The sequence below is a fragment of the Vitis riparia genome, chromosome 13 (genome assembly GCF_004353265.1).
Source record: "Vitis riparia cultivar Riparia Gloire de Montpellier isolate 1030 chromosome 13, EGFV_Vit.rip_1.0, whole genome shotgun sequence".
Classification (NCBI taxonomy): Eukaryota; Viridiplantae; Streptophyta; class Magnoliopsida; order Vitales; family Vitaceae; genus Vitis; species Vitis riparia.
This window is the reverse complement of record NC_048443.1, coordinates 10,248,759-10,392,937: the sequence shown is the minus strand read 5'-3', so window position 1 is coordinate 10,392,937 and position 144,179 is coordinate 10,248,759. Positions and strand designations below refer to the sequence as shown.

Genomic DNA, 144,179 nt, shown 5'->3' with positions numbered 1-144,179 from the left:
TTAGTTATATCAAACTACATTGACACTTTTATAAGTGCCATTGTTGAGTAGAAGAAACCTTGACACTTTCTATAAGTGTCATTGTTTAGCAGTTTCAAATATCGAACTATAAGGACACTTCTAGAAAGCGCCATTGAAGAGATCCTTGACACTTAAAAAAGTGTCATTGTTAGTTGTTCACACTACATGTGGTTACTCTCATTCCTTGACACTTAGTAAAAGCATCAAGGAAGATAATTTTTTAATTTTAAATTTAGTTTTAATTTAATAATTGTTGCACCTAATTTTTCACTTGCTATTGAAATAATGCATACACATAAGAAAAAAAATTATGTACCAATGAAATTAGTTGTTGCACCTAATTTTTCACCTGGTAATACATTTCCAAATTGCAATATTTAATCACAAATAGGGAACTTCTATTTCATAAATAAGAAACACAAAAAAGCTAAAATATATTAAAATAACAAAAAAAAAAAGTCACAACTTTAATGTTTAGTCCTTTAACATAGTCCTTTTTTTCTTTACATGCAACCCATTTCTTTACATGCAACCTAATTGTGCTTTGGTCTTCAACATACTCCTTCATGCTAGCTTATCCAACTACAATGTTAATTTCCCAAAAAGATGACCTATATGCACAAAAAACTAAAATCAATTACAATTTCAGAAAAGATATATAAGTGAATACTTCTAGAAATAGATAGAAAGAAATGAAAATAAAATATAATAGGAAAACAAATGTGTATACCAATTGACATATGTGACCCTAAGAATAATTACAAAAAAAATATTATCAATAGTTAAAATGCAAAGCAAGAGATTAATCAAATACGGGACAAGAGAACATCAACATCAATAATCCATTAAATCTTTAGTATAGCCCAAAAGAAAATAGAAAAACAAACCAAATTTGGGACAAGAGAATGTCAACATCAATAGTCCATTAAAATATTCAATTAAGCATCGTCTAATAGTAATAGACCTCATCGAATGCGCAACATTGACAAATGAAGGTTTTTTGAATTCCAATTTATCTTAACAGTACAACAAACATAATTATTGCTTTTGTGGCAATGCTAATTGATTTTGTGGAAGCTATTCTTCTTCTAGTACCGAGGAAAAGACTATAATCCTAAATTTCTATTCTCCATGTACAAATGTCTTCCTCGATGCATGCTGTCAGAGAAGATGAGGAAGCTTCATAATGTTAGTTGACAAATCAATTAGAGTAATCGAATTGGAACATGACACAAACTTCAAAACATTAAAATTTAGTAATGCAGATAAGGCCATTTATATGTACACATATTCGTCAAAAATTAAACTCCATCCTTTAGCAACCTAAAAACTCAGAAAAAAGAAGTATAATTTCAAATATGCAAGATTTTGATCAATTAAAGTCCAAAGCATTTTATGTTCATACAAATGAGAAGACATAATGGCAGCTAACTTTGAGGATTGAAAGAAAAATGAATTGATGCTACTTCTCAATGCTAATGCCATTAATTTTTTGCTGTTTTTTGTGGCCATGTCGAGCCTGTCCATCAAATAAGGTTTGAATCGCTTCTATTATTCTTGTTTAAGACAATCCCTTCTTTTTTTTTCCTTTTTTTTTTCCTTACATAGTCAATCATTTTGTTTCATGTTTGCCCTATAGTTGGTCTGTTGATGGTAGGCTTCTTTTGAGTGGAAGGAAAGACTTTATACTGAAGGTAAATTATGGGAACTATGTTTTTTTGTGGTATAGATGGGGTTATCATATAGTTGAATGATTCTATTGCTTCCTTATAGCTTTTCAAGGCACTAAAAAAGAAAAAAACAAAGGTCGAACTAGGAAAAATATTTCGTCCTGATTTCAAGTATACTATTTCCTTATGAAGTCTTATTTTGGTAAATTACAGTTAGATATAATCACATCGACATTTTTTTCTTCCAAGTTTAAACAGTAATTCGGGAGAGTGTATTATGAAAACATACTAAAATAAAAAATCCTATGAATGCATTCTACTTTGGATATTTCTTATGAATCTTCCCCTGTACTCCTGACCACCACAAACACTCCCATCACACCAAGCCTTGTAGCTGTTCTAAATTGTTGCAAATATGTTAGAAACCAATTACTAATATTAAGGACGGTCATGTCTACTAATTTCGGGTTAGAATTTTTAGAGCAGGTGGGAAATTATGGTTGCAGTAGGGAATGTGAGTGCTTCTGTTTTGCCAAGGTGGCTTTCCTTATTCATGCTAACATCAACAACATAGCAATGAACTCGATTTAATATTGTTTATCGTATAGGCTTGAGATATTCGGACAAAAAAGTTAAAACAAGATCTTCCAGGCTATGAAGATGAGGTATTTTTCTCCTCTTAAGTACTACTTAATATTCTTCTTTTGACATTGTACTTGGTTTAATTAATGTTTTCCTTCTTTTCGTACTCTGGAAAGGTTTTTGCTATTGATTGGAGTCCAGATGGTGAGAAGGTAGCCTCTGGTGGTAGGGACAGAGTACTCAATTTATGGATGGGTTCATGGCTAAAGGAGGAAGAGATGTATGAAATGAAGATTGACATGATTCTTCCACAACATGATGGACTTGGCAGACACACAACTTTTGCCTATAGTTGATAGTCTACCATGTGTAACTTAAAGGTTGTGCACTAAGTTCTGATGTTATGAAGGATCGAGGGTGGTTTGTGTACTAAGCTCTTCTAAAATATTTTTCTTTATTGAGCTGTAATGATTGTATTATTTGGATTTAATTGTATTCATTAGGTTTGTAGATCACGATATGATTATTTTCCTCTTTGATCATGTAAAGTTGGGAAGCAGTTATGGGTTACTATAATAGCATGGTATATTGATGCACACAGTTTGTGGCATGACAGTTTGATGAAATTATAGAAGTGTAGCACTCATAGGCATATCATGTGAACCTTATTCAATGTGGCATTGACAGTTAGTTTATATTTACATGGGTGTAATGTCGCACCAGTATCCTCTAATGAACCTTGGATTCTTTTTTCTTCGTTTCTTCCTCTCTTGGTCAAGCAAAACAATTTATCTTCATGACTTCCTCCTATTACCAAAAAGCAACATCTTGTGTTCTCCATCTTTTCATTCCCTTGTCAAGACACAACAATTTGATGCATTTTTGCATTGGGTTGCTTCCTCTCCTTCCCTTCTCCTTCCTCCTTGTCTCATTGCTTAGTTTTGGCTATGTTTATTTTGATCATTATGGTAGAGCATCCTTGCAAGATGTACAAGAAATATGTTGTGGTGCATTATCCCCTTCTCTACCACCCGAAATCTGTTTTCCATGATCATTAATACCAAGATGTTTAAGCATCAAGTAAGGCATCTCTCGACAATTATGCGAGAAATAAGTGACAAGCAACATACCGGTATTCAAGAGAAGTGATGTTCTACATTTGCATTTGACAACATGCATTTAGTTTGAACTCCAAATTTGGGCAACTCAGAATCTCCACCTTCATTATGATTGCAGAAAGTTGCCTTCTTGGAAAAATGTGGAAATTGGGCATTTAGAAATCTAAAAGAATCACAGTGGCATGTTGCTACTTTTGAATCATTCCAATCAGTAACAACTCCAAAGATATCTATACAAATTTATCCATAGGAAAGAGATCGATGTTTCTTGGGCATGCAACCATTTCTCTTAACAGACTCAGGGTTCTACACCCTCTTAGTGGTTTCTTATATATTGCACCATATGATTTATAGATATCCAATGGTCAATTTCACTACACCTGATGAACTAGAAGCTATGTTGAAAGTGAAGTTAAACAACCCATCGTAGAAAGAATCTTATAGGAATACATTGATTCATGCCTAATTGGTGTCTCAGCTGATTCGTGTCCAGCTGATGCTCTTTGATTGAGGGAGTAATCAACAAAATTTATAACCTATTACACCATGAACTAGGGTAGCAAAGAAAAAGCTACTATAGCATAGTGGCTCTAGGATCGTTCACTGGGAAGGGTATTCAAACTGAAAATGATACCAATTCAAAGTGAATTGGTGCTGTTTCATTTCAAGATTAGCTTAAGAAATAAAACACAAACTTTGGTTGAAAAAGGTTTGGACTTAGATTAACAACACAACAAGTGATGGAAATTACTTAAGAAGAAAAACATTCCTTGGAGATTCAGGTTCACAGGGGAGGTTCCTCATGCAATAGCATAGCTCTGGTCAATTGGTTCAATTCCTCGCATTAGAGAATTAACATAAAGTCAATTCTCTAACAGGTGCTGCACAAATGCATCCCTCAATTGGATTTCAGCTTTAATTCTCTCACTGATGCAACTTGCAATGGTTCGAGCCTCTCACTTAGCCTTTACCATTCAAGGTGATCTTTAACCTTGGACTTCCTTTCACAAGCTCGCAAGAGATAACTAATGGATGTCTCCTTAGAGTCCAAAAGCTTACCAAGTGTTGGCAATTCTAGAAAATCCTACCTTCAAGTCACCTCCCAGAGGCTCGCAAGGGGTAAACTAGTGCATCTCCATGGATAGAGATCACTTGCCTTACCAAGTGTTGGCCCAGGTGACACCAAGGCGTTTTAAGTTAACTAAAAACATAGAAACCATTCACGGGACACACTTTCTTTTCATTTATAGCTGAAACCACAAAGCTTCTGATTCTTGCACTTGGAACCTTTCCTGGCAACCTTAACTCCAAGGAACTAAAAGGTTTAGTTACTCATTCTCTGGGGAAAATTCCTCAGAGAGTGCATAACTAAGTAAATGAAAAATACAATCAAAGTGAGAAGGTAAGGCAGAGCTCAAGATCTGTATTTTACTTCCTTTGAAACTTTTACAAAAGGTTCATCCCCCTCAGAACAGGCTCCTCGGGCTCTATTTATATCAAAATTACATTAATAGCTATTACATGGATATTTAGCCTTTTTCCTAACTTAAAAGCTAAGGAATCCTATAATTGGTGGCTTACAAGGAGAATTTGGGAATTTAGACAACAAAAATCTGAAGAAAAATATCTCCAATTGTCGGTTACAAATATCGGGAAGCACTAAGGACCATTTTGCAGGTGAAAATGAGGTCTGCGAAATTTCGCAGATGAACAAAAAGGGCTGCGAAATCACTTCGCAGCAAAAGGCTGATTCCGCAGCGCTGCGAAGTTGGCTTTCATCTTGTGGTGTTTGGCTTCCATCGCGTCGTGAAACTTCAGGGGAAATCCATAGCACTGTGCAAAAAGGCTGCGAAATAATTCCGCAACAAAAGGGTGATTTCGCAACACTTTGCTAAATCCTTCCTTCAGCTTGGAGTGATCGGCTTCCAACGGCTGTAACTACTTCAATTCAACTCCGAATTGCACACCGTTTGAATCATTGGATTGTTGACTTCCTAAGCTTTAAAATGACATATAGCATACATAAATTGGACTTCGGGAAGTGCTCCAAAAGTGGCTGACATGACTGTCATCAAGAATGCTTCATGGCTGGTTTCTCTTTGCTTCCCCTCCTTGCATTCCGGATTTGCTTATGGCAAAGGACTTCAAAGCTTTGGTTCTTCATGCTTCTGCTCTTTCCATTGCTTTGCCAAGGATTCCAAATAACTCTCCTCAATCTTGGATTGCTTTGGTGATCAAATTACTAACAAAAACACCAAAACTTACACAATTTGATTAGAATTGATTGCAAGGGGCCTTAACATGTTAATTGGGTTAAAAGGCACTAACTACTACTCAAAAGTGTTTAAAAGGATTAATTACAAGCTATCAAATAGTACTTTTTGAGTAGTAACCATACACCAAAAAGAAAATCTTATTAACATAAATGAACTCATCCAGTTAAAGGATAAAGTTGCATTAAAAATTGAATTGGGAGAGATACAAATATTGATGCTTACGTGGGACTGTGGAAGGGATCAACAAGAGGAACAAACACTGAATAGTAAATGTAAAGTCATAAAGCTTGTAACAGCTGTCAAATGCTACTCTATAGTGAAGTTTTTTTAACAATAAAGGTAACTGCAAAATTCACCAAATAGCTCCACTTGAAGGAAATTCCAATGGTATGAAACTAAGATATGGTGAACTCTCCTTACTTCTGCTATTGTTGTGAGCCATTATAGATCAAAGATGAATCTCGCCATCTGTTTTCACATAGGAGATGTGGGCTATCTTTGGGTCATCTCTCATCATTGGATTTAGGAGTTATGTCTCTCATATATAGTTTCACTTACCAACTACAAATGGAGCTTAGCAAATGTCTCCATGATGTGGAGACTGAGCAACATACATGATTTAAGGGATGTGCAGTTGTTCTTGTGAATCACCCAATCTTCATCTAATATATATAGATGCACAAATTTTAGCAACTTGTAATCTCCACATTTTAGAGCACTGGAGGAAGCTAGCTTATTCAGCAAACATAACACAATTAGAAAAATGCAAGAATTCCATATACATGTTGTGCTATCATGCATTCCAATCAGTAAGGAATCAAAGTGCTATAATTTTAAACTATGCAATAACAAACCTATCTTGGGGAAGTAAACTGTCTTGAGCACTAATTTAATTGCGAGTTCTTTGGGAGACTTGGACACCAACTCAATCAAAGATGCTAGTTGTTTCTGTGGCAGCTTGTCTTCATCCACTGATATTAGAGAAAATGCTTTGGAAAACCCTTAATCTTCAAATCACAAAGGGAAATTAGATTATGTTGGTATTCGATCTCCAATCTCTTTGACACAAATGGATGATTTCCTAGTAACAAACAATGGCTAATTCTATCACTTGTACTCTAGCATGTGATTTGGGAGGAGAATTAAGCTTTGGAATGTTGCCAATAAACAAGGAATTGAGAAAGACCAAGTGGGCAGCCACCACAACTAGTTCACAAACAAATGGAAGCATTGGGAGTGGAACATGACACAAAAACAAAACATGTTTTCCATATTCATAAATACCAAGGTGTTTAAGCATCAGGTAAGGCATCTCTTGACAATAATATGAGAGATATAGACAAGTAGCATACCGTTATTCAAGAGAAGTGGTATTCTTCTTTTGCATTTGACAACATTCATCCACTTTACACCCCAATTTTGGTAACTTAGGATCTCCACCTTCATTAGGAATATTGTAGGAAGCTGGCCTCTTGGAAATACATGAAATGACATTTAGAAATCTAAAATAATTCTAGAGACTTGCTATTGCTTGAATTGTGAATCATTCCAATTAGTAACAACCGTAGAGCCTCTATACACAATTTTGAATTATCTACCTTCTTACATTGGATGAAAAATCTATCCCTAGAAAAGAGTCGTGTCTTGGGCCATGCAACCATCAATTATTAGCTCTCTAAGAGGCTTGAAGTTGTGCACCCTCTTGGTAGCTTCTCATTCATTACAACATATAAATTCCAAATATCCAATTGGCATGTCACTTGAACATAGTAAGAAACATAGTGAATAGGAAGTTAGACAACCTGTCACAAAAAGAATCCTACAATAATACACCAAATAGAACATCTCGCTAATTCAGTTAAACAATTGTGTGAAAATCTAAATTAGGAGAGAGAAAAACATTTATGCTTACATGGGACTATGGGAGGGACCAACAAGGGAAACGAACTTCGAATAGAAAATGTGAAGCTTTAAAGCTTGTAATTGTTGTCAAAAGCTGCCCCCTAGTCAAGTTTTCAACAAAAATGTTCAGTGTAGGGATTCTCTAGTAACTCAACTTGTAGAAAATTTCAACAATATGACAATTTATACTCATAAAAAAAAGATAAAATGTAAGAATTATGTGTTGGGAATAGATGAAACTTACTGAATATATAGATAAAATAGGGTGAACTCCACCAACTTCCATTTTTAGAATCCAAACTATTATGGATCAAAGATGAATCTCTCCATCTATTTATAAATAAGACCTATGGGCAATCTTGAATTGATGTCTCATCACTGGATTTAGAACTGATGTATAGCTCCGAACCATGGCAGAGTTCTCCTTCAGTTGCCAAATACCATTGGAGCTTAGGTGAGGTCTTGGTGATGTAGGGAAGTCATGGATTCCGGAATCTTTACATGAAAATATACAGGAGATACATTGGAAGAAAGGACAAGCCATCTGAGAAGAAACACATCTTAAAGTATACCATCAATCATGAGTTGTTTGAGAGTGAGGAGTCTTTGAAGGCCTCACTCAGATAAGGGTTGTCTTTGACATTTCTCACTCTTCAATCTCAAGAAGGTACATCATCAACTAGAACCTTAGGAATGTGAGTCATCATGGGACAACTTGTTTATGTTCTTTATTCTTTTCTCACCAAAGAGGATTGAAAGATATGTAGTTTCAAGGGCAAAACATGTAGCCAGTAGTGAGAGCATCAAACAATCCTTCTCTAATGCAAACCACAAATTTTAGTAACTCGTGATCTCCACAATTTAGAGCACAAGGAAGCTAGCCTGTTGGAAAGATGTGACATGACATTTAGAAATAGGCAAGAATTCTAGAGAATTTCAAAGCCTGAAGCCCTCCCAATGACCGCACAAATCCTTATTGCAATTTGATAAGCTCTAAAATCCCAGAAACTCTTAACTCAGTGAGTGAGGTGAGTTCAATTCCACTTCTCAAGACCGTCTCATTACATTCATCGACTGTTAATTTCTTGAGAGATGGTAGCCTTAGAAGTGTAAACTCCAGTTTTCGACAGTTCCCAACAAAGAGCTTTGTTAGAGAAGGTAGGTAAGTGGGTAATTTCTTAATCAATTTAGGGCAAGACAAAATTGTAAGCTCACGGAGGCAAGGGAATAAGGACTTTGTGGGGGAAGACCAATCCTCCCAATACTCCCATCCTGACATATTTTCAAAAGATAGAGACTCTAGTGATGGGAAAAACTTATCTACAGAAAAACATGTCTCTCCATAAAACTCCGTACCCACATTTGTTACTCCATCATTTCCAGAAATCAACAACTGTTTGAGCGATGATAACTGCCCCAAGCATGGTAAAGATGTGCACTTTTTGCAATCTAAGAGACGTAGATTCAGCATTTTAGAGAATGAGCCATTCTTTATCCAATATGGGAATTCTGGACCACCATATCTAAAAATTCTGAGTTCATTCAAATTCGATGGAGGTTTTAGATAGTCAAGGACACTCATTTGATCCTTTTCATTCCCTGAACCATCCAAGCCAAAACTCCACATTAGTGTCAATCTTTCAAGTTTATCCTTCAATTTTAGACCTGCATCCTTTACATCTTGAACATTCACCACATTTTCCAAATTTGAAATACGGAGTTCACCTCCAAGATTTGACATTTCTCTCAACTTTTTTATATTCAAACCATTGTTTTTGTCCACCATGAAATTAGACAATATTTGCAATTTTTAAATTTGACAATTTGTGAAGGCATTTCTTTGAATCGACTGCTGCCTTCAACATCAAGATGTCAAAGGTTAATTAGATTCCCAATGCTAATAGGCAACTTGGTAAGCTAATTACACCATGATAATATCAATGTTTGTAAATTGCAAAGACCACCTATTGAATCAGGTAAACATTTAATGTTGCTTTTAGACAAATTAAGATACCTTAGAAGTTTCAAATTTCCAAATTCATTTGGTATCTCATTTATCCGGTAAGCACTCAATGAGAGCACCCTTAGGTGTCCTAATCTTGGTATCAATTCTCGAATCACCTTATTACTGATGAATTGAGTATCGATAAATCTTGGTGTTAATATAGCTATGAAAGTGCGCAAATGCTCCTTCTCATGAAACCTTTCAAACTTTTTAAATGTATCATAATCATCACGAACAAATGATGAATGGTGAGTAGTTTCAGGAATGAGATGTTGCAAATTAATTTTGAACTCATCATCCAAATGCAAGCATGTATCTCCAGCAACATATTTAGCTAGAGCATGCACAAGGTCATGCATCACAAATCGTGATCTATTGCTACTCGACGATTGAAAAAATGACCTTGACAGTAGCTCATCAAAATACTTATCACCAAGATCTTCCATTTTCCTATTATCTTTTGATTGTTGAATTAACCCCTCCGCCATCCACATGAGGATTAACCCTTGCTTTGTAAACTCATAAACACCTCTTTAAATGTGAAGACAGATGATAGTAGCTCAATCTCAAGACAGGGATGATGTCACATTCCTTGTCTGTGAAATCCCATACTTTGCTGTGCAATACTCTTTCCCATTCACATTCACGTAATTCAGAGCGCAAAAGGCCACCAAGGGCTCTTGCTGCTAAGGGCGAACCTCCACACTTCTCTACAATTCTCCTGCCAATTGATTCCAAATTTGGGTGCTCATCGATATTCATAAGTTCAAAAGCATGTGTTTGAAATATCTTCAAACAATCATCATAAGGTAACTGTTTGAGCTCATGTAAGTTCTTGTGTCCTCTCATCTTGTTTGCAACATCATTATTGCGAGTTGTGACTAGAATTTTGCTTCCCTGTGCTCCCACCCAGAAAGGGGAGCATAGCCTGTCCAACTCAAAGTAATCATCATTCCACAAATCATCCAAAACTATCAGAAATTTTTTTCCCTTCAATTCCTTCCTCAAATTTTCTTGGATTTGACGCAAGTCTTGTGAATCACTGCTTTGAGAATTAGTCACCGAGTTGAGAATTGTCTTTGTTATTCTCACTGCATCGAACTGATCTGAGACACAAACCCAGGCTTTTTTATCAAAATGCTTGGTTATGGTCTCATCGTCATCGTACACCAGTCTTGCCAGTGTGGTCTTGCCCATCCCACCCATGGCCACGATGGAAACTACAGAAAAATTGGTTTTAGTGGGTTCATTCGTAAGCAGCATACCAATTATAATATCTTTTTCTGTCCCCCTGCCATAGACCTGAGGTTCATAGACTAGAGATGCAGTGACTGGCCTTCCCCAAGCAGAGTTGGTTATCGCAGCCACCTTTTCTAGACGAAGCTCAGATTTTTGAGCCGAAATATCTCGTAAGCGGCGAGTGATTTCCCACACCTTGGACCTCATTTTAATATAACGCATAACCTCAGTAGGATTGAAAATGCCAAGACAAGTTGAGATGAGCTTGCGTACCTTGCTCGGCCTGGCTTGATGATCAGCTTCTTTGGCCGTGACCTCCCGTTGCAAAGCTTCGTAGGCGAACTCATCCAAGATGTCCTCCATATCATAAGCCATATCTTTCAGATTGCCCAGCCACTCTTTCACAGAGCGATCCGTGATCTGCTTGTCCTCCGCGTCATTAAGCTCTTCATGAATATCCGACAATTCTATCTCCCATTTCTTGAGATCAGAGTACACCCATTGTTGGCGTGCAAAGTCAAGCAAATCAGTGGAGGCCAACTTTTCAAACAAGAGGCCGATGGCAGCAGAAAGAAGAGCGTCTCCCACAGCTTCCATGGTTGGTTTGTACTTTGTTTGCAGAGAGAGAGAGAGAGCAAATCAAGCAGTGGGTAAAAAAGTGAAGCAGAAAGAAGGGGGTCTGCTCTGTGAAGGCTTGAAATATTAGAAACTCATAAAACATTTGTTTTATGAATTTATTATATGCACCCATTTTCATTTTAATTTAAACTCATAAAGCTGGATCATATTGGAGTTTGAGATGGCCCGACTGCCCACCTGCATGCCACTGTTGGTTTGTTTGTGTACTTTAATTTAAACATGTCTCAATTTTATTATAAAATTTTCTTATTTTTTTAATGTAACTATATATATATATATCCCTCTTTTATTATTATTTTTATTTGCATGATATTTCTTTCATACCAATCAAAACTATGAAGAGATTTTTCTTAAAATTCATAAAATATCTTGTTTTTGTTGCATCAATATGTTTCATTTCATTGTAAGAAAGCCAAGTAAAATGTGATATTTTCTAATTTCTGATTTGTAACATTTTTCTTTTCTTATTTATTCCAATCTTATATGCATATTACACTATTAGGCAAAGTTGTCAATGACAATGATTGTTATTTATAATGGCTTGAACTTAGAAGCATCCAAGCTTATGATACTCAATTATATTCACCTCTACAACTTAGTTTCAAAATGTTGGAATGTATACCAAATTCCTAATTAATCAAGGTTTCTTTTTTTGTAAAAAAATGTTATATAGAATATTTTCTAAGTTGGTACATTATTATAATATTATATTTCCTTATAAAATAATGAATATTATTAGAAATATCTCTATAAATATTATAGGTAAAAGTGAACATGAGCTTTTAGTGACTATACGAAGTTGATAGAGATGTGATGAAGAACAAAGATACTCAGTAAAGCGAGAGGGCTCGTGGTTCAAGGTATGGATACAAGGAGTGACACAAAATAATTTATTAACTCAAAATCTATTTTTTATTTTTCTTTATTTTTTTCTTTCTTTCTAATTTTCTTTTTGTTTTCTTTTTCTCTAACTCCCTCAAATCTTCTAGAAACCAAATATAGTCCTAATGTGTGTTGGACGATGAACTTGTTATTTTATAAACTTCAAATATTCAATTTTCATGGAAAAGGAATCTCATATCTATCTTAAGTTAATTATATGCATCCCATTTTTACCACTAGCAAACCTTAATCACCTTATTATATGGAAATTGGGTATAACTAGATGTAATAAAAGACAAAGTTTTGTGAATAATGAAAGAACTTGTACAAGTAAAAATAGAATTTTAATAAGATGCAAAAAAAAATTTGGCTTCCATATCTACTCAAATAAGCATAGAACTTTTTTCTTCAACTTTTAAGTTTTTGACTTCTCAAAAATCAATCTAAATTGGATTGATAAATTATAAAAGGTTACAATATAATATTACAATGTATAAATATTATTTTCACTTCTATATTTCCCATGAAATTATTTATTTATTTATTTATTTAAATTGAAATGTCCTTTGTTATTTGTTTCTACCTTTAAAAAGTAAAAAAAAAAATTATTTTAAATCTTAGGTATGGCAATACTTAAGTATTTAATAATTTTAATTAGATAATTACATTTTCTTTTACATTTTACACATAAAATAATTAATTACATTTTATATTATATTATTTAATTAGTGATATTTAAATTTTAATTAGTTTTTAAGAATTTAATTAATAGTTATATAATTAGATTTATTTATGTTTAAATCTAATTAACAATAAGTTCAATGCAACAACAAAAAAAAATAGCTTATGGTTATTATTTTGAAGTGGATTTCAATTTTAAATTTTACAAGTAGACTTGCTTGACTAACCTTATAAATTAGTAGAATTTAACAAGTTGCAAATGGTTCCCTTACCTAATCTTTTAAATTAATCTTGATGTTGACAAGCACTTTACCAACCATAATTATAAAAAGACAAATAAGTCAAGTTGATTTTACTAAATTGCGAGTGGGTGCCCTTACCTAATCTTTTAAATTAATCTTGATGTTCACAAGCACTTTGCCAACCATAATTATAAAAAGACGTATAAGTCAAATTGATTTTACTCAATTGAGATTAATAAATTGCAAGTGGGTGCCCTTTACCTAATCTTTTAATTTAATCTTCATATTGATAAGAACCAAATCAGCCATAATTATAAAAACAAGAAGACGACAAGCTATGATTACTTTTATTAACTAAAATTTAATAAATCACAATTTCTCTTACCTAACCTTTAGATTAATCTTGATAACTTTGCCAACAGTAATTATAAAAAGAGAAAGACGACAAGCTAATTTAATTGGCTAATTTTATTAACTTAGGTTTAATAAATTTAAAGTAGGTTGATCTCTTACCTATCCTTTTTAAATTAATCTTGAGATCAATAAGAATCATACAGCCATAATCATAAGAAGAGCTAAAACATAAGTCGATTTGATATTTAATTAGTTAATTTTATTAACTACAAGATATAAAAAATTGTTAGGAGGTGTCTTAAATCCCAAATTAGAATATACTCTTTTTTTTCGTGAAAAGAATATTATATAGAATATTTCCAAAGTTTATATGTGATTGTAATTAAATTCAAGTTAGTACAGATATATTTATAAATATTTTAAGACATGAAGAGAAAAAGTTATGGAAGATATGAAAAAGAGATGTGATCAAGAGCGAGAGACGTTGATAGAACAAGAGGGTTCACTAGGGAAGAGTGTAGATGTGAAGAAGAATGAGAAACACATAGTGGAGCAAAATGATTCATGGTTTATGATAGAGATATAAAGAGCAGGAAAAATGGGATGTTTGGGTTTTGGTAGTCGTCTAACCTTTGTATGTGGTTTGCTTTATTCATGTGTTCTTCCTTTAATATGTTTAAATTGAGGTTTTTGTTTTCCTTTTGGTCCTAAGATGGGTTTTGTCATGTAATCAATTATGCCCGTTTCCAATTTCATTAGAAACTTGTGTTCTACGATTTGACAAATGAAAATAATTATTTTTCTATATATTATAATTTTGTTAGTTAATAAAAAGTAGAATATAGATAATATTAGCCGCCAAATAGAAAGATAAATATGACAATTAATGTGTTTTCACATCATATTTGTACTTAGATGGTTTTGCTTATATGAAGTAATTTAATGCAACTATGAAGATTTATATGAAGTAAAGTTTATATAATTTGAGATTTAATAATCGATTAATTTTTATTTGAAGACACAAAAACATAAAATAAGAGTCTTGTTCGAAAACTATTATTGAAAACAACATGAAAATGGGGTTTTTTCACTTAGAAATATACATTTGATAAACTTATCATATAAAACTTCTTAAAATAAGTTACTTTTTAGAACAAATTTGAAATGTTTTTAATTTTTTCACAACAATTTAAATAAAAATTGAAGATATAGATAATATATATTTTGGGAAATTTTGTATCGTATTTAAGTATACAATTCCTTTGTAAAGAATAAATCGAAACGAGTAATAGCTATTTTCAAGAATTGTTTTGAAGAATTATTTTCACAAATGTTGTCAAATAAGCTCAAAACTTTCTACATCATTTATATTAATCTTGGATTCAATCAAAATCTTGCCACAATTGAAAAGAGAAAAAAATGTTAATTAATTGGTTAATATTTACAATCCTAAAAAAAATAAATAATAATAATAATAATTCAAAATTTTTTAAATAAAAATCTCGCTAGCTAAAATAAAAATTCACCATCAAAATAAAAGATTATCTAATAGTTTTCTATTTTTGACTCTATAATCAAGAATGTTCATATAATTTCTTTTACAATAACATACTAAAATAGAAAGAGATTAAAATGGAAAAAGAAAATGATTAACAATAAAATTCATAAAAAGAAATGAAAATTAAGAAGATTTCAATCCACTTCAATATTATTTCAATGAAATAGTATTGCATTTAAATTATTGAAGGCCATACCAGTTTATTTTTCATCCTTTTTTAATACTTAATTTTGTTATCAAACAATGAAAATTTTACTAATCAAGGAAAATGAGAAAAGAAAATATTTTTCTTGAAAGTTAATGAATTTGTTAAGAAAGGAAAACAAAAGGTCTTTTATGGGATACTTTATTAAATTAAATTAATAACTTAATTTAAATCATTAAATAAATTAAGTATGTTTAGCAAAATAACATAATGGTATGATTTAAAATAAAAAAACTTTAAATAATAAATAAAAATAATTAACTTATTCTTAAATTCACATTTTTATTTTACCTTTTTACTCCAATTTGCCATAATTACCTCCACAATTTCCTTTACTATTCCACGACTTTTACTTTTACACGACCTCCTTTACTCTAGGTATAATTTATGAGGATAAATATGTCAATTCGAAAATTTAGAATTAATCATAAGTTAGTTTTATCACACAATCGTAATACTTAAAATAAAAATTAAGTAATAAGTTTTAAGTTAACAATTTAAGTATAATTTAACTAAAAGTCAACTTAAATCATTAAGTAATTAGTATTAAGTTTTATCAAACACCTCCATATAATTAGTTAATTTTGATTAATCTAAAAATATAGAAAGTGAAATATACACATTTTTTTATTGGTTAGGTTGGTCTTGAACTTCTTTCACCAAATCATTTTTATTAATCTTAACATCAACATTAGTTAATTATAATTAAAGAAAAGAAAACCAAAAAAATACAAAAAAAAAAGTCAATTTGGGTGACCAATCTTTGTTGAAAAATTAAAAACCAAACAAAAGTCGATCAATACAAAAAAAAAAAAAAAACAAAAATTGTATGAAGTAGACATTTTGTCTTTTTGAGATTATTGATGGAAGTGTAATAGACTATAAACATGTCTATGAGAATCAATCCCAATGAGTCCTAAAACATATCTATGAGATTATTGTTGAATAGAGATTAAAAATAAAATAAAACCATGTCATAAAGAAATGATATTTAAGTATTAATAAATAGGAATTGGATACATATAAATAAAATTTAGATTAAAGAAGAAATGAAACTATTTTTATTATGTGGTTGTTTTTAATGGACCACCAATTTTTTTTAAAAATTTTTATATATATATTCCATAGAAAAATTACTTTCTAATTCCATAGAATCACCCTAATTTCAAATTGAGATTTACTATCTTAAATTTTAAATTTTTTAAAAATAATTTTTAAGGGCATGAACTAAATCTATATTTTTTGTGAAGAATTTATATTCTTTATATGGAAGTTTTTATCAATTTTTGTTTTTAAAAACAAAAAATATGAAGCACTTAGAGTGTATTTGACAATGATTTTAAGAAGTGATTCTAATCTTTCTAATACTTGAAAAATAAAAATTCTTATATGTTGAAACAATTGCAGAATACACTTTTAGTAAGTAATGATATTAATTTCTTCGAAGAGAGAGATTTACATTTAGGATAGAAATAAATAAATAAAACAATACAAGGAAAAAAATTTATTTTTTAAAAAAACTTTTAACTTCTTGTACTTTATCATTACACACTTTTTTCATTAGATGCTTTAAATAATTTTTATTAAATAAAATTATATTGATGGAGGGCTAATTAACTTTGCTTAGGGTGAGAAAGATAGAGATAAAATTGAAGTGGGTATACATCTAAAACAAAAATGAAATAAAAAGTAAAGATGAAGATAAGATTGAGGTGGGTTCACAACTAAAAAAAGAATGAAATAAAAAGTATGAGATGAATTGACCAAAGCTTATCCCTTCTTCCAAATAGTAAAAGCAAAGCCTAGTAGTATAAAGTGATGACACTAGTCCTATTCAAGGCCCCACTTGCATAATTGCTACATCTTTTTAACTTGATTTTAGTTCAATTTCACTAAAATGAAATAATTTATTTGAGCCCAAAAATCCAAATCCAAATCCAACCCACTTATTTATATACATTATTGGCATGGAATGAGAAAAGTTATAAAGTGAGAAAACTTGATCATATGATAAATAGTGATTTTTCAAAGTTGGAGTCAATCCAATGCCCAATGGCTATAAAAGAAAAAGGAAAGATGTGGAAATTATAGTGGAATCTCGAAACAAATTTTTGAGGTTTGAGGTGATGTGACAACCGTTTCCAAGTAATTGCCTGAGAATGTGAGATGTTGTTGCATTGAAAATAGATATTAAAGCTCATTGGGTAACGGTAAGAATTGCTTTACATAAAGACAAGTAATAAATACATCCCACTTTTTCAAAAAGTTTATGAGTGAATAAAACTTTTAGAATAGGATGAATGCATTTCACGTGAGTCATGTCCTAGATATATTTTTAGAATTTTCTAGTAGGATGTCGAGGAAAACTCTATGGTGAGTGTTTTCTTTCTAGTTAAGGTAGGTCCAATTTGGTGCAATTCGTCAATATAATTCAAACCCAACATATGTTTTAAGGATTTGAATTGAGTAAAATCGTCTTTAAATTAAATTAATCATATGAATCAATGTAACCTGTTTAATAAATAGATTATTTTTAGGTCAATCTAGATAACCCACATTTGACTTGAATTAACTTATTTAATAATGGTATTGATTAACCTAATAATAACTTTAACTTATTGAACTCATATTTGACTCATGTAAAATTTTTTTTTTCAATAATTATGTCATAATTGGGCCATAAACATGACATATTAGAATATTAACCATATTATTTCATTCAACATTTAATTTGACTTGATTATGAAATAACATCTTATTATTAAATCGGTTGAGCCGATTATAATGTATCACCTAGATAATAATTATATGGTGTTTGAGTTTATGTTTTAAATTTTGATTATTATTCATGTCATGTTTGGGTTGAGTTATTTAGTGGAGGATCTAACCTTTGATATAACACAAATACAACCCACTAACTTAAATTGCCATCATCACTTCTACTAATAAGTGATTTGTTTATTATAATTAAGAAAATTGAGAAGATAGAATTTATTTTTTAATTTTAAATGCATGATTAAAGTTAATTATAACTTTTAAAAATTTTATAATTCATATTCCATCCAAACTAACAAAATATTAGAAATCTTCAATGGTTTTGTCTACAATAAATATGTTGTGTTAAATTATCCCCTTCTCTACTAACCAAAACATGTTTTTTCACAATCAAATATCAACGTGTTTGAGCAGCTGGTGAGGCATCTCTTGACAATGAGGTGAGAGGTAGAAACAAGAAACATACCTATATTCAAGAGAAGTGTTGTTTCTTCATTTGCTTTAGACAACATTCATTTAGTCTAAACTTGAAGGTGGATTGCTAGAATCTGAGCTCTTGGAAAGACATAAGAGAAGTACATTTGGAAATCTGAAAGAAGCCTAGAGACCTATTGCTACTTGTGAATCACAGTAATTAGAAACAATTCCATATAATCCTGCAATTTTAGACCTTTGATTTGCTCTGTTCCATTTTGCCAAGAACAATTCTAGAATGTTTTTCTTTATTGAGTCGTAATGATTTTATTATTAGGATTTAATTGTATTCATTAGGTTTGCAAATCACAAAAACGGTATTGTGCCTATGAATATTTTCCTCTTTGATCATGTAAAGTTGGAAAACAGTTATGGAATTCTATGATAGCACAGTACATTGATCCACACGGTTTGTGGCATGACAATTTAATGAAATTACAAAAGTGTAGCACTCATGGGTATGTCATGTGAACCTTTTTCAATGGAGCTACTTGTTTAAATTTACATGGGTGAATTGTCACACCAATATCCTCTAATGAACCTTGGGTTCTTTTTTCTGTTTCTTCCTCTCTTGGTCAAGCCAAACAATTTGTCTTTATAAGGACTTCATGTTACTAATAAGCAGCATCTTGTGTTCTCCTTCTCTTCATCTCCTTGTCAAGACACAGCGATCTGATGCATTTTTGCATTGGGTTGCTTCCTCTCCTCTCCCTTTCCTTCCTCCTTGAGGCAAAATTGCATCATTTCTTAGTTTTGATTATGTTTCTTTTTATCATTATGAGAGAGCATCATTGTAAGATGTACAAGAAACGTGTTGCGGTGCATTATCCCCTCCTCTACCACCTAAAATCTGTTTTACACGATCATAAGGACCAAGGTGTTTTAAGCATCAAGTAAGGCATTTGTTGACAATGATGTGAGAGATAGAGACAAGCAACATACCAGTATTCAAAATACATGATGTTCTTCTTTTTCATTTGACAACATTCATTTAGTCTAAACTCCACATTTGGGCAACTCAGAATCTCCACCTTCATTAAGATTGTTAGAAGTTGGCTTCTTAGAAAGACATGGAAAGGGGGCATCTAGAAATCTGAAAGAATTCCAAAGGCTTGTTGCTACTTTTGAATCATTCCAATTAATAACAACTTTAAAAGATATATACAAATCTGTCCCTGGGAAAGAGATGTGTCATGTGCATATGCAACCATCTCTCTAATAGACTCAGGGTTGTGCACCATCATGGTAGTTTCTTATATATTACACCATATTAATTGTAGATATCCAACTACCAATATCACTACACCTGAATGAACTAGGAGCTATGCTAAAAGTGAAGTTGGACAACCCATCATCGAAAGAATCCTGTAGGAATACCCCAAAATGAAAATTTTATTAGCATAAATGAATTCACCCAAATTAAGGATAAAGTTGCCTAAAAAAATGAATTGGGAGAGATAGAAATACTGATGCTTTCATAGGACTATGGGAGGGACCAACAAGTAGAACAAACATTGAATAGTAAATGTAAAGCAATAAAGCTTGTAACTGTTGTCAAAAGCTGCTCCCTAGTGAAGTTTTTTAACAATAAAGGTAAATGCAAAATTCACCTAATGGCTCCACTTGTAGGAAATTTCAATGATGTGAAACTAGGATATGGTGAACTTGCTTTCGCTATTGCAGTGAACTATTATGGATCAAAAATAAATCTCACCATCGATTTTCACATTGGAAATGTGGGCTATCTTTGGCCCATCTCTCAATATTGGATTTAGGAGTTTTGTCTCTCATATATGGTACCACTTGCAAAATACAAATGGAGCTTAGATGATGACAACACATTTAGAAAAATGCAAGAATTCCACTGACATGTTTTATGCTATCATGAATCATTCCAATCAGTAAAGAATCGAAGTGCTATAACTTTGAATTATCTTAGGGAACACACCCCAATTCAATCTTACGGAAGTAAACTGTCTTGAGTACAAACTCAATTTGAGTTCTTTGGGAGACTTGAGACACCAATTTAATCAAAGCTGCTAGTTGTTTTTGAAGTAGATTGTCTTTCTCCACTGATACTAGGGAAAATGCTTTTGAAAATCATTAATCTGCAAATTACAAAGGGAAATGAGATTATGTTGTTATCATATCTCCAATCTCCTTGACACAAATAGATGATTTCCTTGCAACCAATAATTTCTAATTCTATCACTTCTATTCTAGCATGTGATTTGGGAAGAGAATTAAGCTTCGAAATATTGCCAATATGAAAGGAATTGGAAGAGGCCAAGTGGGCAGCCACCATAGCTAGTTCACAAACAAATGACAACATTGGAAGTGGAACACAACACATAAACTTCAAAGAGAAAACATGTTTCCCACAATCATAAATACCAAGGTGTTTAAGCATTAGGTAAGACATCTCTTGACAATGATGTGAGAGAGAGACAAGCAACATACCAGTATTCAAGAGAAGTAGTATTCTTCTTTTGCATTTGACAACATTCATCTATTCTACACCCCAAATTTTAGCAACTCAGGATCTCCACCTTTTTTAAGATTGCAGGAAGCTAGCCTCTTGGAAACACATGAGAGGACATTTAGAAATCTGAAAGAATTCTAGAGACTTGTTGTTGCTTGAATTGTGAGTAATTCCAATCATAAATACCAAGGTGTTTTAGGATCAGGTAAGGCATCTCTTGGCAATGATGTGAGAGATAGAGACAAGCAACATACCAGTATTCAAGAGAAGTAGTATTCTTCTTTTGCATTCAACAACATTCATCCACTTCACACCCCAGATTTTAGCAACTCAGAATCTCCACCTTCATTAGGATTGCAGGAAGTTGACCTCTTGGAAACACATGAGAGGACATTTAGGAATCTGAAAGAATTCTAGAGACTTGTTGTTGCTTGAATTGTGAATCATTCCAGTCATAAATACTAAGTTGTTCCAAGATCAGGTAAGGCATATCTTGGCAATGATGTGAGAGATAGAGACAAGCAGCATACCGGTATTTAAGAGAAGTAGTATTCTTCTTTTGAATTTGAAAACAATCATCTACTTTACACCCCAAATTTTAGCAACTCAGGATCTCCATTTTCATTAGGATTACAGGAAGCTGGCCTCTTGGAAACACATGAGAGGATATTTAGAAATCTGAAAGAACTCTAGAGACTTGTTATTGCTTGAATTATGGATCATTCCAATCATAAATACCAAGGTGCTTCAAGATCAGGTAAGACATTTCTTGGCAATGATGTGAGAGATAGAGACAAGCAAAATACCAGCATTCAAGAGAAGTAGTATTCTTCTTTTGCATTTGACAACATTCATCTACTCTACACCCCAAATTTTAGCAACTCAGGATCTCCACCTTCATTAGGATTGCAAGAACTTGGCCTCTTGGAAACACATGAGAGGACATTTAGAAATCTGCAAGAATTCTAGAGACTTGTTGTTGCTTGAATTGTGAATGATTCCAATCATAAATACCAAGGTGTTTCAGGATCAGGTAAGGAATCTCTTAGCAATGATGTGAGAGATAATGATAAGCGGCATACCAATATTTAAGACAAGTAGTATTCTTCTTTTGCATTCAACAACATTCATCTACTTTACACCCCAAATTTTAGAAACTTAGGATTTCCACCTTCATTAGGATTGCAAGAAGCTGACCTCTTGGAGACACATGAGAGGACATTTAGAAATCTAAAAGAATTCCAGAGACTTGTTGTTGCTTGAATTGTGAATCATTCCAATCAGTAACAACCGCAAAGCCCTATATACAATTTTTAGCTGTTAACCTTTTTACATTGAATGAAAAACCTATCCTTAGGAAAAAGGTGTCTTGGGCATGCAACCATCAATTATTAGCTCTTGAATAGGCTTGAAGCTGTGCACCCTCTTGGTAGCTTCTAATTCATTACATCATATAACTTCCAGATATCCAATTGGCACGTCACTATGCCTAAATGAAGTAGGAAACATGGTGAATAAGAAGTTAGACAACCTTTCACAAAAAAAATCCTGCAAGAATACACCAAACAAAACTTCTTGTTAACATAAATGAATTCACTCAATTAAATTATTGTGTTAAAATTTAAATTGGGAGAAATAAAAATATTAATGCTTACATGGGACTGTGGGAGAACCAACAAGAGGAACAAACTTTGAATATAAATGTGAAGCCATAAAACTTGTAACTACTGTCAGATGCTGCTCCCTAGTCAAGTTTTCAACAAAAAAGTTCAGTGTAGGGATTCTCTAGTAGCTGAACTTGTAGAAAATTTCAACTGGATGACAATTTATATGTTAACAAGAAGATAAAATGTAAGAATTATGTGTTGGGAATAGATGAAACTTACTATATATACGGATAGGATAGGGTGAACCCTCCCTGCTTCCATTTTTGGAACCCAAACTATTATGGATCAAAGTTGGATCTCTTCATCTATTAAATACAACTGGAGCTTAGGTGAGGTCTTGGTGATGTAGGAAAGTCATGGATTCTGGAATCTTTACATGAAAATATAAATGAGAGATACATTGGAAGAAAGGGTAGGCCTTGGTCATTTAAGAAGAAACACATCTTAAATATACTATCAATCTTGAGTTGTTTGAGAGTGATGAATCTGTGAAGACCTCCCTCAGATAAAGGATGTCTTTGACATTTCTCCCTCTTCAATATCAGGAAGGTACACCATCAACTAGAACATTAGGAATGTGAGTCATCATGGGACAACTTGTTTATGTTCTTTATTCTTTTCTCACTGAATGGGATTAAAAGATATGTAGTTTCAAGGACAAGAGATATAACCAGTATTGAGAGCATCAAACAATCCTTCTCTAATGCAGACCACAAATTTTAGCAACTCGTGATCTCCACAATTTAGAGCACTGAAGGAAGTTGGCTTATTGGCAAGATGTGACATGACATTTAGAATTATGAAAGAATTCCAAAGTTCATTCCAATCATTAAGGAATCCAAAGCCTTATAATTTGAATAGGGCATCCACTTGGCATGGATAACATACGTATCTAGGGAAAAGGACTAGGCACCAATTCAATGATCATGTTAGTTACTTCTGTGGCAGTTCTTTCACTGGTATTGGGGCAAAGCCTTTTGAAAACCCTCAATCTACAAATTGCCAAGGACATGAGATCATGTTGTAACCTCATCTACAATCTCCAGCTGTAAACAAATTATTTCTTTCAATTAACAATCTTTAATGCGTTCACTTCTATCATACGATAAGCAATTTCGGAAAACAAGTAAGCTTTATAATATTAGGAATATGTAAGGAATTGATAAAGGCCATGAATCTACTTTCAAAAAATAAACTATAAAAACAAAGATTTTGTCACCCATGAATATTGTAACCAACTTCCAAAAAACATTAGGCATTGCAATAACCAAATGTTCCTTAGGTATTAAAGTTAAAGTTCAAAGTTACCAAGAGTGTTTTTTTGACCCATGCATAAAATAAAAAGAAAATAAGAAAGCATATCATACAACTCACAATTGTGTCAAGTATGAGTTCATTTCATGGTCATGCACAATTGCATTAAGTATTTGAAAGCTAAATAAGGCTATGTACAATTCAAAGAATACCATACAACTCACAATGGAATCATCACAGCTCACCATAGAATCAGAACTCAATTGTCTTTCCTCTAGTCATAAGAGTTTCTGCTTTTTAAGCCTCTGACTTGCACAACTCAAGACAACATGACATGCCAAAAAGTCTCCTTCACCTCAAACATTATTCAAATCCACAGTATAAATCTAGATAAGAAAATTTTCTACAAATATAACATGTTGCAAACAAATAACAGTATGTTGGTTTAAAATTGAATAACATTTCAAACCAAACAAAGCAGAAAAATTTTCCATGTATATCACTCACCTAAAAACTTGTATGTTGGATAAAAGTCCTGCTAATGAATCCTGACAATTATTTGCAATCAAAATTTACTAATGATTTATAAACAAAAAAAAAAGGAAATTACAAAATTCTTTGGCAATGTTCCATGAAAAACACATTGCATATTGATTGAGAAATTAATATGAAATCCACTAATTTGAAAGGCACTAAAAACCAGATCTTGTCTTGAGTTCTCCATGTATCAAAATAGATGCAAGTTGCTATTTGAGCCACCACAATCATAGAGCACAAGACTTCTTAGCATGGAAGGCATACCATATTTTAAACAAGGTTCTTAACTTTCCAAGAGACATAAGAAAGTGGTATGTTGTAGAAACTGTAGAATAAATAAATGGAAGTTAGACATATGCACTTGCTACTTAGTTTTTTAATCATTTATGAAATAAATAAAGAGGTGTTACTTGCATTCAACCAAACTTGTAGTCTCCAATGTGAAATCCAAATCTCATTTTGTCAACACAATAAGAGCATTAAACATATAGCAAATTGAATCCTTCCTTTTGACAATTTGAAAACCTGAAAGGAATGACTTGAGATCATAAATAACTATACGGTAAAGAAAATTTTCATCATTCTTTCTAAAAGGAAAATCTATCATTTCCTCGATTACGGAAAATTGATATTTTAACACAAAGTGCACTTATTAAGGTAAACTTTGTGCATTATATATTGAAATTAGAAAATTGTATTTAAATCCAGTTAGAAGAGTATCACAAAAGATGCTTAATTGAAATGAAGGCATCCATGCCAATTTGCAACTGCTGTCAAATAACACCCCTCATCATTTTACGTCCCATGCTTGCATGTCAAGTCTCTAACTAAGACTGCTCAAAGAGCACCTAAAAGAAAATTACCAAGATTTCCTCATAGGTAGAACTTAAGATGCTTACATTGACCATGGGAGAGATCGATAAGAAACAAAATACTCATCCATAAGTTTGTAACCATTGTACTCAAAACCTACTTCCTAGTCAAACTTTCAACATAACTCCATGGAAACTTCCAAAAATTGTTGAGCCACTGGTAAAACACAACATCAATATGAGAAATTTACAAGGTACTATGTAGATAAAAGAGTAAGAAATGTGTATTGAGAATAAGAGTTACCTTAATGAATGTAAGGATAGGATAGGGTTGAATTGGCTCTGCAACCATTTTTGCAATTTGAATGTATTATGGTTCAAAAATGAGTTTATGATGTATCCTCATCTTAGGGGAAGCGGGCAATCTGGGGCTAATCTCAATCATTCTCCTTGAAACATCTTTATTTCAAAGTTTGATAAAACTTGGAAGACAACTTTTCACTTGGTAAAGAGGACTAGAACAGGGCATCCCTCAATCTCTACAAGTTAAAGAGATGAAGTTTTGAAGACGAAGGGAGGAGGCTAGGGATTCCAGATTTGATAATATTTTCATTGAAAGATCAATGAGAGCTGTAGCAAGAAATACTGTCAAAAGGAAATTGCATTTAACAATGTACAATATAAAATCAATGAACTAAGTTTTTAGAGAGGTGAATCTTTGGAGGCTCCACAAAGATAAGGGGGTTTAATACTCTTGCAAGTGTATTTGTGAAATTGTTTTCTCAAAGGACTCCAGAACCTAGACAATATGCAACACAAAGCTGTTAAAGAGATGTGAAACTCTAAATCCGATGAGGCAGGGACTTGAGATCCACATTTTCTTAAGTGAAGAATTCTGAGGTTGTAGACACACTAGTAGTTTCCAAATTCAGATACTTCTCTTCAAATACTCATATAATGTACATCTTCTTTGACAATTGCTGCTCCAACAGGATGTCCAATAGGATGTGCAACCTATTTGGGCATACTACATGTACAACAAAAAATTTCATTAAAACAAAAAAAATTTACTAAAACAAAAATCTGAAGTTAATGTCTAAGAAGATAAGATTTATATATAGTGAATGAGCATGATTGATTTTAGCACAAAGGGAATGACGCCAAAAATTTTAAGAATATCATCACCACAAGTACCTAATTTGCGTCATTAAAAATTCCACAAGGATTTGATGGTTAGGCAATAAAATAATTCTAGTAAATGAAGTAATTTCTATATAAGACAGGTAATGTCTAATATGATTTGTCCACACCATTCAAATCCAACACATTTTTTTTATAAATTTGAAATGAGTATAATTGTATTTGAATAAAAATAAATTGTTTTTAAGTTAACTTTCATAACAAACATTTAACTCAAATTGACATATTTAATAATATTAACTTAAGTATAACTTTAACCTATTTAACTCATATTTGACTCATTTAAAATTTGATTTTCAATAGTGACATCATAATTGAGTTATAAACATGTCAGTTTAGGAAATAACCATATAAGATCATACAACGTTAAACTCAATTTGATTCTTAAATAACATCTAATTATTACAAGAGTTAAATAGGTTACAATATATTACCTAGTTAATAATTAGATTGTGTTTGAGTTTGTATTTTTAATTATAATTTAGTTGAGTGTTTGATCTGTGTTACTCACCAACATGAATTATCACTCATATTTCTATTGCGAAACCAAAGATTGGATAATTCTTAGTTTTGATGATAATAAAAGAAGGTTCGAAACTAATGTTTCATCTTGAGTGTGACTAGGCAAGATGATTTTTAAAGTAGCAATTACAAAGATAAACCAAAAAAAAAAAGAAAAAACAAGAAAAAGAAGACCTCAAAGAGAAGAGCCTTCAAAACTTTTTATAAGATCTCTTTGTAAGGTTGTTGGTGCACTACATTTTACATGCATTTTATTCAAGCATCAAAGATCATCCTTGTGCAATTTTGTTTTAAATTTTTTTATAATTGGATGATTTCATGTTTTTAATTAAAACTTTATGCCAAATGCTTTTCTAAACTTTTTAAAAAGGTTTTAAAAGGGGTTGCATGAGTTGCTAGAGGTTTCAAAACCTAAAACCTAAGTATTTGAGCACTTAATAGTGCAAACGGTAAAAAGTCCAAGGAATTGATTAAATAATTTGGGCTCAATCAGTTGAGGGGTGTTTTTACACACATTTTCTCTCTTCAAGTGGTTTGTGTCACTGACAAAGGTTTTGCCTTTCTTGGTCAAGGCTTTGCCTTTCATGGTCAAAGTCTTGACCCCTAACGAACACCTACTAAAAGTATTAATTGCTAATTATTTTGGCATTAATTGTTAAGAATTAGTGAATCGGTCAAATTGGAACTCCATTGGTTGACCCCCTAAATGTCCCTAACAACAAGTTTAGTCTTTCTACTTCTACATAAAGGTTCCAATCTTCATTGTTGGTAAGTCTAACATTCCCAAATCTTTTATGAATATTATTTGAGCCTTGGGGAAGTGTTTTCTAGCACACCTTGCTGAAAAACTTGCATATCATTAGTTCACCATAAATCTTAATTTATCTTGTATCATTTGAGCTTAAATTTGTACTAGGAATGTGTGAGATTATCTTTCCTATCATTTTGTGTAAACCTTTGTAAGGGGAAATCAAGTGTGGGGTATTACTTAAAGGAAAATTTAAGCGTGAGGTATCACTTAGTCTTTGTCAAGTATGGGGCATCACTTGGGAAATTCAAGAGTGAGGTATCTCTTGAAAAATTTGTAAGTGTCCACTAGAGTCAATTAATCTAATTGTAATGCTTAGAAACTTCGGATTAGTAGAACCTCAAGTTTGGGATTGAAGCTATAGGAAAGTGAACGTAGGATGGGTTGCACCAAACCACAATAAATATATTGTGTTTGTATTCTCTCTTCCCTAATCTTTATCATTTGTATGCAATTACTTTTCATTGTGTTTATTGTATATTTGTATATAATTGTCTCTGGCATTCGTATAGTTTAAATTTGTAAAAAGAAACCATCACCTTATTTACCTTTCTTCCCCCTCCCCCTTCCCCCGAGGGTGACTACCTTAGGTTAATTTAGCAAAAATCCTAACATTTACTAATATATTATTTGCCTATTATAGTTAAGAAAACTACCAAAAATTTTCATTGATAAAAATTTCCATGATAAATTCTAAAAACCACTTTAATTCCAATAATCTTTTTCCCAATGCAATGTCTCCATGATTCGTAGGATGAAAAGGAATTTTTCTTGTCAATATGACTTTGGATCCCAAATTTTAAGGCAATTTCAATGCCTAGTGGTGGGTCTAGAAGAAAATAAAAAATGTGGAAATTAAAGTGGAATATAGACACAATTTTTTATTAATTGTAAGGTTTACAATACCTTATGTAGTTACCATGAAAGGGACTTTGGATTCCAAATTTTGGCTAATTTCGATGCCACAAATATGGGTCTAGAAGAAAACAAAAAATATGAAAATTAAAGTGGAATATAGACACAAATTTTTACTTGTGAAGTAATGTTACAATGCCTTATGTAATTATTTTGAAAGTGAGATATCATTGAATTGAGAATTGATATTAAATTTGACCAACTATCATAAGGAATTTCTTTCAAAAGAGAGATAAGTAATAAATATCTGTTATTTATTGGAAAAAAAAAATATTATCATACTATTAATGTGTTTAATTTTTTTTTTTTTAAATAGAGATTGTTATATCTTTTTGTAAAAATAAGTTTCCTTATAAAATAAGAAAAAGTGGTAGAAGTATTTCTATAAATATTTTATTAAGAGAAAAAACTATAACATGAAGAAAAACATGTAAAGTTTATATTTAAAAGATAGTGATATGGGAAAGAGTGGAAAACATTTCTTGGAATTACGACATGTGATTCAAAGTAAAATCTCATTTTTGTTTTCTATAGTCCTTATGACTTTTGGTTTTTCTATTGAGTGCGAATAAATAAAAGAAAAAACCCTCCTTTTTTGAAAGTTCATTTGAACAATTGTTTGAAGAAAAAATCTTTATTAATCCAAACCCTATCAACTTATATATGACCTATTACAGGACTATGAAGTTTTTTAAAGTAATTTTAAAGACAACCAAAAAAACATTGATATGATAAATGATTAAAACCACTTTAGATTACAATAGTATTTTCTATCATATAACATCTTAGTGAAATGTTTCATAACAAAATGAATTATTCTATGAATATGACTTTGGATTCCAAATTTTGAACTTTCCAATGCCTTAACTTAGTGGTGAGTCCCATAGAAAATGAAAGTTATGGAGAAGTAGAATATGGACGTACTTTTTGACTTAATAAACTGATGTTACAACACCTTCAAGTAATTACCTTAAAAACGATATGTCATTGCATTGAAAATGATATTAAATTTAATGGAGAGATAATTTATAAAAATATCACTAATTTTTTAAAAAGAATAATGTGATTTTACTGTTGTGTTAGGTTGGAAAGAAATTTATGCTGGTGTTAATTAATTAATTAATTAATTTTGCATATTGTAAGGTCTCAAACTCGTTTAGAAATATGAACAATGATGAAGAGTTAAAAATTAAAAAACATTAAATGTATGGTTAAAGGTATGGTCAAAGCTATGTTTAGATAGTTGAAATTGCAACCAAAAAAACAAGAAAATGAAAGAAGTTCAAATTTTATTTGATTATCTTAAAAATATGAAATAAATTACATATAATGAAAATTGTTTAGAGTTTTATATACTTTTAATATTTACTCTTTACAAAAAAGAAAAAAAAAAGCAAGTCAATTTTAATGAACTTATGGAAAATATTAAACTTAAGCTTAATTTTTTATTTTTCTTGATTTTTCTTTCCTTCCATAATTTTCCTTCACAATCTTTCCCACTTTATTCAAACTTTCCATGGTCTATACTTTATACATGTTTTATCTCCTTTTTAATTAAAAACCTTTAAATTTTCCAATTAAAATTCCAAGATAGGCTAATAAAAACTTAAAATTAATATTACATTTTAAACAAACTAGATTGATTTGATAGATGATTCAAATCAAACCTAAATTCAAACTTAACCCAATCAAATTTAGCCTCTAATGTGAGGTATTTGACCCAAACTTAGCTCAAACTCATTTTTACCTACTAAAGTTGGCTTAAATTGACTCATAGTACTTTTAGTTGAGTTGATTAGGTTGTATGATCATAACTAGGTTTGGTAAGGTTGAGTTAATTTGAACCTATTCATAATTTTTTTTCTTTTTTATACTTCTTTTATATCATAATTTTAAAAATTAAATTGGATAACTTTTCAACATAATAACAAAAATAAATCAATTTATGTATCCGTCCAACAAAAATAAAATAATACAATTAAAATTCAACATTTTTCTTTAAAAACTAAAAAAAAATAAAAACACACACACATACAAAATAGGTATCATTATATAAAATAATATAAATTATAAATATATAAAATTAGGTTTGGGCTAGCTTGGGTTGTCAAACCTTAGCCTAAGTAGTTTCACGATTCTATACTAGTAAAAGTTTTTGGTACATTTTATTAAAATTAATAAAAAAGAAAAAAGAAATAAAATGTTTTTAAAAAATATAAATGCATAATTAAAATTATGCTAATGAAACAAAGGGAAGCAAACAAGATCAAAATTTTTCTCTCAAAAAGTGTAGTGTAATGACTTTAAATTTTAAGTTTTGATGGTCAATCTGCCTTCAATTATAGGGATAAGAAGCTTGTACAGAATAAAAAATATATAGCAAGTGGGTATATATAGATATAAAAAAAATAATATATATATTGTATGCATCCCACTTTTGTCACGAGCAAACCCACTAGTAAACCTTTATCATCTTATTATATAACAAGTGGGTATAACTAGATATAATAAAAATAGGTCCTTGTTTATTAAATTCAAAAGTTTATGATCATCACTTAGCATTTAACAAAGTGGTACAAATGATGGTAAAAATAGTAGTATAGCCAATATTTTCCTATAAAAAAAGTTACTTAATATAAAGAATATTATAATTGATGTGTGATTTTTATTTTTATTTTTATCAAGAAGCGATTTTAGAGATAAGTTCTTATCAAGAAACAATCTTCAATGTTAATTTACCATCATTATCTCTAATATTGTACCATTGAATGCAATTGCAAAACATCTATGTAATTGTTAGTAAAAAAAATTTCATGCTTATTATGCAATATTTGTTTTAATTTTCAAGTTGCAATTATATAGTCTAAAGGTTGAGGTTCTTAGATAATTATTGTTTTGATAAGAAGTCTAATCATGTTGTTGTTGTTCATGTCACTTTAATTAGACCAAGTTTAATGATACTTTAGACCATATTTAAGGATCCTTTTCAAATATCTATCTAACCTTTGGTATGCAATTTGAAAAGAGGATGGTTGTTCTCCATAATCCATTAATAAATAAATAAAAATAATTATATTTAGCAGGAAAATGAAAAATTATTGAGATCATTAACAAGTAATTTTGGTAAAACTTGATATTTAATGAAGTAAGATGACTTTAAGTTAAATTAATTGTAATTAAGTCATTAAGTCTTAGTTATTAAGACGATTTTTCAAAATCATTTTTAAATTTATTCTTAAAATTAAGTCATGAAATTGATTTATCATCACCCTCTAAAGTCTTTTCAATCTTGTACATTTATTTGATACATATTTAATCATAAACAATTAAAAAAAAAAAGTGTTACCTCAAAATTTTTAATTCAAACTCCTCCAAGATTATTCATGACTAAAATTCATTAATTAATTTACATTACAAGCTTTGAAAGAAACTTGTTTTAGAACATAAAATTGATAGAGATAGTACATATTTTAAACTTTTAATTAAAATAAAAAAATCACAACAAAATAATTTGATGGATGTTTTAGTATTCGAAAAGATTATGAGTCATTTGGTCATGATTTTAGAAAAGTTAGAAATGTTTTGTAATGCTTAAAAACATTTTTGTTACAAAAATTAAGTATTTGATAAAGTTAAAATTCATTTTCTAGGTAATTGGTGGTGCATATGAAATATTTTTTTTGGTTATACAAATTTATTAGTGTGAGATGATATGCAACAACTTTAAAGTATAGCAATTATTGAAGTTTGGACCAACCATATATGTTAAAGGTGCTTCACTCCACCTTCTCATTTTGTATTATCTTGTACCCTAAAAGATTTGAAATGAGTCTTATTTATAAGCATTATAAATAATGTTGTGGACCCCGCATTTCAGCTCATGCATTTTCCACTCGATGGCGAGCTCGATTTTTGTTTAAAAAAATGATTTTATTTATTAAAAAAAATGACTTGGAGTCACCACTTATTTTTGTTTTATTTTTAAAAAGGTAAGCAAAATAAGAAAGAAAACTCTAAGTGTGACTCCTTATTTTGGAAAAGGTGGTCTATGGAAAACTGGATCAGGCTTGGGGGTCAGGTTACTCATTAGGACGGTACGGTAAAGACCGTAGCACCCCTCTAAGTCCCTAAAGTCGGGTCTCTATTAATAAAATGAAGCTGATGTGGCGATCAATAGGAAAATCAACAGATATTCAAATTGACCATGCACACATGGGAATCAAAACATGCATAGAAAATGACCAGAATGGGAATGGATGCATACCTGAGCCATAAACGAGCAATGCGCTATCATAAAAATGGGGTCAGTGTATAATAAAGAGCACAAAACTTATCACATGCGTCACCAAATAGAAAGAAAACTGTTCGAGGGAAAACAGAATTTTTGAAATTTATTTGAAAATTGAAGTTTTAGAGATCATTTGAAAATTGGAGTTTTAGAGATTGTTTGAAAATTGGATTTTTAGAAATTAAATATAAGAATGAGAATTTTAGAAATTAAATTTGAAAGAAATTGGAATTTTGAAAATTATTTGAGAGTTTGGGATTTTTTTTTAGAAATTAAATTACGGAAATTGAGACTTTAGAAATTAAATTTTGAAAGAAATCATAATTGAAAGTTATTTGAGAAGTAGAAACTATGAAAATTGAATTATAAAAATTGGAAATCTTGGAAATCGTTCGAAGGCAGAATTTTTAAAAATAAATGAATAAAATAATAATAATAAATAAGTAACGAAATAAATGTGAGAATTGGAACATTCGAAACTGAAAAAAATTAAGTTCGGAAATTGAAAAATTGGAATTTCAGATAACTAAATTTGGGAATTGGAATTTTGAAGAATTATTTAAAGACGAAATTTTAATAAACGAATAAGTGAATAAATAAATTAATGGAATAATAATAATGATGAAATAATAAAGATTAGGTAAATAATTGCGAAAAATAAAATTTTAGATATTGGAGATTGAATTTAGAGATTGAAAATTTAAGAAATTATTTAGAGATGAGATTTTTAATAAATGAATAAGTGAAGAAATAAATGAATGAAATAATAATAATGACGAAATAATAAAAATTAGATAAATAATTGCGAAAAATAGAATTCTAGAGATTGAAAATTGAATTTAGAGATTGAAAATTTGAGAAATTATTTAGAGATGAGATTTTAAATATATGAATAAGTGAATAAATAAATGAACGGAATAATAATAATAACGAAGATAATCATTTAAACAACTAATGTGAATAGTGGGATTTTTTAGATTGGAAATTAAATTTGGAAAACAGAATTCTGAAAAATTGAACTTTAATTATTGGGATTTGTAAAATAAATAAATGGAATGATAATAATAATAATGAAAATAATATTTAAACGAATGAACGTGAATAGTGGAATTTTTTAGATTGAAGATTAAATTCGAAAGTCAGATTTTTGAAAATTTGAACTTTAATGATTTGAATTTTTAAAAGAAATAAATAAATAAATATAGAATAATAATAATAATAACCAAAATAATGTTTAAACGAATGAACATGAATAGTGGAATTTTTAAGATTGAAAATTAAATTTGGAAATCAGATTTTTGAAGAATTGAACTTTAATGATTAGAATTTTTAAAAGAAATAAATAAATAAATATAGAATAATAATAATAACAACAAAAATAATGTTTAAACGAATGAACGTGAATAGTGAAATTTTTTATATTGAAAATTAAATTCGAAAATCAGATTTTTGAAGAATTGAACTTTAATCATTAGAATTTTTAAAAGAAATAAATAACTAAATATGGAATAATAATAATGATAATAAAAATAATGTTTAACAAATTAGTGTGAATAGTGAAATTTATTTTAGAATGAAAATTAAATTCGAAAGTCAGATTTTTGAAGAATTAAACTTTAATGATTAGAATTTTTAAAAGAAATAAATAAATAAATAAATAAAATAATAATAAAAATAATATTTAAACGAATGAACGTGAATAGTGGAATTTTTTAGATCGAAAATTAAATTCGAAAGTCAGATTTTTAAAGAATTGAACCTTAATGATTTGAATTTTTTTAAAATAAATAAATAAATAAATATGGAATAATAATAATAATAACAAAAATAATGTTTAAATAAATGAACGTGAATAGTGGAATTCTTGAGATTGAAAATTAAATTCAAAAATAAGATTTTTGAAGAATTGAACTTTAATGATTGAAATTTTTAAAAGAAATAAATAAATATGGAATAATAAAAATAATGTTTAAATGAATGAACATGAATAGTGGAATTCTTGAGATTGAAAAATAAATTCGGAAATCAGATTTTTGAAGAATTGAACTTTAATGATTGGATTTTTTTAAAAGGAAATAAATAAATAAATATGGAATAATAATAATAACATAAATAATGTTTAACGAATGAACGTGAATAGTGGAATTTTTTATATTGAAAATTAAATTCGGAAGTCAGATTTTTGAAAAATTGAACTTTAATGATTGGATTTTTTTTAAAAGAAATAAATAAATAAATATGAAATAATAATAATAACAAAAATAATGTTTAATGAATGAACGTGAATAGTGGAATTTTTTTTAGATTGAAAATTAAATTCGGAAGTCAGATTTTCGAAGAATTGAACTTTAATTATTGGAATTTTTTTAAAAATATATAAGCAAATAAATAAATAGAATAATAATAACAAGAATAATAATTAAATAAATAAACATGAATATTGGAATTTAAAAATGTGAATTTTAGACAGTTACATGATAACAGAATTTTTTTACAAAAACTATATTTTTAACATATCAAGAAGAAGAATCAAGAGGGCCAAACACTAGGCCAATGGGGTCTACACCTAACAAGCAACGGACTAGGTCCATAAAAACCAAATAGCCTTTAGTAAAGCCCAATCATAGAGGGCCCAAATAGCCTTCAGTAAAGCCTTCAGTTCCATGAATCATTAACTTAGTTTGAATATACAATGGTTTCATTCAGAATAAATTTCTTTTTTTCACTTTAGTGGGAAGCTGAAGTTATAATTTCTCAATGATAATTTTGGGCAATATAAAAATTTTATTAATCATGAAAGAACTTGTATTAGTCAAAATAAAGCTTTTATAAAAAGTAAAAAAAAACTTAGCTTCCATATCTTCATTTTAAACCATAAGCTCTCTGAAGAAAATTTATCAAAGAGACATAGAAGTCCTTGAGCTTATGAAAGAGTTTTTGACTTCTCAAAAATCAATCCAAATAGGATTGATAAATTGTAGATGGTTATAATATAATATTACACAATATAAATGTTATTTTCACTTCTATATTTTCCATGGAATTATTTATTTATTTGAATAAAGATTTTTCCTTCGTTATTTTTTTGTGCCTTTAAAAAATAAAAAATTATTTTAAATCTTAGGCATGATAATGCTTAAGTATTTAATAATTTTAATTAGATAATTAATTTTTATTTTATATATATAAATTTAATTAATAATTCAATAATTATATTTATTTATGTTTAAATCAAATTAACAATAAGTTCAATGCAACTAGAAAAAGGTAGCATATATTTATTATTTTAAGTGGATTTTGATTTTAAATTATTGCAAGTGTATTTACTTAACTAACCAATTAGTTGAAGTTCACTTAGCTAATCCTTTAGTTTAATCTTGACGTTGACAAGAACCATGACGGCAATAATTATAAAAAGAGAAATGCATCAAGCTAAAGCTAATTTTATTAATTCGAGTTTAATAAATTTTAGGTGGGTGCCCTTACCTAATCTTTAAAATTAATCTTCAAGTTGATCATAAGAACTAAACCGACCATAATTATAAAAACAAAAAAACGACAAGCTAATTCCATCAATTTTATTCTCTCAAATTTAATAAATTGTAAGTAAGTTCTCTTATCTAATGTTTTAAATTAATCTTGATATATATAAGAACCTTGCCAACCATAATTATAAAGAGAGAGAAATGACAAACTAATTTAATTGGCTAATTTTAAATAACTCAAGCTTAATAAATTGTAAGTAGGTTAATCTCTTGCCTAACCTTTTAAATTTAATTTTGAGATCAATAAGAATCATATAGGCCATAATTATAAAAAGAGGAAAAACACAAGCTAAAGGAATACAATCACAATCAATTGTATATGCAGATAGTGATTACCTTTTAAATCTTCACAAGGTTAGATCTTGAACATGATATGTATTTACATGTGGTAATCATAATGATGATATTAAACAAACAATGGTAGTCATTTTTTCAAATCATTAAAAAATACATAATACAATATTATATATATAATTGCACATATTAAAAGAAAATATATTAAGGGTGATAGAAGTAAGCATATATCATTCAAGTTCTTTTATATTCATAAACTTCAAAAGAGTAGTAAGATCAATATTGAAAAAGTAAAATCAAATTATAATTTAGTAAACTTATTCACAAAAACATTGTCAACTTCAACTCTCAAGAAGCTTATAGATAATATTGGAATGCGACAACTCAAAGATCTTCACATTGGGTTACTATGAATATAATCATGTCAACATGAGGGGAGTAGATAAATAAGGATGTTTGTAACATCCTATGCCCCTAGGCTAGGGGCAGCCTTATCAATTTCACATATCCATAAAAATAATGAAATCACAATCACACACAAGACAATCAATTTTACGTGGAAAAATCTCATGCTAATATGGAGATACAAAACTATAGGGTCTAAGATCTCTAATCTAATAATCCACTATATTAGATCAAAGTACATAGATTTATCTGATAGCTTTACCCTAAAAACTCACTCCTACCTATAACTTGATTCATGTCTCAATGCTCTAGTGGATTCACCTCAGCCTTTAGGAAGATGCAAGTCCTTGTAACAAACCAAAATTCGATTAGTGAATTCTTTGTTGAGAGTTTGTGAATGATAGAGCAAGTTGGGGTTGATTCTATCAAAGCATCCAACCCCAAAACATATTTAGGTAAAATATATATAGGCCTAAGATCCTAGATGGTTGGAAATGAAATTTTCTTAAAAAATAAAATATTAAATTTCCAAAATTAATTAAGAAAAGAATTTTTGTTTAAAAAATAAAATATCAACTTTCTATAAATTAATTAAGAAATTCTTAAAAAAAAATCTCAAAGTTGTCAAAAATTAATTAAAATATTTTAGCTCAATTTTAAAATTTCATATCCAACTCTACCTTAATAAAAAAAAATAACTTGCCTTTAATAAATATTTTTACACTTACTTGTAACAATATGGTTAAATGAGTAGTAACATTTAATCTTCAATGGAGTAAAAAAATTCCTATACTAGAACAAAAAAGATTTCTTACTAGAACTAAAATCAAATTGACAACATCTGACAATTATTATAGACTTCAATATATTTTTTGAAGTTATTTTTAAAATTATTTTATAAATATATTCTATTAAGTAAAAGAGCCCCAATAATTGCCACCTATTTGAGCCATCTTACCTATAATTGCATACAAGGGCTCTGCTTGAGGACACCTAGCTAGCCTACACCCCATGTTTTTTCTTTTTCATTTTTTATTTCCCATGAAAGAAATGTATAGAATTATGGTTATATTTTATTCTATGGCATGTACCAAAAGATGGAAAGAGATCATCAGGAAATGACTTTCCTTTAATATTATAGAAAATGTGAGAGCAAAATTTTTTACTTGGCATGTCTCAAATGGTATCACATGTTCACGCTCAAATCTCACTCGTTTACATTAAAGTCTCTTTTATTTGTCTTTTTATTTCTTGATCCAATTTATGTATATTTTTATTCAATAATCTAAATTTTATCATTCGATGGCTTAGCACTTTCCTTCTATCTTTAGAGGCTACAATATTTTTAATAACTCAACTTCCATTTTCTATTTCATTGTCCTGTCTCAAGATCCATTTCAATGATATTTTTTCTCTTGAAAAGATATTAAGGAAATTATATGTTAGTTATTGTATGATTATCTTGACATAATTAGCTGATTGTATAGGAGCATAATTTACCTTATATTTCTGATTCTATAGCTATAATTTAGGAGAAGATTAGATCAAACACGTGTATATATATACTACATTCTGTTAATGAGAAATTGATCCAATTTGAAGCCAATCTCTTTATTCTTGTTATTGTATCAGAGCCAGAACAACAAACCACCATGGCTGGCAGTCAGAAGGCTTCTGGATCAGAAAACAAGACCATCGATCCTTCACATCCCCTCTATATTCATCATTCAGATCAACCAAGCCATGTCCACTGAACTTCAGGCTCTAGAACGAAACAACACTTGGGAGATGGTCCCTCTTCCTCCGGGACACAAACCCATTGGCTGCCGCTGGGTGTACAAGATCAAATACCATTCTGATGGAACCATTGAACGCTATAAAGCACGTTTGGTTGCCAAGGGCTACACACAAGTCGCCGGTATCGACTATCAGGAAACCTTTTCTCCAACTGCCAAACTCACCACTCTTCGCTGTTTGCTGACTGTCGCAGCTTCCAGAAATTGGTACATCCATCAGCTTGATGTGCACAACGCATTCCTTCATGGCAATTTACAAGAAGAGGTTTATATGACTCCACCTCCTGGTCTTCGCCGACAGGGGGAGAATCTGGTATGTCGGCTTCGCAAATCTATTTACGGTTTGAAACAGGCATCACGCAATTGGTTCTCAACTTTTACAGCTACTGTTAAGTCTGCGGGTTACATACAGTCCAAAGCAGATTATTCACTTTTTACTAAATCCCAAGGTAACAAGTTCACTGCTATTCTCATTTATGTTGATGATATCCTGTTGACTGGTAATGATTTGCATGAAATCAAGATGCTCAAGACTCATCTGCTCAAGCGTTTTTTTATTAAAGACCTCGGTGAATTGAAATATTTTTTGGGTATAGAATTCTCTCGCTCTAAAAAGGGAATCTTTATGTCTCAAAGAAAATATGCATTAGATATTTTGCAAGACACAGGATTGACAGGAGTGAAGCCCGAAAAATTTCCAATGGAGCAAAACTTGAAATTGACTGATGAAGATGGCGAGTTACTTCATGATCCAAGTAGGTATCGGAGACTAGTTGGCAGATTAATATACTTGACTGTAACCAGGCCTGACATAGTGTATTCAGTACGTACACTAAGTCAATTCATGAACACACCTCGGAAGCCGCACTGGGAAGCAGCATTACGGGTCCTCCGATATATTAAAGGATCACCAGGTCAAGGTCTTTTTCTTCCATCTGAAAATAATTTAACACTCAGCGCATTTTGCGATTCAGATTGGGGAGGATGTCGTATGTCAAGACGTTCCGTTTCTGGTTATTGTGTTTTCCTCGGATCATCACTCATCTCTTGGAAATCAAAAAAACAAACGAATGTTTCACGTTCGTCAGCAGAAGCAGAGTACAGAGCAATGGCGAATACTTGCCTGGAATTGACTTGGTTGAGGTACATACTTAAAGATTTGAAGGTTGAATTGGACAAACCAGCACCATTGTTTTGTGATAATCAAGCAGCTTTATATATTGCGGCTAATCCAGTTTTTCACGAACGTACTAAACACATTGAGATTGATTGTCATATAGTTCGAGAAAAACTTCAAGCTGGGGTAATTCGTCCGTGTTATGTTTCTACAAAGATGCAGTTGGCAGACGTTTTTACAAAGGCACTTGGCAAGGAGCAGTTCGAATTTTTGTGCACCAAGTTGGGAGTTCTTGATTTGCACTCTCCAACTTGAGGGGGAGTATTAAGGAAATTATATGTTAGTTATTGTATGATTATCTTGACATAATTAGCTGATTGTATAGGAGCATAATTTACCTTATATTTCTGATTCTATAGCTATAATTTAGGAGAAGATTAGATCAAACATGTGTATATATATACTACATTCTGTTAATGAGAAATTGATCCAATTTGAAGCCAATCTCTTTATTCTTGTTAAAAGAAAATTAGTCAATCATTCATCAAATAATTATAATTTTTTATAATAGATAAAAATATTATTAATAACATTTAATTGCAAAATATTTTAATAAGAAGTGAAAAGATTATATCTAATTTGTTTCTCTGTCTTAAATTTAAATAGATCTTTATTGAATTTTAAATAGAACTTAATCTTATTAAGATTAAATTGTTTATTTTTATTAATATTTAAATATTCTTAAACATTAAATTACTTGTTCTTATTAATGTGTTAATATTGTTATGCGTTAAACAAATATTTTTCTATCCTCAAAATAATTATTTGTATCTTCTTAGTTTTTATAAAAAGAGAAATCTAAGGTTATTATAATATTTTTATGTTATACATCTTTACGAAGAATTTTCAAAGTCTTTGACCTTTTTTGGATCCTTGTCATCTATTTATGCCTTCTTTGATCATTTTTTGGAGCATTCAAATATATGTAAAATCCAGATTATTAAATAAGAATTTTGACCGTTCAAACATATATAAAATCTAGATTATTAAATAATGATAAAATAAAAATACTTAGAACTAAGTGCAATGTTGGTGGTAGGTTTTATAAAAAAAAAAAAGGAAAGAATTTGAATATCTTATGGTACGTTTAAAAGAAAATAAAAAATGTGGACGTTAAAGTGGAATGTAAACACAATTTTAAAGTAAAGTGAGATGATGTTATAGCTCCTTAATTAATATGGACAAATTTTATGGTGTAAAAATTACAACTCTTTTATTTATTAAGTGAGAAGAAAGACACAATGGTGGTGGGCCTCCCACCAAAAACTAAAAAATGTCAAATTAAGCACATGATCTGCTTGGAAGTGGAGCACTTAACCTAAATTATTTGTTTACATCTTTGTAAGTTTCTCCCATATATTTGTAACTTATTTCTATATATTATTGAAGGAAAAGATTTTGGATCATGCATGTAATCGTTAGAAAGGGTTTCCAATCAAGATTTAAATTTGGTTGTTGCATCCTTAATGTAAGAAGTTTAAAAACCTGGAACTAATCTAGGTCATTGGATCTTAACAATATATATATATATATATATATATATATATATATATATAAGATTTTAAAATTGTTTAGATAAGTATAATTATTTGTAAATAAGAGTTAAGTGTATAAAAAAACAAATGAGCAACTACTATGATTACTTTAATACAAATTTTCCACGCAATGACTTGTAACTTTCAAGATAATTAATTGAAGTTGTTGTAACAACACATCAAATCTTAATAATTGTGTTTATATTTTACTTTAATTTTCATTTTCATTTGGACCCATCACTAGCAAGAATGAAAATTTTCATATACATCGGCAAAATATCTTGGATATATCGTATATCGGGGTGTCAATACAAATTTTCACTGGCCCAATTTTTCCACTTTTATCGTCGATATATCGATAATACACTGATACTTTTCACCAATATATCAAGTTGCTGCTACTAGGCCTCGGTCAAAAGCAGTAAAAAATAAAGTTGTTGCTGAGGGGATTTGAACCTGGCAATAACCACTAGAGCAAGTTGCTCTTTGATAAAAGTTATACACCAAATTGTATATATAAGAACATTAAAAATTATTTTATTAAATAAATTAATTTTAATTATTTTATTTTTGCATTTGATTTAATTTATTACCAAAAATATAAAAATATAATTTTTATATTTTTATGTAATCTATATATTTATCAAATATAAAAAATATAAATATCAAAAAAATTGTACATATTTTATTATTTATTTGATATAATTGAATACATTTAAATTAAAATTGAACCTAATTTTAATATTTTGAAATTAAACATATTATCATATTATTGTTGTAAAATAATATTGTGCAACTTAATAATAAATGTATGCTTATAAAATATATTTTTTTATTGATGCATACAATATTATTATCAAATATGATAAATTATATATATATAAAATTTTTGAACAAAATAAATTTAAAATGTCTATTATACTTTCAAATTCATTTTTATGAAGTTTTTCTTATATTTCTAGGAGTTTTGATAATTTTAAGTCTATTAATATTTTTTTCTAAAATGTCTGTCGATATATCTCTAATATATCTATAAAATCAATATATTATTATATCCATAATTACCGATATTTTCATAATTCATCAGTAGCAAGTTGGAATTGACTCAAACATTAGGATCCAAAAGTCACCATTGAGACATTGCATTGACACAACCTAGAGAAGCTTCCAAATGGACTGCCCATGCTAACATGTCTTGGAGGGTTGAAAATCAATGGTTGTCCAAAGTTGGTGTCATTTCCAGAGTTAGGGTTCCTGCCCATGCTTAGACATCTTGTTATTGTTAGTTGTGAAGGTCTACGATGTCTACCCAATTAGATGATGGTGATGAAGGATGGTAGTATTAACAGTAGCAACATGCGTCTCTTTGAATACTTGGAGATAGATACGTGCCCATCTCTCATTGCTTTTCCAGACGTTGAGTTACCCACCACGCTTAAGGAACTCAAGATATGGAGGTGTGAAAAACTGGAGTCTCTACCGAGGGGATGATGCACCATGATTCAAACACCACCACCACCACCAGTGGTGGTCTTCATGTCTTGGTCATTGGGGTATGCCCATCTCTCACATTCATCCCCACAGACAAGTTTCCCTCCACCCTCAAGAAACTTTATATTATGAATTGTGCACAACTGGAGTCAATTTCAAAGAAGATATTATTACAAGGGAAAATGGAGAGAAAAATTGACATATTCTCCTTTCATTGATTGAAAAAATGAGCTGTACAGAGAGCCCCAAAATAGAGTAGAAAAAATGCCTTTTATAATAGAAGTCACGCATAAGGAGCTGTAAAGCTCTGCAGAGAAAAAACAAGCTAACCAACTATTGGTTATAACAGAAAAAATAAAATAAAAATAAAAAACTTAAACTAATATGCTAAAATTCTCCCTCAAGATGGAGAATATAGATCATGAATTCCCATCTTGCCCAAGAGACCATGAAATTGACTGGGATGGAGAGCCTTAGTAAGAATGTCAGCAAGTTGGTTTTGGGAGGTAACATGTAGAGTCTTGAGAATCCTAGCTTGAATCTTCTCTCAAATGATATGACAATCAATCTCAATATGTTTGGTGCGCTCATGGTAGACTGAGTTTGTTGCAATGTGGAGAGTAGCTTGGTTGTCACAATAAAGAACAGCTGGTCCATGATGGGCTATCTTCAAGTCATGAAGAAGAGACAAGAGCCACAGAATCTCACAAGTAGTGTTGGCCATGGATCGGTACTCGGCTTCAGCAGATGAGCGAGAGACAATCGATTGTTTCTTGGACTTCCAAGAGATGAGGGAGGTCTTAAGAAACACACAAAAACTAGAAATAGAACGACGAGTGTCAAGACAAGAGGCCCAATCAGAATCTGCGAAGGCTTTGAGTTACACTTTGGAATTTGATGAAAAGAAAAGTCCTTGGCCTAGGGTTCGCTTGATGTACTGTAAAAAGCGAAAAACAACCTAAAAATGTGGCTTGTAAGGGACTGCTAAGAATTGGCTGAGACGATTTACAGAATAGCTAAGGTCAGGACAAGTAATAGTAAGATATAGCAGCTTACTAATGAGTCGCCTATAGTTGGTAGGATTTTCAATCAAGTCACCATCATCTTGAGATAGTTTCAAATTAGGATCCATGGGAATGGTGGTAGGTTTGCAACCCAAATGTTCAGTGTCTGAGAGCAATTCCAACGCATACTTGCGTTGACAAATAGAGATACCAACAGTAGATCGAGCCACTTCCAAGCCTAGAAAATATCTGAGTGGCCCCAAGTTCTTCATCTTAAACTTGCAATTGAGGGCATGCTTTAAAGTATCCACAACAAGTTGATCATTACTAGCAATAATGATGTCATCAACGTAGATCAAAAGAGCTAAGAAAGAAGTATCTTGATATTTTGTGAACAAGGTGTGATCACTAGTTGATTGAACAAAACCTTATGATAAGAGAGCATTGGAGAACTTGTGGAACCATTGACAGGAGGTCTGTTTCAAGCCATAGATAGACTTATGCAGCCTGCACACAGCATTAGGAGGCAAATGTTCCCCCTCATGGCAAGTGTATCCAGGGGGAAGACTCATGTAAACTTCCTCCATAAGGTCACCATGAAGGAATGCATTAATGACATCAAGTTAAGTGAGAGACCAGCCATGAATTGCAGCTAAAGAAAACAACATTTTAACAGTAACTAGCTTGGCAACAGGAGATAAGGTATCAAGATAATCAATACCTTCTTGTTGTGCAAATCCCTTAGCCACAAGGCGTGCTTTGTATCTATCCATAGTGCCATCAGCTTGAAACTTGACTTTGTACACCCATTTACAACCAACCGTTTGTTTGCTAATGGGAAAAGAGCAAATGGACCAAGTGTCATTGCTTTCCAATGCCTGCAATTCAATATTCATAGCATCGCGCCACACTTGAGACTCAATGGCCTGAGATAATGATGTTGGTTCTATTTGAGAACTAATAGTGAGAGCAAATTCACGGTATGGCCTGGAAAGCTTGTGGTAACTCAAGCAAGAGGAAATAGGATATAGAGAAGGCTTAGAAGAAACATGTCCAATGAGGTAATAGTGATAATTAGACAAGTAAGCTGGTTTTGTGGTGACATGATGTGGACATAAGGCTATTTGAATTGGGGCTGGTGAGGAAATGCACTCTGGACTATGGAAAGAAGACATGTTGGGCTGACTATAAGAAGGCTCGGAGATGGACTGAATTGGCTTAGGAAGGACACGATCATTAAACAAATCAACAACATCGCTGCTCACAGCAGAATGAGCAAACGGAAATAGTGATTCATGAAAAATGACATTCCAAGAAATGTAGATCTTATTGCTTTCTAAGTCAAGTAACTTGTAACCCTTATAACCAAAAGGATAGCCAAGAAAAACAGAAGCTCAAGCATGAGGGGCAAACTTTGTACGTTGGTTAGAAAGCGTGGAAACATAACATAGACACCCAAAAATGCTAAGATGGTTGTAGGTGGGTTTGTTGTTATTCAACAACTCAAATGGGATTTTATTGGATAGTAATGGAGAGGGTGTACGATTGATTAAATAAACAGCGGTCAAAACACAATCACCCCAATAACAAAGAGGAACACAAGATTGAAACAATAAGGCTCGTGCCACATTAAGTATGTGTTGACGTTTACGCTCTACAACTGAGTTTTGTTCAGGTGTAGCAACACAAGAACGATAAAGAATAACACCCTTGGTACGAAAAAAAATCATGGAAAGCTAATTCAGGGGCATTATCGAAATGGACAGATTTAATTGCAGTGTTATATTGAGTAGAAATCAAATTGAAAAATTTAGGAAAGATAGTGAGAACATCAATTTTAGCACAAAGAAGATATACCCAAGTAGCACGTGTGCAGTCATAAAAAATAGTGAGGAAATATCTGTGTCCAGCTGGTGTACTAACATTAAATGGTCCCCAAATGTCAATGTGAACTAGATCAAAAGGATTAGCTGACATATTATTATGTGAAACAAAAAGTAAACGTTTTTGCTTGGCCATATGACAAATTTTACAGTGAGAAGACAAATGGGATAAAGATAATTCATTGTGAAGAATTTGAATTTTTACATGAGATGGATGTCCAAGGCGAAAATGCCAAATATCACTTTTCGACATTACAGAATTTATAAAAACAGAATTACAAAATTCATTCCCTGATTCTAGAAAATAGAGTTTCTTTTGTCTTCTACCTTTCCCAATCGTCAAGCCCCGAGTGAGGTCCTGAATGACACATGAATTTGAAAGGAAATTAACACTACAATTATGGCTAAGAGTAAGAGCACTAATGCTGAGAAGATTGAAAGTGAACATGGGGACAAACAAGACATTATTCAAGTTCAAAGTATCAGACAACCTCACAAAACCTACACGATTGATTGCAATAGCATGACCATTAGGAAGAGTGACTGTGGTATTATGAACCAGTCTGGAATGAGAAAACAAAGAAAAATTGCAACAGACATGGTGGGTGGTCCCTATGTCAATCACCCAAGCATCGGAAGGAACAAAATGATGAGAAAAAAACTGAGTAGAACAATTGTTACCATAGATTTGAGAAATTGAAGGTTCTAATGTCAATGGAGACTCAAGTGGGTTGATAGTTTGTTGTTGAAGGTGCATGCTAAGGTAGGCAATGAGTTGTTGAACTTGATCCGATGAGAGATAGACTGGTGGTAGGGAAGATCCCACTGTAGCAGCAGCAGCAGAAGGGAAATAATGAATGCCCTTCAATGGTTCAGTAAAGGAGCTTGGTGAAGTAGATTGGGATTGAAGGGGTCTTGTCTGGGCCATTTATGTTTGGGCTTTCCCTTTGGGCTTATAACCTAGTGGAAACCCATGCAATTTATAACACCTATCTACTGTATGCCCTATGAGCCCACAATGGGTGCAAATTGGGCGTTCACGTCTGGGCTTTTTGTGAGATGATGCACTAGCTACAGAAGGAGTGGAGAAGAGACATTGAACACCATGGAATCCGATGGAGCAGAGGACCTAGATCCAATAGACCATTGGCATTCTTCTTGAACAACAAGATTGAATACTTTTGCCACAAGAGGGAGCAGATCAAGCATCAAATTTGGCCTCTTGTGCTAGCATAAGATTCGTTCAAACCCATTAAAAATTGCATCACATACTCCTGCTATTGATAATCCATCCAAGTTTTCATACTTCCACAATGGCAGACGGGAACTGGTTGATAGTTTTTGAGTTCATCCTAGAGAATCTTCAATCGAGTATAATAGGTATTAACATCGAGCGAGCCTTGTGAAAGACCATGTAGTTGTTGCTTGATTTGCAAAATTTGTGGAGCATTGCTTTGATGGAAGCGTTTCTGCAGATCTGCCCAAATAGCATGGGCACTCTCGAGAGAGAGAAGACTATCAACTATCTCTTTTAAGATAGCATTGAGGAGCCAAGATGTGACCATGCTATTGCATCGGGACCAGATTCTAGTTGTAGGGTCGTCGGTCATGGGCTACGAAAGAGTGCCATCAAACGAATACGAGCTTATTCTTTGCATTGAGAGCCATCAGCATGGCCCGACTCCATGTAATATAGCTTGAACCAGTGAGGAGATGCGAAATGAGCACCAAGCCTGGATGATCACCACTATGTAAAAAAATGGGTTATTAGTGTTCTCCATGAGAGATTGATCTAATTGTGTTGTCGTGCTACCAAAGGTAGGGAATGTGAGGGGCTGAAATCTATTATCATTGTTATGCTAACCACCACGAGCCATTTCAGTGAGCGGCAGAGGTAAGAAGCTCTGATATCATATTACAAAGGAAAATTGAGAGAAAAATTGACAGATTCTCCTTTCATTGATTGAAAAAATGAGCTGTACAGAGAGCCCCAAAACAAAGTAGCAAAAATGCTTTTTAAAATAGAAGTCACGCATAAGGAGTTGTAGAGCTCTGCAAAGAAAAAACAACCTAACCAACTATTGGTTATAACAGAAAAAATAAAATAAAAATAAAAAACTAAAACTAATATGCTAAAAGATGTTTCACTCCAATAATAGTTTACTTTAATATTTGAGTATTGGAGGTATCATTGTCTCAAAATCATACCAGGTTGCCTCTACAAACTCAAAGAGCTGGATATTGATAATTGTGAGAATATGGAGCTGCTACCTCATCAGCTGCAAAACCTCACTACTCTTACATCACTTACTATCTCTTATTGTGAGAATATCAAGACGCCCCTATCCCGATGGGGCCTTGCCACACTTACCTCTCTTAAAAAACTCACCATTGCTAGCATATTTCCACAAGTTTCAAATGCTCAAAGACTACCGCGTCTTCCTACAACCCTCACCTTTCTTTGCATTAAAGATTTCTAGAATCTGAAATCTCTGTCCTCCCTGGCTCTCCAAACCCTCACCTCACTTGAAGAGTTATGGATCCTATGTTGCCCTAAGCTTCAGTTGTTTTGCCTAAGGGAAGGGCTGCTTGACACTCTTTCACTACTATATATCACAGACTACCCCCTCCTCAAACAAAGGTGCTCAAAGGGGAAAAGACAAGATTAGCCTAACATCGCCCACATTCCCTGTGTGGAAATGGATAATGAAAATGTCTTTGAGCAATAATAAGATAAGGGATTGCAAACACCATTCAACCCTCACCCATCTTTTATTTAAACAAGGTACGCCTGTTCTTTCTTTTTCACTCCTTAATACCGCATTCAATTTCTCATATACGTTATAGCAGTTTCCCCTATTGATTACTTGTAAGTTTCTTACTGGAATTTTTGTTGAAAATTTGCCTAGGAAGTGACTTTTGAAATGGCTTGTAGCTTGGTTTTCTCTTCAATCTGCCATAATTCTAGGTATCATTGTCTCTGCCTCTCCAATTCTATTTATGAAATCTTGTCCATAATCTCCATCGGGTACTCACTTTTCCTTTTTTCCTTTGTTCTTTTTAGTTCTCAGTGACCATTGAAGTTGAAGAGGTGATATGTGATACTTACGACTATAAAAAGGATAAGAGAGAATCCATTTATTTATTCAATGACAGGTGAGACATTTAGCAATAGCCACTAGTTAGTAATGTCTTATTTTGATTTTTATTCCATCAATTGTTCTATTCAATTGCATTTTTAAATATAATATTCTGATTTCCAGAATAGTGTTCAGGCTGACATACAGAGGAGGCTATACTAGAAGCAAATGTAGTTTATTAATATTCTATTGTTGTGGTAATTAGATGGCTTTATCAATTCCTTTGTGCAGCCATGATTTTTTTAGTTCAACTTACTAGATGTCATCATAACTACTATATAGTGTCTTGTCATCTTGTTATCAAATTTTTACATTTATGATGCAGGTTCTCAAAGAGGATGGAACTCCAATTATTATATCAAAGACGACAAAGTATGGAGTGAATGCAGCTAGTTCCGGTTGTCCCATACTGCTCTTTTTTTTATTGTTTTTGAGGGTCAACATGGGACAAAGAATAACCCAGCAAGACTATAGTGAGTGACCGTCATCTATATATTTTGTTTATTTATTTTTCTATTTTAATGACTAATTTTCTTTAATTTTCTTCTTATCCACTGGATGTTCATTCCCAACATGCAGTTCTTCCTCTTTCTCTCCTTAATACCACTTTTTATTTCCCATACACATGTTATTTCAATTAGTTGCCATTTAGCTTGGCTACCTCTTAACAGTAATAATAAGTCTTATAGTTTTTATGTAGCAAATTGTTTACATTGATGATGCAGGTGTCAAAAGGATGGGTTCAAAGTATCATAGGAGGTACATGTGGTCTTTTTACTGTGGTGACTGATTGGAATTTTCCTCCTATATCAAAGGCTCGTTGGCACTTTATTACCATTTTTTAGTATGACAAAAAGAGGATAAAATACAATCTAGCAAAATTGTGGTCCATGACTTTCGTTTATATAGTTGATTCTACATGTTATTGTGTTCTAAGGACTATCTTTGTAAAATTTTCTTCCTTTTATGACTTATGATAGATTCTACAGTGCTTTATAAAGGTCCTCTGAATCAAGATTTCATCTGCATCTTTAATAAATAAGAACCTATTTTCTTCACCTCCTGGGAAAGTTGCTCATAGCACTATATGATCTTTATATATCCTTTGAAAGTTGAGAACCATCCAATGCATGAAACTTGTCTTTCACAAGAAACCAAGTGGTCTTTTCTTTGTGACTGTGATAACCCAAAACTACCTAATGGAATTATGACATAGCAACAACAGCAACTTGAATTTGTTCTATTGTATCCAACTTGTTTCCAAAATGTGAGCTACTATCATATTTACATACGCCTGGTAGTACAGATTTGAGCAAAAACAAAATGGTTTTGCGTCCAATTTCTAAAGTTTTTAATTTGATGAAACCATATCTCTTCTTTTGGAGTTTGTATGTTTTAAAGGTGCATGTCCTAGGTGCCAGAGTATAAGTATTTTTCTTCTTATTGAAGGGAATTTGGGTTTTACATTTAGAGGCTCCAAGTCTATAGTGATTGTGGCAAATGCCTGTTGCACTTGTTATTTTTGTTTCTATTGTTGAAGTTGAGGGTGTAGAAAGGGGATAAACAAAAGCATAACAAGATCATGGTGTGTTACGATTTTTATTTTACAATTTTATTGGTCTTTTTAGATTCCTATTTTTACTGAATTTTTTTTTTCTAAATTTTCTATGTTTATGACTTGAGGTGTTCCCTAAACACTGGCTACAGAGAGGATTTTGGCACCAGAATTATCCTTGGACATTGCTTAGTTCACCTGTCTTCCATAGATATGAACCTATTTTTTGTGTCATTTTGGAGAAGCTACCAGTAAGACTGAATAGTCACAGATCTCTTGAAGAGTTGAGAATCACACATTTCTTTGGCCTCTTTATGAGGATTGGTTTGTCATCCATGCTATGAAGTCTTATGCTCAGTTGTTGTGATGGTTTGAAATTACTCTCTGATGAAACTATGACCTATATAAACAACTGCTTGCATTTGTTTTACACAGATGAATTGCTTGTCTTTTTGCATTATTTTGCAGAAAGGATTCTTATGAGCACTACTATTTTTTTTTTCATATCCTTTTATATTGATGCATTTCATATTACTCCTTTTAGGCGGATGCGTAATGCTGATCAACTCTCCTCCTTTTGGATGTCTTTCTAACCATTGTTAGGATTCATTAAAAATGACCTTTATCAAACCTATGGATTTTTTCAAGTCAGTTATAACTTGTACAAACCTTATGTAACTCGAAATGCTTTATTTTTAAAACAATCCATGTCTATTGGCAACTTACATGTATTTCACTACATTTTTTTTCAACGAGGAAATGAGGCATTTTTCTTTAGTAGTATATTGTGATTCACAAAGTATAAATTCTTGCAGATTGAAAGAAAGACAATTTACTTATCATTCAACAGTAATCAGTAAGCACTTTTATATGTTTATAGCTTCTTCTTATACGGTTTGTCTTTTATGGCATTTACTCTTTTGTTATTCACATAAAAAAAACACCCGATTTACCTTTCAAATATAAAATTCAGTTATGCAGGAAGGCCATAAATTGAATATGATAAGATGGGAAATGTGTTTCAGGACAACTTTGTGTTCTTGCATTATAAGGTTTAGTAATTGTGTGTAGTTCTACAATAAACAACATTCTATTGACTTTGGATTTGGAATTTAACTCTAATGAGCATTTACTTATTTTTCATACATTTTTCAGCAATCCGGTTAATGAGATTTTGCTTAGAAAAAACTAGAGGTTTGTTAACTCTCCTATAATCAGAGACTAGTTCTCTTGCATAAATTTCAAGCAAATTTATAACCCTCTTCTTTGACAGTCTTTTATATTGGAATTAAACATCTTGGTGTCTTTGACTTATTTAAATATTGGAAGCCAATTAAGGAGTCATGCAATGGCATATTGTGAAACTTGATACACATAAAAATAAGATCTATTATGTTATTTTCTCGCTAAAGAATCAAAACATATGCTTTTGATTTTGAATGTTTCAGACTTCATATCTTCTCTTTCATTTATGATACTGCGTTGGTGAACTGGGAATGTTGTCAAGAATTTTGGAGCTTGACCATCTGGCCTTTTCCAATTCCTTAGAGATTGGTAATAATCCAACGATCAATTGTTTTCCCAAAGTGGCTTACGCTAGCATCAGCAAATGTGAAATTATCAGTGACCATTCATTGTAAAGAAATCTTGTTATTATGGCAGGATAATAGACTGTAATACAGTCTCAAAATTTTGGAACTTCGGCATCAACACCTTTCTAGGACTCAAATTTCTAAATGGAATGATGCAAGGCATCAACACATTCATAGAATCCTTAAGAATTCTAAATGTGATCTTGGTATCTTAATGAGAGGCCAATTTTCTTCATTGTTGCTAAAAATTGCAGTCCATATATACTAGATGGGAATCCACCCATGGACAAGAAATGTATGTTGCTCTATCTTCACCTCTCACTATCTCACACCCTATTGCCTCAAGTTGCATTACCTGCCATAATTAAACACCTCTTTTATCATTGTGACAAAACAAGTTTTGCCAAAACGATATGAGATTCCCTTTGATTTCAAGTTATGCAAGATCTATAAGAGCTCAATTGTTTTGAAAACATGATTCATAAATACTATGCTAATATTCAGTTCATGAATACCATGTACCAGAAGAAGGCACTAAGAAATTTGTGTCATTTACTTTCAGGATTCTATCTTCAACTCTAGTTCATGCTCAATTGTTTTATTAACTACAGTTGCTTTGAATGAACATGTCAAAGTACAAGTACTAAACTAGTTCATTTCCAGTCAAATTACTATTCCTAATTCACAGAGTATAAACCCTTGCAAATTGAAATAAAGAAAATTTACATATCATTCAATGGTGATCTGTAAGCACTCTTATGTGTCTACATCTTCCTCATTTGGATTTGGAATTTAACTTCTGATAAGCATTTACTTGTTTTTAATTTGTTTTTTAGGAATCCAGTTAATGAGATTTTGCCAACCAAAAACAGGGGTTTGTTAGCCCTCCTACCTTGAGGCTGGTTCTCTTGCATATGCTTGAAGAATATTGGAAGCCAATTAATGAGTCATTGCAATTTCATAGTCTTACAAGAAATCTTGTTATCGTGGCAGGAAAACAGACTGCAACATAGTCTCATTTCCCTTCATGATTTAGACATTGTGAAGATCAAAAACCTGTTCCTTGGTAATAGAAGAAGAAAAGCAGCTAAAGAATAGAAACAAAATGTATTGGCACCTTGTGGACTTGAATTGATGGTATTCAGGTGGCATAAATATACAAAAATACACTTAACAAACTACTAATCAGCAGGCCAAGATTCTACTTCCAAGAGACAGGGTTGTCATCCATGTCAAGAAGGCCCGAACTTTATTGTTGTGGGACTTTGGCATCAACAAATCTCTGGAATTCTTTCAGGTTTCTAAATGGAATGGTTCAAGTCATCAACACATTCCCATAATTCTTTTGTAAATGTCATCATCCTGGCCAGCTTTCTTCAGTCCATATGTACTAGATGGACAAGAACCACAACACTTGTATTAGAAACATGTATGTTGCCTGGATTTGCATTACCTACCATAATTAAGAACCTTTTTATTATTGTAGTAGAGAGTTTCAAAGTCACCAATACCTAGTGTATCTCCATGTCTCTCAAACAGCTAGGCCCATTGGTAGTAGAAGAAGAGCAACTTGAATAGTTGGTCATTTCCTTTTCGGGAATTAATTGTACCACATTCCTATACATAGTATGTATATTGTGAATAAGATTATTTGAATTTATCCTTTCTCTTCTTTGTTTTTTTTCAATCTAAATTGGAGTGGTGTGACTATGTCACTATGCCAGATTTAAATGTTAATGTCATAGAATGCATTAATAGTTTTCTATTAGAATAATAGAATCCAATTCGACTAGATACTAGACATAAGTAAGCGTAGAATATAGAGCAAAGGATAAATCAAATGAGGGAAACAAATGATTCTAAGAAGGTTTATTCATCTTCCTAGTCTTCCACACAAGAAAGGAATTTCCTACATCCCTTTCTTGTGTCAAAATAATAATGATCCTCAACACCTTCGTCAAAAATTCTTATTCTTAGTTTAGATTTTTTTCTAGGTTTATCATAATTTTATATTTATTACGTATAAGAAGTAGTGGACAAACAAAAAAAAAAAAGGGAAATTTATTGAACAAATAGAACTTCTTCAATGAAGTTATAAAAAAAATTTTCAACTTTGATTAGATACTAAAATAAATAGAGTAAGAATCTATTAGTATAGAAAAGATTTGTATGATATCTAATCTAGGAAAATACATATATATATATATATATATATATATATATATATATATATATATATATATATATATATATATATATATATATATATTATACTGTGTCATCTAGAAAATCAAGAGATTCCAAATTTCTTCTAACTTTGAAAGGATCGATAGATACTATCGAGGAGCAAATGTTCTGAATCAATCAATCAAGTTCGTTTTTCAAAAACATCATCAGAAAAAAAAAATGAAATGGAGTTTTTTTAAACACCGTAAAAGAAGATTTGTTTTGTCTGGCATTTATACGAATAAAATCTTATGATTATTAAGAACTCAACGGGACCTTCCCTCTCGAATCAGAGCCAAAGAGGGGGTGGGTCCCATTGAGTTCTTACGCTTTCATGTCGACAACTCAATTCATCCAATTACTACAGGGAACCATAAAAGAAAAAGCCTATTAAACCAATCACAGGAATACCAGTTACAGTACCTATTAGCCAAAAAGGAATCCTTCCAGTAGTATCGGCCATTTACCCCACTTTCCTCCACATTTCATCAAGTGGTCATGCTAAAGACATAAATAGTCATGGATAATTATGAGATGAGATCCTTTCGAATAGGATAAGAGAATTCTTACTATTATTATTTATTTTATTAGTTTATTTCGTTCTCTTAATTCTTAATTGAAAAAATAATTGGAAAATAATACAAGTACAAAAATGAGTAATAACCCCCAGTAAAGATCGGTACGATTCAATTCAACATTTTGTTCGTTCGGGTTTGATTGTGTCGTAGCTCTATAATTCGGATTAGGTTTATCGTTGGATGAACTGCATTGCTGATATTGACCCCAAAAAAGAAACGGTAGGTACAGCTAGTCCGTGAACAGCCAACCATCGCACTGTAAAAATTGGATAGGTTCGATCTATGGTCATTGGGGCCTCCTAAAAAGATCTACTAAATTCATCGAGTTGTTCCAAAGGATCAAAACGGCCGGTTATTAATGGAATTCCTTGTCGGCTCTCTGTAAAATACTCGTTTGGCCGAGGACTTCCAAACACATCGTAAGCTAAACCCGTGCTGACGAATAACCAACCCGCAATGAATAGGGAAGGTATAGTAATGCTATGAATGACCCAGTATCGAATACTGGTAATAATATCAGCAAAAGAACGTTCTCCTGTGCTTCCAGACATGCCGAGCTCCACATATTCTTGTACAGTCAAAGGACGATCGATTTCGTAAAAGATGAGATCAGTAAATAGAAATTCACTGAAAATGGATATTTGTGAGATCGTCAATATTGTACCGAGGGTGTCTTTAGAGTATACCGAATCAGTATAGCTATCCTTCTTCTGCCACAGCAACGCAATTTCAATCAGTATCGCATTTGAATAGCTTGTATTCAGGTGGACAAGAACTACAGCACTTCTCTCAGAAACATGTATGTTCTTTCTTCAACTCTTACTCTATTGCCTGGAGTTGCAATACCTGCCATGATTAGTCATCTCTTATTTATTCTCATGGAGAAACGGGTTTTGGTGTATGCAGAGATAATATACAATTGTCGCACCTCTTGATTTTTAATCGTGTCAGACATCTGGAATTGTGAAGCTGATTTATGGCTAACCTTGCAAGGACATCTAGTGCAAGAGATTCAGAATTATACCTATCTAATCCATCTCCATTTCTTTAGAACAACTAGATACTATGGCCGAAATCTCACGTAAGGTGTCAGGTTCATGTTGGGGCTCATTCACGAGATTAAAATGAATATAGCAAGGGATGTTCTTGATCTACCACCACCCATGTTGTCAAGTTGTTCAATGCTCTCGTGTTGACCATGGCCACAGTCACAGTTGTGTGTCCTTTCCCGAAAGAAATAGTCATTTTGAAACTTTTGTCAACAATAGAACTTTCATGTAGCTACTTTTAGGTACCCACAAAAAATTGAGTCCAGCTTAGCATCCAATAAAGAAAAAGTAATAATCTGAACAAGGGAACAAGTGCTTTCCTTACTCTTTTTTAGTAGGAACCTAGTTTATTTCCAATAAATTGAAGAAGAAACTAATTCTAAACATGGAAGCCAGTTACTTGATTTCTGTTTAACTAGTGGAATAATTCGAACGTATTTACAGCTTTAGGATTAGAAAAGTTTAACAAAATCACTAATTAACCCCCAAACCCCCACCCACCACAGAGATATGTTACAAAGATTCCTCTACTCTACATTGCAACAAAGTGTAAGGGGTTTTGTCCTTTCTTCATCTTCAAATGAAACAACCCTTTTCAATAAAAGAATAAGAGAAATTGAGAGTTAAGACCATTTTCTTTCATTGTACTCTCTATTCCTCTGCTTCTTCCTCTCTTAGTCAAGCCAAACAGTCTGTGGTTTCTCCGTTTCTTCTTCACTCCACATAAAAAAGTAGCATCTTGGGTTCTCTCATCTCTCTATCCCCTTATCAAAACACATAATTTAATATATTGTTGTCTTGGATTCCTCCTAGTTAAAAGGAAGCTTGAAATATCTCCACTACTTCTATGTTTCTTTGAGTCAAGGGATAGAGTCTTGCTTTTCTTTGTTTATTTGAGATGCTAGAAGAGGTTTGTATAGAACTAATGTGATGTCAAAAAGGTAGGTAGTATCTAAATTCCCTCTAGTCATGTAAAGCAGCCTTAAAGATTTTTGGAGGCTTGGGTATTACAGTATATTAAGATATTCAAAATGCATTATTGCACATCTTCTTGACTTCCGATAACTCAACTTGTTTTTCACAATCATAAACATGGAGGTATTTAATTATGGCAGGTGATATACCTCTCAAAAATTGATGTGAAAAGGAGGAGATTAAGGGATGTGCACTTGGTTTTGCGAATCAAACAACCCTCATTTAGTATAAACCACAAATTTTGGCAACTCATGATCCATAATTTAGAGCATGGGAGGAAGCAAATCTATTGGAAAGATAGGAGGAGACAGTTAAAAACATGCGAGAATTCCATGGATGAGTTGCTCTTATGAATTATTCAGAATCCATGAGAAAATTCAAAGCTTTTTATTTTTCTTTTCTTTTCTTTACATAGTTAATCATCTTGTTTGATGTTTGCCCTATAGTTGGTCTACTGATGGTAGGCTTCCTTTGAGTGGAAGCAAGGACTCTACACTAAAGGTAAATTGTGGGAACTATGTCTTTTTGTGGTATTGATGGGGTCATCATATAGTTTATTGATTCTATTGCTTCCTTATAGCTTTTCAAGGCTCTAAAAAAGAAAAGAACAAAGGTAAACCTAGGAAAAATATTCTTCCTGATTTCAGTTACTCTTTCTATATGAACTCTTTATTTTGGTAAATTACAGTTAGAGATGACCATATAGTTGAACTAGGTTTGCTTCCTCTCCTTTCCCTCTCCTTCCCCTTAAGGAAAATTTTTATCATTGCTTAGTTTTGACTACTCTGTTTCTTTGGATCATTGTGGAAGAGCATCATTATAAGATGTACAAGAAACGTGTTGTGGTGCATTATTCCTTTCTCTACCACCCAAAATCTACTTTCCACAATCATAAATATCGAAGTGTTTAAGCATTAGGTAAGACATCTCTTGATAATGATATGAGAGATATAGACAAGTAATGTTACTAAATAACAAGAATATGTATCAAAAAAAAAAAAAACAGAATAAGAATACACATATTTATGTGGAAAACCTTAGATGGGAAAAACCATGGGTAGGGAGAAGAAAATTCACTATATTAAAAAATTGATACAAAAGGGGAGAGATGCGAGCGACTACTTTATAAGCATAGACATCATAGCCCTAATCTTATACATAATTGCAAATATATATATATATATATGTGTGTGTGTGTGTGTGTGTGTGTGTGTGTGTGTGTGTGTGTGTGTGTGTGTGTGTGTGTGTGTATGGGAGAGTAATAAACATCATAACCCTAAATTCTATTGGCCCGATCCCTCCGCTACCACCACAGACTCTCCAAAAATCTCATAAATTTTTCTTCACCACATATGTCGCATCACGAGCTTTTTGGGTAAGACTAAATAGAATTCGAGTTACAAACAACATACCAGTATTCACAAGAAGTGATGTTATGCTTTTTCACTTTACAACATTCATTTAGTTTGAACTCCAGATTCAGGCAACTCAAAATCTCCGCCTTCAATAGGATTGTAGGAAGCTAGCTTCTTGGAAAGACATGAAAATGGGGCATTTAGAAATATGGAAGAATCCCAAAGGCCAGTTGCTACTTTTGAATCATTCTAATCAATAACAACTCCAAATATATATGCAAATTTGTCCCTGGGAAAGAGATGTTTCCTGGGCATGTAACCATCTCTTTAATAGACTCAAGGTTGTGCACCCTCTTGGTGATTTCTTATATATTGTAGTGAACCTATCACACCCCAAACCCACTCCAAGGGCATTACGGTCATTTCACACCTCAAGCCCAAAGGTTCAAAGTAGAAACGATATTGTAACTGGAAATTTACCAATTACCAAATTCCTATTCAGAGTAGTAGGACAAAATTTTAAAATCTCTAAGTATCAACTTTAAAAAAAAAAAAAAAAAAAAAACTAATATATCAACCAAAGTGTTATTGTCCAAATAACTCCAAACTCAAAATAATTCAAACGAGAATTAAATTTTAACATTTAAACAATGTCCAAAATAAAAAGAGTTTAAACAAATATCCTATTAAAGCCAAATTTCCCTCCTAACGATCACTCATTGCTCGAACTGAGGTTACATGAAAGATTATCAACAAAGGGGGGTGAGCTCAAAGCCCAATAAGAAACATTAATACAGTTTCATGGATCAAACATTTTCAATCATCCTTGCAAATAGGAGATATAACATACACTTATTTTCATAAAAAACTTTTGAGTTCAAAATGTTAATACATTCAAACTTTTCAACAAAACTTTCTCATATTCATTTCAAAACCAAATCAAATACATTCAAAATATCTTTACTCAGGTTATCAAATGACAAATGGTGCCCAATTAGGTGGAACTTCGCAATTGAGCAACTAGTTTCAAATTTGTTCCATTTAAGGTGAACAAAACCAAATGTCAACAATTATAACTTGTTAACCAGGGTCATATAATCTAAAGTCAAACACTTTATTTCATTAATTCAAACTTACAAAACAAAACATCGTATCTCCTCAATTTTTCATTTTTCATAAACAAAGAAAATGCTCAAATATACTTTTCATACAAAACATATATTTGATTCACGCGTAAAGATAAAAATAATATTTTTACACATTTCAAAACACAATATAAAAAGAAAATTATTTTCTTTTACAAAAATCTGCATTAATTTCCCTTACCTCAAATAAGTACTCAAAAACCTTGAAGTATTTAACCCCGAAGAATTTCGTCTCAAAGAATCTATTTCAAACCTAACAAAAAAAAAAAGACAACTATGACTATTAACTATTGATCTAAATTTATAGGTTTGAGAACCCTAATAATTTTCTATATTATGTCACCTATTATTTTTAGTAGGAATTTTCTTAACTAAGTCGATATACTTCTACAAGCTCTTCTTAAGCTTTGAGTGGTTCATAGTTTTTCCTATATCTAGTTTTACATAATTTTGGTGAAAAGTGCATGAGGAAGAACCATATAAAACCACAACTCACTTTTGGATGTTGAATCTACAAAATATAAATTGAAAAAAATAACGTATTGGGATAAATAATAATTTAGAAAACAACTCCACAAATGAAATATCAAGTAAATGCAAATTTAATATTTTAAAAGCTTAATAAACTCAATTAAAGATATAACCACATGATATACAAACTTGGGGAAACTTATGACTACCACTAATTTCAGATGTCTAAAATTTATATATATCCTAGACAACATTTTGATATGCAAACTAATATGTAAATTTTTTTAATTTTAAAAAGAAAATTTGGCAGCCAAGCTAGAAATTTAGCATATTCCTATAATATAAAGAAAAATAAATTAACTAGATGCCTTAATGCATTGCTCTATCACACTATTTAATAGGATTTAGATACTACATATTCAATGTTGTCTAAAAAGTCAACATAAATAATATAAGAGGGAAATAACATTTTGCCTTACACAATTAATCCTACTAAAAGTTTGTTTTGTTAAGTCACTTCTACCTATCACTTTTAGCAAATGTGATTTTCTAGAGTAATGTACTTAAAAGCCTACTGAATCACTCAAGAAGAATACCCAAACAAACCAACATAGTCATAAGGCACCATAACATGACATACAGTAATTAGTAACTTTGATGAAAGAGAGGTTTTGTTTTTATTTTAGTAACTTTGGCATAGTTAACCTAAAATATATTGCTCATGTCATGCTTGATATAAGGAGAGCAACTGGACTTTATGAATTAGCCATCAATTCCAATTCAATAGTAAGTTGTGGAACATGAGAAATCTTTGGTCAATCTTCATCTATTTTCTTTTGGCACCTTTCTGCATAGTATGGGCAATTATGGACTTCAAGCTGATGTTTGAAAATTCTGGCAGTGATTTCAATTGGGGGCATTCAGAAATCTAGCCTTTCCCTAATATCCTTCATTCTGTGATTCATCCAGACCTAAAAAGCACCCAGCATGTCTGTCTTTCTCCACAAGTCCTCCGTTGCTAAGTCATCAATATACTATAAAACATCTTTAAGCTTCTGTACCCAAGTTGTTACTGTCGCTCCTCTTCAGCATCAGCAAGTACAAATTTGTTCAGCCATCTTTCAAAGGTCTAAGGGAAGATGAAAGGAGTTTTAGCAACAGAAAAAATGAGAAAAGCCAAGTGAGGACTGAAGGGTCTGAATAAACTTGGGTGTGTTTGCTCTGTTCAATTCAAGTGGGATTAATTACTTGACCCTCATGATTGACCTACCCACCATATTTTTCATTTTTTTTTTCTTATTAAAATTTTCAGACAAATAAAATTACTTGAAAATTATCGGATATTACTTATTATTTAAAAATAAAAATAAAAATTGCTAACATTCCTGTAATATAATTAGTAAACATATTTTTGTTTTATAAGCTATAATCAAACCGGTTTATATATCCTATTTTTAAAAATAACAAAGACAGAAAATTGTCCATTGAGCACCTAAATATTTTAAACTCATTATAATGAAAAAAAAATGTCCAAAATATTTATTAAAAAAACTAATTTAATTTTATAATCATTTTTCAACCCATAAATTATCCAAAATAAACTAAAATCTTTATCAAGGTTTTTCTAAGTAGAATTTAAAAAATGAGAAATTAATATTTGGAACTCCTAAAAATCATTAAATTAAAATTTTAAAAAATAAAATCTGTTTGATTGTATTAGAATCGACAATAGAAATGCAAACATGAGTTTATAGCTCTTAACAGATTAGATTATGAAACTAAATGTATTTTAGATAGTGGAGTTAGTTCATACAACAGAAAGGATGAGGTATCCAAGATGTCAAATAAGGTTGGGGTTGAAGGAAGTGAAGGGAAATTACCATAGATGTGAAATCAAAAAGGTTGTGATCCCATAAGACATCACTTGACAATATCTAAGAAAATGAATGACAACATCAGAATATCAACAAGCAGATTGCATACTTTATATCAAGGTACTTAATTGTTCTGATGCAAGCATTTGAAATTTTTTTGTTGCAGGAGCTCAAACATTTCCTAATAGATCATATCGGTGGGTTGATGCTAGAGATGTTGTCAATGCACACATTCAAGCATATGAGATCCCAAAGCCAGTGGAAGATACTGCTTAGTAGAGAGGGATTTACACTATTCCGAGACACTGAAGATTTTGCACAAGCTCTACCCTAATTTACCCCTGCCCAAAAAGTAAGTTTCTATTAGTTATTGGTAGTATTCGTTTGTGCCTTCATTAGAGTACTTGCCATTTATTCTTCTTTTTTTAATCTTTTGTAATATTGTTTGTTGTAATAGTAGAATGATTGTTGCCATTAGATGTAAATATGGCGAGACAAACCATATTTAAAACCCTACATGCCTCGTATTAATAATTTATTTTTAATCTTTGTATCAATGCATCAATAAATGGTATTAAAGAAATTACTTTTACAACAAAGGTTACAAGATTGTAAGTAGGATCACTTTGATACAATGATGGGATAAAAGAAATAGATGGGTTTATTGAATGCAAACCTCCATACATAAATGATAGAGACTTAACTTGTTCAATATAAGTTCCTTGATGTAAAATATCAATTTTTTTTTCCAAAGTCTCTATGGCTATTGGCTTTTCCATGGAATACCAAATAAAGAAAAAAAAAACCCTCCTTACCCGAGAGTTCATTTGAAACTTGTTTCGAAGAAAAAAGTTTTATTAATCCAAACCCTATTGATTTATATATGACCTATCATGGGACTATGAAGAGTTTTAAAACAACTCAAAGATAACAAAAAAAAAAAAAAAAAAATTGAGGTTAAATAGTGAAAACTACATTAGATTCCAATAATAGTTTTTATGATATAGTATTGCATTGGCAGGTTTCATAAAAAAAATGAATTATTCTATGAATACGATTTTCGATTCCAAATTTTGAATTTTCTAATTCCTTAGTTTAGTGGTGGGTCTCGTAGAAATTGAAAGTTGTGGAAAAGTAGAATATGGACACAATTTTTTACTTAATGAGTAGATTTTACAACACCTTCAAGTAATTACCCTAAAAATGATAGGTCATTGCATTGAAAATGTATTAAATTTAATTGAGAGATTATTTATAAAAATATCATCATTTTTTAAAAGAATAATATGATCTTACCATCGTCTTGGGTAGGAAAGCAATTTATGGTGGTGTTAGATTTTTCTTAATATATTCTTGTTCCTTTTTCTTTTTTTCTTTTTGGTGCATATTGTAAGGTTTCAAGTTCCTTTAGAAATATGAACAACGATGAAGAGTTAGAAATTTTGGAACATTAAGTACATAGTTAAAGCCATGTTTAGATGGTTGAAATTCCTAAAAAAAAAAAAAATACAAAAATGAAAAAATGAAAGAAGTTCAAATTTTATTTGATTATCTTAAAAATATCAAAGAAATTACAAATTAATGAAAATTGTTTAGATTTTATATACTTTCTAATATTTACTCTTTATAGACAAAAAAAAAAACAAATAAATTTTTTTGAGGTTCTAAAAATCATTAACCTTAAGCTTAATATTTATTTTTCTTGATTTTTAGTGTCTTTCTTAATTTTCCTTTATAATGTTTCCCACTTAATCCAAAACTTTCTAAGGTCTAAATTCTACCGGCGTTTCATCTTCTTTTTAATTAAGAAGTTTTGAATTTTTCAATTCAAATTCCAAAATAGGGTATGTGGACCCCGCATTTCGGCTCAATGCGTTTCCCACTCGATGGCGAGTTCGATTTTTATTTGAAAATTTTGATTTTATTTATTGTTTGAAAAATGACTTGGAGTCGCCCCTTATTTTTGTTTTATTTTTTTAAAGGGTAAACAAAATAAGAAAGAAAAACCCTAAATGTGACTCCTTATTTGGAAAAGGTGATCTACGAAAAACCGCATCGGGCTCGGGGGTCAGGTTACTTATTGGGAAGGTACGGCAGAGACCGTAGCACCCCTCTAAGTCCCTAAAGTCGGGTCTCTACTAATAGAATGAAGCTAACATGACAATCAATAAGAAAATCAATGAGTACTCGGAGCAATCATGCACATATGAGAGCCAAAAAAATGCATATAGACTAACCAGAGCGAGGATGAGTGTGTACCTGAGCAGCGAACCACTATGCGCTATCAAGAGAGAGGGTTAGTGCAAAATAAAGAGCATAAACATAGCTCACATGTCACTAAATCGAGTACAAAATCATCAAAGACACGCATGACACTCCACTCAAAATTCATTTTTATTTTAAAGAAATTTTATTTGATGTTGGGCCCCCACCAAAGCCCGATCTATTTTAGCATGAATTAATTTCATAAATTCCATTCATTGGAATTACAAAATTAAAGTCTTGCTTGTTTTAAAACGTGTCAAAATCATGGAAGTCGTGAAAAGTGTATGCCGAAGAAAATGGCAATGAATTTTATTGGAAAACGGATTTTCGGGAACCTAAAAAAAATGCTAAGGATGTACAATGAAAGAGTTAAAATTATTTTTAAACAAACTAGAATCCTAGGAATTATTTGAAGAAATGAGGTTTAGAAAAATATTTTGAAAAGTTAAAGATGGTACAATGGGAAGTGGCACCTGGGTCAAAGGTGGCCATGCATGGGAACCTCTACGCCTCCTCTGGATTCTTTGTGCAAGATGGGAATGATTTGAGTCTCGGATACCAGAAAAAAAAAAATGTCTCTGTCCCAACCTGTTTCATGACCCTCCAGAAAAATAGGAGGTGGACTGGCTCTTGGAGCTAGCTTCAGAGTATCCACGCTGTCCATGTAGAGGATCACTTGCGACATCCTGACGGAAGGAAACTTGGCTGTGGTGAGGGGAATGATGACAAGGAGGCAGTGCCAGCAGATGGATTGAATGAGAACATATTAGCTGATGAGGCACTGGTAGAGGAACCAAAAACCATAGGTGCACTGTTGCTACCAGCAACTGAAGCTGAGGATCCTCTAAAAGGAAACCCAGTTGATGTTGAACCAAATATGGGAGATTTAGTGGTTGGCCAATTGGAACTAAACACACTGGAGGTAATGCCACTGGTGGAGCTAAGAGAAGTGTTGGCCTCAGACAAGGAAACTGAAGAGCTCAGTCCACTACTGCTCAATCCAAACAGTTTGGCAGGAGTTGAAGAACCAAATAGAGAGTTGAGAGGTGCAGCATCAGTCATCACAAATGGAGATGAGGTGGACAAACCGAACTGAATGGGCACGCTCTGAGTAGAGGATGCAATCCCTGTCCCAGCAGGAGATGATGATGTCTGGGCAGGAAGCAAAGATCCACTGCCAGCACCAAAAGGAGTAGGACCAAGAGAGTGGTTATTAGCAGTTGAAGAGGAGGATGAACCACTAAACCCAAAAATGCCGCTTCCTGTGTTCGCAGTTTCAGGAGATGTGCCACCAAAAGGAGCATTGGTTGGATTGCCAAAGGTTGTTTCCTGCTTGGTGTTGGCTTCTTTGTCTGTAGATTCTACAGCTGAAGTTGTCAGAACTGGAGAAACTGAAGTTAATGGAGCCACAGAGGTGCCAAATGTAAAAATGGGTGCTGCAGAAAATGAAGGTACAACGGCTGATATAGAGAGACTGCTATTGGGACTAGTTGTGGCAGCAGCGGCAGACATGCGTGGAGAAACTTGGCCTGCATTTTCGTGGTGAGATCCTGTGACCGGGTGAGTAATAAGTGGTCAGTGGCGTGGCCGCGTCTTCCTTTTCTTTATTGACTGGCTCATTCTCTAACTTCTCTTTCCAATATCTTAATCCTCTCAATCTTATAATCTGGCCATCATTTCAGGTCCTCAATGGGATATCTCTGGTCGCACCTCCCAACAGTCTTGCTAGTAACTCTTCAAATTCATGCATCACAAATCCATTTGAAACGCCAAAACCCAAACCCCACATGGAACCAGTGGACGAGAATAGGCATTTATACGCTCATAACATGGTAAGGTTTGATGGGACTGTCAGACAAGTATGGGATACATGACTGAAGATTTTTGGAGTGTCATCTTCAAGTATCTTAATACCCTTTCAAGCTCTTCAATATGACCAGCTTGCCCTCAGATTGTAGGCATAAAGCATCAGCTCCGATGTATGTGCATGTGACATGAGCCAAACTTCCAACTAGACTTGCAACCATTGGCTGTGCAGCGTTGTATATGTGGGACTCATCAGAGCTTGACTGCTTCTCGCCATTGTCTAGGAATTTCTGAGATACATCACAAGCTCCCTTATTGCCACTTTCGGTGCAAAAACCAGTGTGAGTGATCGAGCAGCAACTTTCTTGGATGTTACAGAATTGACAATCACAGCAAATTTAGGACCCTTTAAGGAAGCACCACCAACAAGAAACCTATCAATATCCTCTTGTTTGGCGAGCTCTGAACAATTGTTCCCATTCACTGAACCTCCATAAATAATTCGTGTTTAGAAGCAACTTCAGCTGAGACATTCTTTTTAAGCCAATCACGAACAGCTATGTGTACTTCCTGTGCCTGCAGGGGTGTGGCCACTTTACCGGTTCCAATAGCCCAAACCGGCTCATATGCAATAACTACATCATCCCAACTGGGTACAGCATCTGCAAAAGCCTTCATTTGCTGAAAACAAACATCAAAAGTTTTTCCTGCTTCCCTTTCTTATAACAGTTCTCTAATACAAGCTATTACTTTAAGACCTGGGCTCAAGGCATAAGCAGCTTTCTTTCCTATGAACTGATCATCTTCATCAATAACATGTCTCCTCTCAGAGTGCCCAAGGATAACCCAGTTGCAGCCAATGTCTTTCAATTGTTCCACACTGATTTCTCCTGTGAAAGCACCACCTTTCCCAACCCAAGAGTTCTGAGCAGATATCTCAATCCGATCTGTTAATGAATTCTTTACCTGGTCAAAGTAAACAAATGGAGGTGCTACAACAACATTGACATCAGCCTCCAATTTTGCACTGTTCAAGTCAGAAACAAGCTTACTGATGGAGTCTTTTGTCCCATTACACTTCCAAAAACTGTAAGCGCAGGTCGCCTGCCAACATCAACTTGCTGCACAAAGGGCGTAAGGTTGTTTGGGATGCCACGAGGATCCTCAGCAATATGGCCACTAGGATGTGCACCAGCCGGGTTGAAGTATCTCAGCAACACTAATTTCTATTCAGAATCTGAACGGTAAATATCACGGCATATATCTTCAATAACAAGCTTGGTTCGTCCATCTGGATTTGCAGCATAATATTAGAGATACCTTCCCTTAGATTTCCCCAAAAGCTCCTTAAATATCTTCAAGACATCCTTTGCTTGCCCAGAACCCCATGTTAATAATTCCACATAGCTCGATGTTTATTTCCGAGTCTGGACCAATCAATAGGATTTCTGATTGCCTACCAAAACGGCCTTAACAGCCTCAACAATCAGATGCCACATATTCCCAGAACAGGTCACTGGCAAGTCATTCATACTCTTGCAATCCAAGCATCCACTCACAGCCCTTGCACCCACTACATCAGGTCCATAGTTCCAGAGGCTCGTTCCAAAAATAGAAGAAAGCAAAGACTTATGATGAACCATATCTATACAAGAAATTGCTCCAGATAATGCCTTTAAACTCGTCACTAACAGGGCCACCTCGTTAGAGGCAAGGCGTTCCTTATGGTGCAGTACTCCAATCAGCTGATCATGAAATCCAGCTCTAAGCCTGATGCTCACATGAGGTAAATCACTATTTCCTCACCGATGTGTATCCCAGGATGCGCATATATTTGAGTAGTCCTTCATGAATACCTGAGATTCCCAGGCTCGAGTCGCTCTCTACTGATCCCAAAATTTCCCGGCTTTAATGCACTAGTAAAACGATCTAGGGGTGAACACTAGGGCTCCAAATTTTGATGAAGAACCCTGTGAGAACGATAACCAACAATGTCACGAAGAAACTGCTGCAGGAACATTTTTTATCAAACGCAAATCTCTGGCGAAATCTGGAAATGAATCCATGTGTTTCTCATCGTCCTGTATATCCAAACTCCCCGCGCGGGTCGTCGCCGGCAGACCAGAGATGACGTTGACGTCTCTGAGGCATCCCGTTCTCATTTCGAAACCGCCTTCCATATGGCAACTCTTGATGACATGCTTGCATGTCTGGGATTTTCTGAAGCGATGAACGACAGAACAGACATTGAAGAGCGGCACGTGGACACGCTGAGCGAGTAGGGAAGAGCACTGACCTGGATCAACTTGGTATTCCCACTGGCTTGGCATCACTTCTCCATTGATTCCACTGATGTTGATAATGACGCGTTTTCTCCAATGATACCTTCTAGGAACAGCAATTGGTGGCTGGTAGTTGATACCACTCTTGAATCCAATAGGGCACCAATCAATAAGCTGGATAATGCGTTTTATCTTGACGGTGGCCACAGCTGCATTCACGCCCTTGGGTGCCACATTACCTCGGTACATCAGACAGAATGCCAAGTACTTGCCATGGCGTGGGTCACATTTAGCTATCATAGCCACTGTTGGTGATTTATGAGTGGAGGGCATGCAAGGTGGGGTAGCCTTGAGAGTGGGAACAATGGTATGGGATGGATCGATGTGAGCGCAGGCAGTGAACATAATGGTGCACGAGGGTTAGAAAGGTACCATGCATTGCCATGCAAAGGTGGAAGAAATGGGTCCAAGGATGGATGGTTAAAAAAAATGGCATGTGGTGTAGAGAGATGAAAAATGGTGATATGCATGAGGGTATAGAAGATGGGTGATACGTGTTTACATGGAAATAGGCATGAGAGGAATGGGTATGTGGTGGGACCAGAGAGACATAGTTGGGTGGTGGGTATGGAATGATGGTCAGTGGGTATAAAGTGAGAGTGATTCATTGATGATGGGCACGCAAGGATAAAGACATGCATGGATGTGAGTAGTCCTTCATGAGTGTATGTGATTCCCAGATTGCCCTATACTGATCTTGTCTGAAGACCCTCTCATTTCCATTTCCAGCAGTGAATATCAGACCCATGCATGCATGAGGATATAACGGGTATAAGGTTATGGGTATGATGAGGACCACTGAAGGTGATGGAAGATGGTGAGAGGAAGTGGATGATGGAGACATAAAATGGAAATGAGAATGGGTGTGGCGAAGCATGAATATGGTATTGGAAGGTGGTAAGGTGATGGGGAGAATGGTTTTGATGGTGGAAGTCAAGAAGGAAAGATGAGTAGTGAGAGAAAAGGATTTTGTGGGTATGAAAATTAGTTAGGATGGAAAAAGGTGACATGAAAGGGATAAATTGGAGATTCTGCAAGTTTGGCAGGGTCATGCATGCATAGAGGTGGGTGTAAAGTAGAATCAAGAAATAATGAAGCCTTGAGCACCACTGCATCCATTTTACCCACAACCATATTCAACTATGTGGACTTTTGTATGGGCTATCCATCCACGCGCTGCTCCAACAGTTGATTGAAATGATTCTCAGGCGTTTTTCAAACATTTTCTCTACAGGCCCCTTGCATCCGATGAGACTGAAATGGGCAAGGAGAGTCTTGGCTTTAACAGTGTTGGGGTTAAACCCAGGTGATACAGCCTTGGGATGTGATACATCCATCTCTCAAGGCATTCTGTGTACGCATTCCAAACCATTCTATGCTGGAGCATCATCAATATTCCTCACTGCAGATTCAGATTCCGCTGGATTAGATGGGAATGTATTCATTTCTACTGATATTTTCCCCATCAAACCATTACCATCCACTGGACACAGTCTATTAAACCCGAGATTTCGCACAAACAGCTTCCAAATTTGATTTCAACCCATACATTAAAACCTCTGCTCCAAACATTAAGATAGGCTCTCAAACAGGACACCATGGAAGCTTCAGCAGGGTGATGGCTACGACACTTTTGCCGGTTAGATGAACCTTAACTCACCGAATAGATGACAATGGACACATGTTTCCCAGAGGCCTTGCTACTGAACTCTTTCAAGAGCATCCCAATGCAGACAAACAACTCTAACATGATACTCACTCTAAAAATATCAGAGACATGCAACACAGTGAAAGAAAACAGAGCATGCAGACAAGAAAATAATACGGTTAACTTTGACTCCCTTCTATGAAAAACCATGAGAGTTAAGGACTGGTGGGAGGCTTTCAAATGATTTTAATACTCAAACAAATAGCATAATCGTGATACCACTCATATAGGGGATAATAGAGACCAAGCAATCAAACGTTGAGAAACAATTTCAACACATTAGATAGTCAAAACAAGCATCTAAATATCATAAAGAAGCATGGTGTGATTGGATATCAAATGAATTAAGATAAGAGTGGAGAACCTAAAGTGTGAAATGGTCGAATCTCAGCAATTCCTCCCTTGTTCCTCTCTTGCCACCTTTGAAATGCTGACTCTGTTCTTTTAAGCTAAACTCCTTTCTCTGCCCAAGATTTCTACACCCAAGAAAACTAGTAATGAAGACCTCCCTCTCTGGTTTGCTTTCTTCCTTCTAAAAATCTCTATGAGAAACCACCTCTTCTGGTCTCCCTCTGGCTTGCTTTCTAAGCTCAGAAGAAAAACCTCTCACAATCTTTCCTTCCCCAAACGGCAAGGAATTCCTCCTCAGAAAAATCTCTCTCCCCTCAATATATTTGCAAAAATGCAGCCTCCAGTCCCTCGAATCCTCTCTGAAAACTCCCAAAAATATCTCTCTCCCCCTGAAAAGCCTCTACCTCCTCACGGCCAAACAAAAACTCCTTTTCCCTAAAGATCTCTGCCACATTCCTCTTCTAGGCCTAAAAATATCTCTAACGGCAGCCTCCTGGACCACCTCCCCTCTGCAGCTGCCCTAAAAATCTCCAACAAAAGCTCCTTTCCCTAAAGCTCTCTGCAGCCTTCCTAAAAAAATTGATACCTCCAAAAAATCCCTCCTTTCTCTACCTGATTCGCCCCCCTAACAACCTGCAGAAATAGCCACCAAAAGCACCACCACCAGCCTGCAGCCTGCCCTGTTTCTCTCTCCTCCGCTCCTGCTAACAGCCTGCAGGGACCTTCTAGAACATTCCTCCACGTGTCACCCTTCCATTGGCACTCCAAAAGCACCAATCTGATTCTTCAACAACCAACCATGCATGGACACGTGGCTCCTTGAGATCATGACACTTGGCAAAATTGGGCTGCACAAAAACGAGCCCTAAATGGGGGTCTACAGGTATTAAAACTTTAAAATTAATATTACATCTTAGACGAATTCGGTTGATTTGGTAATCAACTCGAACCAAACTTGAATTAAGAAACATTCAACCCTAACCTAACAAAAAATATAACCTCAAATATGAGGTGTTTAGTTCAAACTCAACTTATTTCTATATATTAAACTTAGGCTTAAATTGAATTGCTTATACTCATAGTTGAGTTGTTTAAGTTGTATGATAAAAGCTAAGTTTTGTAAGATTGAATTAGGGTGAACTCGTTCATAATGGTTTTTTTTTTTTTTTTTTTAACTTCTTTTATATCATAATTTAAATAGCAAATAGGACAACATTTAAACATAATTAAAAAAAAAATGAGAATGAATTTATGTATCTTTCTAACAAAAATGAAATAATATAATTAAAATTTAATATTTTTCTTTAAATACTAAAAAACATAAAATAGATATTATTATATTAAATAAAATAAATTACAAATATTATAAAAATATAAAATTAGGTTATATATGTAAGTATGTATAAAATAGTAGTGTGACGAGTGTTTGCTACTTGTAAAAAGTATTTTTGCTCTTTTTTTAATTGAAATTAATAAAAAGAATAAGAAATAAAATGTTTTCAAAAATATTAAATGCATAACTAAATTATGCTAATGAAGTTTTTTGTTCTTTGTAATTTAAAGTTGTCTCATTCATATTTTAAGGTAAACTAATAGAACATTAAACTCCCAATATTTTATCCATCTAGAATTTATCACCATTTTATTTTATATCATATCATAATTATATTAATTAGTGGCTTCAAGAAAAAAAAAATTTATATGTTAGACAACATGGAAAATATATATTTTTTAATGCTTATTAATAATTTTTATTTCAAATTTTAAAACATGAACATATAAATTTTAACAATTATGAAATATTTGTCTAAATATCTTTTAATATTTGGTTATTTTTGCAAAATGTTTTTAATAAGAATTATGAAAAACAATTTTTGAGGGTAATTTATGAATTTTTTTTTTAAATGTGTTTTAAAAATAACTTTATCTTATATATAGTACTTTATTTTAATCGTTCTCTATTTAAAATAACTTTATAAAAACAAACGGAAATAATTAAAACATTTATTTTAAAACACTTTATTTTTTTATTTTTATGAATAGAAAACTAATTTTTTTTGTCAAATATGTCTTCTTGTTTTTGTTTTTGTTTTTGTTTTTCTAAAAAACAAAAAACTGCTTTAAAAAATAACTACCAACCATGCTTGAACCCAAAGCCCGAAGCTCCCGTGGGGCTGGTTTTGGGCCTTTTAGGTTTGGGAAAAACAGTCGGGCCTGGCTGAGCACAAATTCTTCTCTTTTAAGTCCAAAAAGACCGTCTGAAGCCCAAACTTTCGGGTTGGGCCGGGAAGCACCTGGATTAACACAAATTCTTCTCTTTTAAGTCCAAAAATCCAGTCTGAAGCCCAAAATTTTGGGTTGGTCCGGGAGGGCGGGCGGATATGAAATATAAGAAAATAGAATATAATTATTATTACGACAGTGGAATCTGAGAAGGTGGTGAGTGTACTACAATTTGGATATTTTGCAGCAGACTGAATGTGGACTACGAAGAGAGTGAGAAATGAGCGGGCAAGGCAAGGTGGTGTGCGTGACCGGAGCTTCTGGGTACATAGCCTCATGGCTGGTGAAGCTCCTGCTCCAACGCGGCTACACCGTCAAAGCCACAGTTCGAGACCCAAGTCAGATCTCTTCCCAATTACAAAACTTCTCATTCCCCAATTTTCTTCTTTCTTTATTGTTTCAGTACTTTTCAAGCATAATGTTAGTTTTATGCATGTGGGTGGGCCGTTATTTAGCAGTGTGAAGCTTAGATCGAGTGGTATTTTGATGGGTCTTTATCCTTTTTCCTTTTTCAGAAGTTTAATCTATGATTGAAAGTCAATATTCAGTACTCGGGTCTTTGTGTTGTCCTAATTTTCTTGGAATTATACTCTCTACATGGTTCTACAGGGCAAATTGATCGAGTTTATGCTATTAAAAATGATTTCAGATACTTTCAGAATCAATCCATCTCAGATTCTGCATGTGTTCATTCTTAATTACTACTATCTTGTAAAAATTTTTGCATTTAATTTACAAGACACTGAGGAGGTCTCAAAAAGAAAAGCAAAGGGAAAGAAAAAGATTTTCCTTCAGCCATACCAAATTGTTCTGGAACCAAAAACTCTAAATATGGGCCTGTGTTCTTTTTGGAGACCTATTCTTGAAAATAATTTCAGAGAAACGAAGAAAATCAACAAATTTTTGTACAATTATTTGGCTTTATTGCAAGCTTTTGTTGTTCTACAAACAAGACAAGAGGACAGTTTAGGGCTTCATTTTGTTTCTTTACTGTTCTTCGGTTTCCTCTTGAATGCCTTTAGCTCTATTCTATTTTTAGTATTTCAACAAATTGTACATCACAACTGAAGTTTATTGCACTTTGAAAATCCAATCATCTTGCATAAATGATCCAAAAGCTTGCAATTGCAGTTGAGAAAATGACTACTCTACATGCCCCATCCATTTTAGTTCAATCCCCATTCTTCTAAGAAGAGCATAGTTGAACTTCTTAATATTCTAGTCATGCTTTCACTGTATACTCCTTATGTACTAGGGTTGTTTTTTTTCTATCACATAATATATGTTCTTACCAAAATAAAGTTTTTGTAAGCTTTCATTCTTCTTATTTCCATTTAACATGCAAGTTGTGCTTATATATGCCACAGATGATCCAAAGAAGACAGAACACTTGCTTGCACTTGAAGGTGCTAAAGAAAGGCTTCATTTGTTTAAAGCAAACTTACTTGAAGAAGGATCCTTTGATTCTGTGGTTGATGGATGTGATGGAGTATTTCATACAGCATCCCCAGTTGTGATGATAGTTGACGATCCCCAGGTTTATCTTATATTGGTTCCACTGGCATACTGTAAAATTTAGTATTGTCTATATTCTTTTCCAATCAGTTACTGATCTTGAAATTAATAACGAATCATGAATTGTTAATTTGCATGATTCTTCTTTCTGTATGTGGTTTCTTCAACTGATCCAATGGTAGTGAATGCTGATTTCATTAAACCAATACAATGGTGGAAAAGAGAGAAATTGATATTGGATTTTTTATATTCTGCTTATGTGCAAAAATATTGAAGATGTTGGATCTCGAGTTTGCTCTTATTTCTTTTTTTTTTCTTTCTTTCTTTCATTCTTCCCCCTAATCCTTCTTTTCTCCACTTGTTATGTTTGTTCAAAAGAAGATAAAGGCCCTTTGTCTTGCATCAATAAGAACCAAAAACCCTGTGAATATTTATTTAGGAATGTATAACTTCCTTGACAGCAGCATGGGAATGCTTACACCGTAACAAGGCTATTCCAATGGAAATTTATGGTGGCTGATCCAAACACTCCTTGTGCCTTTTTTTTTTTTTTTTTTTTGAATAGGTAAAAGAGCAAAAGACATGTTAAAGAGCCAAAAAAAAGGCTACACCAAGTACATAGGAAGTACGCATGTGCACACCAAAGAAAAAACACAAAAACCCTCTGCAACCTAACCAATCGATAAAATCAATCATACAAAAGGACTCTTGCCCTAGACCCCCTTTGGTCTATTCTAAAAAGTTACAAAGAAAAGAGAATTTTAGCTCATGATACGAAAGCTCAACATTATCAAAAGCCCTTCTATTCCTCTCTTTTCAAATAGTTCAAAACAAACAAAGAAGTGCAACATTCCACACCTTTTTTTTTCCTCCTCCCAACGGATCGGCTATGCCAACTAAGAAGTGTTGCTTGGACTGAGGTATGCAACACCCAAACCACTGCAAACAAGGAGAAAACTAATTGCCATAACAAACTAGCCTTAGAACAATGAAGAAGGATGTGAATGCAAGATTCCTTCTCATCTTTACATAAAAAGCGTTTGTTTACCAAAGTCCAACCTCTCTTCAAATTGTCCATAGTTAGAATCCCCTTCCAAGTTGCTTCCCAAAAAAAAAAAAAAAAAAAAAAAACTCACTTTTATTGGAGCCTAAGAATTCCAAATAAGCCTTGTCGAGAAAGAATCTGAACCCCTTTGAACCATCCCATCATAGAAAGATTTAACTAAAAATTGGCCTCCCTTTGTTGCCATCCACACCACCTTGTCATCCATCTCCCTTCTCATTGATTTGCCATGCAAACACAAAAGGAGTGCTTCAACATAACGTAACTCTTAATCTTGGAAATTCCTTACAAAACAAGGGTTCCAACACCCCTCAAAATCAATATGCTTCCAAACATCACATACCCAAGCCTCATTTGAAGCGGCTACAGCAAACAAAGAGGGGAAAGAGGTACTCAAAGGGGTGCCCCCACACCAAATGTCCTTCCAAAACCTTACCCTTCTTCCATTGCCCAAATCAGAGGAAATCTTGTTTCTGAAAGAATCCCATCATTTACTTATAGCCTTTCACAATCCTACGCCATGACCCTTCCTTGTCTTCAAAGAGCACCAACCTGCTTCTTTTACCCCATTCTTACCAATGATTTCTTTCTTCCACAAGGTCTCCCCTTCTGACATGAACCTTCAACTCCATTTTCCTAAGAGAGCTTGTTCAAAATAGAAAGATTTTGAATGCCTCGCCCTCTCTCCTTTCGCTTTTGGCTTACAAACTTGTGTCAACTCACTAAGTGAGGCTTATTTGCAAGAGAACCCCCCCTCCCCAAAGAAAGTCCTTTCGAAGTTTTTCCAATTTACAAGAGACCCTTCTTGAAATAACAAAAATGGACATGAAATAAATGGGTAGGCTAGACAAGGTACTTTTGATGAGAGTTAAACACCCCACCCCCTTGGACAACCTTTGTTTCTTCCACCTTTTGAGCTTTCCTTCCATCCGCTCTTGCCAAAGTCCCTCATGTTGTCAATTTAAAGGTAGCACCCAAAGGAAGCCCAAGATACTTCGAAGGTAATGACCCCACTTTACACCCCAAAATATCCACCAACTCCTCCATTATTGGAACCCTTCCAACTAAGATTAGCTCACATTTTTCAAGGTTGATCTTAAGCCCAGAAATTGCTTCAAACCACATCAAGACCCAATGAAGATGCAATAGTTGGTCCTTAGAAGCCTCACAAAAAAATCAATGTGTCATCTGCAAATAAAAGATGAGACACCTCTACTTCCCACCTTAAATCCTGAAATAAACAAACCCCACCCCCCGCCCAAAAAAAAACAAAAACTCCTTGTGATTATCTTCAAGAGTGGAGAGTTATAGCATTTTAACTGACAACCACTGCCTCAAGGTGACTGAAGATGCATTCCACAAAATGTTAGACAAGTTGTTTATGATTTTCTCCGGACCCTGAATGCTATAGGTATAAGAAATAGGTAAATGTGCTTACTAATAGTGGATGCATTCCACAAAATGCTAGAGAAGTGGTTGTTTCCTTCTCTCTGATCTCTTTCCTTACCTCCTTCCTCACCTCCCTCAGCTTCCCAAATTCCCTTTTCCTTTATTTTCTCAAACAGCTCAGTTGCTCCACATGATTAATTTTTTTAAAATAGGAATGCTTCACAAGATTCATATATTACCTCCTTGCTAATTTTAGTTAGTTAGGCACTGCCCCTTAAAAACTCAATTAAGTCTACATGATTATACCTTTGATGTAGTTATGAATACAAGGATCATCCATAACTCCTCCAATTGCATGACATATTTGCTGTATTATTGATTCTAAACTGGCACTGTCATAACATGATCAGCAAAAAAAATAAAAATGAAAATAAAAGTTACTTCTACAATTTGATGGATGAACCTTATGGCTATTTTATTTTATTTTATTGGTTCATTTTAGGTTTAAAGAGATTTTATTTTATTTTATTTTATTTATTTATTTATTTATTTTTATCATAATTCATGTGTAACCACATTTCCTTTGTCACCATCACCATGTGACTCCATATAGTGGTTGGGAGAGTTAGATCCTGGAACAGTTATGGAATAACTCCATCAATGTTGTGCATCTTTCTTTGAAATGTAGGAACGTGGATTTTTTATTTTTTAATTTTTTGAATATCTCCTTCTCATAAATAGGTATGGTATGCCCAACAACATTTTATTTTATCAAAATTCTTTGATCAATATGATGAAATGATCATAATGTATCTCATCAACCTGATTTCATATTGCACAATGGAGCCTAGATTTTGAAGTTCTCTCAGTTACAAATGGAAATCTTGTGTTGATGTAATGGCAGATATTGTTTTTTGTAGTTGGGATTCTTCAAGAGTTTGGGAGGTGGGAGGAGTCCTAGAGGGAAAGCACTGTGCAGAGAGACCAACCTAGCTGGCTAATGGATTATTCGGCTTCAGAGAAATGCTTGGATACATCAGAACATGAGAAAATCTTTCATTGACTTGTGTGCTAATGTCTATTATCCCACAACTCTTTGAATGCTTGTCACTGTAGAGTTCTTTAGGTTCCCTTAAATGTATATACATTCTTTTTTGGATCAGAGATCAATATGCCTTTCCCGTCGGAGAGTGGTTTTGTGCTGGAGGAGGCACTGCCTGTGCTATTTCTAGACTCCTGACTGTGGCCAGTCCACTCTGCACTTTTTTCAGTTTCCGGACACAACATGTTATACAATTAACATACCAGCTTCTATGTGATCGAATTCAGCTCCATCTCAATCATTGGAATTAGCAGCATGCCAACAATCACAGTGTGGACACCAGTTTTTAGTTATTCACCTGCCTTGCTTTTCTGGTGAAGTCAGGCAGCATCTTTTCATTTCAGAATGTGGCATGCTGTTGTTTGTGACTTTTTGGCCATCAGAGCAATTGTGGATGGCCCTTCAATAGACAAAACTTTATAGGTGTGTGTTTGTGCCAAATCAAGGGTCAAGTTATGAATGAAAATATGAAAATGAAAAGAGAAACAGAGCAGGAATTCATTTTACCATGTCTCTGTTCTTTCCATGAGGGATTAGGCTTGTACCTCTTTGGAAGACTCAGAATCTCCTTTCGGTTTTTCAGTGGCTCCTTTCTCCTATGACCCGTTCAAGAATGCTACTTTATTGTGGACCTTCTATGCCTTTATTGAAAAAGAAAAAGTGATAAGATATTTCAACTAGTTGAAAATAGAGGACCCTAAGGCCTGAGATAGACTGATGCTAGATAGAAAATGCATATGTACGGATATTCAAACTTATCTAGAAGAAATAGAAGCAAATGATACATGATAAGTTAGTGTCAAAAGGTGAACTAAGTCTTCCACTAGATAGTCTACTTAGATGTCAAAAATGTAGTGGGCTCTTTAGCCTCATGGTAGCCTAAAGCTCAAGTTTGGTTGATGTTACCTAGCAAACTCGAGACAGATGGAAATTTCCAGCCTTTTACAGGTCCATAGATGTGTGATTATTAGGGCTCTTTAATGTCATTTGTGATGGGGTTTGCTATTGATGTGATGCAGAGGTCCTGAAACTATTAGAAGGGATGTAAATCTGGTGAAAGAGTTGGATGTTTATGATCTTATGGGGAAGGAGAATTGAGCAATGGTTCTCTCTTGCATGTCACTGGGTCAAAAAGGGTCAGGGAGATAAAACCACCACTTGTGGAGGATAGTGGATCTTTTTAGAGACATTGGCTGATCATTTCTTGAAAGTTTAGATCGAGAAATCAAGAAGATGAGAGGCTGATTAAGAGAGAAGTCATGTCCTATGCCAACTTTGTTTGAGTGAGCCATATCATATACTTCTACCTGGGGTTAATCTTTAAGGCTGGAGGGTTCATTGTCTCTTCATTTTTTTCCCTTTATTTTTTTCCCCTTATTGAATCATGTTCTTGTACATCTACTTGTTTGAAGGATTTCTCATCCTTCCTTGTAAATAACTGTTTGCATAATGTTATCACACAAAAACATAGATCATAGACAAGTTGAGAATTTCTTTAGGATCCATAATGTGATCTTATGTTTGCTTCTATACATAATTATTAGCTTTTAATCAGCTTATCTTCATTGGACTACTTATGTGGAGATTTGTTTTATCTGTTTCTCCGTGTTTCAGGCACAGCTAATTGACCCAGCACTAAAAGGAACAATGAACGTTCTAAGATCTTGTGCAAAAGTTCCATCTGTCAAAAGAGTAGTTGTAACATCATCTATGGCTTCAGTTGTATTCAATGGAAAACCTCTAGCTCCTGATGTGCTAGTTGATGAGAGTTGGTTTTCAGATCCAGTTTTCTGTGAGAAATCAAAGGTTGCTTAAATGAGATGATTTCCCATCACATGCTATCTCTTTTGCATGTTCTTGTTTGTGGCTTTACAAAATGTTTTCTTTTCATGGCTCTTCACTTCTTTTACCCTGCAGAAGTAGCTGCCAATTTGTCATGCCCTCTTGTTTTTACACTTCTGCTAGGCAGCTTAGGGTTAAATAACACGATGGGAATGAGAGGATTATCCCTTTATTTTGCTAAGCCTGCCATTAGATTAAATAATCCTTCCATGTATGTCTAGTATTTCACTAATACGGTGTTGGTAGCTGTCTGATCCATAAAGTTGCATTCCTCAAACAAGAAATTAAATGAGAACTCTAATTTGGATATTATATGAATGAAATGGATGTTAATCTCTGATTGTCTTACTATCCATTAAACATGATGGGCTCAGAAACATGGGTTGACAAAACAGTTGTGACATATCTAATTAGTTTTAATGTGAGTGTGTATGCCTGCACGGCCTCCTATTGATTTTGCTTGGGTTCATAACTTCATTGCTTGTTCTCTATGTTCCATTATCTACTAGAAATGCTTCTCACTATATATTTTCAAACATGTTGGTTTCTACTAGCTATGGTATATGCTTTCAAAGACATTAGCTGAGGAGGCTGCTTGGAAGTTTGCAAAAGAGAATGGGATTGACATGGTTACAATAAATCCAGGGTGGGTGATTGGCCCTCTCTTACAGCCTACTCTTAATCTAAGTGTGGAGGAAGTTCTGAAGCTACTAAAAGGTACTCTTCTACAATTGATGAGAATCTCTTTTTTATGTTTATCTTTCTACTCCAGTAGCAATACATGCTTCACTTCAATATTGAGTCAACTCTATCCAACAGCCCTGCAAATGGAAACTCAGAAGTTTAAATCAAAACTTATCAATAAACCGTCACAAGACTTCCACAGTTCCACATAAAAGGACTACATATGCATTTTGATATATGCTGACTAATCTTCTAACATTAAAAAATTGTTCTTTCCTCTGGTCATTATAGTTGTATCACCAAGATACTCATTTGGGAGATTTGCATATGAGATTAGATGAAGATATGTTTCGTTTTGGCCTCCTAAGTCAGACTGGTTTGGAAGGACCCCTGGACTGTGAAAGGACTGAAAGCATGCGTGTGCAATTACTATCCTGAACTTGAGGTATATTTGCATGCAAGTTCAAGCCAAGGGCAAGAACTTCTTAAATAACCCATTAATCCTTTTGATCTACCCCATCTAAATATTACTGGAGCTCAACATAATTAGCATAAAGTGGGGGTTCCCCGCATCCAACTCCATTGCAAATGAGTTGTTCATGTGCAACTCACTTGATCAGTATTTTTAAAAACTTCTACTAACTTTTTTGGACTATTTTACAGATCTTAACATTCTTTAAACATTTAGAATCATTTCTAGTGGCTTTATAGGGCAATATCATGTTACTTTATTGACAACTCTTACAATAATCAATACTACCTTAACAGCCAATATGGTTTGTTTCCTCACTAGCCAACCTCTTCTGCCTCCAACTAACCTCCCCTGTATCTTGCTTCAATTATGAGGGTGTTGCCATTAGGTTGAGCATTGGACATATGATAAACCTGTGCCTTGATGGTTGTACTCTGATTCATGGGTCCAGACCGTAGTAATTGGGATTAGACTTGTTGGTAGTTGCTTTAGTTCAATGCTTGCAATAACCAAAGTAATTTGTCGTGCTGCTTTAGAACCGTTCGATCTTTCGTATGAAATAAGAAAGGTATTTTGTACAAAATAATGTTTTCACTTGTAATTTCCAACATTACATAAAGTGATAAATATAAGTGTATTTGCTAAGTGTGATTGCATCATTTTCTAAGCATTTCCGTTTGAGACAAACAGTCTAAGACGAAAATGTGTGCTTCAAAAATTTCTAGCTGTAATACTTTTGAGATTGTACCAAAAGATCAGTTGACAATGACTATAAATAAATAAATGGAAAAACATCATATTATCATTGAGCAGATTGCATGCTAAACTTAAATAGGCAAAAGAAACTGATACTTTCAGTACACTTACGTAATACTTGTGATGTAAGCTTCTGAGATTTGTTTGCGGCAGGAGATACATTTCCCAATAAAACACATCGATGGGTTGATGTTAGAGATGTTGCCATGGCACATATTCAAGCATATGAGCTTCCAACGGCTAGAGGCAGATACTGTTTAGTAGGGAGCATTTTTACACTGTTCTGAGACAATGAAGATTTTGCGCAAGCTCTACCCTGCTTTAAACCTACCTGAGAAGTAAGGTTTTATTATTTGCAGGGCGTTATTTCTAGTTTGCATTAGTGCCCTTTGAAATCAATATTGCAGCTTAGGCAATGCTACTTCTTCTTGTTTATTTTGGGTTTTTTCTTTTATTTCTTGATAGGCTAATATATACATATTCTGTAAAGAAGTACCTAGAAAAAGGGGCACAACTCTGGTGCAAGTAGTAGTATGAAAGTAGCACTAAAATGTAGAAATTAAAAACAAAAGGAAACAACTACATCAGGAAGGCAACAGACACAATAAAACAAGCAACCTGCATTGGATGAATATGTGATACATTGATTCCATCATTTGGTTGCACAGACAACACCAATTGACAATAGACTAAACTAAGAAACAGTTGTTCTAATAAGACTGAAACAACACCATCAACAAATTATTGAGATTTTCACAAAAGGCATTGCCTTGAGAATCAAACTTTGGAGAGGTGAATCCTCTCCATCTGAATGAGCTGGGAAGCTGCAAATTAGCCTACCTTGTCGGTCTGTGTTATCCTCTATGATGTGCCTGTGAATCCAGTAGGTTGTAGCTTGCATTTACTTGGGCCATGGCTGGACCACTGTGTCTTACTTTAAATACTATTGTATGTTTGAAATATTTCACATGTATGCGTAGCCTTTCTCCATTCACGGTGGTCATAATGGCATGTCTATGCTATTTCAACATATCGCCTTCTTATGAATTGCATCCAATTCTTAATATGTTATCGAAGTGCTAAGGGTCTAAAAGTGCTTCAGTGATCAGGGCTCAGGAATTTTCTGATTTATATTATTTATTCTGTTTTGGCTGATCATATCCACAAATGTGTTTTCCTTTTGAATGAAGTTGTTAGTGAGCTATAAGAACCTTTCCTTGTTTCAAACTTCTATCATCAATATTGACCTTGGTGGAGTTTCTTCAGATTCACTGAATACTTTTTGCCATTTAGGTCTAGTTAAACCCATATTTCATTCTTCTTGTACAAAAGAACTAATCCCCATTGCTTGGGGATCGTCTCAATTACCCAAAGAGATGTGTTTCTGTTTCATTTGTGGCAGATGTGCAGACGACAAGCCTTATGAACCAACCTATATGGTGTCCCAGGAGAAAACTAAAAGTTTGGGCATCGACTTCACTCCTCTGGAGGTGAGCATGAAGGACACGGTGGAAAGCTTGAGGGAGAAGAATTTTGTCAGTTTCTGACACGTGGTATGGCCATGCAAATGAATCATAAACAAAAAATGGTGTCTTCTTGGTAACTTCATTGTGAAGTGTGTTGGAGTCATATATCTTCTAACATGTTCATGGTAAGCAATTCCCAAGACATGCTAGAAGTTCTCCAAAAGAAAACCAACAGCATATAAAAAGCGGCAACTTCTATTTCTGCTTCTGCTCAACAACAAAAGCTATCAACTATCCTAAATAGGCACCAAGGAGATTCGTAGACCTTAGGCCCCTGCCAAACTAGATTTTTTGTTTGGGAAGTAACTGAGGAAGATTTTCACTTGTCATTAACTTATGCAGAGGTTGGTAGCTAACAAACTATGTAAGGGCAATGTTCTTGATTATACCATATGAAAGGACACAGTGAGCTCTGCCTTTGGAAATGTAGGCAGTGAGGTGGCATGGTCCATTAACTTCATTCTGTGATTGGCTGCTCAACCATTCCTAAGCAAGGGAAAATTAAGCTTACTGAAGTTTTACTATCTCTGCTCATTTTGTTTCTTAAGAGTACTGAAATGATTGGAGACAATAAGATTGAAACCCCAAATTTTTGTTAATTACTGTTGAATATAAATATGTTTTATAAAAAATAATTCTCACTAATAAACCCCGGTAGAAAATTATGCAGAAATGCGTAAGTTTCAAATTTTGTGCCTTAAGCTTGAATAATGCTGATATAAGACTCGATGGTAGTGAAGTAACCGCAAATGTAGAAACAAAATTATCAACAAAATTATCAACCAAACCAAAATTATCAAACAAAATTATCTCTATATACACGAAGTGTACAAGTGGGTAACATAGATTTAAAGGTTTCGTAAGACGTCAAGGGAGATGAGTGGAGAAGGAAAGGTGGTGTCCGTGACCGGAGCTTCTGGGTTTATAGCTTCATGGCTGGTGAAGCTCCTGCTCCAACACCGTTACACTCTCAAGCAACCGTCCGAGACCCAAGTCAGTTCTCTATCTGAACCTCCGAGGGCATTTTCACTTATATATGCTTCCATTTAACTCACTGGTTGTGCTTACATTTATATGTATATATGCCACAGATGATCCAAAGAAGACACAGCACTTGCTTTCACTCGATGGAGCTCAGGAAAGGCTTCATTTGTTCAAAGCAGACTTGTTGGAAGAAGGGTCTTTTGATTCTGTAGTTGATGGATGTGATGGTGTTTTTCATACTGCATCCCCTGTTGCATTGGAAGCCATTAACCCCCAGGTTCAGGCAGAATTGATTGACCCTGCATTGAAGGGAACCATCAATGTCCTAAGGTCCTGTTCAAAAGTTCCCATCTGTCAAAAGAGTGGTTGTAACATCGTCTTTGGCTTCAGTTTTATTCACTGGAGAACCTCTGACTCCTGAGGTGCTAATTGATGAGAGTTGGTTTTCAGATCCAGTTTTATGCAAGGAATCAAAGGTTTGCATCTGAGCTTATTTCTTATCACATACCATCTTTTTTGCATGTTTTATGAAATATTTTACCGGTTTTTTCACTGGTAGTAGTACTAGAAGTAGTAGTACTGAAACCATTTCTAACCAAATGTCATTATTTGAGTTTTTGATAGCAATGGTATGTGCTTTCAAAGACCTTAGCTGAGGAGGCCGCTTGGAAGTTTTCAAAGGAGAATGGGATTGACATGGTCACGATAAATCCAGGATGGGTGATTGGTCCTCTCTTACAGCCCACTCTTAATCTAAGTGCAGAGCAAGTTTTGAACCTCATAAATGGTACTCTTCAGCAAAATGTGTCCTAAGTTTTGTTTCTTATTTCTCTACTTGAATATAAGTATATGTTTTGTTTCTTCTTGCGCTAACTAATAGTACTCCTTGTTTGGACGGGTTTAAACTGCATAACCGATGTGATTAGTTTAATCACTTGACAATATCCAAGAAAATGAATGACAAAACATCAAAATATCCACAAGCACATTGCAGACTTTATATCAAGATACTGAATTCTTCAAATGCAAGCATTTGGAATTTGTTTGTTGCAGGAGCTCAAACATTTTCGAATATATCATCCTGGTGGGTTGATGTTAGAGATGTTGCCAATGCACACATTCAAGCATATGAGATCCCAGAAGCTAGTGGAAGATACTGCTTAGTAGAGAGGGATTTACACAATTCTGAGATACTGAAGATTTTGCGCAAGCTCTACCCTGGATTACCTCTACCTGAAAGGTAAGTTTCTATTTGTTATTGCTAGTGCTCGTTAGTGCCATCATTAGAAGCAAGTGAGATCAACACGATATTACTTCCTATTGTTCCATTGGATACATTGAAGAGTACTTGCCATCTTGTTTCCCCTTAAATATTTATGCCTTGGTATCATGCAAAAAATTCTGAGATGGGATCCACATGTGTTTGGTTGCAGATGCGCAGATGACAAACCTTATGCACCATCCTCCCGGGTATCCCAAGAGAAAGCAAGGAGTTTAGGCATTCACTTCACTCCTCTGGAGGTGAGCCTGAAGGATACAGTTGAAAGCTTGAAGGAGAAGAACTTTGTCAGTTTCTGACTCATGGTGCTTTCCTGCTAATTTTATTGTTATGAACCTCATTGAACATCAGATTAATGAGATGAACAAGATTTTGAAACATTAAAATTTTACAAATTTGTTGAAGTGTGCCCAAACTACCTCTCATAGGAACAACAGTAGAATGGCATAAAGAAAACTGGGACTGTTTCACAAAATCGAAGAAATATCTTTGTAGGAAGAGAATAAACCTTTCATTGATACTGGTTGAGCTTCTCTCTGTATTCGTAGGGTGCGCCCCCTCCTCTTTTGGCACTCTTTACTGCATGTTCTTGTTGTCTATCAAAAAAAAAAAATACTGGTTGAGCTTCTTGAGATTGACGTAACAGTTTTTCTCCATTCTTAATTTATAATCAAAAGATTGGCTGAGCTATTTCTTTGTTCTTATTGAGTTTTGAGATGAACCCACATGTGTTTGTCACTCATGGCAGGTGTGCAGATGACAAACCTTATGTGCCAGCCTTCCAGGTGTCCTAGGAGAAATCCAAAAAGCTTGGGTATTCACTTCACTGTGCTGGAGGTGCCTTGTACCTCTGAGTTTCTTATTCTTCTTGAACAGAGCAATGAGCATCAAGTGTTGAGCACCCAGGAATCTCCCTTCCTCCACAGGCAAAGTCTGAACAATCTATCCTTTCTTCATATTCCACTTCCTTGCAAAAGTCAAAACATGAAGAAAATATCATCAAAATTGAGACAAAAATAAGTGCATCCACTATCTCAAGAAGAGATTTATGCGTACTGCTTACCTTTTGAAGAAGTCCACTTGGTTAGAGCACATTTTACTTGGACGCCCAATCACTGCAAGCTGCTGAACCAAAGGAGAGTTCAATCATCTAAAAAATTTGACAAACTCAAGTTTCATAAAATACTTCATATGAATTCTAAATAATCTCATATCTAAAAAAACATTGGCATAAAATTATTGTTGTTTACCTTACATGTTTCTTCCATGGTCATAATCGAAACTTTGTTTATCATAAGAAATCTTCTATACTCATCTTGATTACTTACAATGAACACTGAAATGAAAAGAAAAAAAACACAAAAAATGATGATTAGTTTGGTTTGATAAATTTAGCACACATAATTTCCTTTTTCTTGCATGAGAAAGGAAAGAGTAAAATATATATATATATATATATATATATATATATATATATATATATATATATATATATATATATATATGAATTTAATAATTTTTAAAAATTAGCAATTATAAAACTATTTTGGTTCTCAAAAAATTTATGGGAAAGTAGGGAAAAAAAATTATAAACTTTTTCTCTTGTTTGATTATTTATCGGAAAATTGAGGGAAAAATGAAAATCTATGAGAAATTCATTTAACACTTCTGAGGAACCAAAAATGTTTTAAATGTTGTCAAATCGATAATTTAAACGTGTTTAATTCCAATTAAATGAGTTTAATCAAACACATGAAATTGTGAATAAAATTATTTAAAAGCATTGAAATTCAAGTCATTAAAGTTGTCCATAAAATTTGGTATATTGAAGCAAGAAAAAAACAAAGCAATTTGAATGACTTGCTAATAAAGCAACTAACTAGAATATGCCCTAGAGTTGTTCAGTGCCCTTTATTTTTTCATATAAGAAATGAACAGAGAACACAAAAAGAAAAAAAAAAACCAGAACAAAAACAGAGAACACTTCTTACATTATTTTTTCTTAATTTTTCAACAGTTATAAATGGTTCATTTAATTTTTGCAAACTACCAAATCAAAATAGAGTATGAAAATCTGTTCAATATTTGTTTCAGGCTCGAAGCTTCAAGAAAAAGAAAATCTTAAATGAAATAAACAGAAAGAAAAGTTTAAGCGCAAAAGAATTACCTGACTGTATATTGGCGGAGTGGCCCTTTGATTAAAATAGCACTTCATTGATCATTATTTTAGGAATGAGATCTATATAACGCCATTCTTCCCCTTTCTCAAATTGACACCGTTTTTCTCATTATAACTACAATAAGTGAAGTGATAATGTCATCTAATTAGTAAACCAAACCAAGTCAATAAACTAGAACTTCCTATAGTATAAAGGTCTTGATACATTAGATATTGAATTTGTTGAATTAAAATCTCATTTATTGCACCTGGAAAGGTAGAAGTAGTAATGCTTATTTTTTATTGTGACAGATTATAGAGAAAATTAGACACTGGGAAAATACCAAGCCAAGAGCCATGTCAAGAGCTGCTTTCTTGTTAAAAATTAAGTCCAATTAGAAAATTACAGTAGCGCGTAAGAGAAATTGAAAGCGGTGTTGAGAAGAGAAAGAGGAAGAATGATGTGTTGGGAATGAGATGTAATACCTTATTTATTACTCAGATGGATTAGCCATACATGTGCACACAGGGGATGTGGGCAATCTTGGGCCAATCATCTCCTTCCTCCTTCGAGTACCTTTGTGTTAGATGTGGGCAACGATGCACATTCAGTTCTGAAAGTGTGTCAGGCAATAGTCCTTCCCTTGACAAAATCGATCGGAGCTTAGGGCAATTGCGGATCCATAGTTTTTCAAGAGAGGTGAGGGTTTGGAGAGACAGGGAGGCTAGGGATTCCAGATTCTGGAATTCTGAAAGGGTAAGGGAGGTGAGAGTTGTAGGAAAAAGAATCGAGTGGGGGTCATCCGAAAAGGAAGTTGCATCTGGAAACATGCCACTAATATGGAGGTATTTAAGAGAGGTGAGTCTGGAAAGGCCCCATTGGGATAGGGGGGTCTTGATATTCTTGCAGTTACAGATATCGAGCCGTGTAAGACGGGTGAGCTTTTTTATCTGAGGAAGCAACAATTCCAGATTTTCAAAATCTTCAATACGTAGATATGTGAGGGTGTTGAGGCAATCTGGTAGGGTTTTGAGATTAGGATACCTCATGAGGATTAAAGATTGAAGTGAATTATTAGTAGAGTGAAACATCTCCCCTGAAATTGACTCGAGGTGTTCACAATCCTCAATGTGAAGTCGCTCAAGGGTGGATGGAAACTTGCCTCTTGGGAAGGGTGTGAGAGATGGACAAACACTTATTTCAAGTTCCTTGAGAGCAGCAGCATTGGTGGAATGTTGGTGCATTATTCCCTCTGGTAGAGACTCTAGCCTTTCACAATTCCTTATGTAGAGTTTCTTGAGAGTGGCGGGTATTCCTTCTGGAAGAGACTTGAGAGATGGACACCTGTATGTCACTAGCTGGTCAAGGGTGGTGGGTAATTGCCCTTTTGGAAAGCAAATGAGAGATGGACAGCTGAATATCACTAGCTTTTCAAGGAGACACAAGTTGTTGCTGTCAGTACTGTCGTTCCTCATCTTCAACATCATGCCATCAGGTAGACTCTTTAGACCTTCACAATTCTCAAGAACAATATTTCTCAGCATTGGTGGGAAACCTACATCTGGAAATGACGCTAGCTTTGGACAATCCCTGATTGCCAATTTTTCAAGGCATGTTAGACTCTGCCATCCATTTGGAAGCCTCTCTAGTTTATCACATTTAATTATTTCCAAAGACTGAAGATTGCATCCCAAATATACAAGTTGATCACAATCTCTAATCTCAAGAGAAAGAGAGTTTTCCGATCCAAAACCATCCTCCCACAAATATTCGAGTTCTTCACATTCCGATACTCTCAAAACCCGAAGCCCTTGCAAAAATTGCACAAATCCTTCATGCAATTTGATAAGGCCTGAAATCCCAGAAATTGTTAACTTGGTGAGTGAGGTGAGGTCATTTCCACTGCTCAAGACCGCCTCATTACATTCTCTTACTTGTAATTTCTTCAGCAGTGGAAGTCTTGAAAGTGGAGACTCCAATTTTGGACAAAGAGAACAGAGAGCTTTGTAAGAGAAGGTAGGTAAGTGGGTAGTTTCATAATCAATTTGGGGCAATCCTCAATTGTAAGCTTATGGAGGCAAGGGAATAATGACTCTGTTGAGGAAGACCAATCCTCCCAGTGCTCCCATTCTGACATGCTATTAAAATGTAGAGACTCTAGTGATGGGAAAAACTTACCTGCAGAAACACGAGTCTCTCCATAAAACTCTGCACCCACTTTTTTACTCCAACCATTCCTTGGATCCTCAACTGTTTGAGCGATGGCAACTGCCCCAAGCATGGTAAAGACGTGCACTTTCTGCAATCTATGAGACTTAGATCCACCATCTTAGAGAACAAGGCATCCCCTATCCAACGTGGGAATTCTGGACCACCATACCACTCAATGCAGAGTTTGTTCAGATTCAAACAAGGTTGTAGAGAGTCAAGGACATCCATTTGATTCCTTTCATTCCCTGAACCATCCAGCTCAGAACTCCACTGCATTATCAAGCTTTCAAGGTTACGCTTCAATTTTAAATTGGCATCCCTTGCATCTTGAATATTCACCACATTTTCCAATTTCGAAATGCAAAGTTCTCTTCGCAGATGTGACATGTCCTTCAACTCCTTGATTGTCAAACCGTTGTTTTTGTCCACAATGAAATTAGACAATATCCGCAAATCTTTTAGTTTGCCAATTTGTACAAGCATTTCTTGTAATCTTATTGCACCAGCAACATCAAGATGTCGAAGATTGATTAGGTTACCGATGCTAATAGGCAACCTGATAAGCTCTTCACAGCATGATAATTTCAATGTCTGAAGGTAAAAAAGATTACCAATTGAATTTGGTAACCATTTTATACTGGTGTAGGACAAATTAAGGTATCTCAAATGTTTCAACTTACCAAATGAATCTGGTATCTCACTTATCTTGTAATAAGCCAATGAGAGCACCCTTAAGTGCCCTAACCTTGGTATCAATTCTTCAAGCACCTTATTACTTATGAAGGGAGCAAACCATGTTGGTTCATCAATCGGCAAAGCTATGAATGTGCGCAAGCGCTCTTTCTTATCAAACCTTTCAAATTTTTTAAAGATATCATATTCATGACGGATGAATGATGAATGACGAGTATTTTCATAAATGGGGCGTTGCAAATCATTCCACAACTCATCATCCAAATGCAAGCAAGTGTCTCCAGCAATAGAATTAGCTAGATCGTTAATAAGATCATGCATAACGAATCGTGATTTATTGCTGTTCGACGATTGGAAAAATGACCTTGACAATAGTTCACAAAAATAATCATCACCAAGATCTTCCATTTTCTCATCCTCATTTGATTGTTGAATTAACCCCTCCGCCATCCACAAGAGGATTAGCTCTTCCTTCTTAAACTCGTAATCTTGGGGAAATAATGCGCAATAAGCGAAACACCTTTTTAAATGTGAAGGGAGATGATTGTAGCTCAATCTCAACGCAGGAAGAATACCACACTTATCACCAGGTAAATTCCATATTTTGCTAGCTAGTATAATATTCCACTTATCTTCTCTGTGTTCATGGCGCAGAAGACCACCAAGTGCTTTTGCTGCCAAGGGCAGGCCTCCACACTTCTTTACAATTTCCCTTCCTATCAATGCCAAGTCCGGATGCTCATTGGTATTTCTGTTTTCAAAAGCATGTTTCTTAAACAACTCCCAACAATCATTGTCAGACAAATGTTTTAGCTCATAAAAGTTTTTATCTCCTCCCATCATAGTTGCAACATTTTTATTACGAGTGGTGACGAGGATCTTGCTTCCCGGTGCTCCCTCCAAGAGAGGGGAGCGTAGGCTGTCCCATTGATCATATTTCTCATTCCACAAATCGTCAAGAACAATCAAAAATCTTTTTCCCTTGGTTTCGTCCCTCAGTTTGCGTTGAATTTGATGAAAGTCCGGCGAATCATTGTTGCCTGGAGCAATGTCCCGTAAAACTGCCCTGGTTATGGTCTCCACATGAAATTGATCAGATACACAAACCCAAGCTTTTAAAGCAAAATGTTTGGATGTCTCCTCATCATCGTACACTAGACCTGCCAGCGTAGTTTTTCCCATCCCACCCATGGCCACGATCGAGACTACAGACAGATTGCCACCGAGGGATTCATCATTAAGCATGGCTAGTATCTTGGTTTTATCTTCATCCCTGCCGTATACCCCAGGTTTGAATACCAAAGGTGGTGGAGGGGTTGGGCTTTGAGTAGCTGCTCTGGCGCCTTCGATCTGCACTTTGAGCTTTTCCAAACCAAGCTCAGCCTTCTGAGCTGAAATTTCTTCTAATCGGCGAGTGATGTCCTCTATCTTGGACCCCAGCTTAACATTCCGCATAGCCTGAATTGGAGTGAAAGTAGTACAACAAGTAGGGATGAATTTGCGTACCTTGCTTGTGCTGGCCGCATCACCCTCCGCCACCAACTTTCTTCTCATCACTTGGTAGCCAAACTCGTCCAAGACGTCCTCCACATCATAAGCCAAATCCCTGAGATGTGCGAGCCATGCTTTCACGTGCTGCTTAGTGATCTGCTTGTCCTCAGCATCGTCGAGCACTTCCCGAATCTCCAACAGTCTTGTCTTCCATTTCTTGAGCTCGGTGTGGACTTGCTCTTGGCGTGCGTACTTCCACAAATCAGAGGAGGCCAGTTTGCTGAACAAGAGTTCAAGGGACACAGAAAGAAAAGCCTCTCCAACAACTTCCATGGTGATCAGTTTGCAGAGAGAGTGACTAGTGAGAGAGAGAGAAAGGGGAAGAGGAAGATGAAAATGGAAGCCTGAGAGCAGGATTAGTAAGCCATGTGCACCACACAAAATAAACAAATCAAAATCTCCACTATATTATTTTGCAGACAGCTGTCACATATTTTAATAGATTCAGTCTAACTGAGAGAAGGCAATTTATTAAATTATTGGAAGGTGCATGGACGTGAAGCATGAGTCATGACCCTTGTTATAATTATATTTTTAAAAAAGAAAAAAAATCATTAAAAATTTTCAATAATTTTAATTATTTTATATCAAAAACCTCTAAAATTATTTTAAAGAATTTAATAATTTTTACTATAAATTTTGACATTTTTGAAATAGAAAAAATATAGGCCTTTAAATTTAAATTCGATTGTCTTATAACTTAATTTTATTTATTTATGTCTTAATTTTTTTTTAATATATAATTTTGTTATAAAAATGAAAATTTTATTGAAAAAACAAAAGTTGTGAAGGAAGAAAAAAAGAATAGTCTTTATTTTTAGTAGTATAAAACCATGACACAAATAAATGATATTTAAGTATAAATAAATACATATAAATTAAATTTAGATTAATATTATGTGATTGTTTTTAGTGGACCACCAATTATTTTCATATTCCATAGAAACATTACTTTCAACACCATAGAATCACCCTAATTTGATATACTAACTTAAATTTTAAAATTTTTAAAAAATAAATTTTAAGGGCATGAGCTAAATCTATATTTTTTGTTAAGAATTTCTATTTTTTTTATATGGAAGTTTTTACCAATTTTTGTTTTTAAAAACAAAAAATAAGAAGTACTTAGAGTGTTTTTTTAGTGATTTTAAAAAATATTTCTAGTTTTTTAATATTTAAAAAATAAAAATTTTATATATTAAAAAAAATTAAAAACGCTTCTTCAGATCATTATAAAGCACACTTTTAATATGTAATGATATTAATTTCTTCTCATTTAAATAGAATGAAGAGAGATTTAAATGAATAAAACAAATACAAGGATAAAAAATTAACTTCTTGTGCTTTATTATTACATCCTTTCATTAGATGCTTTAAATAGTTTTTAATAAATAAAATTATAATTATATTGATGGAGGGCTAATTAGCTTTGCTTTAGGTGAGAAAGATAGAGGCAAGATTGGGGTGGGCGGACCAAATAAAAAGTAGGATATGAATTGACTAAAGCTTCTGCACTCTTCCCAAAAAGTAAAAGCAAAGCCTATTAGTATAAAGTGATAAAACTAGTCCTATTCAAGGCCCTACTTGCATATTTGATATTTCTATGAATTTTTATTTATTTATTTTATTAAACTAGTCTAATGCGAGGACTTTTAAGTTAAAATTAATTTTAAAAAAATATAATTTAAAAAATTATTTTCAAATCTACATAATTATTATATCTTTTACAAAAATGAAATCATAAAGCTTTGATTTTAGACTAAAAATCCAAATCCAACCCACTTATCTATGTACTTTATTGGCATGGAAGGAGAAGAGTGAAAAAAGTAATATCAAAGATAAAAGAAAATTTGATCATTTTATAAATAGTGATCTTCCAAAGTTGGAGCCAATGTGTAGTCGGTCTAAAAGAAAAAGAAAAGAATTGGAAGTTAAAAGTGGAATATGGAAACAGAATGTTGAGGTTTGAAGCAATTACCTTGGATGCGAGATGACATGCACTTTAAACTGTAGCAATTATTCAATTATGAGAGAGAGAGAGAGAGAGGGAACAACTTTAAATTGTAGCAATTATTCAATTATGAGAGAGAGAGAACAACTTTACGGTGTAGCAATTATGAGAGAGAGGGAGCGAGAGTTATTGCTGTGGGATGGGATGGGATGTACCAACTTTAAACTGTAGCAATTATTCAATTTTGAGAGAGTGAGAGAGGGAGAGAGACGTTTAAGTACAAAATAATCCACTTGTGGTCCGTTTGTAGAAAGAAACGGTAAAAAATAATACCCGTCTCAAAATATTTATCAAATTAGTCTCTTCTATCTACCTAATCATCCCGTTCATAAAAATAATAAGAAAAATAAGCATCTCCGGATATTTATCAAAACAATCTTTTTTATCTATCTAATCATCCACATTTATTTGGGTGATTTTAAAAGTTTCAAAATCCCCCTTTTGATATCGAGAAAATTCATCATCGTTTGATTTTCGAGAAAATCCATGTAAAACCCTTAAGGAAAACAAACAAAAACTGCTTTTTTTTTCCCATGTTTTCTGGATCTGTTCTAGGGGTCTCCATCCCCCATTCGATTTTTCGGGAAAATTCATTCTTGTTTGATTTTTGAAAAAATCCATACAAAACCCTCAAGAAAAACAAAAAAAACCTCTAAAATTATTTTAAAAAATTTAATAATTTTTATTATAAATTTTGACATTTTTTAAATAGAAAAGGTATATGTCTTTAAATTTAAATTCAATTGTCTTATAACTTAATTTTATTTATTTATGTCTTAGTCTCATTTCTTTTTTAATATATAATTTTGTTATAAAAATGAAAATTTTACTGAAAAAACAAAAGTTGTGAAGGAAGAAAAAAAGAATGGTCTTTTAAGAAATATTTTTTAAATTTTCTGGGTGAAAACTTTAAATATCATTAATATTTTTAGTAGTATAAAACCATGACACAAATAAATGATATTTAAGTATAAATAAATACATATAAATTAAATTTAGATTAATATTATGTGGTTGTTTTTAGTGGACCACCAATTATTTTCATATTCCATAGAAAAATTACTTTCAACACCATAGAATCACCCTAATTTCAAATTGAGATATACTCTCTTAAATTTTAAAATTTTTTAAAAATAATTTTTAAGGGCATGAACTAAATCTATATTTTTTGTTAAGAATTTCTATTTTTTTACATGGAAGTTTTTACCAATTTTTGTTTTTAAAAATAGAAAATAAGTACTTTAGAGTGTTTTTTTAGTGATTTAAAAAAAAAATTCTAGTCGTTTTAATATTTGAAAAATAAAAATTTTATATATTAAAAAATTAAAAACACTTCTTAAAATCATTGTAAAGCCACTCTTAATATAATCATATTAATTTCTTCTCATTAAAATGGAATGAAGAGAGATTTACATTTAAGATAGAAATAAATGAATAAAACAAATACAAGGATAAAAAATTAACTTCTTGTACTTTATTATTACATCCTTTCATTAGATGCTTTAAATAGTTTTTAATAAATAAAATTATAATTATATTGATGGAGAGCTAATTAGCTTTGCTTTAGGTGAGAAAGATAGAGATAAGATTGAAATATGATCATATGGTAAATAAATAGTGATCGTCCAAAGTTGGAGCCAATGTGTAGTGGGTCTAAAAGAAAAAGAAAAGAAGTGGAAGTCAAAGTGGAGTATGGAAACAAAATTTTGAGGTTTGAAGCAATTACCTTGGATGGGAGATGACATTGCATTGAAAATTGATATTAAATCTCATTAGGTGACCATAGGAATTCTTTTACATAAAGATAAGTATTAAATATATCTTACTTTTTCAAAAAGTTTATGGTCCTTAGTGAATACAATCTTTAGAGTGGGATGAATGCATTTTCAATTGAAAGATATTGTACACATATTATTAGAATTTTTCTAATATGATGCCAAGGACACTTATGACAAGTGTTTTTTTATTTGATTTAGGCAAATACAACTTGATATGATTTTTCAATATGTCTTGAATTCAACTTTTTTTTTAGGGATTTGAATTAATTATAATCATTTTTAAATCAAATTTGCATCAATCTACTACATATCTAGTTTTAAGTCAATGTATATAACACACATTTAATTCAAACTGACTTATTTAATAATGGTACCGATAAACCTAATGATAACTTTAACTTTTTTAACTCATATTTTACATATTTAATTTTTTTTTCAATAAATATATCATAATTGAGTCATAAACATATTCAATTAAAATAGTAACCACATATTATGTCATTCAACATTTAACCCGATTTGATTATTAAACAACATCTGATTATTAAATAGGTTAAATAGGTTATAATGTATTACCTGGTTGATAATTACATTGTGTTTGAGTTTATGTTTTTAATCTTGATTGTTATTCATGTCATGTTTGGGTTGAGATATTTAATTGAGTATTTAACCTTTGATACGACACAAACACAATCCACCAATATGTTGAGATATTAGAAGAGTAATTTTGATAAAAGTTAATATTTAATAACTTAAGTTAATTTTAAATTAAATTATATTTAAGTGATTAAGTCATATCAAATCATTAACTTGATTTATCAAAATTATTATTGATTTTATATTATAATATTAAGTTATTTTATCAAAGATATTGAATATACTTAAGAACTTAAATTTAGTCATTAAATTTGATTTATCAACCTCCCCTAAGGTCTTCTCAATTTTTAATATTTTATCATTATTACTTACTTTTGTTCTTGTAATTCTTATACAGAGATTAAGAAATAATCAAATATAATTTTAATAAATCCATGTTTAAAAATTTTGGGTTATCTACCCTTAATTTGTTAACTGTCCAAGGTATATAATTTATACAATTAGCCTTCTATTCATTTTTGTTTTATTCAACTTTTTTTGCATAAAGAGAGATAAGATAAGTCATAAGAGGTGAGTTCACAAAGAAAGGATAACGAGATAATAGTAGAAGATCTCAATCAACTTGTTCAATGCGTACTTTGATAGTTTGATGTGAAATACTTTTTAGTCTTTTTTTTTCTAAATTATTTTTTTAATTTTATTTTAAAGGACCCTTTTACAAAACATGACAAATTTTGAAAATTATTACTTTTAAATAAATATTAGTAAAAAAAAAATGTTATAATTTGGATCATATAAAAGTCATGTCTTCTTTGTATCTATATGAATGTCATGTCATTGATTTTAATTAAATTTCTTATCATAGCATTTCAAGCTTAAAAGTCCAAATCCAAATTTCATATCTATGTTCTATTGGCATGGATTATACAACATCAAAAAACAATTTTAGAGATAAAAATTTGCTATTATAAATAGTAAATACCACTTTAATTTTAATAATCTTTTTCTATCAATACAATTTTTTTAGAATTGATGAATGAAAAGGAATTTGTTTTATCAATGTGATTTGGATTCTAAATTTTGAACCAATTTCAATGCCCTGGTGGTGGGTCCAAAGAACATAAAAAATGTGGACACTATTTTTGACCTATGAGGTGATGTTACAATACCATAATATTAAATCTAACCACCTATTTGTAGGAATTGTTTTCAAAAGAGATATAAGTAATAAATATCTCTTATTTTTTTATATATTAATATTTTCTTGTAAAAATAAATTTCCTTATGAAAAAAAAAATGCAAGCAAGAAATATTTTAGATCATTGAAAGAATAAAATTAAGATAACTATGTAAAGCTTATATCTAAAATATAGTGATGTGGGAAAGAGTTTGAAACATCTCTTGGAATAAGAACCTATGATTTATAGTATAGATAAAAAGAACGAAAAAATACGAGGTGTCTTAACTTAAATAGTTGTATCTCTTTTCTTTTTAATCTTTGTAATATTGTTTATGGTACAGTACCAATGATTATTTATATCCATGGATGTAAACATGGTTAAACAAATCACATTGAAAACCTTATATGCCTTATATTGATGATTTTTTTTTTAAAAAAAAAAATCTTTGTATTAATGCATCAATAAATAATATTGAAGAAATTACAGTATAATAAATGGTACAAGATTATAAGTGGGTTCACATTGATAGAACAATAAGATTAAAAAATAAAAAAATAAAAGATAGGGTTATTGAATAGGAACCTCCATGCATAAATGATGCAATTAACTTGTTCAATATATTTATACCTTGGATGTAAAATCTCATTTTTGTTTTCCAAAAGTCTTTATGACTATTGGCTTTCTCTTGGATAAGAAAAAAAAAGCCTCCTTGCTTCAATTTTCCTCCTAAAACAAATTTAAAAAGTTAATTTTAACTATTCAAAAATTAAAAGTTATTTAAAACATCAGTCCATAACCTACAAGTAAAAGTTCTTCAACTAACCTATCACTTTTTTGAAAGTTCATCTGAAACCCTATTTGAAGGAAAAAATTTTATTAATCCAAACCTTAATGAATTATGTAAGGTCTACAGGTGGACAATGAAGAGTTTTACAATAATTTAAAATATAACAAGAAAAAATGATATGATAAATAGCGAAAATCACTTTGATTCTAATAATATTTTCCATCAATATCCTTTTTCTAATGAATATGATTTTGGATACCAAATTTTGAAGTTTTTAATACCTTACCTTATTAGTGGGTCTCATAGAAAATAAAAGCTGTTGAAAAGTCTATTGTGGACACAATTTTTGACTTATAAGGTGTTTTTCAACACCTTTAAATAATTATCTTGAAAATGATATGTCATGATATTGAAAATGATATTAAATTTAATTGAGAGGTATCTAATAAAAATATTACCATTTTTTTAAAACAATATTATGATCTTACTAATGTCACACTGGAAAAACATTTTGTTTATTTTGTGTTAACATTTTTTTAATAAATTATATTTTTCTTTTAGTTTTGAAGCCTACAATTGTAAATTGTAAGGTTTCAAGTTCATCCAAAAATATGAATAGTTGGAGTTAATGTCTTAGTGGTAGCTAGTAGGTTTCATAAGAAAAGGAATTATTTTATGAATATATCTTTGGATTCCAATTTTTGAACTTTCTAATACCTTAGCTCATTAGTGGGTCTCATAGAAAATGAAAGTTGTGGAAAAGTATAATGTGGACTCAAATTTTGGCTTATGAGGTGATGTTACAACACCTTCAAGTAATTACCTTGAAAATGATAGGTCATTGTATTAAAAATAATATTAAGTTTGATGGAGAGATATCAAATAAAATTATCACCAATTTTTTAAAACAAGATTATGATCTTACTACGGTGTCACATTTGAAAGCAATTTAATTTGTGTTAGAATTTTTTTTTAATTTATTATATTTTTCTTTTAGTTTTGCAACTTGCAATTATACATTGTAAGGTTTCAAGTTCATCCGAAAATATGAGTAATTGGCGTCAATGTCTTAATGGTAGCCAGTAGGTTTCATAAGAAAAGGAATTATTATATGAATATACATTTGAATTCAAAATTTTGAACTTTTTAATGCCTTAGCTCATTAGTGGGTCTCATAGAAAATGAAAGTTATGGAAAAGTATAATGTTGACTCAATTTTTTATTTATGAGATTATATTACAACACCTTCAAGTAATTATCATGAAAATGATAAGTCATTGCATTGAAAGTAATATTAAATTTAATGGAGAGATATCTAAATAAAAATATCACCTAATTTTTAAAAAAATATTATGATCTTACTATTATGTCACGTTAGAAAACAATTTAATTATTTTGTGTTAGCATTTTTTTAATAGATTATATTTTTCTTTAGTTTTGAAGTTTGTAATTGCAAATTGTAAGGTTTCAAGTTCCTATGGAGATATGAATAGTTCGAGCCAATGTCCTAGTAGTAGTCGGTAGGTTTCATAAGAAAAGGAATTATTCTAAGAATATACTTTTGGATTCCAATTTTTGAACTTTCTAATGCCTTGGCTCATTAGTGGGTCTCATAGAAAATGAAAGTTGTGGAAAAGTATAATGTGGACTCAATTTTTAACTTATGAGAAGATGTTACAACACCTTTGAGTAATTACCTTGAAAATGATAGGTCATTGCATTGAAAATAATATTAAATTTAATGGAGAGATATAAAATAAAATTATCACCCATTTTTTAAAACAACATTGTGATCTTACTATTGTGTCAAGTTTGAAAGCAATTTAATTTGTGTTAGAAGTTTTCTTTTTTTAAATTTATTCCATATTTCTTTTAGTTTTGAAACCTGCAATTATACATTATAAGATTTCAAGTTTATCCAGAGATATGAAAAGTTGGAGTCGTTGTCTTAGTGGTAGGTTTCATAAGAAATGGAGTTATTCTATGAATATGACTTTGGATTCCAATTTTTTAACTTTCTAATATTGTAGCTCTTTAGTAGGTCTCATGGAAAATGAAAGTTGTGGAAAAGTATGATATTGACTCGATTTTTTATTTATGAGGTGATGTTACAACACCATTAAGTAATTACCTTGAAAATGATCTCATTGCATTGAAAGTAATATTAAATTTAATGGAGAGATATCCAAATAAAAATATCACCTAATTTTTAAAACAATATTGTGATCTTACTATTGTGTCACCCTAGAAAACAATTTAGTTATTTTGTGTTAGCATTTTTTTCATAGATTATATTTTTCTTTTAGTTTTGAAGCCTGCAATTGCAAATTGTAAGGTTTCAAGTTCATTTGAAAATATGAATAGTTGGAGTCAATATCTCAGTGGTAGCCAATAGGTTTTATAAGAAAAGGAATTATTCTATGAGTACACCTTTGAATTCCAATTTCTGAACTTTCTAATGCCTTATCTCATTAGTGGGTCTCAGAAAATGAAAGTTGTGGAAAAGTATAATGTGTACTCAATTTTGACTTATGAGGTGATGTTACAACACCTTCAAGTAATTACCTTGAAAATGATAGGTCATTGCATTGAAAATAATATTAAATTTAATGAAGAGATAACAAATAAAATTATCACCAATTTTTTAAAACAACATTATGATTTTGCTATTGTGTCTTATTCGAAAGCAATTTAATCATGTTGTGTTAGAATTTTTTTAAAAAAATTTATTCCATTTTTCTTTTAGCTTTGAAGCCAGCAATTGTATAATGCAAGGTTTCAAGTTTATCTAGAGATATGAAAAGTTGGAGTTGATGTCTTAGTGGTAGGTTTCATAAGAAATGGAGTTATTCTATGAATATAACTTTGGATTCCAATTTTTTAACTTTCTAATATTGTAGCTCTTTAGTAGGTCTCATAGAAAAGGAAAGTTATGGAAAAGTATAATATTGACTCGTTTTTTGATTTATGAGGTGATATTACAATACCATTAAGTAATTACCTTGAAATGATAGGTCATTGCATTGAAAATAATATTAAATTTAATGGAGAGATATCAAATAAAATTATCACCCATTTTTTAAAACAACATTACGATCATACTATTATGTCACGTTTGAAAGCAATTTAACTTGTGTTAGAAGTTTTTTTTTTTTTTTTTAATTTATTCCATTTTTCTTTTAGTTTTGAAACTTGCAATTATACATTGTAAGGTTTCAAGTTCATTCGAAAATATAAATAATTGGAGTCTATGTCTCAATGGTAGCCAATAGGCTTCATAAGAAAAGGAATTATTCTATGAATATACCTTTGAATTCAAATATTTTAACTTTCTAATGCCTTTGCTCATTAGTGGGTCTCATAGAAAATGAAAGTTGTGGAAAAGTACAATGTGGATTCAATTTTGACTTATGAGGTAATGTTACAACACCTTCAAGTAATTACATTGAAAATGATAGGTCATTGCATTGAAAATAATATTAAATTTAATGGAGAGATATCAAATAAAATTATCACCCATTTTTTAAAACAACATTATGATCTTGCTATTGTGTCACATTCGAAAGAAATTTAATTATGTTGTGTTAGAATTTCTTTTAATTTATTCTATTTTTCTTTTAGTTTTGAAGCCTGCAATTGTATACTGTAAGGTTTCAAGTTTATCTGGAGATATGAATAGTTGGAGCTGATGTCTCAGTGATATGTTTCCTAATAAATGGAGTTATTCTATGAATATAACTTTAGATTTTAATTGTTAAATTTTCTAATGTTGTAGCTCATTAGTGGGTTTCATAGAAAATGAAAGTTGTGGAAAAGTATAATGTTGACTCAATTTTTCATTTATGAGATTATATTACAACACCTTCAAGTAATTATCTTGAAAAGGATAGATAATTGCATTGAAAGTAATATTAAATTTAATGGAGAGATATATAAATAAAAATATCACATACTTTTTAAAACAATGTTATGATCTTACTGTTGTGTCATGCTGGAAAACAATTTAGTTATTTTGTGTTAACATTTTTTTTAATAGATTATATTTTTCTTTTAGTTTTGAAGTCTGTAATTGCAAATTGTAAGGTTTCAAGTTCATATGAAGATATGAAGTTGGAGCCAATGTCCTAGTAGCAGTTGATAGGTTTCATAAGAAAAGGAATTATTCTATTAATATACTTTTGGATTCCAATTTTTGAACTTTCTAATGCTTTAGCTCATTAGTGGGTCTCATAGAAAATGAAAGTTGTGGAAAAGTATAATGTGGACTCAATTTTTGACTTATGAGACAATGTTACAACACCTTCAAGTAATTACCTTGAAAATGATAGGTCATTGTATTGAAAATAATATTTAGTTTGATGGAGAGATATCAAATCAAATTATCACCCATTTTTTAAAACAACATTATGATCGTACTATTGTGTTACGTTTGAAAGCAATTTAATGTGTTAGAAGTTTTTTTAAAAAAATATTATTCCATTTTTCTTTTATATTAGTTTTGAAACTTGCAATTGTGCATTGTAAGATTTCAAGTTTCCAGAGATATGAAAAGTTGGAGTTGATGTCTTAGTGGTAGGTTTTATAAGAAATGGAGTTATTCTATAAATATAACTTTGGATTCCAATTTTTTAACTTTCTAATATTGTAGCTCTTTAGTAGGTATAATAGAAAATGAAAGTTGTGGAAAAGTATAATATTGACTCAATTTTTTATTTATGAGGTGATGTTACAATACCAATAAGTAATTACCTTGAAAATGATAGGTCATTGCATTGAAAGTAATGTTAAATTTAATGAAAAGATATCCAAATAAAAATATCACCTAATTTTTAAAACAATGTTATGATCTTACTGTTGTGTCACGTTGGAAAACAATTTAATTATTTAGTGTTAACATTTTTTTTAAATAGGTTATATTTTTCTTTTAGTTTTGAAGTCTATAATTGCAAATTGTAAGGTTTCAAATTCATATGAAGATATGAAAAGTTGGCGTCGATGTCCTAGTGGTAGTCAGTAGGTTTCATAAGAAAAGGAATTATTCTATGAATATACTTTTGGATTCTAATTTTTGAACTTTCTAATTCCTTAGCTCATTAGTGGGTCTCATAGAAAATCAAAGTTGTGAAAAAGTATAATGTGGACTCAATTTTTGACTTATGAGATGATGTTACAACACCCTCAAGTAAATACCTTGAAAATGATTAGTCATTGCATTGAAAATAATATTAAATTTAATAGAGCGATATCAAATGAAATTACCACCCATCTTTTAGAAGAACATTATGATCTTACTATTGTGTCACGTTTGAAAGCAATTTAATCTGTGTTAGAAGTTTTTTTTTTAATTTATTCCATTTTTCTTTTAGTTTTGAAACTTACAATTATACATTGTAAGGTTTCAAGTTTATCCAGATATATAAAAAGTTGGAGTCGATGTCTTAGTGGTAGGTTTCATAAGAAATGTAGTTATTCTATGAATATAACTTGAACCAAAGGAGAGTTCAAACATCTAAAAAATTTGACGAACTCAAGTATCATAAAATACTTCATATGAATTCTAAATGATCTCATATCTAAAAAAACATTGGCATAAAATTATTGTTGTTTACCTTACATGTTTCTTCCATGGTCATAATCGAAACTTTGTTTATCATAAGAAATCTTCTATGCTCATCTTGATTACTTACAATGAACACTGAAATGAAAAGAAAAAAAAACATAAAAAATGATGATTAGTTTGGTTTGATAAATTTAGCACGCATAATTTCCTTTTTCTTGCATGAGAAAAGAAAGAGTAAATATATATATATATATATATATATATATATATATATATATATATATATATATATATATATGAATTTAAAAATTATTTAAATTAGCAATTATAAAACTATTTTGGTTCTCATAAAATTTATGGGAAAGTAGGGAAAAAAATTGTAAACTTTTTCTCTTGTTTGATTGTTCATCGGAAAATTGAGGGAAAAACAAAAATCTATGAGAAATTTATTTAACACTTCTGAGGAACCAAAAATGTTTTAGATGTTGTCAAATTGATAATTTAAACGTGTTTAATTCCAATTAAATGAGTTTAGTAAAACACATGAAATTGTGAATAAAATTATTTAAAAGCATTGAAATTCAAGTCATTAAAGTTGTCCATAAAATTTGGTATATTGAAGCAAGAAAAAAACAAAGCAATTTGAATGACTTGCTAATAAAGCAACTAACTAGAATATGCCCTAGAGTTGTTCAGTGCCCTCTATATAAGACATAAACAGAGAACACAAAAAAAAACCAAGAAAAAAAACAAACAAACGAAAAACAGAGAACACTTCTTACGTTATTTTTTCTTAATTTTTCTGATTTATATACATTTTTGTTGGTTTTCTTTTGACCATAAAAGGTTCGAGCATTGGCATTGTCATGTGTAAATTATTGTGGCTACAAACTTCATCCGTATCCAATTGCACACCTGTCCAAACTCTTAATGATGAAGGTATGATTGCATTTACTAGCATTAAATTGCTAAAATTTGTCATCCAAAGTTCCAATTTCTTTTGAACCTTGAAGACTTCATTTGCATTCTTGTAGGAATTAGACGTGGAATCATTTTGCAATGCTTGTGATCTTGAGACCAGCAGTGATGAATGGGAAAATAAGCTCTTATCAACCAAGCAAACAAACTTCCATTATCCCAAGGAAGTCTTTCCAAGCTATTGCCTTATGGGTTTGGAACACTTTTAGAGGTAACAATCAATTGGAACTAGTTACTCTTTCAAACTTCGTATTGTACAAATATAGCCTGCATGTGCAACCATTTTTGATCCCATAATTTCAAGAATTTATGACACCTTCTAGTGGTTAGTTTTTATGGGAATGGAGTAAAGCAATTTATTCACTCCAAGAAACTATCGTAAGAGGAATAGTAGATAACCTCACAAAACCAAATTTATGTGTGTGCATGGAGGTGCATGTTTTCTGCATCCCAATCATGCAATGTTGTGTCAAATGGAACAATAGCAAGTGATGATAAGTGGTATTTCTAAAATCTTCTAAGAGTATTCCATATATTGTAATATTGTTTTCTCAAAACTGTCTGTGAGTCTTATGTGTAAATATTAGAGTTGACCTCTTGTAAGCTATCAACTGGTGTTGTAACTTAACTTGAAAGGGAAATTCTATAAATTTAACCTTGGTTTGGCTCTTGGAAAGCAAAGAAAAATTAGGTTAATAGTGAGTTGATTTCTTTCCTTCCCATGGATGTAAGCACATTCTTGAATTATGTTAATTATGTTTTGGTTTATTTTGTTGTTTTCTTGTTTATTGTTCAATTGTCTCCACATAACAAGTGGTATCAAAGTTGTTTCCAACACAACAGATGATTCCTATGCTAACACAATGTTTGAGGCTAAATGTAAGATGGTAAAAGTTTCTAGAATATTTCCCTATGACAACTGCCAATAAATGATGTACTTAACAGGAAGTTCGTAAGGTGTTACATGGCAAGTTGAACAAGACCAATAGCCAAAGATGTCTGAAATATTTGGGGCCATTGATCCAACAATAGCAGAGAATAACACAAGAAGAGACCCTCTAATCACCATTTTTGCTTTTGATTCTTCTCTACAAAGCATCATCTCCTTTATACAAAAAGACAACCCATGGCTAAGCCCACATTATTCTCTACATATCCCAAAAAAAACCCTCCAACCCATGGCATGGAGCACTTTTTGGGGGTATTTTTGCTACTAAATTTGTGGTAGTCTCTCAAATACCTAAACTATCCTCTAGATTTTAAGGCATGGCCTACTCTTTAAGGTGGTATTTTAGGTACTAATTTTTGTTAAGAGAGGTTTTGGTGTCAAAACTAGAGGACTTTACACACGTTGCATGTATTTTCTTTTGCATGCATTACACGTAGATCGAAGTTTATGCAATTACTCACTTTTTGTGAGTCCAATAGTACTGTAGTGCCACGTCACCATATGATGGGCTCTTTAGTCTTTTCAAACCCAAAAAAAACACAAAAAAAAAAAAAACTAATACTAAAAGGACTGCTAACTAGCTATGTGGAGGTGAACCTCTATAGCTAGCTTCTTAGAGGGACCATGATCACTTAAGCCAAGAAAGTTTGAGGTGATAATAGGTCTGTGATGCCCTTAGATGTTTTAGGCACATGTGCATTACACTAATGTATGCAACGAGTCTATAACCTTGATTGACAGGTTCGGGTAATCTTTGAAATTTCATTGTGATGGGAAGGTTCCATGTGAACAACAGTTGCACATGGGTTAGTCAATCTTAAGAGACGGGGGAAGCCCGTTTAATAGCGCACAATGTGCGAGCTTTGAAAGGCAATCAGGTTAACATTTTTTAATTGGGACATGACAGCGAACAACAACATTAGGTAGTTTGGAGATGTCGTCATATTAATTGTTATCAATATTTTTATTTATTCAATAGAAATTGAGGATTAAAAAAATACCACAAAAATTAGAAAAAACAAAATTAATTACATGGCTTACATTTCAAATATTTAATAAAATATTGTATGAAAATTGAATATCATACATTATTAAATGGCTGGATTCTCTTCTTTATTTTTTTAATTGTCTCATCCTATTAAATTACTCATCTAATATTAATTTATTTTAAAGGTAAAATTAATTATTTTGTAAAAAAACTTTTAATTGACCAGAGTTTGTGCCATGCATCTAATATATACTTAAATACTTTTCCATGCTATAATCCTCCAACTAAGGAATGAAATCAAAACTTAAAAATCATTTATATATATATAGATATATGTTATTAAGTTTAGGTAGTGAAGCAATTATTGTGGATATAAAATTAATGACAAAACTTTTGATTGTTCCTTCACATTCTCCACAACCAAACAAAGGATATAAGAAAAATAAAGAAAGAAAATTAGGGTAGTTTGATTTTTTGTTCTCATCTTGTCGTGAAGTTAATAGAAGAATGCTTGGGTTAGTGCTCGACAGTTAAGTGACACTAGGGTATAATGATTCTTCCAATCAAGTAAATATTATCTGCTTTAATTTCAATGGATCATCATCACTTTAAATTGCATCCACATGGTTAAGAGCAACTCATATGTATATAATATCATGAATTTCTTCTTATTCAATATGGAATATCAAATTAGGTATCTTTCAATTTTAGGTATTGTATAAGTGTTTCAATTCAAATGCTTGGCTTAATGTATACTCAAAGCCTTTACAAAGGAACGTACATGTAATAAAGTGAAAATTAAACCCTGTTGCCCGTCTATCTCTAGTATGAAACACAACTCCATTAGCCCTTAAACATCTGCAAAAAAAGATATACACCTTTGTTACATTAATTAAAATAAATGATAGAAAAACAGACTCCATATATCCATGTACAAAATTTGATTAGATTTGTTATATATATAAAGAGAGAGAGAGAAAAAGAAAAAAAAAAAAAAACTGCTTAGATTAAGGATCTCATTAATTAATACCTAGAAAATATAAAATAAAATAAAAAAGATTAGAAGGTGTGAATTATAAGATAAGACAACATTTTTGAATTAGATTCATCGAAAGATGGCATATTGTATGAACATTTTTACTCTATATATAAAAACTTATATTATGGTTGAGATGTATTAATTTGTCATATTTTTGGACAATTCAAGTAATGAGTAATTACACTAAATTAAATTATTGACCTTATTAATTGATACCTCAAGAGTATAAAATAGTAAGAAATGAATAATACAAACTTCATCGAAATATTTTTATAGACATATTGCGTAAATATTCTTATTTAATAAAATTTTATATGTCATTAAATAAATAGAGAATTTTAACATTAATTGCAATGCTAAGTAGAGGAGATCCCATATTTAAGCTGATGATTAAGGCTTATTTGATAAAACTTAATATTTATTACTTAATAACTTAAGTTGACTTTAAGTTAGATTATATTTAAGTTACTTAAAATTTATTATTTAATATTTACTTTAAGTATTAAAGTTATTTGATAAAATTAATTTAAAAATCATTTTAAATTATCAAATTGTCATTTTTATCTTCGTTAATTTGATAACTAGATGCAGATAAATGAAACAAAATAAAATTGAGATTAAGAATAAATTAATTACTTTGATTTAACACTTAAAATTAAAAGTAACTTTAAGATATAATATTAAGTTATTTTATTAAATATATTTAATCTATTTAATAATTAAATTAAGTTATTAAGTTAATGAATGATTACCAAACACCCTTTAAGACTCAAAAAATCGAATGAGTTTTAATAGTATTCAGGATGGACATGACTAGGTGGCGGTTCAATGCTGATTAATCATAATTCAATCAAGGCAAAATATGTAACAAATACAAGTCAAACTGCACCATCCAAATGGGCGCCAAGAAGTTACATTTGACAAATGCCATTAAACCTCTACAGCTAGCAATTATTTTGATCACAGAAAAAATGGCAAAAAAGTGTGTTGTACTTCATCTTGAAGCCCATTAACTTCATCTTAATTTGATCCAAATTGCAGAAACATGCAAAACTCCATGAATCTATGGTGCTATGGTGGCCTACATTCATATAACTGGGGACACTTTGGTTTACACCACAATGACCCCAAACAGGGTTTGTAGAGGCTTTATCAAGATCACTAGCTTTAAAAGACTAAGGAAAGAAAGATGTTCTCAATGAAAACTTGGAGTCAAATTGCAGATAAAGACCTAAAACTCCCATTCAATGTGTTTTAGGAATTGTTGTTTCATGGGGATAAGCTGCTTGGTTTGTACATGTCTCCTTGGTGATACTTAGAGATTGGAAAAGTATACTCTCCTTTGTGATCTGGTTTGTATATGGGCAGATGAATGTTCATGCCAGGTTCATATATGTTTCTGACATATATCACCCTGGAAGGATCTAGATCAAGGGGATGAGTTTGAAAAGCTTGAGTAGGTTTAAGATGTTCCCAGAATTGGTGAGCATGATATATATCAACATGATATTGCAGAAGACAACAGAGCTTTTGAAATATATCAGGTTCAATAGTAGGAAATCTTATCAGCTGTCATTTATTGTAATCCTATGCTCTCAATATTCATTTGTTGAAGAAGAAGAAAAAATTGCTTTCACACTATTCAATTACAGGAGAATGTTCAATTATAGAAGAAAATAATATTCACTAGACTCTTTCAACTTAATCAACATGCAGAGAAAAGCAGTCGGGTGGCCAATTATTCACATACCAACTTACATACATCGTCTCTCTACCTCTACTTGTTACTCATTAGCCAAGCTTATAGTAATATAAGCTTGGGTTCATCTCTCTATGTCTCTGATGACAACTCCACATGGGGTTCGCCTTCTGGTGATTTTGCATTTGGATTCTGACCCTCTCCAAGTGAAAAGGATCAATATCCTTCTTGCTATCTGGACTGCAAATGGAAGTGAATGTGATAGGCCAAACTCACCATAAGAATCAAGGACAGTTGCTGCGTTACTGTCATGAGGGTGAACACTGACTACTGGTGTTTTTTTTTTTTTTTTTTTTTTTATGCACAATGGCTCTTTATCAAGCTTCCTTTCTGGAGGCGCCCAAGGACTTGTGTACCTACATGAAGAATGCAGTAAACAGATCATCCATTGTGACATAAAGCCCTCAGAACATAACTCTTAGATGATTCTTCTACAGCCAAAGTTGCAAACTCGGACTGGGAAAGCTTCTGATAATCAACCAGACTAGAACACTCACAAGCATCAGAGGGACTATGGGGTATATTCAGACAACTCGAGCAGCCTATGTCTCTTATAATAACACGTTATGAAGCATCAGCTCAATGCCAAGGTTCAATCTGCAAAGCAAGGGATTCATCAATGTTTCCTTCAAACTAAATAATAAGGAACAGAAATGGATCATTCTGCATTTTCAGTGGTGTTTGTTATAGCATTTATACAAGAACTCTAGGGGTTTCTATCTATAACTTCATTCCTATTTTGTCAGTGAATATGGTGATGGTGTTATATTATAAATCATAGTGAACTGGTGGAATTTGATCATTGGCCAACTTTATCCAAAACTGTTTCACGGTTGAGGGGATTATTGACTTTGCCCTGGGCGAAACAGCAATTTCTTAAGAAGCTGGGTAACGAAGAGTACCATAATTTGGACTGGTTTCAATGGAAACTCTCCTGTTTTTGTGCATGGTATCTTCAGCTTCAGCTTTTCCTATGCTTTTGACTATCCTGAAACTGATCCAAATCTCTTCAATGATTAAATGTATAAATGAATCCTATTCATTGTTTGGAGTAACAACCAAATTCTGGAAGACTGGGAAAGTTTCAACACTGGAGAGAAAACAAAATGACAAGACCATAAATTCTGGAAGAGGGCTTTGCTTTCTAACCATTACCATAATTTTAGAGCTCAACCCGGGTGAGTAAATTATATTTCAGAATGTTCAGAAGATAATTCTGAAGTGATGAACCTTCTACTCACAGTTTCTTGTTCTTCTTGAACAGAGCAATGAACATCAATAGTTCAGCACCCAGGAATCTCCCCTTCCTTCAATTCCTTTACTGGGAAAACTCTGCCAAAATCATAACAATCTGTCCTCTTCCTTGGAGGAAAAGTCACCTTCCCAATCAAGAAAATCATCAGGATTAATTTGAGCAAAACATCAGAGTATACATCAAGAAAGCCTTGATCAAAATCAAAATACATCAAGAGCTGCCATTTTCTTCTATTTCCTCTTCCCTGAATGGAATGCCTTTTGGACTGAGGTGATCAATGGTAACAGTCTAACACACTCCTTAAGCTCTGATTGAGGTCAACGGGGATTGGCACATTTAATGACTTTTGAAATCATAGCTGTGTGAAGGGAGGCAAACATGAATCTCAGGATAATCAACAAGTCAACAACTATCAATCAGCAAGGAAAAGGAAATACCTTTGGATATTTACAAATCAAAAATTTGAGAGAGTCCAGCTTCTCTGTACAGAAAGGCTTGAGCTTATTCCATGGCCAGGCTTTAGATGGTTCTGAATTACGGATGAGAGGGTTGAGTTTTCTTTTATTCTGCAATAAGATTAAAAACATCAATGAAACACTAAAAGTTTATATATAGAAGCCCTTTAAAGATAAGAATTGGTAAGAAAGCTCACCCATGGTCTAGTAAAACAACATCTGTTAGATAAGTAACCGCCATTCGATTGTCCAGCTAATGCATTTAGATCTAAGATAAGATATGGAAAAATAGTCAAAAATAGCTGAAGACAGTCCAAAAACTCATTTGACTAATAATTTTCTAAAAGCAGTAACATAAAACCTGGATGAAGAATCCACCCCTCTACCTGACACCACTTCAATACCAAATAAAATGTTACGATGACCATTTATGGTCTTAAGAGACAGTGGATGTTGTTTGGGCTCAAGACCTAAGACAAGCCAAAAAACAAGAAGAAGACAACATCAAAATTGGCACAGAAACAAGTACATCAACTATCTAATAAAGAGATTTATGCATGTAACAAATGCAAATGAAATATGAAACAAGATTTTCATGGATTAAACAAAAATAGATGGCAAAATAGAAGGATAAGGTCACAGACAGGACAATATTAAAAGAAATGATTATTTGTCCCACCTGAAAATCGAGGCATTCAGAACAGTACACATTTGTAAGTAGTCCATGGAAACCAGGGAACATATGCAGATGTTGTATTCTATTGCATAAGGCAAACACTCAATACTTACAAGCATAACCATGCCCAAAAAGCCATGAATCCCTTTTTGTTTTGCTTTTTTACCTATTCCCATCTCTTATGGCCAGAAGTGCCCAGGATGATATAACATCACCAAATAAGTTAGAAACCAGCCCATCCAGCAGGTTGAGTAGCCAGCTTGCCCTCAATCTTCTTTGAGTCAACAAACAGCTGGGCATTATTGCCTCCAATGGAGGGTCTGGAAATATTAGAGCTGGCACCAGGGGTGGCTGTAAAACTCTCTGTTCCAAAACCCCAAGTTTCAGGGCCAGAAGTTGCTTCTGTGGCTGGTTTGTTGTGATGGCCATTTGGGTCCTAACAGACTTGCTATTGTTGTTGGGCACCTACCTCAGAGAAAGCCTGCCATGGATTAGAGTCCTGACATGGCTGAAACTGATCCTGAAATCAAAGTTCACATACACAAGTAGATATTTAACAGAAGAGTATCCAAATCTCTTGAATTGATTAATGTGCAAAAGAATTAATCAAAATTTTAGAGATAATTATAGGGAGATGAACCTTGTACCTCTCAGTTTCTTATTCTTCTTGAACAGAGCAATCAGCATCAAGTGTTGAGCACCCAGCAATCTCCCTTCCTCTACAGGCAAAATCTGAACAATCTATCCTTTCTTCATATTCCACTTCCTTGCAAAAGTCAAAACATGAAGAAAATATCATCAAAATTGAGACAAAAAGAAGTGCATCAACTATCTCAAGAAGAGATTTATGCCTATTGCTTACCTTTTGAAGAAATCCACTTGGTTAGAGCACATTTTACATGGACGCCCAATCAGTGCAAGCTGCTGAACCAAAGGAGAGTTCAAACATCTAGGCTCATCCCGATTACTTGTAATGAACACTGAAATGAAAAAAAAAAATGAATTTAATAATTTTTAAAAATGAGCAATTATAAAACTATTTTGGTTCTCATAAAATTTACGGGAAAGTAAAGAAAAAAAAATTGTAAACTTTTTTGTTTTGTTTGATTGTTTATGGGAAATTTGAGGGGAAAAAAAAATCTATGAGGAATTTATCTAACACTTCTTAGGAACCAAAAATGTTTTAGTTGTTATCAAATCGATAATTTAAACATGTTTAATTCCAATTAAATGAGTTTAATCAAACACATGAAATTGTAAATAAAATTATTTAAAAGCATTGAAATTCAAGTCATTAAAGTTGTCCATAAAATTTGGTATATTAAAGCAAGAAAAAAACAAAGCAATTTGAATGACTTGCTAATAAAGCACCTAACTAGAATAAATAAAGCAGCTAACTATATAAGAAATTATAAAATAAAAATAAAAAATAAAAAATAAAAAATAAAATTGCCAAAAAAAAAACAAACAAAATATCCATGGTTCTTACGTTATTTTTTTTCTTAATTTTTCAATAGTTATAAATGGTTCATTTAATTTTTGCAAACTGCCAAATCAAAACAGAGCATGAAAATGTGTTCAACATTTGTTTCAAGCTTGAAGCTTCAAGAAAAAAGAAAATCTTAAATCAAATAAACAGAAAGAAAAGTTTAAGCGCAAAAGAATTACCTAACTGTGTATTGGCGGAGTGGCGGAGTGGCAGAGTGGCACTTTGATTAAAATAGCACTTCATTGATCACTATTTTAGGAATGAGATCTATATAACGCCATTCTTCCCCTTGCTCAAATTGACACCGTTTTTCCGGTAAATGACCTCATTATTACTACAATAAGTGAAGTGATAATGTCATCTAATTAGTAAACCAAACCAAGTCAATAAACTAGAACTTCCTCTAGTATAAAGGTCTTGATACATAATTAGATATTGAATTTGTTGGATTAAAATCTCATTTATTGCACCTGGAAAGGTAGAAGTAGTAATGCTCATTTTTTATTGTGACAGATTATAGAGAAAATTAGACACTGGGAAAATACCAAGCCAGGAGCCATGTCAAGAGCTGCTTTCTTGTTAAAAATTAAGTCCAATTAGAAAATTGCAGTAGCACGTAAGAGAAATTGAAAGTGGTGTTGAGAAGAGAAAGAGGAAGAACGATGTGTTGGGAATGAGATGTAATACCTTATTTATTGATACCCAGGGGATGTGGGTAATCTTGGGCCAATCATCTCCTTCCTCCTTCGAGTACCTTTGTGTTAGATGTGGGCAACGCCGCACATACAGTCGTGAAAGGGTGTCAGGCAATAGTCCTTCCCTTGGCAAAATCGACCGGAGCTTAGGGCAACTTTCGATTTCTAGCTCTTCAAGAGAGGTGAGGGTTTGGAGAGACAGTGATTCCAGATTCTGGAAATGCGAAAGGGTAAGGGAGGTGAGAGTTGTAGGAAAAAGAATCGAGTGGGGGTCATCCGAAAAGGAAGTTGCATCTGGAAACATGTCTCCAATCGAGAGGCCTTTAAGAGAGGTGAGTCTGGAAAGGCCCCACTGGGATAGGGGGGTCTTGATATTCTTGCAGTTAGAGATCTCGAGCCGTGTAAGACGGGTGAGCTTTTTTATCTGAGGAAGCAACAATTCCAGATTTTCAAAATATGCAATACGTAGATCTGTGAGGGTGTTGAGGCAATCTGGTAGGGTTTTGAGATTAGGATACCTCCAGAGGGTTAAAGATTGAAGTGAATTATTAGTAGAGTGAAACATCTCCTCTGAAATTGACTCGAGGTGTTCACAATCCCCAATGTGAAGTCGCTCAAGGGTGGATGGAAACTTGCCTCTTGGGAAGGATGTGAGAGATGGACAACCACTTATTTCAAGTTCCTTGAGAGCAGCAGCATATGTGGAATCGTAGTGCATTATTCCCTCTGGTAGAGACTCCAGCTTTTCACAATAACTTATGTGGAGTTGCTTGAGAGTGATGGGTAACCTACCTCTCGGAAAACCAATAATAGGACAACAACCAATTATTGTGAGTCTCTCGAGAGTGGCGGGTAACCCACCTTTCGGTAATCCAATAAGAGACGGACACCCAACTATCCAAAAGTCTTCAAGGGCACACATGCCCATCATTTCTTCTGGTAGAGACTTGAGATTTTCACAATCCGATATGCTTAGACTCTTAAGGGTGGTGGGTAATTGCCCTTTTGGAAAGCAAATGAGAGATGGACAGATGTATATCAATAGCTTTTCAAGGAGACACAAGTTGTTGCTGTCAGTAGTGTCGTTCCTCATCTTCAACATCATGCCATCAGGTAGACTCTTTAGACCTTCACAATATCCAACAGTAAGACTTCTCAGCTTTGGTGGGAAACCTACATCTGGAAATGACGCTAGCTTTGGACAAACCTCGATTGTCAATTCTTCAAGGCATGTTAGACTCTGCCATCCATTTGGAAGCCTCTCTAGTTTAACACATTCAATTATTTTCAAAGACTGAAGATTGCATCCCAAGGATACAAGTTGATCACAATCTCTAATCTCAAGAGAAAGAGAGTTTTCCGATCCAAAACCATCCTCCCACAAATATTCGAGTTCTTCACATTCCGACACTTTCAAAACCCGAAGCCCTTGCAAAAATTGCACAAATCCTTCATGCAATTTGATAAGCCCTGAAATCCTAGAAATTGTTAACTTGGTGAGTGAGGTGAGGTCATTTCCACTCCTCAAGACCGCCTCATTACATCCTCTTACTTGTAATTCCTTCAGCAGTGGAAGTCTTGAAAGTGGAGACTCCAATTTTGGACAGAAGTGTACAGAGAGCTTCGTAAGAGAAGGCAGGTAAGTGGGTAGTTTCATAATCAATTTGGGGCAATCCTCAATTATAAGCTCATGGAGACAAGGGAATAATGACTCTGTTGAGGAAGACCAGTCCTCCCAGTGCTCCCATTCTGACATGCTATAAAAATGTAGAGACTCTAGTGATGGGAAAAACTTACCTGCAGAAACACGAGTCTCTCCATAAAACTCTGCACCCACTATTTTTACTCCAACCATTCCTTGGATCCTCAACTGTTTGAGCGATGGCAACTGCCCCAAGCATGGTAAAGACGTGCACTTTCTGCAATCTATGAGACTTAGATCCACCATCTTAGAGAACAAGGCATCCCCTATCCAACGTGGGAATTCTAGACCACCATACAATTGAATGCAGAGTTTGTTCAGATTCGAACATGGTTGTAGAGAGTCAAGGACATCCATTTGATTCCTTTCATTCCCTGAACCATCCAACTCAGAACTCCACTGCATTATCAAGCTTTCAAGGTTACGCTTCAATTTTAAATCGGCATCCCTTGCATCTTGAATATTCACCACATTTTCCAATTTCGAAATGCAAAGTTCTCCTCGCAGATGTGACATGTCCTTCAACTCCTTGATTGTCAAACCATTGTTTTTGTCCACAATGAAATTAGACAATATCCGCAAATCTTTTAGTTTGCCCATTCGTATAGGCATTTCTTGTAATTTTATTGCACCAGCAACATCAAGATGTCGAAGATTGATTAGGTTACCGATGCTAATAGGCAACCTGATAAGCTCTTCACAGCATGATAATTTCAATGTCTGAAGGTAAAAAAGATTACCAATTGAATCGGGTAACCATTTTATACTGGTGTGGGACAAATTAAGGTATCTCAACTGTTTCAACTTATCAAATGAATCTGGTATCTCACTTATCTTGTAATAAGCCAATGAGAGCACCCTTAATTGCCCTAACCTTGGTATCAATTCTTCAAGCACCTTATTACTTATGAAGTTATCAAACCATCTTGATTCATCAATCGGCAAAGCTATGAACGTGCGCAAGCGCTCTTTCTTATGAAACGTTTCAAATTTTTTAAAGATATCATATTCATGACGGATGAATGATGAATGACGAGTATTTTCAGGAACGGAGCGTTGCAAATCATTCCACAACCCATCATCCAAATGCAAGCATGTGTCTCCAGCAATAGATTTAGCTAGATCGTTGATAAGGTCATGCATAACGAATCGTGATTTATTGCTATTGGACGATTGGAAAAATGACCTTGACAATAGTTCACAAAAATAATCATCACCAAGATCTTCCATTTTCTTATCCTCATTTGATTGTTGAATTAACCCCTCCGCCATCCACAAGAGGATTAGCTCTTCCTTCTTAAACTCATAATCTTGGGGAAATAATGCGCAATAAGCGAAACACCTTTTTAAATGTGAAGGGAGATGATTGTAGCTCAATCTCAACGCAGGAAGAATACCACACTTATCACCAGGTAAATTCCATATTTTGCTAGCTAGTATAATATTCCACTTTTCTTCTCTGTGTTCATGGCGCAGAAGACCACCAAGTGCTTTTGCTGCCAAGGGCAGGCCTCCACACTTCTTTACAATTTCCCTTCCTATCAATGCCAAGTCCGGATGCTCATTGGTATTTCTGTTTTCAAAAGCATGTTTTTTAAACAACTCCCAACAAGGTTTTTCAGACAAATGTTTTAGCTCATAAAAGTTTTTATCTCCTCCCATCATAGTTGCAACATTTTTATTACGAGTGGTGACGAGGATCTTGCTTCCCGGTGCTCCCTCCAAGAGAGAGGAGCGTAGGCTGTCCCATTGATCATATTTCTCATTCCACAAATCGTCAAGAACAATCAAAAATCTTTTTCCCTTGGTTTCGTCCCTCAGTTTGCGTTGAATTTGATGAAAGGCCAGCGAATCATTGTTGCCTGGAGCAATGTCCTGTAAAACTGCCCTGGTTATGGTCTCCACATGAAATTGATCAGACACACAAACCCAAGCTTTTAAAGCAAAATGTTTGGATGTCTCCTCATCATCGTACACTAGATCTGCCAGCGTAGTTTTTCCCATCCCACCCATGGCCACGATCGAGACTACAGACAGATTGCCACCGAGGGATTCATCATTAAGCATGGCTAGTATCTTGGTTTTATCTTCATCCCTGCCGTATACCCCAGGTTTGAATGCCAAAGGTGGTGGAGGGGTTGTGCTTTGAGTAGCTGCTCTGGCGCCTTCGATCTGCACTCTGAGCCTTTCCAAACCGAGCTCAGCCTTCTGAGCTGAAATTTCTTCTAATCGGCGAGTGATGTCCTCTATCTTGGACCCCAGCTTAACATTCCGCATAGCCTGAATTGGAGTGCAAGTAGTACAACAAGTAAGGATGAATTTGCATACCTTGCTTATGCTGGCCGCATCACCCTCCGCCACCAACTTTCTCCTCATCACTTGGTAGCCAAACTCGTCCAAGACGTCCTCAACATCATTAGCCAAATCCCTGAGAAGTGCGAGCCATGCTTTCACGTGCTGCTTAGTGATCTGCTTGTCCTCAGCATCGTCGAGCACTTCCCGAATCTCCAACAGTCTTGTCTCCCATTTCTTGAGCTCGGTGTGGACTTGCTTTTGGAGTGCGTACTTCCACAAATCAGAGGAGGCCAGTTTGCTGAACAAGAGTTCAAGGGACACAGAAAGAAAAACCTCTCCAACAACTTCCATGGTGATCAGTTTGCAGAGAGAGTGATGAGTGAGAGAGAGAGATAAAGGGGAAGAGGAAGATGAAAATGGAAGCCTGAGAGCAGGATTAGTAAGCCATGTGCACCACACAAAATAAACAAATCAAAATCTCCACTATATTATTTTGCAGACAGCTGTCACATATTTTAATAGATTTAGTCTAACTGAGAGAAGGCAATTTTTTTTAAATTATTGGAAGGTGCATGCACGTGAAACATGAGTCACGACCATTGTTATAATTATATTTTTTAAAAAGAAAAAAATTATTAGAAATTTTTAATAATTTTAATTATTTTATAACAAAAACCTCTAAAATTATATTAAAAAATTTAATAACTTTATTATAAATTTTGACATTTTTGAAATAGAAAAGGTATACGCCTTTAAATTAAAATTCGTTATATTATAACTTAATTTTATTTATTTATGTCTTAGTCTCCTTTCTTTTTTAATATATAATTTTGTTATAAAAATTAAAATTTTATTAAAAAAACAAAAGTTGTGAAGGAAGGAAAAAATAATTGTCTTTTAAGAAATATTTTTTTAATTTTCTAGGGTGAAAACTTTAAATATTATTAATATTTTTAGTAGTACAAAACCATGACACAAATAAATGATATTTAAGTATATATAAATACATATAAATTAAATTTAGATTAATATTATGTGGTTATTTTTAGTGGACCACCAATTATTTTCATATTCCATAGAAAAATTACTTTCAACACCATAGAATGGCCTAATTTGAATATACAATCTAAATTTTAAAATTTTTTAAAAATAAATTTTAAGGGCATGAACTAAATCTATATTTTTTGTTAAGAATTTCTATTTTTTTTATATGGAAGTTTTTACCAATTTTTGTTTTTAAAACAAAAAATAAGAAGTACTTAGAGTGTTTTTTTTAGTGATTTTAAAAAATATTTCTAGTCTTTTTAATATTTAAAAAATAAAATTTTATATATTAAAAAATATTAAAAACATTTCTTCAAATCATTATAAAGCACACTCTTAATATAAGGACATTAATTTCTTCTCATTTAATGGAATGAAGAGAGATTTAAATGAATAAAACAAATACAAGGATAAAAAATTAACTTCTTGTGCTTTATTATTACATCTTTCATTAGATGCTTTAAATAGTTTTTAATAAATAAAATTATAATTATATTGACGGTGAGAAGATAGAGTCATGATAGAGCCATAGAAGTGGGTGGACCAAATAAAAAGTAGGATATGAATTGACAAAAGCTTTTGCCCTCTTCCCAAAAGGTAAAAAGCAAAGTCCAATAGCATAAAGTGATGAAACTAGTCCTATTCAAGGCCCTACCTGCATATTTGATATTTCTATGATTTTTATTAAACTAGTCGGACTTTTAAGTTAAAATTAATTTTCAAAAAAATATAATTTAAAAAATTTATTTCAAATATTCTACATAATTGTTATATCTTTTACAAAAATGAAATCATATATAGAAGCTTTGATTTTAAGCAAATACAACTTGATATGATTTTTCAATATGACTCGAATTCAACTTTTTTCTTTTTTAGGGGTTTGAATTAATTATAATCAGTTTTAAATCAAAGTTGCATCAATCTATTACATATCTAGTTTAAAGTCAATGTACATAACACATATTTAATTTGAATTGATTTATTTAATAATGGTACCGATAAACCTAATGATAACTTTAACTTATTTAACTTATATTTGACATATTTATTTTTTTTTAATAAGTATATCATAATTGAGTCATAAACAACATATTCAATTAGAACAGTAACCACATATTATGTCATTCAATCTTTAACCCGATTTGATTATTAAACAATATCTAATTATAAAATAGGTTATAATATATTACTGGGTTGATAATTACATTGTGTTTGAGTTTATGTTTTTAACCTTGATTGTTATTCACATTATATTTGGATTGAGATATTTAGTTGAGTATTTAAACTTTAATGTGACATAAATACAATCCACGTATTGAGTTATTAGAAGAGTAATTTTGATAAAAGTTAATATTTAATGATTTAAATTAATTTTAAATTAATTATATCAAATTATTAACTTGATATATTAAAATTATTGTTGATTTTATATTATAATATTAAATTATTTTATCAAAGATACTGAATATTCTTAAGAAATTAAATTTGATTTATCAACATCGTCTAACGTCTTCTCAATTTTTAATATTTATTTGATACACATTTAATAAGTAACAAGTCAAAAATTTTCAATACAAGCAAGAGTTGAAAGAAAGCGGAAAGAAGAGCCTCTCCAATAGCTATCATGAGAGAGAGAGAGACATAATTATTGCTGAGAGATGACATGCACTTTAGACTGTAGCAATTATTCAATTATGAGAGAGAGAGAGAACAACTTTACAGTGGAGCAATTATGAGAGAGGGAGAGAGAGGACTTTACAGTGTAGCAATTATGAGAGAGAGGGAGCGAGAGTTATTACTGTGGGATGGGATGCACCAACTTTAAACTGTAGCAATTATTCAATTTTGAGAGAGAGAGATGTTTAAGTACAAATTAATCCGTTTGTGGTCCGTTCGTAGAAAGAAACGGTAAAGAATAATACCCGTCTCAAAATATTTATCAAATTAGTCTCTTCTAATCATCCCGTTCATAAAAAAAAATAATAAAAACAATACGCATCTCCAAATATTTATCAAAACAATCTTTTTTATCTATTTAATCATCCACGTTTATATCGCATGGTTAACGAAGTCAAACACACTATAATAAAGTCAAATGTGTTACAGTACACCCCATTTTTGCTTGAAATTGCTTACGAGGGTTTACTCTACTTGCCATCTGAACTAACTATTCCTTGTAGTATAAAGTACACTAAACATGTATATATATATATACTTAAATTCATTATATAAAAAAATATTAAAAGAATATTTAAAAATAAATTAATTATAATTATTTTATAATTAAATGTAAATTTTTTTAATTAATTATCAAAATATAAAAATTATATAATTTTCTTCATAATATTTTTAATATCATTATAATTAATTAAATATTAAAAAAAATTTATATATTATATATATATATATATATATAATATATATATCATAATTTATTTATATTGTTTAATACAATTGAATTAATATTAATATATATTTTAAATTAGTCATATTATAATCATATATCATAATATTATATGTAATTTAATAATAAATGTATATTTATAAAATTCATATTTTTATCCATGCATATGATATTATTATCAAATATGATAAATCATATTATACATATATCAAATTTTTCAATAAAGTAACTTTAAAATATCTATTATACTTCTAATTATATTATTATGAGGTTTTTCTTACATTTTCATGAGTTTTTAATAATTTTAAGTTTATCTATATTTTTTTCCAAAATATCCATCGATATATCTCCGATATATCTAATATATCTATAAAATCAAAGTACCAATATATTCATAATCGATATTTTCATCTTAATTATATGAATTTCCAAAATCATATATTTCTTATATAAGAACCTGTAAACACAACTTTTTAAAAAAATTTTGTCGTGGGATGGCATGCAACACTTTAAAGTGTAGCAGTTTACAGTGTAGCAATTATTCAATTTTGACAGTGAGGGAGAGAGAGAGAGAATTATTGATGTGAGCTGGCATGCAACAACTTTAAAGTTAGCAGTTATTGAATTTTGACCAATTATGTTAATGGGGTTATATCCCATCTTGGTTACTTCAACAAATTTTTATTCCCGCCCAAACCTGTACTAGAGTAGAACGGGGTCGGAATTTTTTGAGAAGTTATAGTCATCCTATCTTATTTAATATTTTCTGTTATTTTTATTATTTTTAAATTTCATTTTTATTAAAATAAATATAATTATGAGTAAATAAATTATTTTTCATACATTTTACATCTTATCTTGATAAAAAGTAATTTGCAGCTTCAATTTAACTACGTTTAAAGAGAGAAATGGAAAAAGAAATTAATTATTTTTACTTAATTTTATTTATCAATGAGATGGATTGAGATAATACTTAGAGTTTATTTGATAATTATTCTAAAAAAATGTTTTTAGTTTTAAAAATAAATAAATTAAGGGTATATTTGGTAACTATTTTTGAAAAAGTTTTTGAGAATAATTGTTTTACTAATATTTTGTAAAATAAAAGTCTGTTTAAAATCTAAAATATTTTTTATTAATTTTTAATATTTTTAAATATATTTTAAAAATAATTTTTATATATGATATTTTTTTTTTAATTATTCTACAAATAAATGACATTTAAGTATAAATAAATAAAAATTAAATACATATAAATTAAATTTAGGTTAATATTATGTGATAGTTTTTAGTGGACCACCAATTATTTTCATATTCCATAGAAAAATTACTTTCAACACCATAGAATCACCCTAATTTGATATACTATCTAAATTTTAAAATTTTTTAAAAATAATTTTTAAGGGCATGAACTAAATCTATATTTTTTGTTAAGAATTTCTATTTTTTATATGGAAATTTTTACCAATTTTTGTTTTTAAAAACAAAAAAATAAGAAGTACTTAGAGTGTTTTTTTAGTGATTTAAAAAAATATTTCTAATCTTTTTAATATTTAAAAAATAAAAATTTTATATATTGAAAAAAATTAAAAACACTTCTTTAAATCATTATAAAGCAACTCTAATATGTAATGATATTAATTTCTTCTCATTTAAATGGAATGAAGAGAGATTTAAATGAATAAAACAAATACAAGGATAAAAAATTAACTTCTTGTGCTTTATTATTACATCATTGTTATTAATCTTAACATCAATGCTAATTAATCATAATTAAAGAAAAGAACACCAAAGAAAAAGTCAATTTGGGGGCCAATCTTTATTGAAAAATTAGAAACCAAACAAAAGTTGATCAATATAGAAAATTGAATTGTATAAAGTAGATCAATTTGAATTGTCTTTATGAGAGTCTTATTTGACAGCTATTTTCGAGAATAGTTTTTGTTCTTCACAATAAAAATAAGGGAAACATATTTAAAAATAAAAAATTGTTTTCCATTTTCTATTTACAATGTTTTTAGATAACATTTTTTAGTTATTTTCAATTGTTTTCACTTGTTTTTTTGAGGATTATTTAAAAACATTTGAGATTTTCGAACAAATTTTTACTCTAGAAAATATAACAGAATAATTTTTAAAACTATTTTTAAGAATTATTTTTAAAAAATAATTACCAAACAAGCCCATAGATTAATGTTAGGTTATTCATTATTTAGGTTATGAAACGAGAAACCCTGTAATGCATAACACTTTCTCAGCTTCACTCATTTTCACTTTGCACTTTGCATCTACTTTCTCAATAACCAACAATCATGAGAAGTGATTTGCTAAGAAATGTATACCGGAAAATATTTTTACAAGCCTTCAACAAATATTTTTTCCCCCCTTTTTTTTTTTTTGCTCTCTTTTATATCTTTTTTCTTTTTTTTTTTTGGGATTTTTACTTAGTGCATATTCTTTTAAGGAAATAACAGTGTAAAAGTATCTGCTTTTAGTACATCATATTTTATATAATGAAAAAGTTTTATTAATCATGAAAAAACTCATATAAGTAAAACTAAAATTTTTATAAGATGCAAAATAATTTTGGCTTCCATAGCTAGACAAACAACTATAAAACTTTTTCTTCGATTTATAAGCTTTCAACCTCCTAAAAATCAATCTAAATAGGATTGTAAAAGTTATAATATAATATTACATTGTATAAATATTATTTTCACTTCTATATTTTCCATGAGATTATTTATTTATTTAAATTGAAATGTCCTCTGTTATTTGTTTGTACCTATAAAAAATAAAAAATTATTTTAAATCTTAGGTATGGTGATACCTCAGTATTTAATAATTTTAAATAGATAATTACATTTTGCATATAAAATAACTAATTAAATTTTATATTATATTATTTAATTAGTGATATTTTAATTTTAATTAGTTTTAAGAATTTAATTAATACTTAAATAATTAGATTTATTTATGTTTAATCTGATTATCAATAAGTTCAATGAAACAAGAAAAAGATAGCTTATATTTATTATTTTAAAGTGGATTTCGAATTTAAATTATTGCAAGTGTATTTACTTGACTAACCTTTTGAATTACTCAAATTTAACAAGTTGTAAATAGGTCCTTACCTAATCTTTAAGTTAATCTTGATGTTGACAAGAACCTTGCCGACCATAATTATAAAAGAGAAATAATTGAAGCTAAGTTTGCCTAATCTAGTTTAATAAATTGCAAGTGGGTGCCCTTACCTAATCTTATAATTTAATCTTCATATTACTTGACTAACCTTTTGAATTACTCAAATTTAACAAGTTGTAAATAGGTCCTTACCTAATCTTTTAAATTAATCTTGATGTTGACAAGAACCTTGCCGACCATAATTATAAAAAGAGAAATAATTGAAGCTAAGTTTGCCTAATCTAGTTTAATAAATTGCAAGTGGGTGCCCTTACCTAATCTTATAATTTAATCTTCATATTGATAAGAATCAAGCCGGCCATAATTATAAAAACAAAAAGACGACAAGCTAATTCTATTGACTAATTTTATTAACTCAAATTTAATTATTACAAGTTAGGTTTCTTAAGTCTTACCTAACATTTAAATTAATCTTGATGTTGACAAGAACCTTGCCGACCATAATTATAAAAGAGAAATAATTGAAGCTAAGTTTGCCTAATCTAGTTTAATAAATTGCAAGTGGGTGCCCTTACCTAATCTTATAATTTAATCTTCATATTGATAAGAATCAAGCCGGCCATAATTATAAAAACAAAAAGACGACAAGTTAATTCTATTGACTAATTTTATTAACTCAAATTTAATTATTACAAGTAAGGTTCTTAAGTCTTACCTAACATTTAATTAATCTTGATGTTGACAAGAACCTTGCCGACCATAATTATAAAAAGAGAAATAATTGAAGCTAAGTTTGCCTAATCTAGTTAATAAATTGCAAGTGGGTGCCCTTACCTAATCTTATAATTTAATCTTCATATTGATAAGAATCAAGCCGGCCATAATTATAAAAACAAAAAAGACGACAAGTTAATTCTATTGACTAATTTTATTAACTCAAATTTAATTATTACAAGTAAGGTTCTTAAGTCTTACCTAACATTTAAATTAATCTTGATGTTGACAAGAACCTTGCCGACCAAATTATAAAAAGAGAAATATTGAAGCTAAGTTGCCTAATCTAGTTTAATAATTGCAAGTGGGTGCCCTTACCTAATCTTATAATTTAATCTTCATATTGATAAGAATCAAGCCGGCCATAATTATAAAAACAAAAAGACGACAAGTTAATTCTATTGACTAATTTTATTAACTCAAATTTAATATTACAAGTAAGGTTTCTTAAGTCTTACCTAACATTTAAATTAATCTTGATATATATAAGAACCTTGCCAACTGTAATCATAAAAAAGAAAGGACGACAAACTAATTTAATTGACTAATTTTATTAACTTGAGTTTAATAAATTGCAAGTAGGTTAATCTTTTACCTAACCTTTTAAATTAATCTTGAGATCAATAAAAATCATAATTATAAGGAGGGGAAAAAAGCAAACTAGTTTGATAATTTTTAAGGGCTTAAGCTAAATTTATACCTTTTAAACAAGAGTTCCTATTTTCATATAAAAGTTTTTCTCACTTTTTGTTTTTAACAACAAAAAATGAGAAGTATATCTAAACAAATACTCAATATTGACTCGTATTAACTCCTACTCATTTAAATGAAATAAAGAGATATTTACATTTAAGATAAAAAAATGTAAGGATAAAAAATAAAAACACTTCTTAACTTCTTTACTTTATATTACATTTTTTTTTTCATTAGATGCTTTAAAAAAATTTTATCAAATAAATTATAATGATATTGGTTGAGGGCTAATTAACTTTGTTTAAGCGAGAAAGATAGAGTTAAGATTGGGGTCGATCCACAGCTAAAAGAAGAATGAAATAAAAAGTATGAGATGAATTGATCAAACCAATGTCCAAAAATAGTCCTATTCATGACCCTACTTGAATATCTATGATTATTATTATTATTATTATTATTATTAAACTAATCTTAACTTTAAGTTAAAAATAATTTTAAAAAAAATAATTTCAAAAATTATTTTCAAATCTAGAGAGTTATTTTGAACTAGCAATTAAAAGACACTTCTTCAAAATCTTTTTTTCTTATTATATATTTTATCATCGAGAACAGTTTCAAACCACCTTTTTGGTTTGTTTTCACAAAAATGGTTTTTTTTCCCCTCCAAAGAGCTATCGATGGAAGCGTTATAGGCTAAAACCATATTTATGATAATCAATTCCAATGGATCGTATAAGTTATGCCATTTTATGAAGTTTTTCTTCGGTTTTTAATCTTTGTATTAATGCATTGATAAATGTTTTATTGAAGAAATTACTAGTATAATAAATGATACAAGATTATAAGTGGGTTCATGTTGATAGGACAATGAGATAAAAAATATAAGGCGAATACGAACCTCCATGCATAAATGATGCAATTAGCTTGTTCAATATATTTAGCTTGAAGTAAAATTTCCTTTTTATTTTCCATATTCTTTATAACTATTGGCTTTCCCTCGTAGTACAAAAAAAATAAAAAAACCCTCCTTGCATTAAATTTTCCTCCTAAAACAAATTTTTTAAAAAGTTAACTTTTCAAATTTAAAAGCTGTTAGCCCAAGGGTTCTCCTAATCGGGTTTTGATGATAACAAACCATGGTTAAGTAACTAATTGGTTAATGTTTAAAAATCTCAGGTATAAACTCGAAAATTCATCAAAGGACCAAATGGATACAAGATCGAGACGCTTGGAAGACTTGAGATCATAGGAAATGAATGTAAGATGATAGCATGAGTGCACTTAGGATGTTCATACCTTTTCATGCATCTTAGAAAACTCGGTTTATTCTTTAAAACTTGATTTTCTTTAAAACCCGAGTTTTATCAAATATACTTTAGGCAAATTGATTCAAAATTGACATATTAACTCACCTAAAGACCTTGCCTAAGTGTTAGAAAAGAAAGGAATCAAAAAATAGGTTTTTTAGGGCCAAAAAGGCTCAACCGGTCGAGGCTAAGGCCAATCGGTCAACCGGTTGAGGAACTGGTCGACCGACTAAGGTCGTCCGGTCGAGGAAGGTTAAAAACCTTCTCTCTCTCCCAGTAGCCTTCTCTTCCCGGTCGAGGTGATTCCTTTACCGGTCAAGGTCCGATCGAGGACCGGTCGAGGTCTGGTTGAGGCAACGGTAGCCTGTCATGCATTAAATGCTCCAACGGCTAGTGAACCAGTCGACCCCTAGCTCGACCGGATGAGGTTGCCTTTTGCTGATTTTGACTCCCGAGCTTAGAAACCTATAAATTGAGAGCTCCTCTTCATTTATTGACAAGAGAACAATTGCATTCAAAGCCTACCTACCTGTTCTTGATCAAAAAGCTCTCATTTCTCTCTTAGTGCATCAAACCATCACTTGCATATTCTTAGTGCACTTTTGTAATTCATCCTAGCTTTCTCTTGTACTTGAGCCATCCTTAAGCTAGGTTGAGAGTTTCATCTATGTGTAAACTGAGTGTGAAAGCCTTCAAGTGGTTCAAATCTTGAAGAGATTGTGTAAAAGCCCATTGGAGTCGGAATCCAAGTGTAAGGAGATTGAAAGCTTGATTGAAGCTTCAAGTTAGTGGAACCCTCACTCGGTTAGGAGATTGAGGAGAGTGGACGTAGGCAAGGGAGTGCCGAACCACTATAAACCCGAGTTTGAATTCTCTAACTTTATCTCTTTCCTTTATTTATTTTGTGCATATATTATTGTGTGGAAAAAGATTTTGAAAAACCCAATTCACCCCCCCTTTTGGGTATTTTCCTTAATTATTCATAGCCTTTGTTTTATCAAAAGCTATTAAAAACATCTGCCTATAATAACCTATAAGTAAAAGTTCCTTCAACTAGCCTATTACTTTTTGAGAGTTCATATGAATTATGTATGGCCCACAGTTGGACTTCGAAGAGTTTCAAAGCAATTTAGTTAAAATATAACAAAAAAAAAAAAAAAACAATTCTATGATAAATAGTGAAAATCACTATGGATTCCAATAATATTTTCTATCAATATAATATCTCAATACAATGTCTCCTTGGTAGGTTTAGTATGAAAATGAATTATTTATGAATATGACTTTGGATTCCAAATTTTGAACTTTCTAATGCCTTAACTTAGTGGTAGGCCTCATAGAAAATGAAGCTTGTGAAAAAGTATAGTATGAACATAATTTTTGACTTAGGAGGTGATGTTACAACACCTTCAATTAATTACCTTGAAAATGATATGTTATTTGTATTGAAAATGATATTAAATTTAACAGAGATATATCTAATAAAAATAACACCCGTTTTTTAAAACAATATTATGATCTTACTATTGTTTCATGTTGGATCATAAAAATATCACCCATTTTTTAAAACAATATTATGATGTTACTATTGTGTCATGTTGGATCTCATTTGGAAAAGAATTTAATTATGTTGTGTCATAATTTTTTTTAAATTTATTCCATTTTTCTTTTAATTTTTGAAGCATGCAATTGGAGTTGGTCTAAACTTTGAACGGTTGGAGCCAATTTCAATGCCTTAGTGGGTCTAAAAGAAAAAAGAAAAGATTGGAAAATTGAAGTGGAATATGGAGACAAAATTTTTAAGGCTTGAAGTGATTTTACAACCTTCCAAGTAATTACCTTGAATGTGAGATGTCATTATATTGAAAATTCATATTAAATCTCATGAGGTAACTACAGGAATTTCCATACATAGAGACAAGTAATAAATATATCTCACTTTTTCAAAATGTTTGTGACCCTAATTATACATTGTCTTTATAGTGGGATGAATGCATCTTCACTTAAAGTCTTATTCTAAACATATTTTTAGAATTTTCTAGGAATATGTAAAGAAAACTTTATGATAAGTAATTTCTATCTAAGATAGGTAAAGTCTAATATGATTTGTCCACACCATTCAAATCCAACATATTTTTTATAAATTTGAAATGAGTATACTTGTATTTGAATAAAAATAAATTGTTTTTAGGTCAACTTTCATAACAAACATTTAACTCAAATTGACTTATTTAATAATATTAATCTTAATTATAACTTTAACCTATTTAACTCATATTTGACTTACTTAAAATTTGATTTTCAATAGTGACATCATAATTGAGTTATATAAACATGTCAGTTTAGGACACTAACCACATAAGATCATACAACGTTAAACTCAATTTGACTATTAAATAACATCTAATTATTATAAGAATTAAATAGGTTACGATGTATTACCTGGTTAATAATTAGATTGTGTTTGAGTTTGTATTTTTAATTATAATTTAGTTGAGTGTTTGATCTACGTTACCAACATGAATTATCACTCATATTTCTATTACGAAACCAAAGATGGGATAATTCTTAGTTTTGATGATAATAAAAGAAGGTTTGGAACTAAAGTTTCATCTTGAGTGTGACTAAGCAAGATGATTTTTAAAGTAACAATTACAAAGATAAACCAAAACAAAAGAAAAAAAAAAGAAAAAGAAGACCTCAAAGAGAAGAGCCTTCAAAACTTTTTATAAAATCTCTTCGTAAGGTTGTTGGTGCACTAGATTTTACATGCATTTTATTCAAGCATCAAAGATCATCCTTGTGCGATTTTGTTTTAAATTTTTTTTATAATTGGATGATTTCATGTTTTTAATTAAAACCTTATGCCAAATATTTTTCTAAACTTTTTAAAAAGGTTTTAAAAGGGGTTGCATGAGTTGCTAGAGGTTTGAAACTTAAAACCTGAGTATTTGAACACTTAATAGTGCAATCGGTCAAAAGTCCAAGGAATCGATTAAATCATTTGGGTCCAATCAGCTGAGGGGTGTTTTTACATATGCTTTCTCTCTTTCTCTCTTTCTTGGTCAATGCTTTGCCTTTCATGGTCAAAGTCTTGAACCCTAACGAACACCTACTAAAAGTATTAATTGCTAATGATTTTAGCATTAATTGCTAATTGTTAGTTCATTGGTCAAATCGGAACTTGACTGGTTGACCCCCTAAATGTGCCTAACAACAAGTTTAGCCTTTCTACTTCTAAATAAAGGTTCCAATCTTCATTGTTGGTAAGTTTAACATTCCCAAATCTTTTATGAACATTATTTGAGCCTTGAGGGAGTGTTTTTTAGCACACCTTGTTTCAAAACTTGCATATCATTAGTTCACCATTAATCTTAATTTATCTTGTATCATTTGAGCTTAAATTTGTACTAGGAATGTGTGAGATTATCTTTCCTATCATTTTGTGTAAACCTTTGTAAGGGGAGATTAAGTGTGGCGTATTACTTCAAGGAAAATTTAAGCATGAGATATCGATTACTTAGTGTTTGTCAAGTGTGGGGTATCATTTAGGAAATTCAAGAGTGAGGTATCTCTTGAAAGATTTGTAAGTGTCCATTGGAGTTGGTTAATCTAATTGTAATGCTTAGAAACTTCGGATTGGTAGAATCTAAAGTTTAGAATTGAAGTTATAGGAGAGTGAACATAGGACGAGTTGTGCCAAACCACAATAAAAATATTGTGTTTGTATTCTCTCTTCCCTAATCTTTTTAATTTGTATGCAATTACTTTTCATTGTGTTTATTGTATATTTGCATATAATTGTATTTTGTATTTATATAGTTTAAATTTGTAGAAAGAAACTATCACCCTATTTACCCTCCCTCCCCTTCCCCTTCCCCTTCCCCTTCCCCTTTCCCCTAAGGGTGACTACCTTAGGTTAATTTAGCAAAAATCGTAACATTTACTAATTTATTATTTTCTTATTATAGTTAAGAAAAATGCCAAGAAATTTTATTGATAAAAATTTCCATGATAAATTATAAAAACCACTTTAATTCCAATAATCTTTTTCCCAATGCAATGTCTCAATGATTCGTAGGATGAAAAGGAATTTTTCATGTCAATATGACTTTGGATCCCAAATTTTAAGGCAATTTCAATGCCCTAGTGGTGGGTCTAGAAGAAAATAAAAATGTGGAAATTAAAGTGGAATATAGACACAATTTTTTACTAATTGTAAGGTGATGTTATAATACCTTATGTAGTTACTAAGAAAGTGACTTTGGATTCCAAATTTTGGGCCAATTTCAATGCCACAATGATGGGTCTAGAAGAAAACAAAAAATATGAAAATTAAAGTGGAATATAGACACAATTTTTTACTTGTTAAGTAATGTTACAATGCCTTATGTAATTATTTTGAAAGTGCGCTATCATTGAATTGATAATTGATATTAAATTTGACCATCATAAGGAATTGCTTTCAAAAGAAAGATAAGTAATAAATATCTCTTATTTTTTGAAAAAAAAAATATTATCATACTATTAATGTGTTTTTTTTTTTTAATAGAGATTGTTATAACTTTTTGTAAAAATAAGTTTCCTTATAAAATACGAAAAAGTGGTAGAAGTATTTCTATAAATATTTTATCAAGAGAAAAACCTATAACATGAAGAAAAACATGTAAAGTTTATATTTAAAAGATAGTGGTATGGGTAAGAATGGGAAACATTTCTTGGAATGAGGATATGTGATTCAAGTATAGATACAAAGAATAAGGAAATATAAGATGTTTTAAATTAATTAATTATATCTTCTTTTTTTTAATCTTTTGTAGTATTGTATATAGTAATAGAAGATGAGTTATCAAATGCGAACTTTCATGTATAAATGATACAATTAACTTGTTCAATATAAGCACCTTGATGTAAAATCTCATTTTTGTTTTCTAAAGTCTTTATGACTATTGGTTTTTCTTTTGAGTGCCAATAAATAAAAGAAAAAACCCTCCTTTTTTGTTTGAAGAAAATATCTTTATTAATCCAAACCCTATCAACGTATATATGACCTATTCCAGGGCAATGAAGTTTTTTAAAGTAATTTTAAAGACAACCAAAAAAATTGATATGATAAATGATTAAAACCACTTTAGATTCCAATAGTATTTTTTATCATATAACGTCTAGGTGAAATGTTTCATAACAAAATGAATTATTCTATGAATATGACTTTGGATTCCAAATTTTGAACTTTCTAATGCCTTAACTTAGTGGTGAGTCTCATAGAAAATGAAAGTTATGGAAAAGTAGAACGTGGACACAATTTTTGACTTAATAAACTGATGTTACATCACCTTCGAGTAATTACCTTAAAAATGATATGTCATTGCATTGAAAATGATATTAAATTTAATGGAGAGATAATTTATAAAAAATATCACTAATTTATATTTATTTATTTATTTATGTTGGTATTTTCATTAAATTGATTTATCATCACCCTCTAAAGTCTCTTCAATTTTGTACATTTATTTGATACATATTTAATCATAAACAATCAAAAAAGTGCTACCTCAAAATTTTTAATTCAAACTCCTCCAAAATTATTCATGACTAAAATTCATTAATTAATTTACATTACAAGCTTTGAAAGAAACTTGTTTTAGAACATAAAATTGACAGAGATAGTACATATTTTAAATTTTTAATTAAAATAAAAAGCTCATAACAAAATAATTTGATGGATGTTTTAGTATTCGAAAAGATTATGAGGTCAGTGTGGACTTGCTCTTAGCATGCGTACTTCCACAAATCAGAGGCGGCCAGTTTGCTGAACAAGAGTTCAAGGGACACATAAAGAACAACCTCTCCAACAACTTCCATGGTGATCAGTTTGCAGAGAGAGAAGCGTGGGTTGCTGGATGAGGGCTTAAAAATTAGAAAGCTTAGAGAAAGAGGAAGATGGAAGTTGGATTAGTCTTTTGGGCTAGTCTTTTGTTTCTGTACCCTTAAATCCAACATGCTGAGTAGGCCATGTGCTCCACACCCCGTCAATTGTGGTGTGACTTGTGTCACATTCAAATAAACAAATCGAAATCAATTTTTGACTTATAAAACTGATGTTACAACACCTTCAAGTAATTACCTTAAAAATGATATGTCATTGCATTGAAAATGATATTAAATTTAATGGAGAGATAATTTATAAAAAAGAATAATGTGATCTTACTATCGTGTTAGGTTGGAAAGAAATTTATGTTGGTGTTAATTTTTTTTATTTGTATTTTTTTTTTTTTATTTGCATATTGTAAGGTCTCAAACTCGTTTAGAAATATGAACACTGATGAACAGTTAGAAATTTAAAAACATTAAAGGTATGGTTAAAGCTATGTTTAGATAGTTGAAATTGCAACCAAAAAAACAAGAAAATGAAAGAAGTTCAAATTTTATTTGATTATCTTAAAAATATGAAAGAAATTACATATAATGAAAATTGTTTAGAGTTTTATATACTTTTAATATGTACTCTTTACAGAAAAGAAAAAAGGCAAATAAATTTTTATGAACTTATGGAAAATATTAAACTTAAGCTTAATTTTTTTGTTTTTCTTGATTTTTCTTTCCTTTGTGATCTTTCCCACTTTATCCAAACTTTCCATAGTCTAAACTTTATACATGTTTTCTCTTCTTTTTAATTAAAAAGTTTTAAAATTTTCAATTAAAATTCCAAGATAGGCTAATAAAAACTTAAAACTAATATTACATTTTAAACGAACTGGATCGATTTGGTAGCCAATTCGATTCCAATCAAATTTAGCCTCTAATGTGAGGTATTTGACCCAAACTTAGCTCAAACTCATTTTTACCGACTAAAGTTAGGCTTAAATTGACTCATAGTACTTTTAGTTGAGTTGATTAGGTTGTATGATCATAACTAGGTTTGGTAAGGTTGAGTTAGTTTGAACCTATTCATAAATGTTTTTTTTTTTCTCTTTTATACTTATTTTATATCATAATTTTAAAAATTAAATTGGATAACTTTTAAACATGATAACAAAAATAAATAAATTTATGTCTCTGTCCAACAAAAATGAAATAATATAATTAAAATTCAACATTTTTTTAAAAAACTAAAAGAAAAAAAAACACAAAATAGGTATTATTATATAAAATAATATAAATTATAAATATATAAAATTAGGTTTGGGCTAGCTTGGGTTATCCAAACCTTAGCCTAAGTAGTTTCACGAGTGTTTGCCGCTTGTAAAAGTTTTTGGTAAATTTTTATTAAAATTAATATAAAAAATGAAATAAAATGTTTTTAAAAAATATTAAATGCATAATTAAAATTATGCTAATGAAACAAAGGGAAGCAAACAAGATCAAAAAATTTCTCTCAAAAGGTGTAGTGTAATGACTTCAAATTTTAAGTTTTGATGGTCAATCTGCCTTCAATTATAAGGATAAGAAGCTTGTAGAGAATAAAAAATATATAGCAAGTGGATATATATAGATATAACAAAAAATAATATATATATATATATATATATATATATATATATATATATATATATATATATATATATGCATCATACTTTTGTCACAAGCAAACCCACTAGTAAACCTTTATCATCTTATTATATAACAAGTGGGTATACCTAGATATAATAAAAATAGGTCTTTGTTTATTAAATTCAAAAGTTTATGATCATCACTTAACATTTAACAGAGTGGTACAAATGATGGTAAAAATAGTAGTATAGTCAATATTTTCCTATATTGAATATTATAATTGATGTGTTTTTTTTATTTTTTATCAAGAAGCAATTTTAGAGATAAGTTTTTATCAAGAAACAATCTTCAATGATTTTGTCTATATTAATTTACCATCATTATCTCTAATATTTTACCATTGAATGCAATTGCAAAACATCTATGTAATTGTTAGTAAATTTTTTTTCATGCTCATTATATATTTGTTTTAATTTTCAAGTTGCAATTATAGTCTAAAGGTTGAGGTTCCTAGATAGTTATTGCTTTGATGAGAAGTCTAATCATGTTGTTGTTGTTCATGTCACTTTAATTAGACCAAGTTTAATGATACTTTACACCATATATAAGGATCCTTTTCAAATATCTATCTAACTTTTGATATGCAATTTGAAAAGAGGATGGAGAGAGGATGGTTGTTCTCCATAATCCATTAATAAATAAATAAAAATAATTATATTTAGAAGGAAAATAAAAATTATTAAGATCATTAGCAAGTAATTTTGGTAAAACTTGATATTTAACTAGGTAAGATGACTTTAAGTTAAATTAATTGTATTTAAGTCATTAAGTCATAGTTATTAATACGATTTCTCAAAATCATTTTTAAATTTATTATTTTATCAATCATACTTGATATATTTAATAACTTAAAATTAAGTCATTAAATTGATTTATCATCACCCTCTAAAGTCTTTTCAATTCTGTACATTTATTTGATACATATTTAATCATAAACAATAAAAAAAGTGCTACCTCAAAATTTTTAATTCAAACTCCTCCAAAATTATTCATGACTAAAATTCATTAATTAATTTACATTACAAGCTTTGAAAGAAACTTGTTTTAAAACATAAAATTGAGAGAGATAGTACATATTTTAAATTTTTAATTAAAATAAATAGCTCATAACAAAATAATTTGATGGATGTTTTAGTATTCAAAAAGATTATGAGGTCAGTGTGGACTTGCTCTTGGCATGCGTACTTCCACAAATCAGAAAGAACAACCTCTCCAACAACTTCCATGGTGATCAGTTTGCAGAGAGAGAAGTAGCTATAAACCAAAGCACTGTGAAAATAAATTGGGGAAGCAGAAAGAAGCGTGGGTTGTTGGGTGAGGGCTTAAATATTAGAAAGCTTAGAGAAAGAGAAAGTTGGAGGTTGGACTAGTCTTTTGCTTCCATACCCTTAAATCCAACATGCTGAGTAGGCCATGTGCTCCGCACCCCGTCTATTGTGGTGTGACTTGTGTCACATTCAAATAAACAAATCGAAATCTCTACTACAACATCATATTTTAATGGATTTAGTATAACCGAGTGAAGGCAATTTATTAAATTATTGGAAATTGTTAAAATTATATATTTAATGGAACAGTGTTTTGGAGTTTGAGACTCCCAACTGCCCATGTGCATCCCATTATTTGCGTTCTTATTTTTTCATTTTCGTACTTTTAAAAATTCTCAAAATTTCATCAGGCACATTTTTCAAGCTTAAGATTCTCGTGGCAATGATATAAGTAAATTAAAGATTTTACTAATTTGAACGCAATTTGATAAATAAAAAAAAAAATGAAGATTATGTATAAAGGCTTCAAAGAGTTTTAAAGATTTTTTTTTATTTTTTATTTATTTCTTAAAGATAAAACTACTTTCTTCATTGTAAGACTTAATATTTACTTTTTCCAATTAGAAGCTAAGTCCAATTTTAAAAATAAATTTATTTTGAAAAGACAAATCTAGTTTTTTATATTGAATTCATCTTTTCAAAAAAAAAGTTTTCCAGTGAACTCACTTTGGTATAAATTAGGGAAAAGTATAGTTCTATTTGGTTTCGTATGAAAAAAAAATCATAAAATAAAAACCCGATATTATGATAATTTAAGAAATATTTTTGGAAAAATGCTATTTCAATTTTTTTGAACTGTTTTACTTGAATGGAAAGCTTGATGCTACATATGATATTATGTCATTAAAATGAAACTTAGACCATGTAATAACTTTTAATTAACAAAAATTTAAATTAAAACCGTAAATATTTATTTATTTTTGTTGATTTAAATAAATATTATTTATTTATTTATTTGTAACACAAGTTTTGAAGTTTTGAGACTGACCATGCATGTGCATACCACTGTTTATTTATTCACTTTCAAAACTTTAGGTGCATTTTTTAAGCTTAAATTCACATGCTATCACATTCTCCTAAATATGCTGGGGATCACGTAGAGCTGGCTGGACTGGACACAAGTTTTGGAGTTTTAAACTTCCAATGGCCAATTATGTTTTAATTTTCATAATATATTATTATATTTTCTTTATTTGAATGGAAAATAATTTGCTTTGAAAAAACAAGTTTAATATAAAAAAAAATTAAATTTATACTTTACATTAAATTATAAATTGCATGTAAAATTAATTTATAAATTTTCATAATATATTATTATATTTTCTTTATTTTATTTTAATGTAAAATATAAATTAGTCTTCTCAAAAGAAAAGTTGAATGTAAAAGTAATAAACTAAAACACAATGACATGTATTAAAATATTTATATTTTCAAAGACAAATTACTTCTAAAAGCACGGATGTGGTTTTTTTTAGAATACAAGTGTAATGTAAAAAGAATTTTTTTATTTTTATTTTTTATATCGAACTTATGTTTTAAAAAGACGAGTTCAGTATTTATTTTGAATTTGTTTTTCAAAGAAGATTTTTCATGTGGACTTCATATGATTTTATTTCGTTGATAGGAGATTGATATCATGTAACAACTTTTAATCAGTCACAATTTAAATTAATTATAAATATCTACTTATTTTATTATTTCATAATTAACTATAGGTTATAATGTGATATAATATTGTTGGGCTTTGTGGAGCCTAGTTTTGTTTGATCCAATTTGACGACCCGACCCGAATAATATTGCATGGCTTTTTAATGGGAGATTTATTGAGGCCTGTTGGGCCGTTTAGCCCATTGTGGAACCACCCTTTCTGATTAGGGTTTTTTAGTGTGGTGGGGTTGTCGTGTTATATATATAGAGAGAATATTGTAGCCGCCAGGTTGTACTCTGAATTCTTCCTTGATAATAGTGATATCCCTGCAACTCCGTGGACGTAGGCAAATTGCCGAACCACGTAAATATTGTCTTGTGCGTGTGATTATCTTTTCTTTGGCGTGTGTTTTCTTTAATTTTGTTTCTCACGGGTTGGGAATTCGGTTTAATTCCCTACAACTGGTATTAGAGCCAGGTTAGGTTTGAGTGGAAGCAATGGCAGAGGAAGCAGGAAAGGCGTCTGGAATAGAAAAGTTTGATGGCACAGACTTTGCGTATTGGAGGATGCAGATTGAAGATTATCTCTATGGGAGGAAATTGCATCTACCTCTTTTGGGGACAAAGCCTGAGAGTATGAAGGCTGAGGAATGGGCGCTTCTTGACAGACAGGTTCTAGGAGTTATTAGGTTAACTCTGTCTAGGTCTGTTGCACATAATGTTGTAAAGGAGAAGACCACAGCAGATTTGATGAAGGCTTTGTCCGGTATGTATGAAAAGCCGTCCGCAAACAATAAGGTGCATCTGATGAAGAAATTGTTTAATTTGAAGATGGCAGAGAATGCATCTGTAGCACAACATCTAAATGAATTTAATACAATCACAAATCAATTGTCGTTTGTAGAAATTGATTTTGATGATGAGATTCGTGCTCTGATCGTCTTGGCTTCTTTGCCAAACAGTTGGGAGGCAATGAGGATGGCAGTAAGCAATTCTACGGGAAAGGAAAAGCTCAAGTACAATGATATACGAGATTTAATTCTGGCTGAGGAGATTCGCCGAAGAGATGCAGGTGAAACCTCAGGATCTAGTTCTGCCCTAAACCTTGAGACAAGAGGTAGAGGTAATAACAGAAATTCAAATCAGGGTAGATCAAATTCCAGAAATTCTAATCGGAACAGAAGTAAATCTAGATCAGGCCAACAAGTACAATGCTGGAATTGTGGGAAAACAGGTCACTTTAAAAGGCAATGCAAAAGCCCTAAGAAGAAGAATGAAGATGATTCTGCTAATGCTGTAACAGAAGAGGTACAGGATGCATTACTTCTTGCAGTAGACAGTCCACTTGATGATTGGGTTTTGGATTCAGGAGCTTCGTTTCATACCACTCCACACCGAGAAATCATACAGAATTATGTTGCAGGTGATTTTGGTAAGGTGTATTTGGCTGATGGTTCAGCCTTGGATGTTGTGGGTCTGGGAGACATCCGAATATCGTTGCCCAATGGGTCTGTTTGGTTACTGGAGAAGGTTCGACATATTCCTGACCTGAGGAGAAATCTGATTTCTGTTGGACAACTTGATGATGAAGGACATGCAATACTATTTGTTGGTGGTACTTGGAAGGTTACAAAGGGAGCTAGGGTATTGGCTCGTGGAAAGAAGACTGGTACTTTGTATATGACCTCATGTCCAAGAGACACAATTGCAGTTGCTGATGCAAGTACTGATACAAGCCTATGGCATCGTAGACTTGGTCACATGAGTGAGAAAGGGATGAAGATGCTGTTGTCAAAAGGAAAACTACCAGAATTGAAATCCATTGATTTTGACATGTGTGAAAGTTGCATATTAGGAAAACAAAAAAAGGTAAGCTTCTTGAAAACTGGCAGGACACCGAAGGCTGAAAAATTGGAACTAGTACACACTGATTTGTGGGGGCTTTCTCCGATTGCATCCCTAGGAGGTTCAAGGTACTACATCACTTTTATTGATGACTCAAGTAGAAAGGTATGGGTTTATTTTCTGAAAAATAAATCTGATGTATTTGAAACTTTTAAGAAGTGGAAGGCCATGGTTGAGACAGAAACAGGTTTGAAAGTAAAATGTTTGAGGTCAGATAATGGAGGAGAGTACATAGATGGAGGGTTCAATGAGTATTGTGCTGCACAGGGAATTAGGCTGGAGAAGACCATTCCTGGGACACCACAGCAGAATGGTGTGGCTGAGCGCATGAACAGAACTCTCAATGAGCGTGCTAGAAGTATGAGGTTGCATGCTGGACTACCAAAAACTTTTTGGGCTGATGCTGTTAGCACTGCAACTTACCTGATAAACCGAGGACCATCAGTTCCCATGGAGTTCAGACTTCCTGAGGAGGTTTGGAGCAGTAAAGAGGTGAAGTTTTCACATTTAAAAGTTTTTGGTTGTGTATCTTATGTTCATATTGATTCTGATGCTCGTAGTAAACTTGATACAAAGTCAAAAATATGTTTTTTCATTGGCTATGGTGATGAGAAATTTGGCTATAGGTTTTGGGATGAACAAAACAGGAAAATCATCAGAAGTAGAAATGTGATATTTAATGAACAGGTTATGTACAAGGACAGGTCAACTGTAGTGTCAGATGTTACAGAGATAGATCAAAAGAAATCTAAGTTTGTCAACTTAGATGAATTGACTGAAAGTACTGTCCAGAAGGGGGGTGAAGAAGATAAGGAGAATGTAAATTCACAGGTAGATCTGAGTACACCTGTAGTTGAAGTTCGCATATCTTCCAGGAACATTAGACCTCCGCAGCGTTATTCACCTGTTTTAAATTATCTCCTGTTGACTGATGGCGGTGAGCCAGAGTGTTATGATGAAGCCTTGCAAGATGAGAATTCAAGCAAGTGGGAGTTAGCCATGAAGGATGAGATGGATTCCTTGTTAGGGAATCAGACATGGGAATTGACTGAATTGCCAGTAGGAAAGAAGGCTTTGCACAACAAGTGGGTATACAGAATAAAGAATGAGCATGATGGTAGTAAACGGTACAAGGCCAGATTAGTTGTTAAAGGGTTCCAGCAGAAGGAGGGCATTGACTACACAGAGATATTTTCTCCAGTTGTGAAAATGTCAACAATCAGACTTGTACTAGGAATGGTGGCTGCAGAAAACTTACATCTTGAGCAGTTAGATGTGAAGACAGCATTCCTTCATGGTGACTTGGAGGAAGACCTTTACATGATTCAGCCAAAAGGGTTCATTGTTCAGGGACAAGAGAATCTAGTCTGCAAACTGAGAAAAAGCTTGTATGGCCTTAAACAAACTCCTAGACAGTGGTACAAGAAGTTTGACAGTTTTATGCATAGAATTGGGTTCAAGAGATGTGAAGCTGATCACTGTTGCTATGTTAAGTTTTTTGACAATTCTTACATCATATTACTGTTGTATGTGGATGATATGCTTATTGCAGGGTCTGACATTGAGAAGATTAATAATCTGAAGAAGCAATTGTCCAAACAATTTGCAATGAAGGATTTGGGAGTTGCAAAACAAATCCTTGGTATGAGAATCATTAGAGATAAGGCTAATGGTACATTGAAGCTTTCACAATCAGAGTATGTGAAGAAAGTTCTCAGCAGGTTCAACATGAATGAAGCTAAACCAGTGAGCACACCCTTGGGGAGCCATTTCAAACTAAGCAAAGAACAGTCACCGAAGACAGAAGAAGAAAGGGACCATATGAGCAAGGTGCCCTATGCCTCAGCTATTGGCAGCTTGATGTATGCTATGGTGTGTACAAGGCCAGACATTGCACATGCAGTGGGAGTTGTGAGCAGATTCATGAGTAGGCCTGGAAAGCAGCATTGGGAGGTAGTCAAGTGGATTCTAAGATATCTGAAGGGTTCATTAGATACATGTCTTTGTTTCACAGGTGCAAGTTTGAAATTGCAGGGTTATGTAGATGCTGATTTTGCTGGTGATATTGATAGTAGAAAGAGTACTACTGGGTTTGTTTTTACTCTAGGTGGTACAGCTATATCATGGGTTTCAAATCTACAGAAGATTGTTACTTTGTCTACTACAGAAGCTGAGTATGTTGCAGCAACTGAAGCTGGAAAGGAGATGATTTGGCTACATGGTTTCTTAGATGAATTGGGTAAGAAGCAGGAGATGGGCATTCTACACAGTGACAGTCAGAGTGCAATTTTTCTTGCCAAAAATTCGGCTTTTCATTCAAAGTCGAAACATATACAAACAAAATACCACTTTATCCGTTATCTTGTTGAGGATAAACTGGTAATACTTGAGAAGATTTGTGGATCTAAGAACCCTGCAGACATGTTGACTAAGGGTGTCACTATTGAGAAGTTGAAGCTGTGCGCAGCTTCAATTGGTCTTCTAGCTTGAGGACAGGAGGATGAGTTGTAGGGATGAGGGATTGTTTCTTGGAGGATAGCGGTTTGATGTTGGTGATTGGACTAGTCTCCAAGTGGGAGATTTGTTGGGCTTTGTGGAGCCTAGTTTTGTTTGATCCAATTTGACGACCCGACCCGAATAATATTGCATGGTTTTTTAATGGGAGATTTATTGAGGCCTGTTGGGCCGTTTAGCCCATTGTGGAACCACCCTTTCTGATTAGGGTTTTTTAGTGTGGTGGGGTTGTCGTGTTATATATATAGAGAGAATATTGTAGCCGCCAGGTTGTACTCTGAATTCTTCCCTGATAATAGTGATATCCCTGCAACTCCGTGGACGTAGGCAAATTGCCGAACCACGTAAATATTGTCTTGTGCGTGTGATTATCTTTTCTTTGGCGTGTGTTTTCTTTAATTTTGTTTCTCACGGGTTGGGAATTCGGTTTAATTCCCTACAAATATCACACTACAAAGGGTGCAGTGTTTCTTTAAAAGCACTTTTGTAAATGATATTTTTTTTAGCACATTCTCAATTATTTTTAGACCTAAAATTTGTTTTTTAAAAACTTTTTATAAAAAAATCTTAAAATACCTTAATTATTATTATTTAAAAATATATATATTTTCAAAAAACTACATTTTATTTTGTTTGATATGGTGAAGAGGAGCATTAATCTATGGCTCCCTGGTAGTTGAAGAAGAAGAGCAGCCAAAGAGTAGGACCAAAACATATTGGCGCCTTGTGAACTTGAATAGTTGGTATTCAGATGGCAAAAATACACACAAATACACTCAACAAGTTAATAACAGGCGGGCTGAGATTCTATTTCCAAGAGACAGGTTTGTCATCCATGTTAAGAAGTCTCACACTTCAAAATTGTGGGACTTTGGCATCAACACATTTCTGGAATTCCTTCAGGTTTCTAAATGGAACGATCCTGGTGTCTTAGTTGGAGGCCAGCTTTCTTCAATGCTAAAAGAGGGGGTGATACCAAGTTGCTAAAAGTTGCAGTCCCTGTGAACTAGATGGGCGAATCACCCATGGACAAGATCTACAGAACTTATATTAGAAAGATGTATGGCCAACCTTCAATTCATGAATATCATGTACCAGAAGAACCCACCAAGTAATTTATGTAATTTTCTTTCAGAATTCCATATGGAACCCTAATCTGTACTAGGGCAATTCATGATCAGCAAATCTTTGCTGGGGCATAACAAGCTGGTCGGAAAGGTTTTGCTTTCCTAGGTACTCAAAAAATTGAGTCCAGGTTAACATCCAAAAAAATAAAAAGTGCTCTTCTTACTCTTTTTCAGTAGAAAATTAGTTCATTTCCAGTCCATTGAAGAAAAAATAAATTCTGAACCCAGAAGCCAGGTACTTAAATTTCTGTTTAACTAGTGGAACATTGGAAACATACTTACAGCTTTAGCATAAGATTCTGATCAACATATGCTGCACGGTATTATGTTGGTCCAGTTCCTCTACTCTGCATTGCAACAAAGTG

The 144,179-nt window shown here is 32.2% G+C and overlaps 4 protein-coding genes and 3 pseudogenes across 4 annotated transcripts; 2 read left to right on the top strand and 5 right to left on the bottom strand.

The window, feature by feature from the left end:
- Positions 1-9,899: 9,899 nt before the first annotated feature.
- LOC117929204 (putative disease resistance protein RGA4) lies at positions 9,900-11,483 on the bottom strand. The gene has a single exon (XM_034849479.1). The coding sequence runs from the start codon at positions 11,408-11,410 to the stop codon at positions 10,094-10,096; it is 1,317 nt and encodes a 438-aa protein (XP_034705370.1). The 5' UTR covers positions 11,411-11,483; the 3' UTR covers positions 9,900-10,093.
- Positions 11,484-66,549: 55,066 nt separating this feature from the next.
- LOC117928298 lies at positions 66,550-67,912 on the bottom strand (annotated as a pseudogene).
- Positions 67,913-73,145: 5,233 nt separating this feature from the next.
- LOC117927797 lies at positions 73,146-83,722 on the top strand (annotated as a pseudogene).
- Positions 83,723-83,814: 92 nt separating this feature from the next.
- On the top strand, positions 83,815-86,378 carry LOC117927796 (annotated as a pseudogene).
- On the bottom strand, positions 85,521-89,708 carry LOC117927795 (putative disease resistance protein At3g14460). Its single transcript, XM_034847481.1, has 6 exons — positions 88,210-89,708; positions 87,733-87,859; positions 86,816-86,901; positions 86,629-86,690; positions 86,331-86,532; positions 85,521-86,161 (listed from the first exon to the last, which is right to left on the bottom strand). The coding sequence occupies exon 1, from the start codon at positions 89,266-89,268 to the stop codon at positions 88,231-88,233; it is 1,038 nt and encodes a 345-aa protein (XP_034703372.1). The 5' UTR covers positions 89,269-89,708; the 3' UTR covers positions 85,521-86,161; positions 86,331-86,532; positions 86,629-86,690; positions 86,816-86,901; positions 87,733-87,859; positions 88,210-88,230.
- Positions 89,709-89,717: 9 nt separating this feature from the next.
- On the bottom strand, positions 89,718-92,550 carry LOC117927794 (putative disease resistance RPP13-like protein 1). Its single transcript, XM_034847480.1, has one exon. It carries the CDS (start codon positions 92,450-92,452, stop codon positions 89,882-89,884), a length of 2,571 nt encoding a protein of 856 aa, XP_034703371.1. The 5' UTR covers positions 92,453-92,550; the 3' UTR covers positions 89,718-89,881.
- A 17,102-nt stretch (positions 92,551-109,652) lies between these two features.
- Positions 109,653-118,793, bottom strand: LOC117928120 (putative disease resistance protein At3g14460). The gene is made up of 12 exons (XM_034847978.1): positions 116,174-118,793; positions 114,369-115,975; positions 113,861-114,015; positions 113,055-113,172; positions 112,840-112,958; positions 112,306-112,712; positions 111,878-111,986; positions 111,714-111,784; positions 111,499-111,627; positions 111,048-111,419; positions 110,304-110,403; positions 109,653-110,162 (listed from the first exon to the last, which is right to left on the bottom strand). Exons 1-3 carry the CDS (start codon positions 118,722-118,724, stop codon positions 114,013-114,015), a joined length of 4,161 nt encoding a protein of 1,386 aa, XP_034703869.1. The 5' UTR covers positions 118,725-118,793; the 3' UTR covers positions 109,653-110,162; positions 110,304-110,403; positions 111,048-111,419; positions 111,499-111,627; positions 111,714-111,784; positions 111,878-111,986; positions 112,306-112,712; positions 112,840-112,958; positions 113,055-113,172; positions 113,861-114,012.
- Positions 118,794-144,179: the final 25,386 nt, after the last annotated feature.

Coding starts and splice junctions, on each gene's coding strand:
- LOC117929204 (XM_034849479.1), bottom strand. CDS start 11,410: ATGGAAGCTGTGGGAGACGCTCTTCTTTCTGCTGCCATCGGCCTCTTG.
- LOC117927794 (XM_034847480.1), bottom strand. CDS start 92,452: ATGGAAGTTGTTGGAGAGGCTTTTCTTTCTGTGTCCCTTGAACTCTTG.
- LOC117928120 (XM_034847978.1), bottom strand. CDS start 118,724: ATGGAAGTTGTTGGAGAGGTTTTTCTTTCTGTGTCCCTTGAACTCTTG. Junction 115,976..116,173: donor AGAGACTCGTGTTTCTGCAG/GTAAGTTTTTCC, acceptor ACTTCTGTCCAA/AATTGGAGTCTCCACTTTCA.
- LOC117927795 (XM_034847481.1), bottom strand. CDS start 89,268: ATGCTGAGAAATATTGTTCTTGAGAATTGTGAAGGTCTAAAGAGTCTA.